General features: G+C 35.1%; 2 protein-coding genes across 6 annotated transcripts; one reads left to right on the forward strand and one right to left on the reverse strand.

Annotated features, from left to right (window-relative positions):
- The first annotated feature begins 11,910 nt into the window (after positions 1–11,910).
- On the forward strand, positions 11,911–16,421 carry LOC138330223 (uncharacterized). 2 transcript variants are annotated; one of them, XM_069277685.1, is made up of 5 exons: positions 11,911–12,397; positions 14,771–15,043; positions 15,512–15,563; positions 15,804–15,853; positions 16,218–16,421. In XM_069277685.1, the coding sequence occupies exons 2-5, from the start codon at positions 14,795–14,797 to the stop codon at positions 16,284–16,286; spliced, it is 420 nt and encodes a 139-aa protein (XP_069133786.1). In that variant the 5' UTR covers positions 11,911–12,397; positions 14,771–14,794; the 3' UTR covers positions 16,287–16,421. The 2 variants fall into 2 exon arrangements, with proteins under 2 accessions (XP_069133786.1, XP_069133785.1); XM_069277684.1 differs by having other exon boundaries at positions 11,916–12,397; positions 14,787–15,043.
- A 2,079-nt stretch (positions 16,422–18,500) lies between these two features.
- Positions 18,501–115,945, reverse strand: LOC138330222 (signal peptide, CUB and EGF-like domain-containing protein 1). 4 transcript variants are annotated; one of them, XM_069277680.1, is made up of 24 exons: positions 115,330–115,945; positions 112,442–112,887; positions 99,090–99,731; positions 43,924–44,043; positions 40,573–40,695; positions 37,579–37,701; positions 35,196–35,315; positions 33,626–33,742; positions 32,105–32,221; positions 30,722–30,844; positions 29,801–29,917; positions 29,184–29,306; positions 28,449–28,655; positions 27,927–28,043; positions 27,529–27,681; positions 27,031–27,133; positions 26,648–26,751; positions 26,038–26,202; positions 25,310–25,477; positions 24,651–24,812; positions 23,950–24,147; positions 22,884–23,036; positions 22,329–22,408; positions 18,501–21,497 (listed from the first exon to the last, which is right to left on the reverse strand). In XM_069277680.1, the coding sequence occupies exons 2-24, from the start codon at positions 112,476–112,478 to the stop codon at positions 21,354–21,356; spliced, it is 3,516 nt and encodes a 1,171-aa protein (XP_069133781.1). In that variant the 5' UTR covers positions 112,479–112,887; positions 115,330–115,945; the 3' UTR covers positions 18,501–21,353. The 4 variants fall into 4 exon arrangements, with proteins under 4 accessions (XP_069133781.1, XP_069133782.1, XP_069133784.1 ...); XM_069277681.1 differs by lacking the exon at positions 115,330–115,945 and having other exon boundaries at positions 112,442–113,091; XM_069277683.1 differs by lacking the exons at positions 99,090–99,731; positions 112,442–112,887; positions 115,330–115,945 and adding an exon at positions 70,267–71,074.
- Between the last annotated feature and the right edge of the window lie 13,375 nt (positions 115,946–129,320).

The raw sequence follows: 129,320 nt of genomic DNA on the forward strand, positions 1-129,320 counted from the left end.
GCCACTCGTGTAAGATCCTCTGTATATAATTATTTCACGTCATGAAATAAATTCAAGAGCCATATGTTCGTTACGAGTGGAACTTTATTATTATACACAAAAATAAAAACGCAGACTTGCAGTCTTTACATAAGATAATCAACACCCCATTTCTTATACTTTTCTTGTAAATAATTGTAATGATAATAATAAAGATGAATTTCACAATGCCAATTTGCAATCGTTTAGAAAAATCGTGTTTTTTTTTGTTTTTTTACCATAGCTTTCTGTAAATATAAAAGTCAAAGGCGACAATGAAATTGTCCAATCGTATATTTACGAGGAAGCAAAACAATATAATAATATTTAGTAAATACATACATGCTATTATATAGAGTTTCTCTGTTATCTAAAATTAATACTTTCATTTCCATACCTATGCTTACCATCAACTTACGACAGATAGTTCGGAGGTGTTGTGCCGTAGTCTTAGCATTTACTTCTGTCGACATAGGTCTAGTAATAGTCCTCTCATCGGTTTCTCTTTTAAAATTAATTGGTAATTAATCTTTATTGGAAGGAATGTCTTTATATGCACAGGAAATTCCTTATTTCATACGGGAAAAAAATAATGAATATTTCTAATACACTAAATTGAACAACTTGACGAATGGTTTCAAAATATATTTATCCGCTATACCCTATCCAGATATTCACATTTGAGCTGCGTAAAATGCATTAAGATAAAAAACGTTTTTAAAAAATTTGCATAAGACATTGTCGATATTGTAAGTGTCAAAGTGTGTTGTATTACAAATGATAAAATTGAAATGGTAATCTCGGCAACATTAGTGTAGAAATGATAATGAAATAACTCATCAAATGAAAGTTGTTTTCAATTCATATAGAGATTGAGGTTGTACCAGACCAAAGATGGATCAGTCAAGAGTGTTTCTCGTGATAATGCGACCCTTCACTGATGATAAAGGCCCGAAATGATGACACGACATCCAAATTAGACATATGTCAAGAACCGTTAGGGATGAAAGAAACACCATTGTTAAAATATGTCTTTTTTGTAACGTTTTTTTTTAATTATATATCAATCTGGCGTGTTTTATATATTACGAAATGGGTATAAAGACCAACTAAAGGCTCGTTGCATATCAAATTATTGATCTCGTTTGATAAATTTCATATTACATAGTCACTCGTGTAAGATCCTCTATATATAATTATTTCACGTTATAATATTTAAGAGCCAGATGTTCGTTACGAGTGGAACTTTATTATTATACGAAAAAATAAAAACGCAGACTTGCAGGTCTTAACATTACATAATCAACACCCCATTTCTTATACTTTTCTTGTAAATAATTGTAATGATAATAGTAAAGATGAATTTCACAATGCCAATTTGCAATCGTTTAGTTAAATCGTGTTTTTTTTCTTTATTTATCTATTTATTGGTTTTTTTGTTTGTTTGTTTTTCTTGTTTTCCATAGCTTTCTGTAAATATAAAAGTCAAAAGCGACAATGAAATTGTCTAATTGTATATTTACGAAGAAACAAAACAATTTATTTATATTTAGTAAATCATACATGCTATTATATAGAGTTTCTCTGTTATTTAAAATTAATACTTTCATTACCCTACCGATGCTTACCATCAACTTACGAAAGATAGTTCGGAGGTGTTGTGCCGTAGTCTTAGCATTTAATTCTGTCGGCATAGGTCTAGTAATAGTCCTCTCATCGGTTTCTCTGATCTTTTAAAATTAATTGGTAATTAATCTTTATTGGAAGGAATGTCTTTATATGCACAGGAAATTCCTTATTTCATACGGGAAAACATAATGAATATTTCTAACACGCTAATTGAACACCTTGACGAATGTTTTCAAAATATATTTATCCGCTATACCCTATCCAGATATTCACATTTGAGCTGCGTAAAATGCATTTAAATAAAAAAAAAAACGTTTTTTAAAAAATATGCATAAGACATTGTCGATATTGTAAGTGTCAAAGCGTGTTATATCACAAATGTCAAAATGGAAATGTAAATCTCGGCAACATGAGTGTAGAAATGATAATGAAATAGCTCATCAAATGAAAGTTGTTTTCAATTCATATAGAGATTGAGGTTGAACCAGAACAAAGATGGATCAGTCAAGAGTGTTTCTCGTGAAAGTCCGACCCTTCACTAATGATAAAGGCCCGAAATGATGACACGACATCCAAATTTGACATATGTCAAGAACCGTTAGATATGAAAGAAACACCATTGTTAAAATATGTCTTTTTTGTAACGTTTTTTTAATGATATATTAATCTGGCGTGTTTTGTATATTACGAAATGGCTATAAAGACCAACTTCAAATATACAACCAATAGACCTTTAAAAACAGGAAAAAAAAATTTTCTGTACCCCAAATGATATGGCTTGATTAGGTAGGTGGTCTATATACAGAGGTGGTCGCTATAACAGGTTTTCATGCAGAAATTAATGCGGACCAATTCATTGCACACATTCTATTGTTTATTTCAAATGTTTGTTTGTAACAAATAAACGGAAACTAATTAACGGAAACAAATGGAGAGTATCGATAAGAAAGTCTGACAAACGCTTTTCAGTATCTCGACGATGAACAAGTACAAAGACCATAATTACTTTTGTAAATTTTTGAAGGATGGATGACAGACCCCTCTTTTCTTGGTCGACGTCTCGAACCAGATGGACTGGAGTTCGTATATTGATAAAAAATACTTCATTTTCAAAACAATATGAATGCATGTCTACATGAATATAAACTAATTAATGAATTTAAAAAGATGCTCATCATTTTCATATCTTTTTGTTTCACATTCATGTGTTATTTTGAAAAGTCTAGGTATCTAGATTGACCTGAAACTACAAAAATAAAATGATTATCAAGGTTTCGGAAAGTATCTGTCATCTAATAACCTACGGGCTGCATGTAAATCTTGATAAACAAAGAATCAAATTCCAAAATATAGTTTCAATAAAGTTATATGATTGTCTTCGAGTCTACAAATGGATTGTAAAATCGTAACATATTATCTCTAACGTCTGAAAACATCTATATTTCATTTTTATCAAAATGTAAATGAAGCGGAAATAAGGCTTCTGTTGTGGATTTCACACTTCGTATATCGTGACCTGATCATCGTCTAATTAATATGCACGCGACATGCGCAATTTTATACTATCATGGTGTAAACATATTTAGCAAGTGTTTGATTGACAGGACATGTGCTAACTTGGCATGCGATGTCAAATTTCAGTGGAGTAATTGAATTGTAATAACATTTCAAATTCACACGGACGATAATACGTAACAGATTTGTCAATTGAACTTTATCAAACCACAATCAATCAAAGTTTATAAAAATAGTTATTGTTATTAAAGGGAAAAACACATAATATATCTCATAATATATCTTAGAGGTGTCAAAACACACGTCTGGAGAAGATTTCGTGTCACAGTGTCTTACAATGTAATCCTATGAGAGACATTGTTTTATCCGTTCGGTATGATAAATAGTGTTTGTATGGTAATCCCTTACCTGACGCACACCTGTCTAACTCTAATTAACAATAATACAATGTACAAACTGTTTGTTGTAATATGTGAATCATTAAGACAAAAAAGTCACATTAGATACGAAGCTAGAACAAACTAAGTACATCTGGGAAGGTTCCATTTTTCTTGCTATAACGGCACAGGTATCTGAACATTTCCACTACAGTTTTCATGCAACTACTAGTTACCGCTTCATTGTTCGTTCATATATGTTCTTTGCCGTCGTGTTTGAATTGTCTTGAATACTTCGAATACTGTCTAAGAGAAATTTTAAAATTAGGACACCGCATTTGCCGAGTTGTTAATATGTTCTAAGCTATTACCACATACTCTCCAGCTCCAAGCTGCAGTGTGAGAGCCAGTCATGCATTTACTGTTGGTCGAAGGTTTTCTTCGAGTAACCTGACTTACCTCCAACTGATCATATACCTGACATTTGGTAGGACTCTAATATAAGCTTATATATTAATAGTCAATAAATATATATAGTAGTGATGGGATCAATCAAATAGTTCAAATACAATTTTGCATAAATCAATATCTTTTGTTCTTCATAGCTCTTAAGGTGACCAAGCAGCCTACCTAATAACTGCATCGTCGTCTTTGTTCTTCAGGGTGCGATTGTTCCAATAGTATTTAGCATAATCACTTGGTTAGCGAATTTTCATTTCTCAATTACTGCAAAACCTGTGATTATATACTCTCTTACATGGGAAAGAAGAATAGAATATTTCTGAATTAAAAATGAATAAATACATAAATCATTTTATTTTTAATGTTTAGGTGAAGAAATGTATTTCAGCTTGATGCGAATATTCCTTATAACTGTGATTAGCCTAACAGTCGATAGCTTGACTTGGTCGATAGCTTCAGCAGTCGACGGACGGGATGCAAGTTGAATGTATGAAGCTGGAAGAGGTCAGTATGAGGATGCAGGTAAGTTCATATTAAAGTATGACTTTCGTCAACTACATAATATAACTTTTCAGATATTCAGATAATCACTTGACTTAGTTACCTCCTCTTTATTTTAAACTTAAGGTTACATATGTCTATCATAGAATTATCAAGCTAATCAATCTATAATGATGATTTTGATGTCATACAAACGGTTTGCAAGTCTATAAATATATATAGAAATTGATGCTGAATGACTGGCAAAGGCGTTTATTTAAGGTTGCTAATACAAATATAGATTTAAGAAAAATATAAGAAATAAATATAAAAGTGATTTTGTTGAGAGGAATTATATTAATGTAACTATATTTGTTTCAATTTGGTGTTTAAAAATAAAGTTTGATACCTTGGTATTTGGTTAAATATATAAAGTGACCAAAAGAGCAGATTGTTGACAATCATACATTTACAGATGTCTTACATTCTTCAGTACAAGTTAAAATAGACTCTTCAAATTAATTAAACAACATTTAACCTCGCCAGTGGTTAACCTCAACATCAGTAGAAATTATTTCGTTATGTGGTTCCTTTTGGAACCGCAATAACTAATAATTTCCCATAGACGGACATGAATGAAGTTATCAACATTGATTCATGAACGCTAACCTATACAATTAAAAGAAAAAGTCATATTGCGCTCCTTTTAAATGGGGTCGCAAAATTGTATATAATTTTGCATCAAGATTGATCATAATTTACAACAAATTACATACATAATAACTTCGTTTTAACAAAAGCAAACAAGAATGGATTTTCTTTTTAAACATTGTACATTGTATATAAAATGCATAAGATGCACACTTCTGAACGTCTGCTGCCATCTGACCGAACACATTCCCTTTTCTACCAAATCTTCTGCGTAAAAGTGGTTTACCAGGAATGTTGTGTGTGGTTTGAGATCCACAAAGTTAACAAACCAATAGACCGCTGTTGGGGAAGTTACAATGTATTTAAATAACATTCGACGTTGGTGTAATGTGAATACTCATTGACGTATTATACAATTGATACCGTCAATAACTTGACAATCACAATTTGTATTGCTTTAACAAATTCTTCTTTGCTGATGTTGTTTTATCTGCCCTTGGGCAATGTCAAAGTAAAACTAAACGACGGCAATCAAGGGCATATCTGACTTATTATCAAAAGCGTTAATATACTTTCTTTGATATTAAAGACAGTGACAGCCTTCTTCTCTGTTGTCGCACTCAGAGTCTTCAGTTTTTCTATGACACAGTCAAGGGTGGATTTAGGGACATTGATAGTAACTTCTGAGGTTTACAGTATAGTACACTCTCGGGAGATGAGTCTTTGCATGAGGAATATTAGTAAAGAGGAGTTGCAAGCGGACTGTCGTATGCTTTGAATTTCGTCTTCCTAGTCGGTTATTTCTGCCATAAAGGAATGTAGACAACGAGTTAATGTGATGATTATAGAACTCAAATATTTACGCCCTTGCCAAAACATTTGCTATTCAATAAGACGAACCCAAACCAAAGTATTTTTTTTCTTTTGAATTTCTTTGAACCCCGACTGGTTCGCCCGTTGTCGGAATAATGTGATCGGGTCATCCATGAGGTGTTTACCGTCGGTGACTGTCGGTATGCTTCAGGAGGATAGCACTAGAAAATGGTCATTATTATAACGAGACATTATTTGAATATACTGCAGCCTCCCAAAATATACAAACCTTCACACGCATTTGAACTGCATACAGGACAGAGGAGGCGGTTGATAGAACGCAAAGTCAATACAACCAACCACATCCAAATCAATCTGCTTTTCAAATGTCGCTGTGTAAGTTACATTAAAAGTCAAATTCATCTATGACAATTGAAAATTAACTTTCTTTGATTTATGAGACATTTAAAGATTAGGCTTTTAAGTAAACGTCATATGTCGAATCAAACCTACCACTGAATATAATCCGCCCGAAGCCATATAATTTGAATTGACGACAATTAACGCAGATTATACTATAGTAAGATTAGTCTTTATATAGTATCATGTTTTTATAGGTCAGTCATTTTATATCTTTTTCGTTCTTTAAGATAAGGAAAACAAACACACACAAAAACAGCACGATAAAATGCCTGCTTTTTGAAAAATTACAGGTATAGCATACGATGAAATGTCTTTATTTTATATACAATGTTCATTGTATCACATAACGTTTAATGGATCTAGCTAGTTTGCACACTCTCTCTATAACAGAAGTCATAGCGGAACATAGGGTTATTTTGTGCAATACGTCAGCGGTGAGGTATATAATATTATTTCTAATGCATCTTAGCAAATTAAAAAACACAAAATCTGTTCACGGTGAATTCAAATCTTGATATCTTTTTTCTCATTGTAAAAGAATGTGAACCTTGCTTACCCAAGCGTCGAAGTCCCCATGCACTAATCAATTTATTGATAATATTGTTTCTAATTAGTCAATGAAGTATCACCTATTTTAAAGACCGATTCATTCGCACTGTACCGTATATTTTTATAGACCAATACCAAGGTGGATACAATGATTTACCAACCCGTGGAATTCATATAATCGTGGTCGACGGGTGACATATAACGTCATATCATCCCATTATGTCGGCATCAAATTATAATGTAGATTTAATAACGTGATTTTCAAAAACAAGTAAGACAATTCATCAATTGTAAAATATATCATCAGAATGGTCACGATTCATTCTAAGGGGAACAACTCCTACGTACCAGTGATCTATTTTGTGTCATTTTAATATCCATTTACTCTCCATTTGTTCCATGAGCAGACAGGGACATTTACTTGGTTTTGACTAAACTTTGAATGCTAGGATATTCGATATCTACTAAAAATTCTAAAAATCCCATGTGGTCTAACAAATCTGAAAACTAATTAAATACAAAAAGCACATGTAATGTGACCGAGTTATATTGAAACGAAATAAAAAATGAAAAAAAAAAATATTCACAAAATAAACAGAATGAAAATGATTAAATATTGCATTAAGTAGTTAGGTCTTTTTTTCTATTTCCCTTATAATTTTACACATTTTCACCACCACCTGTATAACTGTTTTATGCCGAAAGGCTTCCATTTATTGAAACAACCTTACCAAGATAAGGTAGGTAACTCCTACAAATGTGGAATTATTCGAGAGTTAAGTTATATTAAAACTTTTTATTTCACTGTTTGTAAATGACCATTTTATGCAATCGACAATGACTTTATGACTTCATAATGCTAAGTAACGGAAAATAAATGTAAGATGAAAAATAACCTGATTTGTTTTAGCCATATCAGCTATAGAAATGACATCAGGATTAATATACTTTCCTTTTTTCTGATACCTTATAATTTGCTGTTTGTTATAACGTATTTAACATACAATTTTCATTGTATCACATACGTTACATGGATCTAGCTAGTTTTCACACTCTCTATTACAGGTGTCATCGAGGAACTGAAGATTATTTTGTATAATACGTTAGCGGTGAGGTGTATAACAATATTTCTCTCATACATACACGTGTAATACTGTCTAGGGCAATACACTCATATCGCCTGAGGCTGTATTGCATGGCTACCCATGCAATAAAGTATCGAAACGTCATAGCGTCAACAAAATTACTATTTTCTAGGTACAATTATAACATTTTTTCAGAAACTAGGCTTGATTTGCTTTAAAAGATACAAACAACAGGATTTGCATTGAAAATATCATGCAATTTTCTGTATGGAGAATTAACTTATAGACGCTTTTTTCCTGAATTTATTTCAAAATGGCGAGAAATCATAGTAGTGAAATTACAATGAAACGTCGTGGTATGAGAGAAAAAATACTCTTTCATACGTAGATATGAAGGATTGGGATATTCTACCCTCGGGATCACAAAATGTTGTAAAACCCGAGGCATTTGTGACCCTTGGGTGATATTCTTATACATGGGAGCAAATTTCTAAAACATAAAATCTGTTCACGGTGAATTAAAATCTAGATATATTTTTTCTCAATGCAAAGGAATATGAACCCTGATTACCCAAGCGTCTAAGTCCCCATTCACTAATGCATATATAATATTGTTTCTAATTTGTCAATAAATTAAAGTATCACCTATTTTTAAACACCGATTCATTCGTCGTATTATATACAGAATACCGTATACCATTATGGACCAATATCAGTGTGGATACATTGATTTACCAACCCGTGAAAGTGATAAAACTGAGATCGAGGGGTGACATATAATGCCATGCCATCCCGCTATGGGATCATCAATGGTATAATGAAGATTTAATAGCATGATTTACGAAAACAAGTAAGACAATTCATCAATTGTAAAAGTCATCACCAGAATGATCTCGATTCATTCTAAGGGGAACAACTCCTACGTAACAGTGATTTTTCATATGTCATTTTGATATTCATTTATTTTCCATTTGTTCCATTAGCAGACACAGACATTTACTTGGTTTTTTTACTAAACTTTGAATGCTAGGATATTCGATATCGACAAAAAGTTCTAAAAATCCCTTACGGTCTATTGGCAAATCAAATCTAAAAACTAATTAAATACAAAAACACGTGTAATGTGACCGAGTTTTATGTCCAAGATTTGAAACGAATTAAAAAATGGAAAAAAATACCACATTGAAAATGATTCAATATTACATTTAAGTTTTTTTCCTATTTCACAATTTCATAATTTTAAAAACATTTTCATCATGACTTGTACAACTTTTTTACGCAGAAAGGCTTTCATTTATTGAAGCAACCTTACCACGGGAAGGCAGATAACTCACGCAAATGTTGAATTGCCCCAGAGTTGAGCCATATCAAAACTTTTTATTTCACTGTTTGCAAATGACCATTTTATGCAATCGACAAAGACTTCATGAGTTCATAATGCTAAATAAAGTAATATAAATGTAAAATTATCATTTTATCTTTGCCATATCAGCTAGAGAAATGACATCAGGATTAACATACTTTCATTTTCCAATACCTTAAAATTTGCTGTTTGTTATTTCGTATTTGATAAAAAGAATCAAATTAGTTCAAAACAGATTAATAACCAAAGAGGTTAAACACATTTTAACAAAATCATCAATACAAAGATAGATGAAAAATGTCGAAGAACATAAAGCTTTTTGAATATATTATACTTAATTTAATTTATCTGTTTATTTATTTTTAAAAGATCGCTTCATTTCGACAGTCACTCTAAGAGAGGGCTATATCCAAAATAAATCAGAAGAGAACCATCACTAGCATAAATCTACTGTAAATCAATTTATATAACAAGTGTAAACGTAAGAATGCTAAAAAATCATGCTGATATATGCCGTCAATGATTTGAAGTTATTAATGTTAGTGTGCATTGTTCCAATATAATAAATATTTATTTGTTTTCATACTAAATCCAGCTCTCTGATTGGCAGATACTTTTTCTTCATATACTATGTAGAAAAAAAACGAGAATGGCGCGAAATCCGCCGTAATCATGACGTCAAAATAGACACGTCGACGTTGCGTATTGATTAAGAAAAACATAATCCGTTAGAAAATCATTGGAATCGTACGTTTAAACGTACTTTATGTTATCAAATAGTCTGAAAAATTTATTATAAGCATTGATGTAACTATTTTTTAACTTCATATGGTTACATTTTGTTTGCAAACCTTGTGTGCGAATCCGCTACGCGGATTCCTACAGTTTGCAAACAAAATTTCTTTTATACCTCTATGAAGTTAAAAAATAGTAACATCAATGCTTAAATGAACATTTCATTTTGTACCCCGTGGTATGGATGATATATGGACCTCACTGCTGGGAGACTAGCATTCTGGACATTCCAGGGGAAACTTTTAAGTACTGTCGTGATATACACCCAATAAAAAATATTTCATTGTAAAACCGAAGGCTGTGTCTTCGACGAACAATAATACAGGTACTTTGGTCATTAGATGTACATCAAAGCAGTCGAATACTGAGACTCTGTAGTTGACTGCATGGCTTTCAAATTTTGGCCTCGCTCTCATCAATATCTTCAAAAGAAGAATATGAAGGCATATGATTTGTCAGTTTTTCTTCTGAAATGCCTTCAGTTTTCAGAAATATTCCAGGGGTGGATATTATGACAGTAAAAATAACCCGTAGAATATCGAGGATGGGAGACTAGATATAGTTGATTTATGGACATCACTGTTAGATGACGAAATCAATAATACCTTCAATAATACCTCTTAAACATTGCATTTTAACTCTATTTCACCCAACAAGTTTCTGACATGTACTTGGATCATTAAACGATCAAACTCACATTAGGCAAAGTACATTATTATAAATGTACCATTTGCCCTATATACAGAACTTTGAATCGTCATTGAACTGGCTACTAGAAGGATTTATACAAGTTTCAAGCTTAGATTATGATTAAGTCGATATTGGAAATACATGTATATTATATGCAGGTTAAAAGTCAAAAGTATATATAACTATTTTCTTAGCTGCTTAACTGTGTGGCACTATTATATAATACAAGCACGGTCAAGATTTCTTTGAATTGGTAACTCAGATTTGGCCTTCATTTGTATGGCGAGTATGATTTAAACGTTATATTCACCCTGAGAGGTTCTAGCACAGTAAAACTGGAGACATTTCAGGAGCTTGAAAATAAAACTGATAAATTAAAGCTTTACGTTGCCTTACATGATAATTGTTTGTGTGATATGACACAGGGGTATATTGGTGTAAGTACCATTGCTATATCTTAACACTTCACTAATTTATAGTGCTCACTGCTTCTTTTAAGATATGTAGTCTATTTAATTTTCCTAGCGGTCTTTCCCTTGCGGGATCCAATTATAGCTATGAAAGGGACATTTTTTAAACATACAAGAGTTTTTGTAAAACGATAGGGCAAAAAGGGAGGAAATATGAAATAAACATGATTAGGTAAACAAATATCTAAACGATATGTAAACAACAACGAGAAAATAGCTTAATTCATCTGGCAGTCTTTCGGAAAGCTTCAGTTGATAAATATTTAAGAACATTAAATTAAAGCAAACTTAATACAATATCGAAATTATAATACGTGTATATCAGGTAATATATATATATATCGGAACAGACATGATCGAGAAAAGACATAAAATTGACATTTATCTACTGTAATGTTGATAAGTATAGTTTATGATTTTTGATGAAGTTGATAGTGATTTAATGACCATATAAACTTCTGGTCTGTGATTTATTGATTTAATAGTAATTTTCCCCTTAGGAACACAAAATCGACAGAGTTGTTCAAAGTAAAGTAGAAAGCTTACTTTGTTTTGACGGTAGCGGGGTGGTATTTAAACCGATATAGGTGACAAAACCCGCCCATTGAAGCAGACATATTGGTTATTATATAAACATACCCACTCGTTATAGCAGGCATGAGTTGAAGTACTCGAATTAATCATGGTACAACAAAAGCGACCTAAAATGACGGGGTCACAATGTCAGTGTTAGCGAAAAGACCCTCACTTCGGTTAAAACGCAAAGCCGTGAAAATCATATTCAAATCTGGCTGAGCCTAAAATCCGATCAATCTTGTGGTCTACCTGATATCGTGAGGACAGAATGGTGGACTCGTAGCATTTTAAGGACATACCAGTGAGAATATGTTGATGTTTTTAGTATTTGTTTGATGTTGATTAAAGTTTACAGATGTGTGCGGCAAAAGAAATTATTTAAAAGTTAACAGAGCATTTATTCATCTGTGGGGCCTCCTGGAAGAAATCTTCAGTGGGATGATTGACTGAAATCGACAACACAGAGAAGGAACAGGATTTAGATCGTTATCTATCTCTTGAGTAAGTAGAAGTTTGTAATCTGCATCATGTTTAGCTTATTATGTAACATATAGGTAATATAGAAATATATATATGTGTCATGGAGGAATCGTAAGGTATTTAGCGCTGGTGTAATGTATCTACTTGTTAACGTACTAACAACTTAGCTAATATCATTGTTTTTTTTTGTTTTTTGTTGTTGTTGTTGTTGTTGTAATGCTTATTTTATATATATTTCTTTATTATTATTATCATTATCTGTATTGTTTGTAAATGCAAAGAGTAAATACGGTTGATATTTTTATGTATTATGACGTATTGAACAGTTTTATTTCCAATAATTCAATATAGACGTATAACACCGTAACACAAATATGACTCACCTACTACACAGATAAATATTATGCTAGTCTAATTTTTAACTATGCTAATCATAAAAATTGGATAGCGTCAAAGATGTCGGCAAGATGCCAAAGAAAGACACACGATAATCTTTCTTTCTTTTCACATGATAGTGAGATAAAAGTTACTGACATCCAGACTGGCTCACGCATTGATGTTTTCTTCATAAATCTATCAGATGGATATATATATACAATGTTATTACAAATACACTTTTGCATGTGTATATAAAGGTTATCAGTGATATAACAGAATAAAATTCGAGTTTAAAAAAAGGATTAATATTTTTATGTGATTTTTATACTGTAATATATATAGCCAATATTTATATAATTATAAGATTATATTTCCATATCAAATCAGTGATATTAAAACATAATATCCATTAAAGTGACATTTTTAATAAATTATTATATTTCATAAGATAGTTTATTCACTTATTAAAAAAATGATTATCAAACGTATCAAATAATTGATGAGTTCTTGGTAGTTTTCAAATGAATACCGAGTATCTCATACTTTCTGTAGATTACACTAAACTTGTCATAACCGCATTGTGTTGCGATGTATTGCCTGGGTAAACATGTAATGAAGTCACCGACGAATTGGGTATATTACATTTGATCAACTAGCCCTATATGAATTACCTGGTATCGATATTAATATGGGTGTCAAGCTAGTTGAAACAAAAAATTTAAAATCGTGTCTGTAAATCACGAACTTTATCTATACAAACTTTGAAGTTTTAAATACTTTTTAACATATATTTTATGTATACTTTGTTATCTTGACGTAGAGTAATTTCATGAATCAATGATTCAAACATTTCATATTTGCTATGTACATATTTCCTACCGAATGAACCCTATCAGTTCCTGATCAATCACACCGCCATTGTAATACGATACATCATATAATTAAAAAATAAGAATTTAAGGAAACACGTTCAAGACATGTTTGTAAATGTCCAGTACATATCAATCAAATAGGAGTGAAGTATTTAAACTGAATCGATTAAATATTGACACTACCTCACCTTGGGATTTAATAATATTTACGACCCGTTTAAAAGACATATGTCCTGAATGGTAAGTTTCGGTTTGATAGGCATATCATTTCCCTTGCTGTACACGGATACACACAATAGCCTATTGTGATATCACAAACCTTAATCTCTTGCACTTGGATTTATTACTGGAGTCAATCGGGTTAATTTCAAGTCGGGATCGTTCTATTGATCAGTATTCAAGCATATTCGAATACACTAAATAAAAAAACCCTGCTTGAGAACTAAGAAATACATGTTCCTCTTCTGTTCAGACAGAATATTAAAACACACTTCATAAAATTGATAAAACAAAGTGTTGATATAGTCTGTCATTCTACTAACAAGCAATTATATAACATAAAACCTGTAGCTCAAGGCATTGTTAATGCCAATTCAACTAAAGAGGTACATATGCGTTATCCCGTATTTCATCTTTGCTTAAGGGAGTTCGTCGAAAATCATTCTTTAAATAGAGGATATTTCATGAGTGGCTATGTGATATGAGATTTATCAAACTAGTTCAATAAGTTTATTTAACGAGTTTGATAAATTTCATATTCATAGTCACGAGTGTAAGATTCTATTTATCACATAACTATTTATTTATAGAAATAGAAGTAAAACTTTAAATTCATCCCTATATAAAACAGTTTTGGATGTCACGTTTTCGTCTTCAGAGGCAATCACGTGACGTCATTAATAGGAGGTTAGGGGGTTGAGGTTGAGGGGGCAATATTTATGACATGGCTGGACGATCAAGTTATGTGATAGATATTTACCCGGGGGGGGGATATTCTGTTCTTTTGTCCTTATAAAACAAAGATGTAGTAATAAAAGATTTTTAAGGGAAATGCATATTCAGATTTATATTTAAAACCTATACACTGTTTGATAAAGTAAAGTCATTTAAACTGAAGTATCTTTAACTTTTTCTGTACATTTAGATATATCTTTCAACAGGTGGCGATATGGAGCCACGGTATTTACGGGAAGTTACAGTGGGTTACCGGCCCTGCGCATCACCGGTACTTCACGAGAGGACCTTTAACCTCCGCACGATGTCAGCATGTTCATCAAGATCAGGAACTCTTCGATCACCTTCGCCACGTGTATCTGTGGTGAAGTCACGCGCGAGCTCGGCCCGTCCCTCTATCAGTCTAGACATTAGGGATAGAATGATGACAGAGTTAAGATTTTATTTCGGCAAAGACGAACGTGTAAGTATTAAATTGATAGTATTACGGGAGTTAGCGCCCCTGTCTTGGTTTCTAGGAAGTATCTGTTCTTCTTTCTTGGTATTTAAGCGAATATCAATTTGGTTTTATGTCAATGCCATTCGCCTTGATTTATGTAATATTTACATTAATTATCAAGTCAAAGTGACGTATTTTGGGCCATAGATGGTGTCCAAAATGTGACCATTATTTCGTCTTTAATGTAATTGTAGACCAATATACTAAAAATGTACATAATTAAGCAATATTATTTTTCATATATTTGGCACTAGAAATGCTGCGCAAAAATAAACTGTGCTAATTTTATATATGCACACCGTTTGTACTACTAGCCAGTTCAGGTACACTGTACTATTAGCCAGTTCACGATCGCTCTTGCGTTAATATTTGCGCCAAGATAATTTCATAAGTATACAGTACTGATAATTGACACATTGTTTTCATTTTTAGTTTAACTTCAGGAAGACATTTGCAACTAAATCTACAGTCAGATCTGTGGCAAGTACGTATCAGTCTATAAAACAATTGTGCGGTACTATTACATGTTTGAAGAAAATATGATTTAAAAAAATGAATTTCAATAGAATGAAAATAATGTTTGATTTAAAAACATCAAAATTTATGAAAATAATGTCTTTCGTATAAAGATGTTTAGATAAAACATGTTGAGTGAACAATGCATCGTGTTCTTATAATTCAAAGCTATTACTGCATTATAATTTCGAACACGTTCTGTTTTCAGATAATAATTACCACACAAATACCAACGATGCAAGCAGACAGATGTTTAGAGTAAGTTAGACCTTTTAGATTTTATTTTGTCATATGTGTACATTATGTAAGAATAATATTATAAAAAATATAATATTTGTGAATATTTTGATTGGATAAATCATGCCAATTATATAAAAATTACTACAGGAGAAATATCAAAGTGTTATTATCCAACGTTTACCTAGTTAGATATCTATACATTTTGACTAATGGAATAATTATAAGGAAAGAAAAAAATCAAGTTATTTTAATTAGTCACCAGAGAACATTACTAAAGTCCAGATAACAAAGAAAACAATGTTCACTACTTATTTCTTTATAAAGTATTATCTTCTGTTTCCATTGCAACTTAATTAATGTTTGAATTATCAATCATTTTTAGTCTTCCCTTGGGAGCCCGAGAAGACGGATATTTACCAGAGGTGTTCTTGTGGGAAGTGTTCGAGTATAACTAATATTTCTAAACATTATTAATGGGGTACTGAAGACACAGTTGTTCAAAGTAGCCATACCACAAGTCGCAAAAGACAGGGCTGCTGTCAGTCGACATATCTAGATTTATTCGTTCATAAAGCAGATAACTCACCTCGTGAAAGCAGATAACTCACCTCGTGATAGATTATAATCGACATTATTAAGTTTTATCAAGTTTCGTAAAATGGTTATGTTCACAGTGTAACCAATTAATACAGTAAAATCCTATGGATACTACTGGAATTAATATTAAGCAAAAACAAGTGCAATGTTATCGCATTGGTGTCACCTGAACAATGTCTGAAATACAAGAAATGCAAGAAAAAAGAGAGGGAAAAGGAACGGAGCAAAGACGGCGCCCTGGTGCACATATATCACCCTCTTAAAATGTACGATGTTGTGGGATTTATAGACATTGAAAATGGAAACAAATCGAGACGAGTCAAAGAAAGGTTATACTGACATGTTTGGAATGAAGAATTCATAAGAAGACGAGGATACCTCATATAATTCGACTGCATCATGAAGCGCCAAACTTTTAAAAGGTGTGAAATTGCAAGGCCTCTGGAGTGTATGGAAAGACATGCATTGTGTTAACTGAAGGAACGTTATTTCATTATACAATGACGGTTACGATTTCAAATGGATATGAAATCATATTGAACTTCGACAGATATGAGTAGAAAGACAGACCTAACTTATTCATTCTAACCTTGTATAGGATTTATGTTTGATTTGTAGCACACTTGTTTGGTAATTTTTGATTTAGAGGGAATTGGAATCGCCTGGGTACTCCTCTAGATTGAATGCTATTTAAAAAGGAATTGTCAGGCTAAGATGATAGTGTTTGTCACCAATATTATACACTATATCATGTTAAATCGAAATACAATAAAATATCGTGATATATTCATTTTACGCATGCTTTCAATATTGCTCAAGCCTTATGGATATGCGTATCAAGGTTAATACTTGTAGATTTGTAACAGGCTTGGTTTATCACAATGATTTGTTGTAGGAAATAAATTTTGACTGAATTGTATATTATTTACCAACGATTCAAAGAAAATATTAACGGCTATTTTCGTAGTTCTTATAACCAATGTGTTATCATAATATATACATATTTATGAAATGGAATTATTTCACAAATACCTCATGACTGTTGTAATTGCTCAATGGGATTAATTCATGTACCATGTGATAACATTTGTACGGAGTAGTATCTCCAGCAGTGATGGAACGTAATTATTTGTAATCTTCCCTCTTAAATGACATTAGCGTGGGATATCATGTTTTGACGTTATTCCATCACCAATAGAAACAGTAGTCCCGCAAACACGTTATCGGGTATCACATGATACGTGAATATTCGAATGGTTATTTTGCCTTTTGAACTACTGTTGTAAATTATTCAGCTGATGTAATTCTAATGTATTTTACCTAATAGGTATCTCCATATTTGGAAACTGATTTTACTTTAGAAATTCATAACTAACCAGTCAAGTAGACAATTTTATCTCGGACTCAATCTGGCCCTGCAGGTAGGGCGTTAGAATTGTACCTGCTGGCCCTATTGCATGATCGTAAAAGGCGACTAAATTTAGGATCTTATCTTTTCTCTTCTTCCTAACTGACTTTATCCTTCCTAATGCCTCCCTTGGCACCGCCTCACTTTTGGCCTTGAGTTGAGCGTTCGCCCCTGTGAGGAAGGCTCTGGGTTCTGTCCCCTGGCCGAGACACACCAAAGTCTGTAAAAGTGGTAGTTTCTGCTCCTGCTTAGCGCTCAGCAAAAATGGAGTGGGACGACTGGTTCGCCCGTTGTCAGTATAATGTGACCGGGTGGGGTGTGTTGCTTGGTGTCTTCGGCGGCATGCTTCAGTGATATAGCACTATAAAAAGGGCAAAAGTTCCACTATACAAGAAGACACAACATGAATATACCGCAGTCTCCTGAAACACGCACCTCGCACAACATACACGCAACACACCGCATACATGGGAGGCCGTCCTTACATGACCATAGCTGTTAATAGGACGTTAATTAATCAAACAAACAATCGGACTCAATCTACTACACACAGAGAGGGGGGTCGTTTCAAAAGTTTTTGTTCATTTATTCGGATGTTTCTTACACAAATGCATACGCATTATAAATATAACGAAGAAATAAAGATAAAAAAGACGCTAACTCTTGACAAGCTTTTATTTTTAAGAGAAGATTAATGTCATTTTGAATATGAATGTTCTTTCTCGGAAGTCTTCATCCGAAGCATAACTGCTACATATGCGTTTGTTAACCTTCAACACTTCGCTTCTATGACCATACTTCATTATGAAATAACTCAATACCTACATCTCGAATAAGCAAGCAGAAGTTTACGTTTTACATGGTGTTTCAGGGCAGTGACTCTAGGCTTAGATCTGATTCACTACCCTATATGAACGCAATCATATTAAATTACTATCTAGATTCATACGATACTGTGTGCGTACAAATTTTAGCGGTAACAATTTTTAGCGTTTTTTTGCGTAAGAAATTTTGCGTTTTGCGGTAAAATTTAATGCGATAATTTTTTTTCCTGTACAAAGTTTATATCGAAATTATTAAAAACATGAAACCTTATCACTGCGCAAAAATTTTCAAAGTAAAATTTTGCGCTAAAATTTCATTACGCAAAAAGGATACAGTATGTTTACAGTAAATTAGTATATACAATGAGAATAATAATAGAAATATTAAGAACATCGCTTTAAGCACAAATGAATTTGAATTTGAACTTTGAAATATACATATATATCTTGCCTATCTACATTGTAGCAAATACGTATTACATTTGTAAAGCAGTACATCGCGTCATAATGGTATGTCAGTCATGCCGTTATTTCTTTTACAATTTGATTTAATGTAAATGTATTTTACAACAAGGGTATCCAACGTCTTGTAATATCACTTCAAGTTTGAAGGTTTATTCGAACCCTTGGCTATTGGCTTGTTCATACTGTATATAACTGTATCAAACTTTTCTCTGAATAAGAACGGCGACCATAACTGTTTAAATGTAACTTAACTGTTTACTCGAAATACACATGTATCAAATAAGCATATAAATCAAAATAAGCTGCAGCATAGAATAAATAAACAATATAAAAATACACCAATTTGTAAATGATAGACACTTCGAAATCAACTTACAATAAGTAAAATAAATTAAAACAATACAACATTTCGGGTGAGTTCGATATGATATGACTAAACTTTCAGCTGATCGATAAATATTTGACTAAACAACCCGTTCTTCTATGAATACGAATGAATTATCTCCCTTATCAGATTAACGTGGTGAGAAAATGTACATTCAATGATACATTGATATTTCTTACACACACAACAAAATAAAAAAAAACTGCTAAAAAATTTGCTCTGATTTTTCCGCACGGAATTCTTCAAGCTAAGTTCAAATTTTATCAATTCCAAGAAAATATTTTTTTCGTCTTTGCATATTTCAGTAATCTCCCTTGCGCGTAGGTATCGAATGTGACATGACTACGAGGAATATTACATCGGTTGTGTTAAAACATACGACGCTATACTCATATAGATATCACGTAACAATCAGCACCTACACACAAGGGCAGAAAACTTAGTAATATGCAAATATACATATTTGTTGTTGTTTATCTAAATTAAAGATTCCTTAACCACAACCATTAGTTATGTTTAGTATTAAATGATCAGCTTTAAGTACATGTGCCATTCGTGCGTTCATTAAAGTAGTCTGTTATATGTTGAAGACTAAATCTGTAGGATTAGAGTCGGGTGTACCTCAGAATTATATTTAATGATGTTTTGTCAAGCAAGGGTACCGAAAATTATTTTATCGTTATAAAGAAATTGGACATCAAAAACTCTTTATTTTAAAACTCTTTATTTCTAAATTTTAAATATTTTGCTGGCTCTACTTAAATGGCATAACATAACCCAAAGAATAAGAAACTTTGAGGGAAATTTGCTGTGAGAGTGACACTTTTATACCATTGTAGATGTATGTTTTTATTCTGTATGTACTTTGTATTAATACATTACATTCCATCTTTTCATATTACAGAGTAATCAGTTCTTGTGACGTCATTAGTTTATGGGAGAAAATTACGTAATTACGTCGTTTTCTCTGGAAACATATGACGTTATGCTCATAAATACATGACGAACAATTTAAACCTACCCTTTAGGGCAGATAACTCTGTAATATGTAAATGCAGAATAAATATCATAGCGATTCCTGACACTGTCAAAAACCATTCCTCATTAATACATGGGTAGTTTACAACATTACTACTACGAAGCATATTGTAGATCAACTATACGTGCAGCATGTTCATTGATGCACAACAACCTTGACCACATCATGAATTCCTCCTGTCGATGAAAGCAGTTCCAGATGAAGTGCGTGCTCACTTGGAGTCCAGGTAAAACAACAAAGTATTGCACAAATCCATCGGATTGCGATCGGTAACATACTCTCCATTTTGTATATTTCCATGGAATATGTTACGAATGCGATATGGCTCTGTGGTCAGCCGGCACGTGATCTCCTATCTATAATTTGGTTTTTAACCTCTAACAGGTAACGATACATACACTGTTCCTTTGTCTCACAAAGTAAAGTTTCTGTATAAATATACATATTGTAATATTTTACTCTTTACCAACGTTCAGATATCATACAAGTCGACTTATGGATCCTTTAAAAGGTAGGAGTATTTACATCATGATTGAAAGATCCTCCTCATGTAATCAATCCCACATTTCTTTTTATTCACAAATTTTGCGAAAAGACATCAATGGAAAAACATTATTTTTACTTTAGTAAATATGCAGGGTGCTACACATTATCACACTTTTGCACGAAAAAAACGTGTCGAAGTTCCATCTTTTATGCGTACTGCAAATCCTTTGGAAACACAAATCGGGACTTTCAAACCAATACCAGTCATCTGAGTGAATCTTTCCAACATTCCTTACACAACACTGAGATACCAATTAAGTTCTAAGGAAACGAGTAACCTTAGATGTCAGTAATTTTATAAAAGATTCCGGCATCATCGTACGGGACGCGTTGGCATATTTGAAGTAGTGATATGGCTGTGCAATCACTTCCATTAGAACACTTAACATCTTTCTGTCCTGAAAAAATAAAACAAAGTGGATTTGTCAATTGTAATAACCAATAAAAAGCAAATTAGAAAATATCAAAGAAAGAAATAATCATCTGCATAATTTATTTCCAAGGAATCGTATTTCGATTATGTTAATTCCTTTATGAGACTATATGGAGCACATTTTCGAAACTAACTTGAATCAGAAAAGTCGTTAAATGAATCAGCTAAATATATATCTTTGAACCAAAACTAATCTTTACTGAAAGGAACGATTTGAATACATAGTTAGTCGTAAGGAACGATTTGAATACATAGGAACGATTTGTAAGTCGTAAATGAATTAGCTAAATATGTATCGTTGAACCAAAACTAATCTTTACTGAAAGGAACGATTTGAATACATTGTATTGCATCAAAGACAGAAATATACGTATTACAAAATGGTTCGTAGTTTTTTTAATAAGTCATGCTAAATTCTAGCCATCTTTTGCCTGTCACTCTCGTAATCCCGTGTTTGTGGGTAGTAATAATTTGTGGGTTTTTTTTTTTTTTTTTTTTTTTGCGAGATTAACGTCATTTGCTTTGAACATAAGTCTTTTTCACACACACACAAATGAAGATATGTGTAACACATACCACATTTGCAGATAACTCTGTTGTATGTAACGATTAGGTATATGATGTAGACTTATCCTTGTCGTATCAATTAGGATAAAATTATCATTACACGTTAATCGTATTTTGACAACTATTCCAAACTGATCATGATAACTAAAAATTTGAATTGCATATATTAATAATATTTTCTTTTTATGATATTATTTATTAGTTTCATGAAAACATGAAATAAGCTTACCTTTAGGATTGATTGGTGTTGATAAGAGTCATAAAGACGTCCGTCTCTCACGATGTCTTCTATTAATTGTTGGTAATCCTCTGTTCAAACGTCAAAGTGATTTCGATTATCATGCATTGCTTCTTGTAACGTGCATTTTTATTTACTTAAGATACATTATCATCTCAAATTTAAAATATGCATCAATATTTGTAACGTCATTTCTAATTGAATGAAACAATAGCATAACGATTTACTGGACAAAAAAATTCCAGGTTTATGTAGAGCAAATTGTCCATTTTTTAATATTGATTTTTGTTTTATAAAACATAGCATAAATAAATGCATTCATTATAATGTGTAACTAAAAATGCAATAACATTTAGCCTATAATGATAGTCGAAAGCAATTGAGCATCAGAAGTTCCCGTTGTAAGTTTATATTAATACTTTCTTGATATTATAATGTTCATATTCAAAACTCGTTCTCATATTCAATGTTTTCTCTTACAATACAATTTTTTTAAAGATTTCATTTGTTTAAATGATATATCCGTGAATTATTTCGTATACATACCGTTATATGTAACAAATGGAATGGAGAAACCGCCTGCCGAGTTCTGTCCGTTTGATTTAAACTTGATCCATAGTCTATGCGTCTGTGATGTAAATGCTATAGGTTTCTCTGTGCTCTCACAAGCTTCGTATGTTGTCAATGAAGACGCCTTCTCTGAAACAAATAAAGAAAATGACATAAAATAAAGGGAGTGTTTCAGGAAATCCGCATGCAGTGAAAATGGTTAATTTACATATAAATAGTTTCTTTAAAACGAGGCTAGGCTAGTCCGCGGGAGCGGAAATGCAATCTTAAAACCAGAGGCTATTGGGAAATAAACTGCTTTCGTAATGATCAGTATGTTGTACGACAGCTGAGAACATGTGGCATCCATGATCATAGTGATGTCAATTATATTACACCTGATCTAAATATAAGATATCATCATTCGCATACTATAAACCAATTAGCGTTCGCGTATACTATATTTTACGTCTTTGTTAATTTCAACAGATAGACAAATACTTTAATTCATTATTAATAGCTGCTAAAGAATATTTTATTTCACAATTACCTTTGATACAATTTTTATTCGCGAAATATTTGAATTTGTGTTTGATTTTGTTTCCGCACAATTTACAAAATTACGCAAAGAAATGAATCTAGTGAAAATAAAGGGACTTGCAGTGCGTAGACAGATAAGAAGAACAAATGCAAAAATAAAACATCTTGAATACTAGTAAAAGTGTTTTATGAAAACAAGTTATAAAACTATGTTAGAGTAGTCTCCCCTGACTTGACATATTTGATCGAAATATTAACTACCTTGTATACACAATGTATCAATTTATTTTGAATGGATAGGAATGTCTGAGAGGGAATAATGAATAAATAATGAGTATATATGTAACTAATGTGGAATGTTGAAAATTTGTGTTCAAGATTAGAATAATCTATTAAGAATATGGAAATTGGTGTGAGAGGCCTTCTTTGAAAGGAAAATATTGTTATTTATATATCTATCGAAAAAATTTGAAAGAAAAATAAGTTAAACTAAGAATATGGATTAATCGAATCAGGGACTAACTTGATTTTCTCATAACGAGGCTATCACCACACTGATCTTCTCTGGGTAGGAACACTTCCGGTATGATGACGAGTATCCGGCGTTTTTTGCTCGGTTTGATCCTCCAAATACACTCCATATTGTTGGGGTAGTTTCCAGGGTAGTTAGGGCTTTGTATGAATCCCTGTAATCTTCCTATCATCCCACCGCATTCGGCATCTTAACGAAATATAGGAAATTAACTAATATATGTAAAATGCCCAAAGATATAAGTGATGATCCTTGAAATAGGGAATTATACTCGATATACACTACAATGCATTTTCTTTAACTGGAATATATTCAGTGATTGTCTGAAGCAATACATATATTTAAAATTAAAATAAATATTAGTAAAAGATACAAATGGTGAAAAAATACAATGTGTAAGAAATATAATAAAAACGACGAAATTTCTTGCGAGTGCTTTTGCCCATCAATGGATCCTTCAGGTGTAAATAATAAGTGTTAGACACATACGAAGTGTTTTTATTATTTTTCTTAGAATAAATTTAAGAAGCTTTAATCGTTAATGGGTTAGGTTTGATAACATACATGTAGTTTCTTCGTTTCTTTATATAAGATGTGATGCATGTTATTGTTTCTATCTTTATATTCATATGGAATTTATATATATTCACTTTATTTTTTATATTATATAATATTAAATACATGTATCTAACCTTTACAATCCGTGCTGTTCATAGTTGCTGGCGAGTCGGTGATGGTGGATCCCGGACATGCGTAACAGAATGTTTGACCAGCATCCGGTTGATAACTAGCAATGGGACACTGCTTACACGTGTGACTTTGGACGTCGTAGAAATTCCCCGGAGTACACGTAACTACAATGATATTAACACCAAAATGTTCAATTTTATACATGGTCATGTAATTCATGCTTGTAATACGATCTTATGTATTTGTTGCAGCAACATTTTATGAATTCTAAATAAAAGCCATCGGTAGTGTGACATTTTAAATTTTACTAAGCGATTGGTATCTATATGCCATATGAGTCGAAAGTAGCATCTTGAACGAATATAACTATATTTTGAAATGCTAAAGCTATGGGACACTGCTTACACTTAAACTACACCCATTAAATAGAGGTTTCTTAGAATATCCACTTTTGTGGTTGATGAAATTTGAGCAAAATTAAACGAGAGCAGGTTTAGAGTATCAACGGGGTAATATACAAATACCTGATTACTGGGAAAAAATAACGAAGTGGACATGGATTCCAGTTATTAGCACAAAATACATCTAGTATGAGCATAATTCAATATCATTTGTAAATTCTACATAACGTATTGATAGTGATGCGGTGCTAAGACGCTACCTCTTGGTGAACACTCTGCAAAGGTTGTCGCTCCGTCACCACTTGTAGTCAATCCTCCTCCGCACGGGAAACAAGACGTGCGTCCGTACTCCGGTCCGTAAGTCCCCGATTGACACGGAGTACAAGGTTTTAGACCATCATGCGAGAACGTGCCTGGTTCACACAACACTGTAAAGATAATTACAATTATTTAAATGGAAAGCTACGAGAATACTATATCAAGGGTGAAATATTTATCTTATTTAATTGATGTAACATTTATGTAACAGTAAAATGTAGCGACCAGACCGAGATTCGAACCCGGCACCTTCGAACACTAGCCGAATACCAATCCCGCTACATTTGCAAATGCAGGGGAACAGGGAAATACAGGTTTCTGTCTAGTGCGTCGAATAGGAATCGAATCAGGGTATCCAATTTGATAAACCTAATGTCCTACCGACTAAGTTAAAAAAGCATGCTCCGTCAGCTGAGTGAGAGACTTATTTATTTAACACTATACACAATCCACACCGACCCGCTCCTTTTACACTATTTCTCCTGTTTTTCTTGACATTTCCTAAAACTAATCCCGAAATTCTCTTTTTTAACCGAAGGTGGGTTATTTACATAGGCGCCAGTAATTTCTTTCGATTACCCCGACCGACAAATCAAGCCAGAGTCTCTACCGACTAAACAAAGAAGTATGCTCTGACAGCTTGATAACTTTCCTTTTGCAACATTCTTACCTGTACACTCTGCTGTGCTTTTTGCTCCTAGAACTCCGACCCCAGGGATACGGTTGGGACATTTTATACACGACGTTTGTCCTTCCTGGTCCTGATAAGACCCTCGTGAACACTGGGTACAAATACCCAGCTTCCTCTTGAAGTATGTCCCAACACTGCAGGCAACTAGAACAATGAAGGTAGATTTGGTGGACATTGATTTGATATGTATCTAAATAATATTTAAGCAGTTGTATTTATTTAGCGCATATTACGCTAAAATATGGTTGCGTAAATTGTAATCACAGTTTGACAACAAGTTTTGCTAATGTGTAAAAATGTGATTGCACTAACATAAGTACATGCCAGACATATATGTTAAAGACCCCCTGACTCAGTATTTATCGAACATATCATAGTTTTAATGTTACTTGAAATCACCAAATCAATTTTGATAGCTTCAATAACTTAGATATCCTAAGGATGTTCATTTGAAAATTGATTTGCAACTATGTCACTTGAAAAAAAGTATCTTTGGGTTTTTATCTAGCCAACAATCTATCCTTGTTGAACAATGTTCTCACCAGACAGTATTTGCCTGAATCTTTATTGATACTTTAAAGTCGCTTACCACATTGGTCGCCTGCCATCACTTTGCCTTCAGGACATTCAAAATTCACCGCTTTTTTGTATTTAAATGACTTCTTTATCACAGTCCGACCTTCTCCTTCGTAACTGAAATTATAAAATATTATCAATATGACACTATGTAACTGTTATTAGTCAATTTTTGGAGTCATTTGCATAAAGCTAAACCTTCTAACGAACCATTGAGTGTAAAAAGTACATTTTACTTTGCTTATCTTTAATTACTTTTAATGCTAATTATACCGCTCATTTGCGGGAAAAGACATTGCATGTGTTTATCAATATACATATTTATAATTGCATTTTGTGTATGACTTTTTATATATATCTTCAAATTTGTATCACATCGTCTTTAATTTCACATACCTCACCACAAACTGGGATTTATTTATGAATTTCTTCATTCGCTTTAATAACTTTTTCAGTCGTCTCTCAGTCCTCTTTTTCGTGCATTTAAAGTCACATTTTTCTGTAAGAAAACATAAGAAAGGGAATTTAGCAACATTAATTACATGTTTTTGTTTTTAGACAAATGACAATAAGTGTAAATTACCGATTAAAAAACATCAATCCATATTACATGTGATTTTTAAAGATAGTTATAAAATCGCTAAAAACGTTAAATATATATGAAAATGTCTCAATGGATTTTTTTTGGCCAAAATTTTGAATCGTTTGACTCTGGAGTCACCATTTGCGATAGCAATTCAAAAATTTCAATAGACCAATAATCAACATCACTTGATGATATGCATGTAATGCATCAGAATTGATTGTGGCGTTCCCACCGCCATTCCATTCTTAATATAGACACCAATATATATTACAAATAATAGGAACACACATTATGTAAAATATATCTACTTTTTGCCTTAAGTGGCGCCACCTCTATTTCAATATCAGCAGCTATGAGCGCTCCCTTCAGGTCCTGGACCAGTCGACGTGACTTCCGGGTATCACATTCAATACTGACAGAAGTGATACTGCACTTCCGGCGACATCGGTATTTCTTCAGCTCTGTTGACAGATTATTAAAGCAATTTAGAATGGTTCATATAGGTTCTTTAACAGGTGTTATTTTGTCTGAGATTTTATGTAACTAATCTATTTGTTTGGCAACATTTTGCAGTTTCAAATCATTTTGCTTCGGAAGTGTGCCATTGCTCTCACTTGCAATACGGAAATTCAAATGCATTTAAGCTTACGACCGAGCGCTTTTTGAAGAACCCTTAACTATGTAGATACTTATTTAGAGAGCATACCAAGTTGAGCAGTAATGTTACGTCGGATCTCCTCTCTTATGCTCCGGCGTCCTCGACACCTGTTTGCCATGAATAAAATCCTTGCTGTTTTCCTGACAACGGGAACCTCTGCTGCTTCTAAAAGAAAAAAATATATCGATTGTAAGTGATAAGTGAATAAAGTGATAAATAAAATGAAGGAGTTTTAAAGTGTTATGAAACATATTTATCACAGAACTGGCGCATTCAGTTATACTGTCATGTTATTTAAATTTCGTAAGAAACAATATAGTGACATCATAGTTAATAAAAACATCATATTACGCAAGTGATGCTGCACAATTCAATTGTACTGTACTTTTTCGGTAGACGGGTGCACCATATTCGAGGCGAATTTCGCAAGTCTTCTAAAGAAACGAAAAGGTGAAATATTGCCTTAAATTTCATAAATACTAATTTTGTGATGAATAGTATCTTATACTATGGAATTTATCAAATGAATTCGACGTATAACTCGCTTAAATCAAACATAATAAACTGTACCTGAACATGCCGATAACGTTTGATTTAGAAGCTTATGTAGCCACTCATATCCCGTGCTCGCCCCACATCTATAGATATTTTCGGCCTTTGGACTTGTGGAGTACGTCCGTGAGTTACATCGCACTGTGCACACTTGGTCGCCATCTTGCTGGACACACGTCATGGATGACTTGGCAGGGGTACGAAGTGGTAAACAGGTCTGGTCAGCTGAACCATAAATAGAAATCAAAGTGAGGCGTAAAGATCAAATGAAGAGTTCTATTGTACATATTTGGCCCATAATTGTAGGACTGCAAAAGGTAACGTTACCTATCTACCTACAGGAATTTCGAAAGAAATCAATTTTGAAATGAGGAGAATCCAACGGCCGAGGAGATTTTGCCAGTTGACGATATATTTGAAGTTTATGTGTAAGAATACACGCAGCAGAAAATTATATATGATTGGATCATATATTGTTAGAATATAAAGATGTTCCACCGCTGACGAATGGTATTTTCTCTAACAACAGGATCAGAGGAACTAGTATTTTCATCAGTTACAAAAGTTACTTACTTTACACCATTACCATCATTGCAAATTTGGAGCGTCTTATTTTACTTCCAGATAAAAACATTAAAAATAATTAATATATACATGTTTAAACATCAATTATTGTTTAAATGAAGGAAATCATTTATGCTCTGTCGGCAGTGAAGCATTTTAAAGTTAATTATATATCAACGCTATACTTACAAACACAGTCCTTTCGATTTGTATGAAGTTTGAAGCCCTGCGGACAATGACATCGGTACCCCCCTTCTGTATTCTCACATGAATGCTGGCATCCTCCATTATTCTGGGCACATTCGTTCATATCTATGAAACAACATTTAGAAAATATCAGTCTCGACAAAACAGGATATGAAATTAAGTTGTCCATCATTTTCATAAAGATTTTCATAAAAAAACTAAACCATATTGTTTGCGAATGCATCTGATATTTTTATCCAAATCAATAACGTCAGACAAGTCACATAAAAACATCAAAGACCTATAATGAGAGTTGACAGATTATTAACACAGGTTGGTGTCATTTTTAGCTATCTTCACTTAGGTAGGCACACTGAAATAAGCGACTAAATGCGTCTTTTCTTTTCTGCAGAAGTCGACTACATTAAGGTTATTTCTTTTATACATTTCCATAGAGACGTCTTCTCTTGACGTCACCTCAATTGTGTTCTGAATTGCATTGTTGTAAGACGACAATTCCCTTGTTCTTCCTCATTGATATACTGTATGCATTCACAATTTGTGTGTGTGTTGTTTTTTTCTGTGTGCAACTACATATAATGTTATATCTATATACAGACCTGCACAGTGAGTGATCCCATATAGTTGGAATCCTGATTTACACGTGCAATGGAACGACCCGGGTGTGTTAACACATCGTTGGTCACATGTGGTGTTTAGTTCACATTCATCAACATCTGAAATAATAAAATGATATGTTATTTACATAAAATCATATTTTCGCCTTTCCTTCAAATAGCCTGCTCCATATTTAATACAAAAGTAGTATCGGAAGTATCCCCGTTTAAACTAGTGCTTTTCACGCCTGTTAAATCATTTCCTTTGTTCACTCGAACAAAAGTTGAAAAGTAGGATTGCACTATGAATAATCTTAGGTACATTTCTTGTATTACGGTGTAACTCGTAATTTGTAGAGATGCTTTGACAAATTATGTGCCAAAATATATTTCTGGAAAGAGGTGTACAGCAGGTACTTTGTAAAATTGATAAAATATTCTTATTTTTTCTCATTTTACATCAAAATTGCGAAATTGTAGATCTGTAAAATAAGTGTTTATTTAGACATTGATGTTACTATTTTTGAACTCCTTAGGGGTATGCACGAATTTTTCTTGCAAACTGTGAATCCGCTTTCGCGGATTCTCACAAAAGCTTGTAAACAACTTTTTCATAACCTTATTTATGAAGTTAATAAATAGTTACATCAATGCTTATAATTGATTTTTCACACTACTTTTCTACACGTACGCTTTTATTAATTTTCCAATGGATTATTTTTTTAAATATTAATACGCAACGTCTTAGTCTCCATTGTGACGCCATGATTACGTCAGATTTCTTGTGACATTCTCAGATATTTTTTTCATTGTGTAAGAAGAAAAAGAAGCTGCCAATCAGAGAGTTGGATTTAGTATGAAAACAAATGAAAATTTAAAAAAAATATCAAAGATATCAATTAATATTAATTGTATAATATTTACCTGTACAGGTGTGGTGGTCCACTTGAACTTTGAACCCTCTAGGACAAACGCATTCATAACCACCTTTAGTATTCACACATTTGTCACTACACCCACCGTTAGCGATCTGACATTCATCTATATCTGTGGAAAGATAAATCAAAATTGACTTATCTACCGGAGCAAAATGCAGTAATTATTATTTTTTTTTGAACAATCATTTTTATTATGCATTTATGTTATTACCCTATGAAACGAAAGCTGATGTCGCGTCGTATCTGATTGGGCATCCTCGATACTCCAGCAGTTACTTTCACTGACGTTATATCTACCCCAGGACTATCTCGTTGTAACAAAAAGGCAACAGAACAGAGCAGGTAATTTAGTCCTTTGATGTACATCTAAAGTGCCAATATGCCCAACACTATGGTTGACTGTATAGCTTTAACGTTTGGCGTCGCTCTCTCTGTGGGCTTCAAAGGAATTTTTTGCATACCTAATATTGGTTGCATTTATATGTATTAAATGATTAACCATATATCTCTATTGTGATAAAAGTACATTAGATTTTTATGTTCAACTTCATGTTTAAAGTTCAATCTAATCAAGTAAAAATTTAGAAAAAAATCGAAATATTTTTGTAAATTTTACTGGATTAGATTGAAATATACACGTGAAGTTAAACAGATATCAGAAAATCATCGAATATACTTTCATTACAGTACAATGATAACAATAAAAACATATAGAACATAGAAATTCATAGAACAAATTATAAATTCATCTAACAACATTTTGTTTTTTCCTTCCCAGCCATTATGTTGTATTTTTATAATAATTAATTAATTAAATGTTAATAAAACAATCTGGAAAAATGGCATACCAAATATTATTTGAACACATATTTTAATCAATGCAGAAGCCTTAAGTCAAAATACAAAGATGCTAATAAATATCATGTCATCCGTGTATTATCTTAGAAAAAAATCGAAATATTTTTGTAAATTTTACTGGATTAGATTAAAATATACACGTGAAGTTAAACAGATATCAGAAAAGAATCGAATATACTTTCATTATATTACAATGATAACAATGAAAACATAATAAAATTCATAGAACAAATTATAAATTCATCTAACAACATTTTATTTTTCCTGTCCAGCCATTATGACGTATTTTTATGAAAATTCATTAATTAAATCTTGATAAAAACAATCTGGAAAAATGACATACCAAATTTATTTGAACACATATATTAATCAAGGCAGAAGCATAAAGACAAAATACAAAGATGCTAATAAATATCATATCATTCGTATAATATATGTTGTCTTGATCACGAATGATCGTAAAATCAACATATTGAAGATCTTAAAAAATGGAGAAATACATTATGCCTACCTAGACACGTTCTGTCATCTTGGTGTAACTTAAAGCCTCTCGGACAGGAACATTGAGGACCAGCTTTTGTGTCAATACATTTTCTATCACATCCTCCATTATTAACTTCACACGAGGCTGGTGAAGAAAAGATATTATGGGTTATTGCCAGAGCATATAAATGGAGTTATCCCCCTTTAAGCGTTCTTTAAATGTAAAGGAAAATCGTGTACATTATTAACTGACTGTTCAATCAACGAAAATATGCAAAGTTTGTTTTATATAAACTGAAACATATCCCTGACTGAAATGCTAATAATAATATAAACTGATATAACCAGATGGTAACTTAATTTATAAATTTCAATTCACAAAAATGATCTAATATGAAAAATAGTCCATCCCAGATTAACTATCAGATTAAAGTTCATATCAATTCTTTTTAAGCATTGAAGTCACTATCTTTTTTATTTCATCGGGGTATGAAAGAAATTGTGTTTGCAAACTGTGTGAATCCGCGTAGCGGATTATCATAAAGTTTGCAAACCAAATTTATTTCATAACCCGATGAAATTAAAAAAATAGTGACTTCAATGCTTATAATTAATTCTCCATGCTACTTTATAAAATGATATACGTTTACACGTACGATTCAATTGATTTTTTTCAAGGGATTATTTTTTCCAAATCAATACGCAACGTCAATGTTTCTATTGTGACGTCACGATAGCGTCGGGTTTCCGCGCCATTCTCAGATATTTTTTTTATCATGGAATGAAAAAAATGAATAGGCCAATCAGAAAACCAGAAACAAAGAAAAAATAATCATAAACATATGCAACGTATGGAATGTGAACGCTTCCTTAATTATTACAATTGTTTAAAGGGACAATTCACTCAGGCTAATTCTTTTACATAACCAAAAAGCAAAATATGGCATAAATGTATTGTTTTACATTTCTAATGAAACCTATAACATAAAATATTGACAAATTCCACGTAATTGTTTAGTATTTTAATTGATACTGGTGTAATTACAAATCGTTGATCAATACGATTAAGCAGGTAAAATACGTACGCTGTTCCCATATCCGAGCCAAAGTCACGCACGTTAAACAAATGAACTACATAACCACAGAGGAGGTAATAAATGATTTTTTAGGCAAGACAATTCACCTAATAAGGTAAACACACTGCTGTCAGAGCGATTTGAGCAGTTATAGACAAAAGTTACATTACTTTACGGGCAAGGGAGAGGGTTCGGCATACAATATGTCCGACCACAATGTGTAATGGCGGACAGCGAGCGAGTTTGAACATTTCACACGCATTTCACCACCATGGGCTTTTCTGGCATATCACAATAAAACCGACTGATCTAATTTCTATTAGAACTGGGGTTTTACGATATATGTACAAATTTTAATGTTCTCTTAGACCGAATTGTCCCTTTAATATTATTTGTGGCAATATGTCATATATGAATAATTGATCAAATTGATAATAATAATAATGAATTATCAGACTCTTTATCATACTTACCTATGCATGTATGGTTGTCATCCCTCAAAATATATTTTGGAGCGCACGAACATATTGGGCCATGCGGTCCGTCCGTGCAATTATGTTGGCACCCACCATTTCCGGCTGCGCATGTTTCTATCACATAGAAATAGTTCATCAATACCCATAATACAACAGTCAACATGTCGCTTCCAAGAACATATCACAAAATTACAAAGAGCACAAAAAATCAAATATGTCGACTTCTAACACTATTCAGTTCCGATATACACACAGAGTGAAAATAATCAACATTCCGTCTATAACTTGGGATGGTCTGGTAATCTACTCGGAATACTCCACAACATTGTGTCACCCTAAGCGACCACAGAATGACACATGATGACACAGAATTTAACATTGATATTCCCACTTTAATTTTGATACGGTATTACAAAGAAAGCAAACACATCGTCCTTAACTTGCCGACCTGTGATCAATTTAGTAAAATTTACATGAAAAACATTAAAATGTGGTTTTCAGACGGCGGCTTCTCGCGTAATTCCCAAAAGATGCTCTTGTAGAAACACATTGTAATAAACTATTTGGTACACAACTTTTTCGATCCAATATAAATGTTTTGGGTCTAAATGATACGACTACAGTCAACAAATATTTCTTTATCACAGGACGCCAATGAAAGGTTGATGATAGAGTCAAGCCATAAATTGCTTGGCAACGAAACAAAGGTTTTTTAATGTGCAGTTTCTTTTAGAAGCCAGGACAGTTAAAGTGTCTATCCTTTAAACTCACACAGGAAGTTTAATAGGTGCGGGGAGAAAACTTCACAATGTGGTGAAAAGTGCTTAAACGATCAGAATATTAAAACAAAGGTCAAGTGGAGCAATGTGAAGAAATGTTACATCAATAGAGAACGTGTTACATGGTGTATACAAGTAAGGCGATACAATAAACAGTTATAATGTGACAAAACTAACTAGAGCATAAGGTCGGCAATAATGCAATCGGACCAACAAAGGTCAAGGTTTGCCAAGGTCAAATTTAACACGTAACCCGATCATGATAAAACATTTAGTAAAGTCACGTGCATTCCAGCAGAAGAATAAGGATGAAAGGGAGTCAGGAAATATCAAACTTTAGGGTTAATATGTTATGAACTGGGGAAACAATTAACAAGCTATTAAGACTTTAAGTGACAACCATATATTAATAAACAAATGGATAGTATGGGTGTAAAACAAACAAAATTAAAATGTCATCCAGCGTTAAAATCAAAAAGAAAAACAGTTTTCTATATATATGATGAAACAATAGGAACCCTATAGGTAAAGAGTAACAAAACCAGAATGGGGATAAGAATAGGCGTTCCGGAGGCGTAAGCTACCTTGTGTTAGCGACAATAATCGATTTCGTTAAAAACCAGTTATGTTTTCCTTAACAACCGTAGGATAACCCATATTAAGTAAAGGGCTCTAGCAACAGACGTCGGGATAACCCTATCACGTAAGCGACCCTAGCGACCGTGGGATAACCCTGTCAAGTATGGAAAATACAGAAACTGACCCAAGTAAGATTGAAACCTACGTACGAATGCAGTCCAGGGCGTTGCTATGGAGCCTGTAGCCATCCCGACAACCACAAACAAGTTTTCCGGCAGGCGTGTGGCAGTAATGCTGGCATTGTAAATTTTCTTTACAATATGTCCCATCTATAAAACAAATTTAAATTAATAACAATTTCGAACGTCTTATTTCTACCTCTTAAGAGGTCTTCATCTAAAATAGTGTTTAAGAAACACGCTTTGTTCATCTCTTAACTTAGCAGGCTGAATTAAATGAATGAGGTTAGAACCATTTATTTTCTTTATTGGAAGAAATGATTCTCTAAATGTACTGAAATAACTACTTACTTGTCAAAGCATGGTTGCAATTTCACATCACAATATCAATTCTATTTTTAGTAGATACCAGCATTTTAACATAGAATATCACCACTTTTAACACTCTATTAAAGTGAAGAGTCGGGCAAAGGAAGGCTAAATTCGGTAAATATGATGTTCATCTATCCAGAATAATTTCTTATGAAATACAAAATAAAATTTCCCATCAAAATTGCTCTACATGCGAAGAAATTAATATTATTGGAATCCGAAAACGTCTTCGCGGCTAGTTATGGCCGTGTTGACATTTCTTCGTTGCCTCGCTTTCAAAGAATTTATTTTTAGAACTGTGCTAAACTTGCATTGGGCTTTTCAATAACTTTAATGGTCGACGGTCGTTTTGATATGTAAGGACTTTTGGAAGGCTAATGAACGCATTTAGATTGGTTTTCATGTTTCCTTGACGATAACCAAACCACGATTTTATTTAATCAATAAATATGTTTTAAAAATCTTAATTATTGTTAGCTACTATGAGAAATGTGAAAAGGGGAAAATGATAATGATTGCTAATTATAACGGAAAAAAACAATGGAAAAACAAGATTAATGTTCCTTTTTTCATTAAAGTAAAAAGAAGAGAGAAAAAATCATACAACAAAGACATATTGTGTAACTTCCATGTCTTCTTAATTCACCGGCTGTTCCCCTTCCCCTTTCCTTATCAAAGGTAAGTGAGATAAGTCGATCGCTGTTTATATCGTGTTGTTCCTATATTTGTACTTAGCGATATCAAGTTAACACTTGTTTTCTATTTTCAGCTGGGTCATATATAGTAAGGTAAGTGAACTTAGTCAGGTGTGATATTGTAGTTCCATTATCGATAGTTCGTTAGTACAGGTATATATGTGTTAAGTCTAGAAATTAATTTGCCGTGAAATTGATTACGATCCTACACCTGTACACATACCTAGGTAAGGTCCCAGCCCCACGACATCGTCAAAATATGCCAGATATGCACCTGGTGATCGTAATCGATGCGAGACATTTTGTAAAACATTAACTATGTTCAGGATTTATAAATAAATATCCACTACTAACGATAGACGTTAGAACAGCCAGCCTTATTGATGTTAATGATATTCGTAGACTAGTACGGAATAATCATGGTTCAGTCTCTCGGTAAACTGTACTCGAAGGCCTCATGAAAAGGTCAGCAGACGAGAGTCCCAGTTTGTGTTTTAAATTAGAAATATCTAGTATATATAAAAACATGGCCTATTTAATTTGTCTTTGTTTGGGTGTCAGTAGGACAAACAGATGTATTGTAAACTTCAAAGGTACTTGTTTTGGAGCGATCAAATATTGGCGCAAAAAAAAATCAGCGCAAAGACAAATTTGCGCATTGATGAATATTGCTGCATCAAAGACATACAAATCAGTAATTAAGAAACGTGTTCAAAATATTTTAGATAAACTCAGATAAATTTAAGAATCAGTTAATGAGCTACAGAATTCAGAATGAAAGAAATGTAATAAATGAGTATAGTATGAATGATTTACCGAATGAATGTACCAATGAGTAATATCAAGAATGAAAATAATAAGTGAATGATTGGAAGGTTAAAGAGAATATAGGAAAACGAATGTTGAACGAGAGCCCTCTTGCAAGAGGACAATTATGTAGGGATGCTGAATCAAGGGTCCCAACCCTGGCAGTCATCTATTGCTTATCATGGGAATAAAAAATGAAAAATATAATAGAAAATTAAGAAACGTATTTATTTTTGTAAGACCTATTATACATAGCATGTTTACTTTGTTTCTAAATTAGTCTCTTAACAAAAGAAAACTTTCACACTTATCAAAATATCCTACTTTTAGTAACAGGAGAGAAACTTTATTTTTGCCAAATGTGTGTAATAGCAATTCGTTATATGTCAGGTAATGATAGGATGGAATAGAGAGTTTGTGTTTGTTTTTGTTTCACACCTGTATTTCATGTTATATGTATGTTTAAACTGAGAAGCCAAATAACTTTAAGCAAATTTTGAACTTTGAACTACAGATTCATTTTTAATTTCCATGCTTACATTGACAGGTGCGCCCATCAGGGGCCAAAGAATATCCCTGATTACACCGACATTCGTAGCTCCCTAGGGTATTCACACACTGGGCTGCACATCCGCCGAGGTTTTCTAGACACTCGTTCTTGTCTACAAAAATATAACAAACGGGATATCAATTAACTTGTCCAAGTTTAGAATCATCATTTAAAGATGCTCTACTGCTGACGAATGGTATTTCATTCATAAAAAGCAAGAGCAAACGAATATAAATATTTTCCTTCAGTTATGAACGATACTTGCTTTACACCATTACTACCATTGAAAAGTTTGAACTTCTTAATTAATTTCATGTTAGAAATATTAAAAATAATTAATTGCGACCCGAAAAAAATCCTCAGTTAATTATTTGATATGCATTTTGGTATTAATTAGACACATATATGCGCAATTAAGCATCAGTCAATGTTTAAATGAATGGTATCGTGTATGCTTTGTCGGCGGTGGAGCATGAGTATTATCACGCAATCACAGCAACTGGTAATTCAAGATGAATTTTACTCAGCTGTTTTTACTCCATGTGATGATGGCCAAAAGACCTAACATTTATAAAAACAAGGTGCCCAATGGCCTTATCGATCACCTGAGTTCATATACAGAATGGAAAAAAGACATATTTAAAGGCTTTATGTATATTGGCCCACCAGGCCGTTGAAGTCAGTCAGTAATCTTATAAATTTGACTTTTTTATCTATGAAGAGTATTTGGTTCCATCAAATTTTTGAATTCAGAAGGAAGATTTTTGAAATGTTATCCATTTTGACCCCTTTTGACCCCGTCCCTCTGGCCCCTGGAGGTCCAATATGTATATGCTATTAAAATGCTATCTCAGGCTAATAATTCTAACCTAGCTTGACTAATTTCCTATGGAAACTAAGAAAATAAAGTTCATAAATGTGTTTTTGAAGTTGGTTCCGAGTTCCGAGTTCCAAGTTCTGTGTAAGCTAAACGGAACTCGGAACCTGTTCCGAGTTCCGTTTAAGGATTTAGATTTTTTAAATAAAATTTTAAAATTTCAGTTTATGTGATTGGAACATATTACAAATGTTGTCTGTTGTGTGATAGAGTCAGTTTAAATACGTTTTCAAATAACATATATTTCCGTTTATGTAACGGAGTTCCGTTTAAGGAAATATTCTATCATTATAAATAAAAGCAGTCAATGTGCTTTGAACATATTAGAAATGTTGCATGTTGGCTTTTTGAATGGATAGATATTGGTAAATCCACTTTAATTTAGTTTTCGATCAAATCCCATTCAACTCGGAACTCGGAACCAACTTCAGCCTCCTAATTCTGTAGCCTCTACAAATACGACTTTTGATTATTAACAAAAGTTTTCATAAAATTGGTTTGATTTAAAACCTTTGACAAATCCCATACGCACGCTGTCTTATTTTCCCCTGTCATGCCTTATAACCATACTGAGCTTTACTTTCCAACGACACACGACAGACAACTCACTGATAGTACTGTAACCTCATTTTGCAAAACAAAAATATTTTGTAAGACTATCGATGTAGATATCCTGACAATATATTTTTTATATAAGTTTGAAACTTTGAATGAAAATATTGTATATATGACTGCAATTTATGTCTATAACAAATCAATTTGAATGAACTATTTTTTTTTCAAATAGCCAAATTTGGAAATTTTGGAAAAGAGAAAAGGGCACAAAAATATCACTTCGCGTAGAGTAGAAAAAATTCAAAGAATTCGTCTTGTGTTCTAAAGTACTGAATGACATACACGATCATATATATCAGTAACATGTTTGGTTGTTTCAAAATATAACCCAATATGTAAATAAACTACTGTAAGAGCTTATAATTTGTTAATAAAAGCGGCACAATACACAATTTATAATATAACAGGAAATGCTTATGTGACGAACAAAATCACTCTATTTTGATAAAATTTCAAAGAGAAATACAACCTAGGAATTAAAACCTGCCACAATGACATATGTGTGTATATTTTGGGTATTGTATAACAGTGTTAGCCATATAAATATATGGTATACACTCACAGCTTGGTTGACCCTGGATTATATTCCGATTTTATTGCCCCATAAAACTAAATTTCACGGATATCATTGCCAAAAATCGACTTGGGCCAAGACCTCAGATAACCTTAGTGATCGGTGATTAAACGTTTCTCTGAACACGTTATGAATTATACTATTTTACTTTAAGCAGTTTAAACTGTTACAAGATTGCGTAGAGTTTATGAATTATTGAAAACAACAAGTGTTTGTGCCGACAAAAGACCAGGATTAAAATCGTAAAAGACAGATACATTGTTAGATACCAATTTGTTTACTCAAAATGGGTAAACAACAAAATTTGTGGATCATTTAATATAACTATTTCAATTATTAGTAGCATGGGTAAATCTAAACATAAATTACAACTGCAACATAACATATGTACTATCTTTTGTGGCCCAAGATGAAATGATTTATCAGGTCAGCACACATTTCAACATATTTTTTCATATAATGTAAACCGTCTATATTTCGTATTCGATTTACTTTCACAGCGAATTTTCCGATTAAAGTGAATTCGCGAAAGCTGATCTTCGTGGATGAATATCGAGTACTGATCTCGTTCCTATTACGTGGTCTGGTAGGTTAAATATTCAAAAAATAAACAAAATTGTACTCGCTGGCCAATGACCGCAGTTCAGAATGCTGTGCAGCTCAATATTCGACTTTCAACATGCAAAATTTGAATGATGTGCAGCTTGATATTGATCAGACATATGATATTCAAATTATTGAATGATATGTAGCTCAACATTTGATATCGAATATGCATAATTTGAATGCTATGCATCACGATATTCGACATATGATATTCACCTTTCACAGCTTGATATTCAATATTCAACTTGCGGAATTTGACTTTCGTCCAACTCGACATTAGCCAATCAATATTCAGTATTTAAAATTCTTACCTATACAATTGTGTCCATCCCTGTCCAATACAAATCCTTCTTTACAGCTACAGGTGTAATTCCCACTCTGATTCTGGCAAAAATGAACACATCCTCCGTTCTCATAATCACACTCGTTTTCATCTGAAACATAATATATATAATTACGTAATATTTGTCGACATTTTTTGGGGGATTTAACGGCGATTTAGCATAAAATTATATATAATAACATTAAAAGGACAATTCAGTGAGGCTAATTTTGTTTCATAACCACAATTTAACATAAAATTATATATTATAACATTAGCAAAAGTTACTATCAATGTTTATTACATACATGTATATATAAAAATAAAATACGGGCAAATATGTTTAGACATTTTCTGACGCAAAATTAAAAAAAGTTAAGAAATTAATTAATTAAAAGTACAACATCAAAAACAGGGGTTGCTTTTGTTGTATATATGCAATTAGCATTAATTAGTTTGATTGTCTTTTTGATAAGTCATGTACGTTAGTTCTAGGCGTTTAACATGTTTCAAGTATTTGTTATAATTAATTTGATCGAAAATAGAAAAATCACTTGTCATATAAATATACAAGAGAGTTCATTTATACTGTCGTTTAGAGAGACGACATACAGAGGCAATGTCTGTTGTCTAACCCCACTGACTTGTGTCAATAGAATTGTTTGAAATTTACACTTTATTTCATGCGATGGATCCTAAATCAACTTCAGCTGGTGTTCAAGGATTAAATTGTAAATTGAGACATCAGGATAAAGATATTATTGATTTTTCAGCTATTTCATGTTTTCAGCAATGACTCTTTTGAAACCCAGACAAGAATCTTTAAACTTTTACTTACTGTACCGGATGACCTTTTTCATTATTTTGAGACTGTCTTGTGTTGCCGTTATACTGATAATCTTGTCAATAAAAGGTAACATGATCCCGATGCTCAATTTAAAAATAGGTATTCCAAGGTCAGGGAAATTGCTTGGCTGACCTTCCTTCTCATTTCCTCATAAAACATCGCGCTAAACGCTTAATATATCCTGTCTGGGGAAATTTGTATATCACTCTTAATTCGTACAGTAAAAAGTAACTGAATATCTGTCTGAAGGATTTACATCAATCAAAGTGTTCAACTCACCAGAGAAAAAATGTTCATCACATAATAAATTATTTAAAAATAAAATTAATATAATTGACTTTCTACAATTTTTTGCGTATAATAATGAAAGAAAAGTGAAAAAAAACCCACAAACCATACATCAATTTGTTATGTTACATATAGTTTGCATTTCTGATGGATATGAAATCACCTCTCCTTGTATAATTTCACTTATAACCATGATTCATTCGTCTTACCTAGGGAATAATAGTTATTTAGTTACGTTTTAAGATAAAGATTGACGTTTGTTATAGAAATGGTTTTATTTTATCGTCATAATGATTCATTCGAATTCCCATAATTTAAATTTAACACGCAATTAATTGTAATATATCATTGTTTATTTTGTTCAATGTAATCAAATAAAGAGGTCATTCTCAGAAATTTAAAAACGAAATAAAAACAAAGGTGAATTTTTTCTGGATTCATATTTCTGAATTAAGAAAAAATAGTTTTAAGGATCGCATTTTACATATGTGCTTTCTGGAAACGTAGCATACGTTCTCGTTACAATTTGGTTAAAAACTATTCGATGGAAATACCATACGTTCTTTTCAACGTTTCTTTTGTTTTTGACATCTGTGTTTTGAACGCAGAAGACAGAGTGACATGTGTCAGAAAGTGTACTTATCAAACATAAAAAAGCAAATTTTTTGGAGGTATTTTCGTACATTAAACGTCATTTAGTCACCCAAGTTGTTTCCATATCTTTACAAACGTACTGTTACCAGTATTTTGAGGTTAATGTTTCTGGAATACATTTCTTATTAATATTTATAAATCCGTATGCAGAAAACTAATTGGCATTAAACTATATCACAGAAGTATGGACATCTGCAACTTCAGTCTAATTGTCTTCAGGTGCAGTGATGTTCAGAGATGTATCAAAACTCGAAATTAACAATTGCATTATACACCCAGTCTCTGTTCCTGGCATTATAAATGAAACTTGAAAACGGTAGTTGTTTTGTTTGTAAACTATAAATTATGTTCAACGTAATTATTGCTTGTTTAAACAGAATGTTTTTTTGTATTAATAATGTAAGATTTTTTTTCACAGCAATGTTTTCATGACACGATATAGAATATTATCGACATTAGATATGATGACTATTTTGTTTGATAAAACTTGTATTGTGTAAAGATTTAAACATTCACAATTAGTTTAGTAATTAATTCATTATTCATCAGCTTAAACATACCCATTTTCAAACATTGAATAAAAATATGTAATTTCATTGCTTATATAAGTTTTCCCGTTGTTTCTTAACAGTAATGTAAAGTGAATCACAGTTTCATGTTTATACTATAACATTCATTAAAATTGTCAAATAATGTATTAATTCATTCAAATACTAGTTCATGTGATATATTCAATCCCCGGTATGTAATACAATACCTTATAATTCATATTATGAAAAAGATTAAACTTTTAAGGTTTTGTATTTCGTCATGTATCCTGCCTAGTACCCTTTGACGTCATCCATTTGATAGTTTATCATTTGTGTACTATAACCTGAGTAATTTTCATTGTCTGAGCCTTGCTGGCGGGAAATTATCGTGACGTCAGTAAACAATGACGAAATGTTAAGATTCGATGGCGTCATGACAAAATAAGTCCCCCGCTGTGATTTTGACGTTGACATTCATTTTTAGCATTGAAGTCACTGTTTTTAATTTCATCGGGGTATGAGAGAAATTTTGTTTGCAAACTGTGTCAATCCGCGTAGCGGGTGCTCACAAAAGTTTGTAAACAAAATTTGTTTCATACCCCGATGAAATTAAAAAATAGTGACTTCAATGCTTATAATTAATTTTTCAGGCTACTATATAAAATGAAATACGTTTACACGTACGATTCCATTGATTTTTTTCCAAGGCATTATTATTTTCCAAACCAATACGCAACGTCAATGTTTCTATTGTGACGTCGCGATAACGTCTGGTTTCCGCGCCATTTTCGGATTTTTTTTTTCATCGTTGAATGGAAAAAATAAATAGACCAATCAGAAAGCCAGAAACAAAAAGAAAAAATAATTATTGAAAGGAAAATTTTATTTGAAAAGTATCTATAATGAATTTACAGGCCTATACTCGAAAAAATAACATTTCTTATGAAATGAACAGTAATTTCAGATCCTACATGCATACCTTTATCAAATATATACATAACATATCTCTTTATTTGCTTACCTACACATATTTTCCCTGTGCCATAAAAACCTGGCTTGCAGCGACATTTGTATCTCCGTCTCGTGTTTATACAAATGGCGTCACGGTCACATGTGTGTGTCCCAGTTTCACATGCATTACCTGTAAATATATATATATATCAATTGACATTATTTCTCATAAAATCAAAATTGTCTCGCCATTTATTTTTTTCCATTGTTTCTTTGTTTATTGTTACCATGGCTGATAAAAGTACAATATGAAATTGTATTTCCAAAAATAAATCATGTTTCCACATAAAAGTGTAGCGACACTGCCTTAAAAGTAATGCAAATGAATATTATATAAATCAGACTTATAGAAGGACATAATGTATCTCAGATACGAGTAAGAAATGAAAAACAAATGTATTCAAAGGGATTTGGTATGCGTTATCCTGATGGCACGTTCCTCTCTTGTAATGATCTAGATGGTGTGCAATAAAAATTGAACATTAAACTCTCTTTTTTTTGCAAAACGTGGAGAGTAAAGAACCATTTAGAAGCAAAATACATGGACAGGAAAGGTCGTAAATGTAGGGTAAATTCCTTTTAGTTAATAACGATGACATCAAAGAATATTTTAATAGTGTATGCACGATTTATTTGGTGAACATGTAAAACCTATATTGCCTATTAACTCTGAATTCTTAGAATGTGCACAATACTGAATATTAATTGATATGGTCTTTTTTGCTACACTGAATACACAATGTGCGTAGAAGAAGTAACGCCATAATATTTGTTTAATATGTATACAGTCAAACTTGTCTAACGACCACCCAAGACACAGGGTTTCAATCCTGTTTCAAATATTGTTTGAAATGAAATTCGTTGAAATTGAAGGGACAGAGGGAAATCGTCTTCTAAGCCTTTATACACATGTTGAAATTGGTCATTCGAGACAATATAACAGTGATAGTATGAAACAGGTTGCTGCAATATTGTAGCTCAAAAGACTTTTAGACAGATAATGGTGTCGTCTTTAGAGCTATAATTGGTGCCTATTACTGATAATGGGGCGAGGTAATGATTATGCAAACAATTATTAAAACGTTTGTATTGTATTTGTTTATTTTGCTTACAAAAGTACCCAATAGGGAATAAGACTTATAAAATATTAAATTCACAGCGACACATTATTTTTTACATATACATTTGAATGTCTTTTCGAAGGAAAATTGAACGGCTAGTATATATAATATATTGTGAACTTATCATCTTGAGCGTTAAGATAGATAAAAAGAATAGATGGTCTCTATATAGAAGTGCTTGTAAGTTTCTTTATATTTTCTACGTGAACGGCAAAACGTCGGTTGCTAGATTTCAAAACGACTTGGGTAGGGTTCTATTTACAATCAATTAGTCTCACCGACAGGTGATTGTGACGCCATACTCTAACGTCGGTGTGGAATCCCCCCGAATCCCCGTGTTGAAATAAATTGATTAAGAATTGAATTATGGTTTTCAAACTACGAAATGACCGCTCATTTTCTACTGCAACAGAGGGATAATGGGTTAAGTTAGCTTAATTGGTAGTAATTCAACAGGTATTTTTAGGAAGGTCATTAAATATATATAATACACTCCTGTCCTGCACGTTGACCTGCCATACCTTTCATTCTTTTTAAATACCTCTGACCAGATATGGCCGAATGTCCCTAGATAACCCCATAAAACCATAAACGTCTAGACATGTATGTCTCTGGTATGTATGAATGACTATCATCGTATACAGGTAAATCAATTTCCTTTACTATATACAGTCGGTACTCTTGTTTGTACAGCATAAACATATCGTACCACGAAAACAACATTTCAGATATACAGTAGAATGTCGATGAGTCGATCTTAAATGAGTCGAATTTCTCGATGTCATCACGTTACTATCAGTCCGGATTTGTCCAACCTATATAAACTGTATTACTGCATATATAAATGCGGTTACTTATGAAAGTTTAAAGTTCCAATGCAAAAACCAGATGAATTGTTATTAATAAAAATGTGAATAAAATTAATTTAGAAAATGTTGCTTCTTCCCTGTCATAATGTGAAAGAGTTTACATAAATAACATTGTAACAATATAGGATACTATTGCATTAAAACAAAATTGTCTAATATCATAATGTGATAATCATATATTATATGAAAAAATAGGTATAACGTCCCTTTTAAAGAATATAATGTATGGCTCGTGTGAATTTAACTGAGAAAAAAACTTTCAAATGGTATTGAGTCAAAAAGTATTTTCAAAATCGAAATATTTTCACTTATGAATTTTAAAGATTAATTTGAATACAAATTTTATAATATGGACATATAACATATGTTTCGAAAACATAACAATGTATTCAAATTAATCTTTATATTTTAATCTACTATTGATATTATCTCTTTAAAATTCCAATTTCATTGAGGAACTTTATGCTATGGAATAATTGCGCCGTTGTAAGTGCCATCCAATCAAAAGCAACTTTGCAATCGACAACGTCATTTTTTTGTTCTTGGTGGATAACATAAATGTAAACAAGCAAAATGAAATAATGTATATATACCATGACAAATGAATAGTAACACCATTGTCTACACAACTAAATATGTATAACTGTGCAGAAAGAAATTTAGATACGAATTAATAAGTGGATTACATAACTTTATTCGAGATCACAATGTTGTTTTCTTCCAAATAAGTGGTATACATATCTTGTTTATTCGAGAAAACGAGATTTTCCCCCTTGCCTTTAGAACGATATCCATATTGAGCGTATGTTTAACTTCTAAAATTTTATTTCAATTTGCATGAAACGGTTCTATTATTGCGTTCAGATTAAAATTGCTTTTCATTTATATGTATTCAAAAAACAAAATTTTCGACGTTTTTTTAAATATATAATTGAATTGATGAATAATAGTCCACGTTGCATCTGATTCAGAGGCAGAGCACGTAAGTTATTGTACAACCATGCATCATCATAGACGCATACACATCCGGATTCTCACCGGCGTTAAATAGTATTTAGAGGTAATTGGATTCGAAAACTCCATAAAATTATATGATGCATGTACATAATTTTTTTATTTTATTTTATTAAAATATTGTGATAATATGTACATAAGACATTATCACGGTCATTATTTAATCTCGTCTAAAAGACAAAATGGAAGATGGATTTTGCTCTTTAATTGAAGTGTTATCAGCTAGATAATTGATAAGTAATAAACTATAATATCTGTTTGTTTGACTTCAATAAGATTTATTTTTTTTAATTTCATAATATTTTTAATTGTATATTAGTCCCTGTCTTTGGCTTAAGACGCATATGTACTAAATGCCTGAACATTTTCAATAATGATAGATCTATGCTATTTTATACAAACCTATACCAATAAATCTATATAAATAGCATAATATCGATTTCATACGAGTATTTGTTCACTCATTCAACACGTTGAAAATAAAATACACAAGTGTCACATGTGTATACATAATTCACAAAGCATACCATATGTATAACTTTCAATCGCAGTCCTTATTTGTTTTTATGCCTTATATTTATAGATGTGCATGTTTAAACATAAAAACGGATACAGTTAATTATTCATAGATTTTAGATGGAACTTAAATATCAACCTTTTGCTTTATAACTATGAAAATTAAAATCAAAATGATTTTTCCTCTTCGAAAATTACGCATAGTTGCTTGAGCTATATTTTTTTAATATATATAATTTTTTAGATTTACATAATACTGCAGTTCTAATCCATGGTCGTATTCTTGTTCCCAAAAAACATTTTGCTTTACAAAAACACTTATACAAATTAATTAAGTTTCCCACAAAAAAATACAACTAGTAATGCAAATGCCTGTACTATAATTTTTATCACTACTTTAACTTACAAAATTCCTTGCTTGGTATATTTGCAGCTCTTCCACAGTCGTACTCCTGCTCAAAACCTGTAGCTATCTTTATACACATCATCATATTGAGAATTAGTCCCAGGTAGCTCGATAGCATTGTTAAATTTACGATCATCAACATTTGACGATGTTACATCTTCTTCACGACATTCAACTGTTCAAACAGTTACAATGACAAGTGTAAATATCCTTAATGTGGTCAAGACGTCGAAAATGCAACATTTTATTTAAACATTTATACTTTTTGATTGGCAGATGCATAATGATTGTACAGTAGAAAATGCAAATGCAAGTGCACCAGGGGGCACCTGTTTGAGTATTTTAAGAATTAAAAAGGGTTCTTTTATGACCGATGGGAATTGAAGGCAAAAAAATTCAACCCCATGTGTGAAACAGTGTGGTGTTGAAAACCTGTATAATACGTCACTGTTTAGTGTCTAAAGTCACGTGACCTGCACAATCATCGCAATTTATGTTTGCATATGTAAAAGAAGAAAAGAAATTGTTTCCAATTAGTAAGGGAAAATTTGTAGTTCTGTAAGGCAGAAATTCCACCAGTGTAAACACATAAATTGATATTAAGTGCTGAGACTGTACACTTTCGTTAGTTAGTGGATAAGGCGGGTGTATATAGTGTACACTCTGATTTAGGGCCAATAGTACTGTTCCGATACATTTTAAGTTCACGGGTAATTCAACCCCTGTCCGAATATATTTTCCAGACGCTGCTCACATAAGCATGTGATATGTAAAGAGTAGGTAGACTTTTTTGGTTGATTGAACATCGTGCACGTTATTTTCTATGACCAATGAAGCTAGCGTTTAAGAAAATTGCGAAATACTCCCTTCCATTTCGTTCTTATATACAAGCACCTGTCGATGACATGCTTTTTCAATGGAAATCAATATCAACTCATAAATATTTCCATGTAAAAATTTAAAAATAATTATTTGGTATATATATATCATATACTGCAAACAAACGTTTTTCGCATGTCAATAAAATTCGCTTATTTTCGCAAAATTACGTAAATCATTCGCCGCGAATATGTTCTTAGCACAGATAAGTGGTACCATATGACTCGCAAAAAGAAATCACCGTGAAAAGGGCGGTAGACATGAAAACGTGAAATTAAGTCACAAATATAAGTTGGTGTACAGAAGAAGTTCATTCCATCATCACGTTTGTATCTAAGAAGAAACGAAACATACTGAAAATTTACACTGCCAATCAACGCATTACCTTCGGTACAATTTATCGAAAAATTTACCAGATTTATAGAATAAACCATTTTTAGATTTTAAAAGAAATTTGATATGGTTTATGAAGTTCCAGTTATAACTTTGTAATATCATATCCCGATTAAAGAGTTCAAAACGACCCAACAAGTATCCCATTGACTATCTTTATGTCTTTTAGCGCAGCAGTGTAAATAGACAAACTCTGCACCAGCACATGACAGCACAGCGGCACGCGCCAGAGCCGAAGTAGCCGAGACCAGAGCGAGTACACATTATGAAAAAAACTGTATCCACGTGACTTGATGGTCTGGTTGTGGTAGAGTGGCTAAATATCAGATATTAAGTAATCGTGGAATGATGCACTCTGGCCGTGGTGATATACCGCATCATGGTAATGTACGGTGTGATACCTATATAACCAACAGTGTCCTATCGCTATGATAGATTTCAGACTTATGTTTTAATGTAGCATCCCCTCAACACTGGGGCATTATCTATACCATAGAGCTTCATAACCCGCTTAAAATTATTTATTTGCTAGCTTTTGTTTTAACGTCATATTAACAGCCATAGTCATTTAAAGATGTGCCATGTTTATAAGGTAGAGAAAAGCCGGAGTATCTGGAGCACATCCACCGACCTACGGTCAGTGCCTTGTCAACTTAAGATTTGAAACCGAAACCCGAAAGATTGGAAGTCTAATGATAAGATATTAGAATACCTTAACCACTACGCCTCGCGCAACTAGTATGTTTGTTAAGTTATGGAATTGTTCTCTTCAAAACAATGGAATTATCAGACGTTTTAAAAGAGTAAGTTTCAATCCATCACGGACACTGGTCAAATGAATCAAAATCAAAGTAGCCTCAGTAGAACTTTTTATGTCATGCAGGGTATTTTATTATTTGAAGACATGACAAGAAGAATTGGGCAACAGGTCAAGCTTGTAAAAATCATATTCTTTTCTCAAAAATAATATACGTTTAGAAGCACCGAACAAATCACACGTATTGCAATACATAGCTTTGAAGTTTCCAAACATTTCAAACACAGGTTTTATTAATTACGCAGGATGTAATAAATGGCTGGGATAAAAGCTTATGGCGTTTAATTTATTAATGAATGAATCCAAATAAGACAATTATGACCGGAAATTATAACTTAAAGGCTTTATGTTTTAAAACTGAATAAAAATGAACTCGGTTGTCGCCATGGATCACAACAAAAAAATCCTACTCAAGAAATGCGTAAAATAGATAAACATGTAACGAAACCTACCATGCTAGTAGATAGTTTGTGTTATAAATATACTAGTTTGTGGATGTGATGTGACTGGTTTCATTCAGTTTTTTGTAGTTTGATATTCGACAAGCCTTAAGAATACATTTTTCAAAATCTGATATTTATAATAACTATATATATCCCTAAATGATACGCGTGCTTTAAAGATATCCTCTGTTCAGCGAAAACACTTCGAATTTTTAGTTTGATATTTCACGAGCCTTTAGCATGCATGCTTGTTAGATACTAATATTAATAATAACAATATATATTTCTGAATGATAGGCGTGGCTAACATAAAACTTTAAAATTCAGCTAAATCACTTTGTCGTAAACTTAAAAAGAGAAATTACAATAATAGCCTGTCTATTTACCATCCTGTATAAGTGAGGCCTTTTATCGTGTGCTCCCTTGGATACCATAGTCTGACTGACGTGTCTGTTTCATATCAAAACACACGTTGTTGTTGTATTGACACAACTACTAATTTTGTGTTTATACATGTATAAACAATATCAATAATTTGGTTGTTTTTATTGTATTAACATATTAACAGCCAGGGTCATGTAAAGACGACCTCTCGTGTATTTGGTATCTTCTGTATGAAGTGAAAAGCATGTGTTTCAAGATTTAAACCTATTGTTGTAATGCAATTTTATGGCCGGTGTATAAGGCAACCAAGGCTTTAGAGGGACCTTATCCCGGTTCAGCCCTTCCTTTCGAAGAATTAATGTAAATTCGATCAACTGGTCAAGTGTTTTTGCTTCAATAATAATCGAAGCGAATACGCAGTACAATTCAACTATTTTTCGCACTGTCCCTCCAAACTTCTAAATATGCCCCTTTCAAAGTCTAATTTTATATCCACATGTTGCGGAATGTAATTAAACGATGGAATACCTATCAATGATTAAGTGTTCTAACGTTTCATTGAAACACATGCAAAAGACAAATAAGAGAAATAAAGTAGAAAAGAATTCTGGGACCAAAATCATGATATTATTTGATAACATTTATGACCACTGTTTGCATAACATTGGTAAATTCAATGCTAATATTGGGGCGATGCTAAGGACTGATCTGTTAGAATGAAGACAAATTATTTGAGTTAAAATCTAGCAATCAAGCTTACGGTCATGGAATGGGTTGGCAGATACCAGTCGTAAACTTTATCTGCGGAGTGGTATTGATGTAGTAGTAATAGACGCAGTCAAGTAGGCGGTAAACCAGTAATTGACTTATGGATTTAGTAGTTGGTAGAGAATTGTAAATTAAGTTAAACTGTAATTAACTGATAATAAATCACTTGTGTGTATTTGGACTATATCATTAAATGTTTTAAGTTCAACCGCAGATCATTGGATGAAATCTTAATAAGTTACCGTGACAGTAGATCAAAATTAGACAAACACAAAAAATCGGTATGATATGTCACATTTTGACAGTAGAGAAAAACAATTTTCAAACTGGTATATGTCAACAACAGTATCAATACCCAATGTAATACTATACATGAAGGCACATTGCAGATCATTAAAGAAAATAAGTTATCGTTTAATCCAGCTCATTAGTAGCCTAAAAGCCAGGGGACGTACTGATAAATCCTTGTTGAGTTTACGAGCGCTCTGGTACAGAAATGGGTTCAACACTCTCTCGCGTTTACAGATTACATCAGTGGCAAAATAAGTTAATATCAGGAATATTCAATTTTGTATGTAACTTACACTCAATTAGAAGGGACTTCACACATTCTGTGTTATTTGTGAAACCGGCGCCTTTGATGTATACGCATTGTCAATTACATGCATGTACTAGAGATAACGGAAATGTTTTATGTGAAGAATTTCTATTCTAACGCGCCGATTTACATCCAATAAATGCGATCCAATAAACATAAATTTCGTTTCATTTTAAATTGCTATTTCGATTTATATAAATATTGCAATAACGATGAACAGCTGGGATAGCTGGTGATTTTTTTTTAATTTATTGGTAGAATTTATCGTGACGGCTTCGGCAAAAAGTTAAACAAGCCGATAACTTAGCATTCGACTTTCTATTTCAGATTTATCATAGGATTGAAAGTTTAAATCCACTAATTTCGAAGCGTGTTGATGTTCGCTTTATTCACGTGTCACTGAAATCTGCAAATTGTAAACACCAGCGAAATATTAATTGGCGTAATTCATAATTTTCGTCTCTCGGTATAGGTTAGCAAAATATAAGCAAATCCTTCATTTAAGCATTGATGTCACTATTTTTTAATTTTATCGGGGTATGAAAAAAAAATTATTTGCAAACTGTGTGAATCCGCGTAGCGGATTCTCACAAAAGCTTGCAAACAATTTTTTTTTCATAACCCTATAAAATTAAAAAAAATAGTGACATCAATACTTATAATTAATTTTATACTCTATTTGATAAAATGAAGTATGTTTAAATGTAACATTATAGTGGTTTTTCAAGGGATTATTTTTTCCGAATCAATACGCAACGTCAATGTCTCTATTGTGACGTCACGATAACGTCGGGGTTTCGCGCCATTCTTGGATTTTTTTTTTCATAGTGGTATACAAAAAATATATTGGCCAATCAGAAAGCCAGATTTGGTATGAAAACAAAGAAAAATTAATTATTAAATCTTAATAGAAAAAAAACCTAATTTATAATGATGAGAGTGTAGACAATGTCATATAAGTGAAAATATAGAATCCTAATTTGTTATTGATTTCGTGAGAAGATCTGATGACACAAGTCGTCAGATTTATATTATTTTCTCAATTCCTATAGTATTAATAGGATTGCATACAAAATAGGTATACACTTAAAACAATATTTATCACATTTTTAGAAGTATGATATGATGAAAGAAAAATCACTGATCAGTATCCTCAGTTCTTTATGCTACGTCATTGGTCATGTTATGACGTCATCGTTTTACAATCTTATAGATAATAGACGAATTATGTGGTAAAAGAATACATAATGAAGTATCACAGACAATAGAAATATCTGAAATGTTGACAATATCTATTTAGATAACACTGCCAAACCTTTAACAATATTAAAGCCCTTGATTTAGTAAATATTCAGACTATATTTTCTATGTATCTCTGATTTGTACCTAACTACAAAATTATCCATTATTGATTTAAAAGAGAAATCGAATTGCGTCATTTCTGTGCCAACAATATTATATGATTTACTTCAAAGGCTTGCTTTGAAAACAATAAATAAATCTAATAACAAAGATCGATAAAAATAACATCAGAGACATCAGGATAATTAGCAACTCGTTGCATAGACATCTCAAATGTCACAAACATCATATTTGCACCAACATTAATCATCATGGAAAATTAGAAATCGACTTCATTAAAAACTATGCACCACAATCAGATATGCAATCAGATTTTATGTCACTTTCATAGATATGAACACAGTAGCAGACGAAATATTGCATGAAACTGTAGTCTTGGAGACAAGAACAAAATTGGTGATGGGTTTCATTATCTTTTTAAGAGTTGCGACCAAAATATCAATCATCATTCGAATTTCTTTGTAATTATCATTCGTCTACAAATGGTGTTTATGCAATAATGTTTGTCATAAATTACTTGTTTAATGTTGTATCAAGTTTTGATCATATAATTTATTGCTATATGTAACACTAAAGAACATTTGTACAACCAAACATAATATTATTCTGAGGACCACCCTGACATTCTCGCTCTCGATGAGGACGCGGTAATTCACGAAGATGTCACGAAATATTACAGCAAGCCTTCCCCCTCTGGGTCGCGAGGTCAAATTCATTGTGAAATAATTGTTAGCTACCGACCGTTGGTTGATGATTTTCTTTTCGAACTCCGGCTTTTTTAACAACTTATATCTGGCATGTCCTTAAATGATCATGGCTGTTAAAAGATAAGCCATGAAATCAATCAACACCAAAACAAATTGTTTTAGACCTCTTAGATAGAGATATCGAATGAACAACAGGATAGCGCTAGTTGTAAGTGTAATTATTTCCCTTTCACATTCAACCCTCACACATTCAAATTCAAATTGCTTTAGATATTGCGAAAGAGTTAAAATTAGACAAGTCGAAATACAATTCATGTTGTTCTTTCACATCAAACCCAAACACATCTTCAAATTACATAAATATTGCCAAAGTGTTAAAATTAGACAAGTCAAAGCATTACTCATGTCGTTTTTAATATTTTGAACATTAAATTTGATGTTCTGTATCACATTCAAAGTAATTTGTTTTATTCTCATTTTCCACTTAACATGATATTTGATACTCTGCTCCTCTGTAGCATTTTAAAGGAATTTGTTACATACTCGTTAATGGATGTTATAACATCATAAACCTCATAACAAGTTTGTTTACATAGGTATAAAACACACACATTAACGTGATAATGGTGTAACATAAGAATGCCAAATATGCGACGTCGCTAATGCATCATGTCTAACCTGAATTTGCTGAAGATAAAAACGTATATTGTTTTAAGCTTGACTTCCGCCATAAAAAAAAACTTTTTTTTTCAACTTTACATTACGACAAGAACGTTTTATGTTATTTTGATATGTAAAAGTTAATGTAACTTTCATTTTTAATGTTTAATTGGTAATTACAAAAAATAATAACACCTTTCATCACGTTTCTTATTTGTTTATTTAGACTTTTTATTGTTAATTATCATGTATTATGCTAATTAAGAATACGGCGCCCAGTGACGGCATGAACCCCCAGCGAGAAGGAATGCATATAACAATTACAATCAGGCTTTATGTGACAAGCTAATAACCCTACAAATGTATATATTCTATTTGGTTTTGACCTTTACATAAATGTTATCTCGAAACATGGTACAAGCATGTGCTTACCGTCGCTAACTGAAGAACGCCTAGCGTGTTTATTGTTCTTCTTATGCTGTATGAGTGCTTCAGTGATGAGAGTGATGCTTGATCGAGTTTTTAAAGTCATATTAACAACCAGGGTCATTTAAGGACGTGCCAGGGTTTGTGGCGGAGGACACCCGGAGTACCTGGAGAACCCGGACACAAACCACCGACTAGTGCCAGTCAACCGAGTATTCAAACTTCAAACTCGCAGCCCAGGGATGACGGACATGTGGTAATATGTCGAGACATCCTCACAGTGGTCCCTATACTGATGTTCACAAAAACTTAACTGAAAGTCAATTAAACGTCCACCATCGAAAAAGTTAGGTGTGTTTATTTGTCTAAGTAATTAAGTAAATAATTGTGTATACCAATGAGACGTATATGCTTTAAAAAAAACACTAGAATAAGCAAATTGCATGTAATTTGCATAGAATATATATATTCAATATCGCAACGACATTTATGTTAGCGAAGATCTTGACAAAAAAAAAATAAAAAAAAATATATAAAAAACCACTATAACATTAAAATAAAAAATACACAACATTATAAACACGTGATGCTCCGAATGATAATCATAAACATCAAACGTTGATATATCGTCTGCGTGTTACAAATTCCCAAACCATGTATCTATTATAAATGATATCACATCACATGACTATTGTTTTCATAGCTTACATCATTTCAATTGCAGTACGGCGTCACGAAGTTGTATATGGCGGAATATCATGTCTTCAAATACTTTTTCACTGATATCTAAAGAAACTTTATCCGAAAAAATGATTGAAATATCAGTAACGTGTTAATATGCAAGATATTTCCCAGGAAAATGCTTACGTCATATCATTGTTTTTACGTATTCCCTGTCCAATTACTAAACCTGATATGAGTTGACGTGACGACTAATGAAGGGCTGTCTGTCGCTGTATAAACTGTCGGCCGGAAGATACTACACGTGTCCGCGTCATGTTATTGCAACCATGATAATTGTTCCCCGTCAATCATCCCAGGACCACCGTGCTGTGCCTGGGTTATGATTGATCTCTGTCTCGCGCAATGTCCTATCTAACAACCATTAGCCAAGTTAAGCGATATTTTATTAAAACAAAATATTTCCCTAAAATTTAAATAGAGCAAAGACGTGATCATGGTCACATGGACACAATTAATGGTATAATCTTTAAGGTAGTCTGTCCCCTTTATCAAGACTCACATGAAACAAACATTATCAATAAGTGTATGATTAACGATATAACATACAATAATACAGAGACAACGAAAATAGCAACGACATTGAACGTAACTAGAACTGTAAACTAATAGTAAAAAAAATATTGAACATATATTTATATACAAAATGTAAGTTAATAGTTATTTTTCATTACAATGACACAAATAACAAAATGTATAGTAATATGAAAATACGTACGGTCCTAACAGACAAAATTGTAAAAATATAACAAATGAGAATAAACCAACATGAGGCTTCAACAAAATTTGCCGTGCCATGACAGTTCTTTAGGTTGTTAATTTAGAAGAACAAGAAAACAAAACATAACATTAATTTAGGTCACCTGAGACAAGGCTTCAAGTAACCTTAATTGTTACTCGTCGTCGTTCATCGCGCGTTGTGCATACTTTAACAATTTTTATTGTTGTCTTCTCCAAAAATATTAAGCCAAAGTCGATGAAACTTTGTAGAAAATGTCCACCAGGTTATTAAACATCACTGATTATTAATTATATGGTCCCAACTCTTAATGATCTACCTCCCTTTAATCTCTTAACCCCTATTTAGTACTTATCGCGATGGTCTGAGGTAGGTCAATTTTTTTTCTCCTTTCTTTCCTTTCACAGTTAATATATAATCAATTATTATCATATTTATAAAAGGTGTATATATGTGTTTTTATTTTACAAAATATCGAATCCTGTTAATCTGAATTTATTTGGGGACAGTAGATTTTATGCACTCACTGCAAGCAATGGCTGACATCGAGAGGCTGATTGATCCACAAAGAGGACCAAATATTATCGTTTGGGTCTCTATGAATCTTGTTTCACATACATGCATATCATATCACCCCCGACTTCTGAAATATCAAATTACAGTATGTTACCGTGGCGCACTTACTGTTTCTTTTTCTTTAAAGATGAGCAGTCACAGAAAAGAATCGTTTTTTTATTTAAGGGTTCCAATAACTGTCTTTCTATGTGTGATATACATGTATGTAAAACATACATAGTCTCTCGTGGGCCGATCTCTATTTTTCATTATACATATATCATCAGACACACAGTTATAGCAGGTCCATTGGCACCAATATTTCATTATCACTGTTTGGTGGTTTTCATGGGCTAATCAACCTATCAGTTGTAAGTATCAGGTATCTGCCCAACATGAGACTCGAACGAGCGATCCTGAAGTGGAGAGTTTGTGGTAACATGTCGGGACATCTCAACTGGCGACTGGAAAAAGACTTACAACAGAGAACGCTCACAGTTTCGGAACTCTGTATTGTTTCAATATTTTTTATAGATCTTAACCGATACTATTTCGTTGTTATTGACGCCAACATGGGGACATATTCAATAATCAATCAAAATGAGTGATATTTATGAAGAACAGTAATTAACGTGAGGATTTCAACTCGCTGAAATCACACAAAAATGTTCTCCGATGCTTTTATCGTCAGCACAAACATCTGGAAATCCTCATCCTCAAGCATGGTGAGACATATCGGGAAATTTCCGGCTAATTTTAGACAGCTAATCAGAATTTTTCTGTTAAATGTATTTTTGAGTCTTTAGACGTACTGTACATGCTGCCTCGTTTGTCAATACTCGATGATATAGTTAAAGTGCAGGGGATCAATTCGAAAATATCTTACTTTTTCATTTAACTTAAACTGGTCACTGCTTCAATTGGCATCTGGAATATTTTATTAAAAAAAATTCTGGGGTTCAAATTTTGGTTCAAGAATAGCCATGACATAGAGCAATGCATTTAGGAAGATCAAACATAATACGGTCATCGAAAATATTCCTGGTAAATACAATTAAAGTAAATCATGCCTTTGAAAAAAGGACCACCTTTTTGATATGACTACTATATCTGGATCAGTTTCAATGCAATATTTAGTGTTTCCTCTCCACTTGACAAAAATGAGCTTTTTGCTTTGTCCCTTATGTGGTCTTTGTAGACCGGTTTGACCTACCCTGAACCGATAACTTTTATGATAAATACATTTGAAAGTAAAAAAAATAAATTATACAAAATGACTGATTAATACCATGTCGCATACCACTAGGCAAATTCAAAGCATGTTCCTATAGTGGATATCACAAACTTATCCTAGCAGCTAGGTCGCTAAACTATCTTAATTTCAGACTTATCTAATCAAAGATGAGGCTACAAAAAATTATGTCATACACCGTATAACCGGGTATTTTCGCGGGGATGTTATTTTCGCGATATCGCGGCACATTTTCTATGATCACCAAAAGATATTGATAAATGGTTGAATGATATCTACCTTCCAAATCAATATCGCTAACAAATGATATTTTCCTTTTCAGACCAAATCGCGAGAATTTTGCTACGCAAAAATAACCGGCTATATGGTATGTCAAACTTAAGTCTAAGATTATTTCATGATCCCGGAGCTGGGTCTTAATACGACTGGCTAATATATATACATGTATGAATGACCAGAAGTACTCAATAGATTCCATATCAACACTATTACTTTTTTTCATATCATTGATAAACTGCTTTGTATGATGTCTGTTTTGGTAGGTGGGTCTTCTTTGACACTATTTCAAACTGAATTTATTATTTGTGCATTGTCCGCATTTAGTGCGAAAATGTCAAATGACAACATATGCTAGTTTTGATGGGCGATATGTTGATGAATTGTAGCAATTTAATACCGAGTTTAAATATAATGTTATAAATATCAACAAACGAGATCATTTTGAAGTCCTTTGAATCTTTGAATTCTTTTTTTTATTTTAAAATATGGATATAATTTAAAGCGCTTATCCCATTGAACATCTTTAAAAAATAAATTACAATTTTTTTTAAATGACAATATTTTGTAAACAACATTACATTCATGTTAAGATATGTGTTACTGTAACACAACCACTGGATGTTTCTAAATATAATGTTTCCATGTTAACTAATGTGTGTGTAGATAATATCCTTCAACACTATTTTCATTTACTATTACGAGAAGCGAGTGTTAAGAAAAATGAACAGTATCAACTATGAGAACTTTATTCATATGATGTTAAAATGGGGATTAGAAAATGATTTCTATAGCGGTCGAATTTTGCATTGACTGAATTTGATTCTTATTATATTTTTCTTTTTTCTTTTTATTTCAAATATGCCTGCAGATCATATTGTAACACATAGAGTTTTGTATGACAATGTTAAAAACTTATATAAACCAGTTTGTTTTCTGAGAAATGAAACAATAACCACTACCTGTAGTGGTAAGTTAAATTTAAAATGAAATAAAGTAAATTATGTTTAGACTCTTTTGAATCCAAGGCTAGACTAGTCCATTATAATATATCAGGGGTGAAATACCTAAAAACGCCCCACTCCTCATCATGATAAACGATTTACAAAAGAATTTACATTTAAAGTTCTATTTCCAATTCTAGATTCATTTGGTAGTCCATCCTGTTCATAAAGACCACCTACGCTTCCAAGAAAAAACTTCTTTATCGCCAAGTGGTCTTTATGAACAAATCAAATTGTGATGAAATCGACCTATTGCTACTCTGAGAAAGTGGTCTTTATACAGAGATGATCGTTAAGGCAGATTTGAATGTATCATAGTTTTTCAGTTGGTAAGTAAATAAAATAGCAATCGTACCCCACTGTGTATCTTATGTAATAAATGACCTTTTAAGAACGGCATTACATGTGTGCAAGGTATTGCGGTGTGTATGGATGTCTTATGTTTTGGGAGGCTACAGTGTAATTATGTTGTGTCTCAATGTGGTAGTGGAACTCTTGCCCATTTATAGTGCTATCTCACTGAATCATGCTGCTGAAGACACCAAGCAACACAACCCACCAGGTAACATTATACCGACAAAGGGCAAACCAATCGTCCCATTGTCTTCAGAAATATATTGCAAACCGATTGTTTTTAATTATATAAAGAAGATCATGGTCTAGTATGTGTCATGCTGCTTTATATACACTGAATTGATTCGGGAAAAGGTGATATATGTTATATGCAAGTTTAGACGGAAATGTATCCAAAACTTCATCAAAAAATAATTTAAATCACAGTAAAAATGAAATTGAAGATCACCGCTTTTGCTACTTCATTTCAGCGTGTGTATTAAATCTATTGCGCAGATGTCAATAGCATGAGATTTGGTGATATTGCCAACATGCATTTTTAGTTATTATTTGATATTGTAAAATACCAAAAAAAAAACTATGCATTATTGGAAACTTTTTTGTTCTTCTTGATTTGTCGGTACGAAAAATTGACATCACAAATAACTTCAACTGTAGATATTTGGAATACAATGTATGGCTTACATAGTATTGTTATAAGCATCGATGATATAGAGTAGCCCGCAAAGGATTGTTAAAATACAGCATAACATTAAAATATAATGTTTCAATGTTGGTGAGAGAGGTCATATGAGGTCATATGCAAAGCGCTAAAATGCCAAATAGACATGTGGAACTTGGATACTAGAGTACCACTCCATAGACAAGACCTTGGATACTAGAGTACCACTCCATAGACAAGACCTTGGATACTAGAGTACCACTCCATAGACAAGACCTTGGATACTAGAGTACCACTCCATAGACAAGACCTTGGATACTAGAGTACCACTCCATAGACAAGAACTTGGGTACTAGAGTACCACTCCATAGACAAGCCCTTGGATACTAGAGTACCACTCCATAGACAAGACCTTGGAACTTCATTTGGTGAAAAATACAACACTAAACGACGGGTATGTTATTTATAGATTACTGTTCCGTACGAAAATACATCATGGTTGTGTAAACGTTACTGTTACTTTAGTATGTCTCGTCTCAGAATATGATTTACATGACTTCGTCAAACTTCCTCACGCTGTCAAAAAGACTCATCTGCCTACAGACGTTAAGTACAAAGATTATGGGAAGACAAATCGGACGGACGAATGTAGAGTCAGTGTAAAACGTTAGCTTGATGAATATGGTACACCTACTTTTATATACACCTATATGTTCAGTAAGTTTCAAAGATAACATCTTCCTCATTGTTATCATATCAAAACATCTTTTATTCGATATATTCCTTCATAATGTTTTACAACTGTCTTTCATTAGATTGTATTGTCTTTAAATTGTACATTATTGCAGGATGTCTTGAAGCATGAAGCTGCAGACGAGAAATCCCGAGCCCTCCCTCCGAGCCCCTGGGGGAGAAACAGTGTTCGGCTAAGGCTTTAATCTTGTCTATGAATTATTCATTAGATAGACGGACCATGAGCACCATAACTATGTCTCGATCTCCGATCTCCCGCCACTGACGTAGGTTCTGAATCTCAAGTATAATAACCGTTAGTAATTTCACTTAAATCTTCCGTTGACAATATACTTCCCTCGTGGCCAGCAAAACTTTCTTGCTTTCCGTCCTGTCTGCGGAATAGGAATCCAGCTAAGCTTTGTCTCATTGGAGGAATTATAATCCAAATAGGCTGTCTGGCTGGCGAAATACTCCAAATAGGCTGTCGTACTGGCGAAATAAACTAAATAGGCTGTCTGACTGGCGAAATCATCTAAATGTACTGTCTGGCTGGCAAAATACTCCAAATAGGCTGTCGTACTGGCGAAATAAACTAAATATGCTGTCTGACTGGCGAAACCATCTAAATGTGCTGTCTGGCTGGCGAAATAATCCAAATAGGATAACCTGTCTGACTGGCGAAATAATCCAAAATAGGCTATCTGGCTGGCGAAATAATCCAAATAGCCTCTGTCTGGCTGGCGAAAAAATTAAAAACAGGCTGGCTGGCTGGCGAAAAAAACCAAATAGGCTGTCTGGCTGGCGAAATAATCCAAATAGGCTGTCTGACTGGCGAAATAATCCAAATAGGCTGTCTGACTGGCGAAATAATCCAAAATAGGCTATCTGGCTGGCGAAATAATTCAAATAGGCTGTCTGACTGGCGAAGTAATCTAAATAGCCTCTGTCTGGATGGCGTAATAATCCAAATAGGCTGTCTGATTGGCGAAATCGTCTAAATATGCTGTCTGGGTGGCGAAATAATCCTAGTTGGCTGTCTGGCTGGCGAAATAATCCAAAATAGGCTATCTGGCTGGCGAAATAATTCAAATAGGCTATCTGGCTGGCGAAATAATTCAAATAGGCTGTCTGACTGGCGAAATAATCTAAATAGCCTCTGTCTGGATGGCGTAATAATCCAAATAGGCTGTCTGATTGGCGAAATCGTCTAAATATGCTGTCTGGGTGGCGAAATAATCCTAGTTGGCTGTCTGGCTGGCGATATAATCCAAATAGGCTGTCTGACTGGCGAAATAATCCAAAATAGGCTATCTGGCTGGCGAAATAATTCAAATAGGCTGTCTGACTGGCGAAATATTCTAAATAGCCTTTGTCTGGCTGGAGAAATAATCCAAATAGGCTGTTTGACTGACGAAATAATTCTAACAGGCTGTCTGTCTGACGAAATAATCCAAGTAGGCTGTCTGGCTGGCGATATAATCCAAAAAGGCTGGCTGGCTGGCGAAATAATCTAAATAGACTCTGTCTGGCTGGCGAAATAATTCAAATAGGCTGTCTGATTGACGAAATAATCCTAATACTGACTGACGAAATAATCCTAATAGCCTCTGGCTGGCTGGCGAAATAATCAAAAATGGCTGTCTGCCTGGCAAAATAATCCAAATAGGCTCTCTCTGACTCGCGGAATGTGTGGCTTTGTGTGGACGGAGGAAGTGTAATCCAAATAAGCTCTCCATGGCTTAAATCTACTATTTTTAAGTCGCCTACTGTCTCCTTGATATTAACTGAGTTCTTTAGTGATCTTAAATAACTCAAATGAGATTTAATAATATTGAAACTTCAATGTGTTCCTTTCATTTTTTCTTACTATTTAAATATCCGTGTAAATATGAATTGCAAAACATACTGATGATAATGACATATCTGGTGTGCGTTAATTGAACGCTAACGTTGATGTACTAGTTTTATCGTTCTTATATCAGACAATTTTTACCTTCACATTATTGGCAGTCTTGACTGTATTTCCGAAGATTATAAACATTGTTAATCTTGAATCGTGTAAACGGTCACAAGACAATTAAAATGAAATATAACACGGGTCATGTACAGATTTAGTAAGGGCTTAGTCTATTTTTAAGACCCGAGTGATGAAACATTTGAGGATGCTTGGTACGATTAGTCTCGGTGTTGATGCTGCTGGGGTGTTGCACTGCCATTGCATAGATTACGGAGCTTACAAAGAGAAGGATTTACAAAAACTGGATAGTTAATCCTCACAACAGACAGGGATTAAAACTGCTTATAATGTCAGAGATGCACTAATAGCTTGGTGATTATGTAATATTAATGGGTTTTAAGATCACCCTTTTTATCATAATTGAAACATGTATACTATAACGCAGTTAAACGTCTGATAAACAGTTTATATAAGTTGTATACAGTACGGTAGAATTATCATATATACAAATCAATCAATTCGACAATACTACCGTTTATTTTCAATAATTTAAAAAATTAGTTTATGTATATAATTAAGCCATATTCTGACTCATGTTAAGTCCTCATTCTGACTTATTAAAAAAACACTATATTACAATATTCACACTTCAGATTACTATCGACCTAATGTTATTTAAAGATATGCCACGTTGATAAGGTTTTGTTGTCTAAGACACCTAACAACACATCCCACCCGGTCACATTATAACTGCCATGGACAAACCAGTCGTTCCACTTCTTTTCTGATGAGTGCTAAGTAGGAGCAAATACTACTACTTTTATAGACTATGGTGTGTCTCGGCCAAAGCAACAAACTGCCGACGACACCATACAGCACATCCCAACCAGTCATACCATGATTGCAATAGACAAACTAGTCGTTCCACTCCCTTTTTGCTGAGTGCAAAATAGGAGCTAAAATACTAATTTTATACACTAAAGGAGACAGAACCGAACCATTTCTCAAAAATTTTGAAATTTTGTTTCCCTTGACATGGGTTTACTCGTGTCTTTCAGCTGACAAGTTGGTCTCATAAATGAAAGTAAAATAAGTATCCAGAAAGTTTTCTCTTAGTCCTTATATCTGAATTATTTCTATGATATTGTTTATAATTTGATTTTGTTTATATCAATTTTAAGTTTGATTTATAATAGCTGTCATTCTTTATTTCATTGAAATTAATGCGAAAATAAGGTATGTGTTCGTGTATTTCATCGTAACGTTTCCTGTCTATACCATACATCTAGACCTGTACAAAAAACAAAAGTACATGCTGACGATATGAAATAATGCGACATACTAACCCCATACTGAGCTGATAGCTAAGAATTCGGTTTGGAAGGGGAGAACTGTAGCATATCCCAATTATAAGATTTGCCTGATATTTACATTTTAGAATTAGGTCTTTTTGGGTTTGTTTTTTGTTTTTATTTTTTATTTTTTTATCGGGTTAATTTGGATTTTATTTATTTCACTTTGATATTGGTTATTCAATGAATGTTATTAATTGATACTAATTTGTCGACAATATATGGGTTTTTTTTCTTCTGTCAGCATAACACAGCAGAGTGGTTACATAGGGGACAGTGTAGAACATAACAATACAACATCCCTGTACATGGTACATACTGACCCTATCTTTTATATGTCGCTTTACGCTGCATTAACATTGCTTTCATGATTGACTTTAGCTCTTGGTATACGCATCATGCGGGTAGCAGTCAAACACAATCACACGTAATCTGCAGGTTGACACTTCACTGGAATTATTGCATAGTTTGCCGACGATTTGGACATCCGCACCCAACACACCTCACAAAACGTAAATATAACAACGGATCCCAACAAAAACCTACCCCAATATCAGCACAATGCATACCAGAAGTACGAATACCGAAAATTCCATAGAAATTCGTAAGTGTGGTCTCATAAAAACAGTTTCACATCCTCGCCAAATAATTGGAAATATTCTAGGCATGGAACAAATGATTTTCAAACAAATTCAAAGTAAACTTTGAACAAACGTGCGAAATAAAAAAAGACTATTCCAGCCACTGCTTGCAACTGTGAATTATATCAATCAAATTAAACAGAACAGTCAGCAAATATGCCAAAAAATAGATAATTGCAGTCACTGAATCAATGATTTCAGACATATCCAAACTAAATATTAAAAAGTTTTTGGCAAACCAAATGTGCAGAAAGTGCATCACTCACAGTTGACAATATACTGACAATGTATATTTACATTGCAATTTAGGTATTCAAATAATCAATTGACGATTTCTACTGTGATCAAATAAGCACATCGGGTTGATCATCAATTGATCACTGAAACGTCCTTTTTAGTAGGTGGATGTGGAGCAGTGATGTAAGCAGGTATGTTTGGCTAAGCGATCGGTTGTGAGTTCGAGGCCCGAATAGGGCACGAGTTATAAAATTGTCATGCTCTGTTACTCTGTTTGATATTATCTAGTTGCTAAAACACAATGCTATTTGTGAAGGTTTTGGTTTTATTAGTTTAACATCCTATTAACAACCGGGGTCATTTAAGGACGTGCCAGGTTTGTTGGTGGAGAAAAACAGGAGTACCCGGAAAAAACCACCAACCAGCGGTCAGTACCTAGCAAATACCCCACATGTGATTCGAACTCGCGAACCAGAGATAGAGACCTGGTGGTTACATGTCGAGACATATTAATCACTCTGCCATCGCGGCGCCTGGTGTAATACTGGTATATTACCATCATTTGCAAGTTTCACTACTGCTAATTTAGCATATTATGAATTTATTACAGCATTATGAAAATATTGACCTTTCTCAGGTTTAACAATAGAAATTGTTCAACCTGAGAAAGTTGATATTCCCCGATGCATATAATAAAAAACCTTACCATTTGAAAAAATTTTGAAGCAAGAAAAAACATTAAGAAAAATCATCCACATATGCTCATTAGGTATGTAAAGTACTTTTTCTTTGCATCTTCACAATATGATTTTCCAACATACAGCCTAAAATTTGATTACATAATGACATACTACATATACCACTATATACCTACTGACATACATATACCACTATATACCTACTGACATACCTATACCACTGATTACATACTGACATACCTATACCACTGATTACATACTGACATACCTATACCACTGATTACATACTGACATACCTATACCACTGATTACATACTGACATACCTATACCACTGATTACATAATGACATACATATACCACTGATTACCTACTGACATACCTATACCACTGATTACTATACATACCTATACCACTGATTACATACGGACATGACCTATACGTCTGATTACATAGTGACATACCTGTACCACTTATTACATACTGACATACATATACCACTGATTACATACCTATACCAATGATTACATGCCTATACCACTATACATACTGAATACCTATTATTACATACTGACATACCTATACCACTGATTACATACTGACATACCTATACCACTGATTACATACTGACATACCTATACCACTGATTACATACTGACATACACTATTACCACCTATTAACATACCTATATCACTGATTACATACTGACATACCTATACCACTGATTACATACCTATACCACTGATTACATACCTATGCCACTGATTACATACTAACATACCTATACCACTGATTACATACCTATACCACTGATTACATACTGACATACCTCTACCACTGATTACAAACCTATACCACTGATTACATAATGACATACCTATACCACTGATTACATACTGACATACCTATACCACTGATTACATACCTATACCACTCATTTCATACCTATGCCACTGAATACATACCTATACTACTGATTGCATACATATACCACTGATTGCATACCTATACCATTGATTACATAGTGACATACCTGTACCACTTATTACATACCTTTACCACTGATTACATACTGAATACCTATACCACTGATTACTATATACCACTGATTACTATACCACTATCATACCTATACCACTGATTACATACTGACATACCTATACCACTGATTACATACTGACATACCTATACCACTGATTACATACTGACATACCTATACCACTGATTACATACTGACATACCTATACCACTGATTACATACTGACATACCTATACCACTGATTACATAATGACATACATATACCACTGATTACATATATTGACATACCTATACCACTGATTACATACCTATACCACTGATTATATGACATTTACGACTGATTACAATACCACTGACATACATATACCACTGATTAAATACTGATTACATACTGATATACATACATATACCTACGATTACACACACTAACATACCTATATCACTGATCAAATACCTATATCACTGATTACATACCTATACAACTGATTAAATACTGACTTACCTATACCTTCGATTACACACTAACATAACTATATCACTGATCACATACCTATACAACTGATTACATACCTGTACCACTGATTGAAACCTATATCATTGATTACATTCCTATACCAATGATTACATATTTGTACCACTAATTGAAACCTATATCATTGAATACATACCTATACCACTAATTATATAATGACATACCTTTACCACCGATTAAATACTGACATACCTACACCTACGATTACATACTGACATACCTATATCACTAAATACATACCTATACCACTGATTATATAATGACATACCTTTACCACCGATTAGATACTGATTACATACCTGCACCGCTGATTACATACTGACATACCTATACCACTGATTACATACTGTCATACCTAAACCACTGATTACATACTGACATACCTACACCACTGATTACATACTGACATACATATACCACTGATTACATACCTATACCACTGATTAAATAATGTCATACCTAAACCACTGATTACATACTGACATACCTACACCACTGATTACATACTGACATACATATACCACTGATATCTACTACTACCAGACTACCACCACGATTAAATACTGACATACCTACACCACTGATTACATACTGACATACCTATACCACTGATTACATACTGACATACCTATACCACTGATTACATACTGACATACATATACCATTGATTATATACCTATATCACTGATTAAATACCTGTACCACTGATAACATACTGACATACATATAGCATTGATTACATACCTATACCACTGATTGTAACCTATATCACTAATTGTAACCTTTACCAGTGATTACATACTGCCATACCTATACCACTGATTACATATCTATACCACTGTTTACATACCTATACCACTGATTACATACTTAAACCACTGATTACATACCTATTCAACTGATTACATACTGACATACCTATACCATTGATTACATACTGACATACCTAAACCACTGATTACATACTGACATACCTATACCACTGATTACATACCTATACCACTCATTTCATACCTATACCACTGAATACATACCTATACTACTGATTGCATACCTATACCACTGATTGAATACCTATACCATTGATTACATACCTATACGTCTGATTACATAGTGACATACCTGTACCACTTATTACATACCTTTACCACTGATTACATACTGACATACACTACATACCACCTGATTACATACTGACATACCTATACCACTGATTACATACTGACATACCTATACCACTGATTACATACTGACATACCTATACACTATACCACTGATTACATATACTGACATACCTATACCACTGATTACATAATGACATACCTATATACCACTGATTACATAATGACATACATATACCATTGATTACATACCTATGCCACTGATTACATACCTATACCACTGATTAATACCTATACCACTGATTAATACCTATACCACTGATTACATACCTATACCACTGATTATATACCTATACTACCTATTACATACCTATGCCACTTATTACATACCTATACCACTGATTATATACTGACATACCTATACCAATGATTGCATACAGAGATCTTCACAACTGATAACATATTTAAACCACTGCTGTAACCTATACCACCGATTACATACTTATACCACTAATTACATACCCATACCACTGATTACATACTATATCACCGATTACATACCTATACCACTGTTTACATACTGACAAACCTATACTACCTATTACATACCTATACCACTTATTACATACCTATACCACTGATTACATACTATATCACCGATTACATACCTATACCACTGATTACATACCTATGCCAATATTACATACTGACATACATATACCATTGAAGGCAAAACCTTATAGACTATTGTAGGAAATAAAATTATACATTACCATTTGATTTATTTTTGAACTCCTCTACGTTTGTTTCAGTTTCAATCAATTATAAATATTTAATTAAACATTATGATGATTAATCCCATGCCTTTAAATTCCCTTTTGTAATTCGCCTTTTCACGATCAAGGCTAGCGTTACGATACAACAGAGAATTTAAGTCCTCTGTAACCAACGGTATAGTTTATTACCTGTGCTGTGTAGACTCTCCTATGCCTACAAGTGCATATCACATATCAGATTGCATCAGAGTTGAACAAGCACATTATATTCCAGCTCTCGTATACCCTGCACACGTTTGTATACATTAAGTGACCACTTACCTGAGCGATGCTTTTGTTTTTTCTTCTTCCTGCCGTCCACACCTGTGACAGTTAGAAGCATGATGATGACAAGCACACACCCCCAAATCAACAGGGCGTGTCGTGAGGGACACATATCCTGTACGGACCCTGTATGTCCAACTCAATCCTTACTTTTAACACTCATAGACAAAACACATATTTCACAGATATTGGTATCACTTATCCTACAAATATACATGATGAATCTCTTTCGTCTGTACGCATTGCACTGCCGAATTTCTCATCCCATAAATGTCAGAGCCAGAATCCTCAAAGGCGCCGTCAGTGAAACGATTGGTCCCGCTTATTGACTATTCCGCTTGTGTACAACTTGCAGTAGTCGGATGACAAGATTTTCTCGAAGTCGCGAGTCAGATAATCCGAACATTCTCCTTATAGCGTCCAAAACCGAACTCCTGTTAGGACTCTGATGGAACATAGAAAACACATGCTAACTTCAACAACTAAATCGTACAGCACGCTCAATACAACCCATCTTACTACCAAATCTAACTAGACACATCTCTGTCTTCATTGGTAGAAAATACCGTAGACAAATTCATCACTCTATAGGGTGGCTTCAAACCAGGTAAGCGATTTCTCTCTGGCTCTCATTTGTATTCTGTAGACCAAATTGAACAAATTACGTTTGTTTCGTTATTTTGTGGTATCTATAAGTAGCTCATCCTTTTAACAGTTGAATCAGCTGGCTGTACGCATAGTCTGTCGCAAAGTCGACAACAGGCTAGTTCGTTGATGCATGCCACAAAACAGTTAACTATGTGACAAGCTCCGGCCGTCAAGTATATAGGTTTAAGCGAGCGCACATAGACAGATTACGGAGTCCGATATGAAAAAATAACCCTTTGGGTGACTGCGGGACTATAAAATATGGTATTATTAGCTGATTGTGTTGGAGAGAGAGGGGGAATAGTTGGGGATATATATTTTTATATACCGTGTCTGGCTCAGCGTGACACGGGTATGTCAACCATTTACGCTGATTAATTCTTTGAACTTCAAGCGTTATTTAAATGCAAGTTTGATTGCTTTAACGTAAGATGGAATTAAGTAATGATGAAACGTTTGTGCATTTTCTTTTATCTGTAATAGGAGTTGAGAAAGGTTAAATCAATCTCGTAATGCTTGATGTTATTTTCGCCGTGGACACATAGGGTATGTATATGTATAGTTTAAAGCACGTGTGAAGCTGCGCGCGTGCTAACGATGGACACCGCGTGCGTTATAGTATGTTAAGTTGCTCGCGTATATTCCCATAAGTTTGACGTTGAGAAGACCAAAGGCTATTCACAAATTATAAAGTTAAATTATTCAGTATGTTCTATGATAAAAAGTAGAAGTCGTATTCCACAACGAAGGTTAATGAAATTCTATGGGAGTGTAACTGGACGCAGTGTACCAGTGTTTCTTATTGAAACACTCAGATCCTTTAAAAACCGACAGAGGCGGAAAATCTTGCAGCGAATTTCGAATAAGAACTTTTCATTATTTGGTAACGTAAAGTGCAGCATATTAAAAATCAAACAAAACATCATTAGATAGCCATGCATTTAGCAAAAAACTTTATTGAAATTGGCGGCATGTAAATTATTAAACCCAATAATGAATAGTTCTAGTATGCATGTCGATGAATAAAAAGGTGCATTCGTATACGTTCACAATTTCTACCGGTGTTTGATATACACAGAATAATTGTCTGGTTCCCTTCATGGTATATTGACACTAGGCTCTGCCTAAACGATTTTAGAATACCCTCTCAAATATGACGTCCAGGTGTGAACTTTATATTGGTTTCCATTCAATACTCTTACATATATATATGAAATGTAGGTGCAGATCGTGTTTGCAGTTCTCATCCATGTAATAAAATACAATTTTGTGCTCCCGTTTGAAAGGCGAAGGGATCTGTTTGAGCAAGCCGATATTCATTGAAAATTTCTTTCAAATAAAAATGATGGTAATATTGACATATAGTTATAAGCTATTGTTGATTTGAATTTCCGTTTTGTTAATTTTGATTGTCATTAATTACAATTCAGTCATAACATCAATTACGTTGAATACTCCTTCCAAATCAAATCTGCAAAACACCACCAACATTTGAATTATACTATACTAGTTTTTATAAGTAAAGCGGGGAAATGGAAATTTGTATAACCGTTTACTATGTGCTTGACATGTTTTATCATTATTTTCATACAAATAAATAGATAATAAGAAGCGAAACCGGATAACACACGTTACGTAAACAAATCTTAAATATTCAGTATTTTAAACTTTAGTAGTAGAATTATTTTCCATTGAAACGATAACAAAACAATATTTGGCTTCGGCGTTAGAACAAATGCGGGGTAGTTCGCTTTTTCTACCAGCATCTAGATCACAACAGCGTTTAAAACCATTACGTCATATTTACATTTCAGATAAGATGCCATTTGCGAGGACGATTCCTTGAATTTGGGTAGGAATACAAGTTAGTAAGGGAACCTTATAACCCATACGAGTCTACATTGAAAAGGTGACGCGGTTACTCTAGTGAGGTGTTTTATAGAAAATCTAAAAAAATTGCGATGTTTCACGGCAGTGTGAATAAGCGCGATACCAATGATAAATGTTATGGTCTTCCTGTATTATATCTAATTGTATAAAACCGCGATCAAAAGGCCGCGTTGACTTTCACAAATCCGTTCGAAAATCGACGAATCATTTAAAAATTTAAATTTACGGTCACAAGTGTCAGAGATAAGTATTTTGTCGTACCATAAAAAAAATCTTTGAAGCCGGGTGGAATGAGTCAGTTCACTTTACCATCAGAGGTACGACTTTGTGACTCTCTTGTTACTGACAATAGCGACTCGTCTGCTCGTCGATGTGGGTGTTTAAAACCTTGGGATATTCATATACTTTTTTATGATTTGTTAACGATATGAATAGCGCTTAATAACAGGAATGTCATTGACCAGAAAATGACATAAAATGCCTTACGTCAGAGAGATATAAATAGACTGTAAAGAAGGGAATCTATAAAATGACGTGCGAAAGTCACTGACACTGCGAGGTGTAGGAAAATGGCGTTTGCAGACGACACCAAACGGAAGTGACGTCAGTGCAAGCTTAGAAACTGTCCTCGAACTGAATTGGGAATGACTTTTCAATTTTGTTTTCGACAACATGACAAGAATATTTGTTTGGTGGGGGCAGAAGAGAGACTTGCATAAAAGGAAAGTCACATGCCAAAAATTTTCTTATTCAGAGTGTTTGATAAGAAACGAAAACAACTTGTGTTGGTTGAGTGCAAGCATTCTATGACAAATTAGTGTTACAGGTAGTGACATAATATGGAAAAGATATGACCAAAAAGTCTTGCAATGGGCAAGCGGATATAAATGATACCATTTTTTGCAAAATTTCAATAAGTGATTCAAAGATTAGCATTGTTAACGTCATTGGCCTCATGCATGCGTTTTCGTACACATATTCTCACGTCATTTCCTCGTTTGTTTATACGTTTAAATGGGATGAAACTTAAATCGTTTAAAAATCAATCGCCATTTTATTAACGAGGGCACTTTATACAAAATTGACATTCGGATCTGTCGATAATATAAAAAGTAGGTCCTTGCAGAGAAAAAAGATAGAAGGAATGCAAGTACACATGATTTAACATATGATAGGGGCAAGTGCATTCGGTCTGCATACAAATCCACAAAGCGCAAAAAAAGCGATCGTGTTATTTAGATCTGGAAAGTGTTTGAAACGACATGTGCTTTCCTATATTTATAACTGAACAGGATTCGATGAAGATTTTGGTTGTATTGTAACGTACCGGAAGCCAAGTCACCACCAGCCGTATCTCATGCTCAGCAATGTTTCAAACGTGCTAGTGATTACGATCACTCAATATTAATTCTGGGTCAATTAGCAATGAATTCCAAGCGTTTAAGGGCCCTGGGGGAGTAATAGGCTTCAACGGAGCAGGGTGTACATGGCTTGCTAATGAGAGAGGTTTTTCGTTCCAGCAGACTGTCCCGACAGTCTAAGAGGGTGCGTAAAACAGACAAATGAAAAAGTAATCAAAAACACCAGGAAGCCCTAAGTCCGCTGTTCATACTACGTGAGCAGCCGTTGAGACAAAATAGCTTATGGAGCAGCGAGCACTATCGGACATGGAGCGGCAGGGAAGTGTCTAAACCGTCGTGCGCACAGATCGACGTCACAAGGGAGCCATTCTACAAAAATATCACAAAACGAACACGTTACGCCACATCTGCTGTCTAAAATGAGTTGATGTATCCGTAACTTTTGTAACAGTTCATAGCCTATAGACGTAAACACGGCCTCATCAACGAAAGTCATTTGCAGTCGAAGTATTTGTCTTAAAAAACGAAAAGTATTTTTTAATTATTATTTGTTAAATCATCTATTGACCTGGTAATTTTAGGTATCATTGCTACAAACTAGTAATGGGAAATACAGGTTCCGCAACAAGTGACTGTTGTTTATCATGTTTATCAAACTCTCGTTTTTTTGTAAATTTAAAAACTAAATAACGAGAGTTCAGATCAATATGATACACAACAGCTAGTCACGCGTCGAGGAACTTATTTAACCCATGACTTTAACTCTATATTTTTACCGTGGTGACCATTTTCTCATCTCTATTCAGGGAAACTAACTGTCATAAAATGTTTAGTGATATCTTCCCGCCATAAAATATAGTCCCTAAACAAAGAGCCAATATTCTATTGTTTAATACTTTGAATAAGCAACTACCTGTTGTACAGTAAAAACAATGCTATTTTAAATAAAATGCGCTATGAAAAGTAGCCCGAAGTTGAGAGCCAATCGGAGACAAGAGGGTTAAATACTAGGTGACGCCATAGATGATTACACACTGGATTAGACGTGTATAAATAAATGATAACCAAATACAGTCCAACGACTCTTACGTCACAACAGTCCTCTAACAATAAGGTACCTACAGTCCACCAACACTAACGTCACTACACAGTCCACCAACACTAACGTCACTACAGTCCACCAACACTAACGTCACTACAGTCCACCAACACTAACGTCACTACAGTCCACCAACACTAACGTCACTACAGTCCACCAACACTAACGTCACTACAGTCCATCAACACTAACGTCACTACAGTCCACCAACACTAACGTCACTACAGTCCACCAACACTAACGTCACTACAGTCCACCAACACTAACGTCACTACAGTCCACCAACACTAACGTCACTACAGTCCACCAACACTAACGTCACTACAGTCCACCAACACTAACGTCACTACACAGTCCACCAACACTAACGTCACTACAGTCCACCAACACTAACGTCACTACACAGTCCACCAACACTAACGTCACTACAGTCCACCAACACTAACGTCACTACAGTCCACCAACACTAACGTCACTACAGTCCACCAACACTAACGTCACTACAGTCCACCAACACTAACGTCACTACACAGTCCACCAACACTAACGTCACTACACAGTCCACCAACACTAACGTCACTACAGTCCACCCACACTAACGTCACTACAGTCCACCAACACTAACGTCACTACAGTCCACCAACACTAACGTCACTACAGTCCACCAACACTAACGTCACTACAGTCCACCAACACTAACGTCACTACAGTCCACCAACACTAACGTCACTACAGTCCACCAACACTAACGTCACTACAGTCCACCAACACTAACGTCACTACAGTCCACCAACACTAACGTCACTACAGTCCACCAACACTAACGTCACTACAGTCCACCAACACTAACGTCACTACACAGTCCACCAACACTAACGTCACTACAGTCCACCAACACTAACGTCACTACAGTCCACCAACACTAACGTCACTACAGTCCACCAACACTAACGTCACTACAGTCCACCAACACTAACGTCACTACAGTCCACCAACACTAACGTCACTACAGTCCACCAACACTAACGTCACTACACAGTCCACCAACACTAACGTCACTACAGTCCACCAACACTAACGTCACTACACAGTCCACCAACACTAACGTCACTACACAGTCCACCAACACTAACGTCACTACAGTCCACCAACACTTACGTCACTACACAGTCCACCAACACTAACGTCACTACACAGTCCACCAACACTAACGTCACTACAGTCCACCAACACTAACGTCACTACAGTCCACTTACACTAACGTCACTACACAGTCCACCAACACTAACGTCACTACAGTCCACCAACACTAACGTCACTACAGTCCACCAACACTAACGTCACTACAGTCCACCAACACTAACGTCACTACACAGTCCACCAACACTAACGTCACTACAGTCCACCAACACTAACGTCACTACACAGTCCACCAACACTAACGTCACTACAGTCCACCAACACTAACGTCACTACAGTCCACCAACACTAACGTCACTACAGTCCACCAACACTAACGTCACTACAGTCCACCAACACTAACGTCACTACAGTCCACCAACACTAACGTCACTACAGTCCACCAACACTAACGTCACTACAGTCCACCAACACTAACGTCACTACACAGTCCACCAACACTAACGTCACTACAGTCCACCAACACTAACGTCACTACAGTCCACCAACACTAACGTCACTACAGTCCACCAACACTAACGTCACTACACAGTCCACCAACACTAACGTCACTACAGTCCACCAACACTAACGTCACTACACAGTCCACCAACACTAACGTCACTACAGTCCACCAACACTAACGTCACTACAGTCCACCAACACTAACGTCACTACAGTCCACCAACACTAACGTCACTACAGTCCACCAACACTAACGTCACTACAGTCCACCAACACTAACGTCACTACAGTCCACCAACACTAACGTCACTACACAGTCCACCAACACTAACGTCACTACAGTCCACCAACACTAACGTCACTACAGTCCACCAACACTAACGTCACTACAGTCCACCAACACTAACGTCACTACAGTCCACCAACACTAACGTCACTACAGTCCACCAACACTAACGTCACAGATACAGTCCACCAACACTAACGTCACTACAGTCCACCAACACTAACGTCACTACAGTCCACCAACACTAACGTCACTACAGTCCACCAACACTAACGTCACTACAGTCCACCAACACTAACGTCACTACACAGTCCACCAACACTAACGTCACTACAGTCCACCAACACTAACGTCACTACAGTCCACCAACACTAACGTCACTACAGTCCACCAACACTAACGTCACTACACAGTCCACCAACACTAACGTCACTACAGTCCACCAACACTAACGCACTACAGTCCCAACACTACTAGTCCACCAACACTAACGTCACTACAGTCCACCAACACTAACGTCACTACAGTCCACCAACACTAACGTCACTACACAGTCCACCAACACTAACGTCACTACACAGTCCACCAACACTAACGTCACTACACAGTCCACCAACACTAACGTCACTACAGTCCACCAACACTAACGTCACTACAGTCCACCAACACTAACGTCACTACAGTCCACCAACACTAACGTCACTACAGTCCACCAACACTAACGTCACTACAGTCCACCAACACTAACGTCACTACAGTCCACCAACACTAACGTCACTACACAGTCCACCAACACTAACGTCACTACAGTCCACCAACACTAACGTCACTACAGTCCACCAACACTAACGTCACTACAGTCCACCAACACTAACGTCACTACAGTCCACCAACACTAACGTCACTACAGTCCACCAACACTAACGTCACTACAGTCCACCAACACTAACGTCACTACAGTCCACCAACACTAACGTCACTACAGTCCACCAACACTAACGTCACTACAGTCCACCAACACTAACGTCACTACAGTCCACCAACACTAACGTCACTACAGTCCACCAACACTAACGTCACTACAGTCCACCAACACTAACGTCACTACAGTCCACCAACACACTAACGTCACTACACAGTCCACCAACACTAACGTCACTACAGTCCACCAACACTAACGTCACTACAGTCCACCAACACTAACGTCACTACACAGTCCACCAACACTAACGTCACTACAGTCCACCAACACTAACGTCACTACACAGTCCACCAACACTAACGTCACTACACAGTCCACCAACACTAACGTCACTACAGTCCACCAACACTAACGTCACTACACAGTCCACCAACACTAACGTCACTACAGTCCACCAACACTAACGTCACTACACAGTCCACCACACACTAACGTCACTACACAGTCCACCAACACTAACGTCACTACACAGTCCCCACACTAACGTCACTACACGTCCACCAACACTAACGTCACTACAGTCCACCAACACTAACGTCACTACAGTCCACCAACACTAACGTCACTACAGTCCACCAACACTAACGTCACTACACAGTCCACCAACACTAACGTCACTACACAGTCCACCAACACTAACGTCACTACACAGTCCACCAACACTAACGTCACTACAGTCCACCAACACTAACGTCACTACAGTCCACCAACACTAACGTCACTACAGTCCACCAACACTAACGTCACTACAGTCCACCAACACTAACGTCACTACAGTCCACCAACACTAACGTCACTACAGTCCACCAACACTAACGTCACTACAGTCCACCAACACTAACGTCACTACAGTCCACCAACACTAACGTCACTACAGTCCACCAACAACTACAACTACGTCACTACAGTCCACCAACACTAACGTCACTCACTACAGTCCACCAACACTAACGTCACTACAGTCCACCAACACTAACGTCACTACAGTCCACCAAAACTAACGTCACTACACAGTCCACCAACACTAACGTCACTACACAGTCCACCAACACTAACGTCACTACACAGTCCACCAACACTAACGTCACTACACAGTCCACCAACACTAACGTCACTACACAGTCCACCAACACTAACGTCACTACACAGTCCACCAACACTAACGTCACTACACAGTCCACCAACACTAACGTCACTACAGTCCACCAACACTAACGTCACTACAGTCCACCAACACTAACGTCACTACAGTCCACCAACACTAACGTCACTACAGTCCACCAACACTAACGTCACTACAGTCCACCAACACTAACGTCACTACAGTCCACCAACACTAACGTCACTACAGTCCACCAACACTAACGTCACTACAGTCCACCAACACTAACGTCACTACACAGTCCACCAACACTAACGTCACTACAGTCCACCAACACTAACGTCACTACACAGTCCACCAACACTAACGTCACTACAGTCCACCAACACTAACGTCACTACAGTCCACCAACACTAACGTCACTACAGTCCACCAACACTAACGTCACTACACAGTCCACCAACACTAACGTCACTACAGTCCACCAACACTAACGTCACTACAGTCCACCAACACTAACGTCACTACAGTCCACCAACACTAACGTCACTACAGTCCACCAACACTAACGTCACTACAGTCCACCAACACTAACGTCACTACAGTCCACCAACACTAACGTCACTACAGTCCACCAACACTAACGTCACTACAGTCCACCAACACTAACGTCACTACAGTCCACCAACACTAACGTCACTACAGTCCACCAACACTAACGTCACTACAGTCCACCAACACTAACGTCACTACAGTCCACAACACTAACGTCACTACAGTCCACCAACACTAACGTCACTACAGTCCACCAACACTAACGTCACTACACAGTCCACCAACACTAACGTCACTACACAGTCCACCAACACTAACGTCACTACACAGTCCACCAACACTAACGTCACTACACAGTCCACCAACACTAACGTCACTACAGTCCACCAACACTAACGTCACTACAGTCCACCAACACTAACGTCACTACAGTCCACCAACACTAACGTCACTACAGTCCACCAACACTAACGTCACTACAGTCCACCAACACTAACGTCACTACAGTCCACCAACACTAACGTCACTACAGTCCACCAACACTAACGTCACTACAGTCCACCAACACTAACGTCACTACACAGTCCACCAACACTAACGTCACTACAGTCCACCAACACTAACGTCACTACAGTCCACCAACACTAACGTCACTACAGTCCACCAACACTAACGTCACTACAGTCCACCAACACTAACGTCACTACAGTCCACCAACACTAACGTCACTACAGTCCAACAACACTAACGTCACTACAGTCCACCAACACTAACGTCACTACAGTCCACCAACACTAACGTCACTACAGTCCACCAACACTACGTCACCAGTCCACCAACACTAACGTCACTACAGTCCACCAACACTAACGTCACTACAGTCCACCAACACTAACGTCACTACAGTCCACCAACACTAACGTCACTACAGTCCACCAACACTAACGTCACTACAGTCCACCAACACTAACGTCACTACAGTCCACCAACACTAACGTCACTACAGTCCACCAACACTAACGTCACTACAGTCCACCAACACTAACGTCACTACACAGTCCACCAACACTAACGTCACTACAGTCCACCAACACTAACGTCACTACAGTCCACCAACACTAACGTCACTACAGTCCACCAACACTAACGTCACTACAGTCCACCAACACTAACGTCACTACAGTCCACCAACACTAACGTCACTACACAGTCCACCAACACTAACGTCACTACAGTCCACCAACACTAACGTCACTACAGTCCACCAACTAACGTCACTACAGTCCACCAACACTAACGTCACTACAGTCCACCAACACTAACGTCACTACAGTCCACCAACACTAACGTCACTACAGTCCACCAACACTAACGTCACTACAGTCCACCAACACTAACGTCACTACAGTCCACCAACACTAACGTCACTACAGTCCACCAACACTAACGTCACTACAGTCCACCAACACTAACGTCACTACAGTCCACCAACACTAACGTCACTACAGTCCACCAACACTAACGTCACTACAGTCCACCAACACTAAACGTCACTACAGTCCACCAACACTAACGTCACTACAGTCCACCAACACTAACGTCACTACAGTCCACCAACACTAACGTCACTACAGTCCACCAACACTAACGTCACTACAGTCCACCAACACTAACGTCACTACAGTCCACCAACACTAACGTCACTACAGTCCACCAACACTAACGTCACTACAGTCCACCAACACTAACGTCACTACAGTCCACCAACACTAACGTCACTACAGTCCACCAACACTAACGTCACTACAGTCCACCAACACTAACGTCACTACAGTCCACCAACACTAACGTCACTACAGTCCACCAACACTAACGTCACTACAGTCCACCAACACTAACGTCACTACAGTCCACCAACACTAACGTCACTACAGTCCACCAACACTAACGTCACTACAATCCACCAACACTAACGTCACTACAGTCCACCAACACTAACGTCACTACAGTCCACCAACACTAACGTCACTACACAGTCCACCAACACTAACGTCACTACAGTCCACCAACACTAACGTCACTACAGTCCACCAACACTAACGTCACTAACAGTCCACCAACACACTAACGTCACTACACAGTCCACCAACACTAACGTCACTACACAGTCCACCAAATACGTCACACAACCACACTAACGTCACTACAGTCCACCAACACTAACGTCACTACAGTCCACCAACACTAACGTCACTACAGTCCACCAACACTAACGTCACTACAGTCCACCAACACTAACGTCACTACAGTCCACCAACACTAACGTCACTACAGTCCACCAACACTAACGTCACTACAGTCCACCAACACTAACGTCACTACAGTCCACCAACACTAACGTCACTACAGTCCACCAACACTAACGTCACTACAGTCCACCAACACTAACGTCACTACAGTCCACCAACACTAACGTCACTACAGTCCACCAACACTAACGTCACTACAGTCCACCAACACTAACGTCACTACAGTCAGTCCACCAACACTAACGTCACTACAGTCCACCAACACTAACGTCACTACACAGTCCACCAACACTAACGTCACTACAGTCCACCAACACTAACGTCACTACAGTCCACCAACACTAACGTCACTACAGTCCACCAACACTAACGTCACTACACAGTCCACCAACACTAACGTCACTACACAGTCCACCAACACTAACGTCACTACACAGTCCACCAACACTAACGTCACTACACAGTCCACCAACACTAACGTCACTACAGTCCACCAACACTAACGTCACTACAGTCCACCAACACTAACGTCACTACACAGTCCACCAACACTAACGTCACTACAGTCCACCAACACTAACGTCACTACAGTCCACCAACACTAACGTCACTACAGTCCACCAACACTAACGTCACTACACAGTCCACCAACACTAACGTCACTACACAGTCCACCAACACTAACGTCACTACAGTCCACCAACACTAACGTCACTACACAGTCCACCAACACTAACGTCACTACAGTCCACCAACACTAACGTCACTACAGTCCACCAACACTAACGTCACTACAGTCCACCAACACTAACGTCACTACAGTCCACCAACACTAACGTCACTACACAGTCCACCAACACTAACGTCACTACAGTCACCACACACGTCCATCCAACACTAACGTCACTACAGTCCACCAACACTAACGTCACTACAGTCCACCAACACTAACGTCACTACACAGTCCACCAACACTAACGTCACTACAGTCCACCAACACTAACGTCACTACAGTCCACCAACACTAACGTCACTACAGTCCACCAACACTAACGTCACTACAGTCCACCAACACTAACGTCACTACAGTCCACCAACACTAACGTCACTACACAGTCCACCAACACTAACGTCACTACAGTCCACCAACACTAACGTCACTACAGTCCACCAACACTAACGTCACTACAGTCCACCAACACTAACGTCACTACAGTCCACCAACACTAACGTCACTACACACCAACACTAACGTCACTACAACAGTCCACCAACACTAACGTCACTACAGTCCACCAACACTAACGTCACTACAGTCCACCAACACTAACGTCACTACACAGTCCACCAACACTAACGTCACTACACAGTCCACCAACACTAACGTCACTACAGTCCACCAACACTAACGTCACTACACAGTCCACCAACACTAACGTCACTACAGTCCACCAACACTAACGTCACTACAGTCCACCAACACTAACGTCACTACACAGTCCACCAACACTAACGTCACTACACAGTCCACCAACACTAACGTCACTACAGTCCACCAACACTAACGTCACTACAGTCCACCAACACTAACGTCACTACAGTCCACCAACACTAACGTCACTACAGTCCACCAACACTAACGTCACTACACAGTCCACCAACACTAACGTCACTACAGTCCACCAACACTAACGTCACTACAGTCCACCAACACTAACGTCACTACAGTCCACCAACACTAACGTCACTACAGTCCACCAACACTAACGTCACTACAGTCCACCAACACTAACGTCACTACAGTCCACCAACACTAACGTCACTACAGTCCACCAACACTAACGTCACTACACAGTCCACCAACACTAACGTCACTACAGTCCACCAACACTAACGTCACTACACAGTCCACCAACACTAACGTCACTACACAGTCCACCAACACTAACGTCACTACACAGTCCACCAACACTAACGTCACTACACAGTCCACCAACACTAACGTCACTACAGTCCACCAACACTAACGTCACTACAGTCCACCAACACTAACGTCACTACAGTCCACCAACACTAACGTCACTACAGTCCACCAACACTAACGTCACTACAGTCCACCAACACTAACGTCACTACAGTCCACCAACACTAACGTCACTACACAGTCCACCAACACTAACGTCACTACAGTCCACCAACACTAACGTCACTACAGTCCACCAACACTAACGTCACTACAGTCCACCAACACTAACGTCACTACAGTCCACCAACACTAACGTCACTACAGTCCACCAACACTAACGTCACTACAGTCCACCAACACTAACGTCACTACAGTCCACCAACACTAACGTCACTACACAGTCCACCAACACTAACGTCACTACAGTCCACCAACACTAACGTCACTACACAGTCCACCAACACTAACGTCACTACAGTCCACCAACACTAACGTCGTCACTACAGTCCACCAACACTAACGTCACTACAGTCCACCAACACTAACGTCACTCCACAACACGTCACCACCAACACTAACGTCACTACAGTCCACCAACACTAACGTCACTACAGTCCACCAACACTAACGTCACTACAGTCCACCAACACTAACGTCACTACAGTCCACCAACACTAACGTCACTACAGTCCACCAACACTAACGTCACTACAGTCCACCAACACTAACGTCACTACAGTCCACCAACACTAACGTCACTACAGTCCACCAACACTAACGTCACTACAGTCCACCAACACTAACATCACTACAGTCCACCAACACTAACGTCACTACAGTCCACCAACACTAACGTCACTACAGTCCACCAACACTAACGTCACTACAGTCCACCAACACTAACGTCACTACAGTCCACCAACACTAACGTCACTCACAGTCCACCAACACTAACGTCACTACAGTCCACCAACACTAACGTCACTACAGTCCACCAACACTAACGTCACTACACAGTCCACCAACACTAACGTCACTACACAGTCCACCAACACTAACGTCACTACAGTCCACCAACACTAACGTCACTACAGTCCACCAACACTAACGTCACTACAGTCCACCAACACTAACGTCACTACACAGTCCACCAACACTAACGTCACTACAGTCCACCAACACTAACGTCACTACACAGTCCACCAACACTAACGTCACTACAGTCCACCAACACTAACGTCACTACAGTCCACCAACACTAACGTCACTACAGTCCACCAACACTAACGTCACTACAGTCCACCAACACTAACGTCACTACAGTCCACCAACACTAACGTCACTACACAGTCCACCAACACTAACGTCACTACAGTCCACCAACACTAACGTCACTACACAGTCCACCAACACTAACGTCACTACAGTCCACCAACACTAACGTCACTACAGTCCACCAACACTAACGTCACTACAGTCCACCAACACTAACGTCACTACACAGTCCACCAACACTAACGTCACTACAGTCCACCAACACTAACGTCACTACACAGTCCACCAACACTAACGTCACTACAGTCCACCAACACTAACGTCACTACACAGTCCACCAACACTAACGTCACTACAGTCCACCAACACTAACGTCACTACAGTCCACCAACACTAACGTCACTACAGTCCACCAACACTAACGTCACTACAGTCCACCAACACTAACGTCACTACACAGTCCACCAACACTAACGTCACTACAGTCCACCAACACTAACGTCACTACAGTCCACCAACACTAACGTCACTACAGTCCACCAACACTAACGTCACTACAGTCCACCAACACTAACGTCACTACAGTCCACCAACACTAACGTCACTACAGTCCACCAACACTAACGTCACTACAGTCCACCAACACTAACGTCACGCTACAGTCCACCAACACTAACGTCACTACAGTCCACCAACACTAACGTCACTACAGTCCACCAACACTAACGTCACTACACAGTCCACCAACACTAACGTCACTACACAGTCCACCAACACTAACGTCACTACAGTCCACCAACACTAACGTCACTACAGTCCACCAACACTAACGTCACTACAGTCCACCAACACTAACGTCACTACTACAGTCCTAATCAATTGTCTTTTCCAGACTTAATCACTTTCAGTCCCCAAACACTAAATTTTTAAACATGTCTACGTAACAATAACCATTAGAATTCCTCAATGACATACTCTAAAGTTGTAGACTGTCCTCAGATGACCTCAGTTGTAGACTGTCCTCACAGTTACACATAAGACACCTCAGTACGCATTTCCACTCACATAAGTGTTAGTCCTAACTGTCCTTTGTCACTATGACCTCAGTTGTAGACTGTCCTCAGATGACCTCAGTTTGTATTTGTAAAAGATTACCTCAATTTTCAGTTAGAATGTCCTCAATAGACCTCACTTATTGTGACAACAAATTGTTTTTGTACCAAATTTAATTTTTCTCAAATGACCTCAGTTGTGAAGATGTCACTACATCAAGATGAATATAATTCAATAACGTACTACACAGTTGACCTAAATTGAATGTCACATGTTGACCACTCAAACGTTGTACACTGACTGTTTTAAAACCACAATTTACCTCATTTTGTCAAGATGACCTTTGACCTCATTTCATAATACATTTAAAGACTTTTAACACTAAGTGTTTGTCAAATGATCTAATCGCACAGATTTTGTATCCTTAGACTGTCCTCAGTATATGTTCAATCTGAATCAGTCAATTAGGCGACTGTCAATGACCTTTTTCATATCTCAGTTCCATTAACCGGAACAGTAACATTAGATCCTCATAATATTGTTAAAGACTGTCCTCAATGACCTTAAAGAGACTTCATAATCACTGTTTGAAAATTAAATTGACCTTTTTTGTAAGATGTCCCGTCCAGTTGTAGATGTCCTCAATGTACATAAACTGTCCTCAAATGATGTTATTTTTTAGACTGTCCTCAGATGACCTCATTGTAGACTGTCCATGTCACAATGATCCACAATATTTTAAAATTTTGTAGACCACGTCACAAGTCATGACCTCAGTTGTAGATGTCCATCAGATGACTGATTTTGTAGAGTTGTTTTATGATCCTCAGTCCACTCCAGTTGACCTTTTTGTAAGATGCATTTGTCATATTTTAAACTCATGATTGATTTTCAGAAAATTAAAAATTTTAACTTCATTGTAGACTTCCTCAGATGACCTCATTTTAGACTGATTTTCCTCAGATGACCTCAGTTTGTAGAGCTCCACTGTCCCATAATCTGACTAGATTTATTTGTAGAATCCTCAAATGACCTCATTTTGATTCAGAAATGTAGTTGTTAAGGGACTGTTCTCAGATGACCTCAGTAACCTCATATTTTTTTTGTCATCAGATGACCTTTTTAGATATGTACTTACTTCTGAAACTGACTCAATTTTGTAGACTGTCCTCAAATGACTTCTCAGTTGTAGACTTTTGTCCTCAGCAACAGTTTTACCTCAGTTGTATTTTTCCCAGAAAACTTTGAACACAAAATGACCTTTAAATCTCAGAATGACCTTGTTTAGACTTATTTAAAAGTCCTCTGTCAGAAAAGACTCCAAACAGTTTTAGACTGTCCTCAATGTAAGATTACCTCAGTTGTAGACTCAGTTCAATTTTGACTATGTCCTCAGATGACTCATTCAAACTCGACTTTCCACATCAGATTATATAACATGACTTTGTTCATGTCCTAGTTTTTAGTTGTCCTCAGATTCCTCATTGTCACCATTTGACTGTCCTAGATCAAACATTTATGACCCATTAAAATCCATTTTTGTAGATGATTTCCTCAGATGACCTCATGTGGTTTGTAGGACTCAAATACCTCAGATTTAAATTAAGGTTTCTTCAGTTCCTAGACAAATTTCTCAAATTGTCTTTCTTAATTCCAATGTGTCTAAGCAAATATTGTCCAATTTTTCCTCATTGACAGTACTGTCTGAGCAAATTTTGACTATTTTTGTCGAACTCAGATTCAATAGACATTTTATTTTTAAAGACAGTAGAATTGTTTTTTTTGACAAAATCTTTAAATTTGATTACCTCATGTACTGCAATAAAAACAGTTCTGTCCAGACACATTTTTTGATATCAGTTGTAAACCTATAAAGATGACCTCAGTTTTATAAAAATATTTGCCTCAGACGTGATTCAGTTGTAGACTGTCCATCATCAGCTTACCTCATTCAGTTACGATATTCAAAATTGAGAACTGTTTTGACTTTTTTTCATTTTCTCAAACTTTTTTCTCAAATGTCCCATTTTTCAGTTGTAGACAAGTCCTCAAAAAGTATTTTATCAAATATCCTGCAGACGACATCACTTTTTTGATTATTATGACAATTGTTTGACAAAGTTTTTGTTGACCTGCAAAGTTGTTTTTAGATTCTTTTGACCTCAAATGATTTACTGTAATAACCATTTTTAATGCATCCTCAGTTAAATTACAGTATAAACTGGTCCTCAGACAAAAGAATCTTTTTGTAATTTCTTTGTTGTCTTAAGATTTTACCTCATTTGTAGACTTTATTCCAATAAAGTTCATCAAATCTTTTGTAAATGACACCTAAAAAAGATTTTCCTCATTCTGATTAACATTTTCAGATGACCTCATTTAGACTTAAACTGACTTTCATGTCATTTGAATAAAATTCAGTATCCTCAAATGACTTTTCAGTTTGATTAAGGACTGTCCTCAGATGACCACATGTTGTTTTGTATGAACCTCACTGTATGTCCTCAGATGACCTCAGTGACCTGTAGAATGTCCTGTCCTCAGTATGTAGACTGTTTCTCAAATGACCTCAGTTGCTTTATTTGTACCAGATGTCAAACAAGTTTCAAATGGACCTCAGTTTGTATTATGTCAGATTCAAGATGACCACAGTTGTAGAGATGACCTCAGTTGTAGACTGTCCTCAGATGATTCCTTAGAACACCTCAGATGACCTCAGATTGTAGACTGTCCTCAGTTGTAGATGACCTCAGTTGTAGACTGTCCTCAGATGACCTCAGTTGTAGACTGTCCTCATGACCTCAGTTGACTGTCCTCAGATGACTCAGTTGTAGACTGTCCTCAGACTGTCCTCAGATGGACCTCAGTTGTAGACTGTCCTCATATGACCTCAGTTGTAGACTGTCCTCAGATGACCTCAGTTGTAGACTGTCCTCAGATGACCTCAGTTGTAGACTGTCCTCAAATGACCTCAGTTGTAGACTGTCCTCAGATGACCTCAGTTGTAGACTGTCCTCAGATGACCTCAGTTGTAGACTGTCCTCAGATGACCTCAGTTGTAGACTGTCCTCAGATGACCTCAGTTGTAGACTGTCCTCAGATGACCTCAGTTGTAGACTGTCCTCAGATGACCTCAGTTGTAGACTGTCCTCAAATGACCTCAGTTGTAGACTGTCCTCAAATGACCTCATTTGTGGACTGTCCTTAGATGACCTCAGTTGTAGACTGTCCTCAGATGACCTCAGTTGTAGACTGTCCTCAGATGACCTCAGTTGTAGACTGTCCTCAGATGTCCTCAGTTGTAGACTGTCCTCAGATGACCTCAGTTGTAGACTGTCCTCAGATGACCTCAGTTGTAGACTGTCCTCAGATGACCTCAGTTGTAGACTGTCCTCAAATGACCTCAGTTGTAGACTGTCCTCATATGACCTCAGTTGTAGACTGTCCTCAGATGACCTCAGTTGTAGACTGTCCTCAGATGACCTCAGTTGTAGACTGTCCTCAGATGACCTCAGTTGTAGACTGTCCTCAGATGACCTCAGTTGTAGACTGTCCTCAGATGACCTCAGTTGTAGACTGTCCTCAGATGACCTCAGTTGTAGACTGTCCTCAGATGACCTCAGTTGTAGACTGTCCTCAGATGACCTCAGTTGTAGACTGTCCTCAGATGACCTCAGTTGTAGACTGTCCTCAGATGACCTCAGTTGTAGACTGTCCTCAGATGACCTCAGTTGTAGACTGTCCTCAGATGACCTCAGTTGTAGACTGTCCTCAGATGACCTCAGTTGTAGACTGTCCTCAGATGACCTCAGTTGTAGACTGTCCTCAGATGACCTCAGTTGTAGACTGTCCTCAGATGACCTCAGTTGTAGACTGTCCTCAGATGACCTCAGTTGTAGACTGTCCTCAGATGACCTCAGTTGTAGACTGTCCTCAGATGACCTCAGTTGTAGACTGTCCTCAGATGACCTCAGTTGTAGACTGTCTCAATGACCTCAGTTGTAGACTGTCCTCAGATGACCTCAGTTGTAGACTGTCCTCAGATGACCTCAGTTGTAGACTGTCCTCAAATGACCTCAGTTGTAGACTGTCCTCTCAGATGACCTCAGTTGTAGACTGTCCTCAGATGACCTCAGTTGTAGACTGTCCTCAGATGACCTCAGTTGTAGACTGTCCTCAGATGACCTCAATTGTAGACTGTCCTCAGATGACCTCATTGTAGACTGTCCTCAGATGACCTCAGTTGTAGACTGTCCTCAGATGACCTCAGTTGTAGACTGTCCTCAGATGACCTCAGTTGTAGACTGTCCTCAGATGACCTCAGTTGTAGACTGTCCTCAGATGACCTCAGTTGTAGACTGTCCTCAGATGACCTCAGTTGTAGACTGTCCTCAGATGACCTCATTGTAGACTGTCCTCAGATGACCTCAGTTGTAGACTGTCCTCAGATGACCTCAGTTTGTAGACTGTCCTCAGATGACCTCTCAGTTGTAGACTGTCCTCAGATGACCTCTTTTGTAGACTGTCCTCAGATGACCTCATTGTAGACTGATGCCTCTTCTAGACTGTCCTCAATGACCTCTTTTGTAGACTGTCCTCAGATGACCTCAGTTGTAGACTGTCCTCAGATGACCTCAGTTGTAGACTGTCCTCAGATGACCTCAGTTGTAGACTGTCCTCAGATGACCTCAGTTGTAGACTGTCCTCAGATGACCTCAGTTGTAGACTGTCCTCAGATGACCTCAGTTGTAGACTGTCCTCAGATGACCTCAGTTGTAGACTGTCCTCAGATGACCTCAGTTGTAGACTGTCCTCAGATGACCTCAATTGTAGACTGTCCTCAGATGACCTCAGTTGTAGACTGTCCTCAGATGACCTCAGTTGATTGTAGACTGTCCTCAGATGACCTCAGTTGTAGACTGTCCTCAGATGACCTCAGTTGTAGACTGTCCTCAGATGACCTCAGTTGTAGACTGTCCTCAAATGACCTCAATTGTAGACTGTCCTCAGATGACTTCAGTTGTTTATCAGTAATAATTAAGAACCTAATAATACCGGAGTTCAGATGTACTTCACTTAATTCTTATCTCGCAAAGTGTTAACTGAACGTGTCGCCTTAAAAAGCATTGTAGCCGTTAAGACGAAACAACCAACAGTTTAAGTTGCACATTCTGAGAGAGATAGAGAGAAAAAAGAAGATGATTCAGGTTGGTGCATGGCTATGAATGGAAAATACAAATGTCAGAATTTCCATCAGCGACGAAAGATCAGACATACAACGGAGAAGAAAAAACAAGTTTTTTTCCTCTTTATAAACATCCTTCTGACGATGACAAAAGGGAGAACCAGCACGAGTCTTTAAAACGCTTTGAACGAATGTAACCTTTAATACACTTCAATTATTAGCATTAAAAAGTGAAAATCTCCTAAATGTATTAGACCACCCATGTGCTGATAGATTCTCGCTGTGTATATATTTACAGCATATAGCATAAGACAGCCCACAAATATATAAAGGGACCGACGCTTTGACCACAAGTATCACTACGCTTCTTGTGAAATACTACTTTTAATTACAACTGGTAAATATGTTATTCTTCTATGATAAAGCTTCATGACAATGTGTAGTAGAGAAGATTTTTGGTTAAAGATGCCTGTTCACTATCCATGTCGATGCTGGTTGGACGGTGGATTTCAACATTGTCCTACCAACAGCCAGCGTCATTTAAGGACGGCTTCCTGTGTATGCGATGTGTTGCGTGTATGAAGTGCGTGCTTGTCTTGGGAGACTGCGGTATGTGCGTGTTGCGCCTCTTTGTAATAATAGAACTACTTTTCCATAGTGCTATCTCACTGCAAGAGACATGGAACACCAATACCCCACCCGGTCACATTATACTGATAAAGGGCGAACCCGTCGTCCAAATCCAAATTGGAAACAGTGGCCAATGAGATATTCAGGTTTTGCTCCACATCTCACGTTTGTTTCATAACATTTTATACTTACTATCTGTTACGTACATTTACATAGCCCAATTAAGTGACATAGATATTATGTGTATCAAGCGAGAGATTTCCTGTGACAACTTGTGTCCTGTATATTATATAAGTCGGAGAAAACTGCACTTATGTAAAACAGAATAGTTACCTACACAGACGTTATAAACGCGCCTGTACATAAATATGATATTCATCATGGTGGTGTAATTACATTGCTGAAATATCTCTGCATAAGTGATATTCACATTATGATACAATTCATTCCATGTATCATATAACATATCTCATTTAACATTGCCAGATTTTAAAGCATGGTTTATCTTATAATGAATATAAGAATCAAAATTTATTTTCCAAAATAAAATATCTTAAGACTTCCAAGCATCGGTTAGAACTCCAAATGTGCAATATGTCCATAATAATGTCAGATGAAACAATAGTGTTTACATTCCTTTGGGGATAGTTTCCAAAACAAAATGCACTGTCTCTTGAAGACTCTTGAAGACAGGTTAATTAGAATATGGAGGCCAAATGAGCAATATGCTCCTAATATTGTAACATAAAAAAACGTTTCTCTCAAGTTCAATAGCGTCATTTTTAAATATAAATATCTCAGGACTGCAAGCACAGGTTAGATTTTTTTGTCTAAATAAACAAATGTGTCACTTATACTGTAAGATGAAAAACGTTTTCAAAGCAAAATATCTTAAGACTCTTACAAGCGCCGGTTAGAATGTGGAGCCCAAATACACAATATGGAGCCCAAATACACAATATGGAGCCCAAATACACAATATGGAGCCCAAATACACAATATGGAGCCCAAATATATCCATATACTATGTGTCGCTAATATAATAATAATTGTAAGATGAAAAGCGTTTCTCTTCAGTCATTTAGAGGTAAAACAAAATATCTTAAGACTTGTAAGCACAGATTAGAATGTGGTGCCCAAATAAACAATTAGTCTCTAATATTGTAAGATGAAAAACGTTTCTGTTCAGTCATTTGGGGATGAAAAAAAATATCTTAAGACTTGCACGCACAGATTAGAATGTGGTGCCCAAATGAACAATATGTCCTTGATATTGTAGGATGAAAAACGTTTCTCTTCAGTCATTTAGGAGTGAAACAAAATATCTTAAGACTTGCACGCAGAGATTAGAATGTGGTGCCCAAATGAATAATATATCCCTAATATTGTAAGACGAGAAAGCTTTCTTTCCAGTCCTTTCAGGTTGGTGTATATGCGTCTTCTGGTGTGTTTTTCCCAGTCCTTGTGCTAAAGAATATAGGCACTTTAGTGTCTAGCATGCCAAGTCCTCTGAGTACATGTTACTTTAACGATCAGACGAACCTACCGCGAAGCTTGTGTATCAGCAGTGATCCGAAAATACTCTAATCACCATTGTAAACAAGAGAAACGGTTCCCCTGAAGTGTTTATCACTTTAAGACGAGGCGTGTTATATTGCCGGCGGTCCACAAGCGTCTGTTTCATCTTGATTAGGTAATAAGCACCGTATCACGCGTGTTATTAAACAAAACTAATTATTTCGTTTATTATTTAATATCATTTATTATTTAATTTCATTTACAAGGTGGTTTACGACCGGTGTAAATTAGTCGGCGCACTGCATGATTCAGGGTATTACGTCACTGTTCGCAGCATATGATACATGGCGACGTTGATATATGAAACTATAAAATAGATAGTGTGAATAAAAATATGATGTATGTGAAAGATTGTAAGTGATTAAATTGTTTGATATAATATCACAAAGCCTTAAATAAGGGTCACAAGTTCGAAGAAAATATTTGGCAACCATACGCTTTCGTCTAAGGACGAAACATCCAAAACCTGTATTTAAAGTCTACACTTCATACTCTGAAGAGGATATTCAATTTGAGTCGAAAAGTTGGCTTGTAGTTCATAAAACATATAGCGCACGTTCAACAATACAATTTATCAGGTATCAAAATTACCTTTTTATTCAAGCATCATTTAGGAAAGTCGTTTGAAACTCTATTTTGAATACTGTATAGTAGGTAACATTCGCGAGGATTTTAAAGGACAATTCAGTCTAAGAAAACATTAAAATTTGTACAAATATCGGAAAACCCCAGTTCTAATATAAATTAGATCAGTCGGTTTTATTGTGATATGCCAGAAAAGCCCATGGTGGTGAAATGCGTGTGAAATATTCAAACTCGCTCGCTGTCCGCCATTACACATTGTGGTCGGACATCTTGTATGCCGAACCCTGTCCCTTGCCCGTAAAGTAATGTAACTTTTGTCTATAACTGCTCAAATCGCTCTGACAGCAGTGTGTTTGCCTTATTAGGTGAATTGTCTTGCCTAAAAAATCATTTATCACCTCCTCAGTGGTTATGTAGTTTATTTGTTTAACGTGCCTGACTTTGGCTCGGATGTGGGCACAGCGTACGTATTGTACCTACTTAATAGTATTGATCAACGATTTGTAATTACACTAGTATCAATTAAAATACTAAACAATGACGTGGAATTTGCCAATATTTTATGTTATAGGTTTCATAAGAAATGTAAAACAATACATTTATGCCAGATTTTGCTTTTTGGTTATGTAAAAGAATTAGCCTGAGTGAATTGTCCCTCTAATTTCGCTTAGTTTTTAGGACTCATCCAAATTCGCAAAAATTAACATATCGCGTGATTGATCAAATTCATGATTTTACATATAATGTATTAGACCCTGTTGTGTGGATGGTAATTTTAAAGGCTATAAATAGGATTTGCGAAAACAAGCCCCCGCGGAAATGTTCCAACAGTAAGTCGCGAAATTTTACGACCGCGAAATTTAAAAACTATACAGTATGAGTAGATGAAGTACTACATTGCAGTACCAAACTTGTTCCACTGGTAGTATGTTTCAGTTGGATAAAGCTATAAATTAGGTCAAAGCTCGGCTTTATAACAACCACGCTATCTAAGAAATACCACATTCTCCCAAAAAACAAACCATATTCCAGAATATAACACAATTAATGCGATCACAGGACTACATATATGTGCCGCTGTGGATGGTACGATATGAAATGAAACAAACTATTTCTTATCAAACGCAGCCAATATGTTTAAAGTACTCCGATATCAGATGAATAAAGGCTGTGTTGTACAGTTTCTGTAATGTTAGATTACTATCTGAATCACCAAAGAATCACATCGACTCGCAGTAACGTTTACAACTACAATGAACATTGTACGGTCTTTTGCAAAACAGTATATTTTCTACCACGAATCATATGGTATAGCCCAAATTACATTTGTGTTCTATCGTCATAGACCATGAGTCGATGACAACTCTAAGACATATGTAAAAGTTAAAGAAGGGCAAAATAATACGAAATACTGTAAAACATGTTATCTTCGCATGAATATTATGATGAGTCTTCGTTAGATCCTGAATTTTCAACATATATAATTGTACGCGGGTTCATAAATTCGCGGTCAAGGACTCTACTGACATCATGTATTCATATCATACGTGTTGTATATACATTTTATACAATTATTCGCGTAACATTTTTTTAATTCGCGTTTGAGTTCCCTCGCGAAACCTCGCGAAAATAAAATTCCTTACTGTTTTTCTGACGTATAAGGACTAACGACGCATCGGGTAAGACTTTCTGTATCAACTACTGCTTATCAATGATACTCTAAATATCGCCCCAGATTTTTAATTACTTCGACAATCCTAATTGAAAGAAAAAATTCAGATAAATTTTAAACAATAAAATGTATATTATTTTAACTTAACATTTTAAACCAGGAAATTTATATCATTTTTACTACTAAGCAATGTATAGCATCATAAGAAAACCATAATGGAGAATGGAAAGAAAACGTTTTTCATTAACTAAGTTAAGAGTTTGTGTGGGGTGATTTTTTACGCTTCCTCTATACTCAGATCCCCGTTACCACGCCCAAAGGAACCACAAATTATTTTCAACAAACGCCGATTACAATGTTACTATTATTTTTAATTGTTATCAAAGCTATAAAACATGGGGAACATACAGAGAGTAATATAAGCTCCGCATCTTCTACAGACTACAGTGGAGCTGGGAGGTTGGTCCAGAGGCTGACAGAGTTACCGCCACATACACCAGACAGCACCAAAAATTGTCTGTATAGCGATTACCTCTCTTCTACCAAAGTCTGGCAGAACCAAGCACAGCGCTCACAGGCAACTAATGGTATGTCATGAAGAACACCACTTTTCTGCTTTGGATATACATGTAAAATCTGGTCCTTAAAGATGCTCCACCGCCGACTGAGCATAAATGATACCTATCATTTGAACGATAATTGGTGTTTAATCGTGTATATATACATTGTTTGTTTTGATTTATTTTGCTTTCGGTACATGCGCAATCAGTACTGCATTCCATATAGGACATAGTGTAACGGAATTTTTTCGGGATGCAATTAGTTATTTTCAATATTTTTTATCTTAAAGTAAAATTAGAAGCTCAAACTTTTCAATGGTGGTAATGGTGTAAAGTAAGTAGCTTTTGTAACTGAAGATATATACTAAATCGTCTGTTTTAAAAACATAAAAAAATACCTGTCAGCGGTGGAGCATCTTTAACGTCTATAAAGAGTATATTTTCGTAGAGTTTGAAGTAATAAAAGAGTGGATTTGTTTATAGGCCATGATAGTTTTAAATTGCTTTCCAATTGAATTACTTATTTATTCTTTGTAATTATTATGATTGCAAAGTAGTCTTGGACTGATAAATGTTAAAATAAAAGAACACTGTTTAATCAGACACATTTTATTTGTATTAAGGATATGGAATTATTTATTGAAATTTTAATTCGTCTTCCACTTGTATTTTTCATCATGATTCGAAATTCATAAACATATTTGAAAATTCCATTATTCTTGAAAATATGTTTTAGATCAAAACATTTGATACAATGGTAATCACCAAACATTACGTAAATATGTAAAATAAATATTATTTTTTATAAGTGTCTTTTTCAACACCCCCCCCCCCCCCCCCTCGTTTATTGATTAATCATAATTACATGCATTGATAAACTTTCTCGAAAAAATCAATTGACCGATAAAGGAGCTAATACAAATAGTGGTTTCCTGTTCAACAAATTAATAGCTCAACTTAAAAAGTCTTAATCCAGCGTAATATTTTGTAAATCATCAGAAAAGAATTACCTTCTTTAAAATTTATTTTGCACCAGAGAATTTATTAATTTATGAAGAAATAAAAGTTTGACGAATTGTGTTTATTATTTGGAACGAAAGACAAATCCCGTCAATACAGTTACAATGGGAAGATATAAAGGGTTTTTTTTAAATGTTAAACGAAATAATCTGAAATATTTCAGATATTCTTTACCCGGACAAAATATCATAAAGAGTATTTCAATATACTGTATCATCAGGGAAATGAAATTAAGAGCGTTGTGGTAAAAATATATATGTACTTATAGACGGTGATTTATCACTTCATGAATAAAATCAGGTAAATAAATGTACAAGTGTCCATGTTATCATATGAAAAATGTGTTCTTCGTAATATCTCTAAATTTTACTGGAGATATCAGATAGTAAAACCATGTTTTTCTATAGAAAGAGTATCCTTGAAACGTCAACATATTCAATTTGTTAGACAAATTCCAGAAGCAAGTTTATTCCGTCTATCCACCAACCTATGGAATCGAGGGCGACCTACAGACTAAACAAAGAGAACACACTATGTGCATTGTTTAAACTCCGCCCTTGAGATTTGGATGTTTCTATACCGTAGGCAGGGTTAAACGTTAAATACACACTGTCGGTTATGTAAACATCTGAAGATGTTTTAACACTTTTTAATACAATAGATTGAAACATTTCAAACTATGGTACAAGCAAACAAGAAAAGGTTGGATACATTTCATCGCTCGTGACATACTAAACAAGTGTACCAGGTTTTAAGTGTATAGAGCGTTGTGGACGTCTTCAAGCTTGGCCTTAGAGAGAAATACACATCTTCTCGTCATTACATTGGCACACTTATATATCCGGGATCGAGGGTTCGATTCCACGTATCGTAATGCTACTCTCGACCTGTTACATTCGGTGCCGAAGACCACTCCAAGTTGAAGTGATGAGAGGTGATCTTCGAGATGAAACCTGATTTTGGTGTGTGATTAGGAACAAACACATTTGCATGGGAGGAGTGGTGTGGGAGATTTCAATCATACAAAGTGATACAATCGTCTAACTCCGTGTTAGGGGGATTTCCCTATAGTTTAGGCGGTTAGACAACCAAACCATCTTATACACTAAATCTACAGGGTTCTGAATAAGCTTTATTGTATGTTTGTTAACGTTTCTTCTTGATAAAATGAAGCAAAATGTTCAGTTTTATAGTAGATAATACAATCGTAGACTAACGTGGCCATTTTCGTAAATGGTTTGCTTAGTTTGCGTTTTACTTCGAGTAAAGACAACGAAAGTGTAAACCTATATAAGGAGTTTCTTATTTAGCTATACAATAGGATAAATACTCAAAACACATGAAGTTATTTTCACGACCACAGAGGAACTACCTGAAATAAAAATAAAGGAAGGTTAAATATAATGAAAAAGGTACTCACCAGACGAATACATTGATATGGTGGCGCTGCATAATCCACTTCCGCTTCTAAAATTTCCCGCCACAACACGGTTAAGTCCCACATACACATTATATTCCACCTCCCCATAGAGAGGCTGTTGACCCCGTAACGTGTACAGGAATCGAGAATTCAGATTGTCTCTGTGAGGACCGGATTTCCACTCAACTCGTTCATCACTAAAACTAATTTTCGCTTTACTTCCTCTTCGAATAAAATTATCCACAGTTGAAATGAGCAATCCACCGTTCGCGGAAGCGTCCATATGCCCAGGTAAATTATTTCCATAAATACGAAACTGTTTGTTATGAATTTGTGTTTCCGCCATATTGCTTGTTGTCCCATTATCGTCTCCGTAACCATCACCGGTAGGAGAGTCGGATATGTCCAGCGTCCACAGTCTTGGAGGCTCGGCGTAGTCTAAAAGAATTTTTGCCTCTTTGTATGGACCAGAAAAATCTAATTTTAGAACCACTTGCTTATCACATGACCTTCCCGGCCTCGTTGTGGGTTTACTAATAAATGAAATGTAGTTACTGAAGCCCCTAACGACGCCATGTCGAAGGTCAAGATGCACTACATTATCCTCTAGACGCTCCGCCAAACTTTCAATAATGACAAACACTGAAAAAATAGAAAGAAAAATAATTCATTGTTTGAGTTGGTTGTTCAATACAGCCGTATATGTCATATGTTAGTATTAAGTAGTACATGATAATATTATGGTTGCCCAAGACTTAAATATTGCTTTACAACTTTTTATTTCTATTGTTAAATGTCCTATCAACGGTTAAAGCCTTTTGAGGCCAGTTATATACCAAATGTATACCGACAATATGATAACTTGTCATCCCACTTCTTATCGGTTTATATAGCGTTAAGTAGAATCAGCTACTTCACATTTACTTTGTCTCGACAAGAGGAGAAAATGAAACCAAGAGCCTTTCCCATAGGGGATATTTTTTTAACTCAAATGCTGAAATATTAGTGCTTCTAATAGATTCTGTAACAATAGAAGAATAATCATTAAAAAAGAATGAAGATGGTATTTCCTAAAGTTTTAATAGGTATAGATTCTCAAGCCACCCATGCGAAGACTTGATTTGATTCATATTATTTCTAATATATTAGTACATGTATATATATTAGTAAATATATTGTCAATAAAATGTGACGGAGGGAGATAAGGTGTAAAGTGCTGTCTTTGGTAACCTGCTTCTTTGTGACAGCACGATAAAATTGGCAAAAGCTTCCACCATTTAAAGAAGGCACAACATCATGAACATACTGCAGTCTCCCAAAACACACACACACATTCCATAAAACTAATAAATCAGATACAGGGAAATAACCCTAAATAACCCTAGCTGCTATCAGGACGTTGAGCAAACTCCTCCATTACACCAATGATGGTTGTCCTCTTCTGGATGCGATTTATTGACTCAAGAGGCCTCTTCTGATAGTTGAATCTCTTGCCAGCTTAAGTTTAGACTATAACTCGGCAAAATATATTGTTATAAATGAGAGAAAATACTCAAAACAGAACTAATAACAGACTAATCATATTATAATGACCGCTAAGCAAGAGCAGAATGTTCCGGTCCGGGGATAAACATCATATACTATTTACAAGGGTTAATAATAAACGCAAGGCCAACAGTGGATCTGTGTCACAGGGGACAGACGTCAGAAAGAAGACAATCACCAAAAAATGGGGAGGGAGAATATGTCATATTTGAAGTACCTATCAATGTTAATTTAGGAAATCATGCAGTTCACCTTTAATGGTAAATAGTGCTGTGTTAGTCTCCTCTGTATTGTATTATCGCAAATGTATCTTAAATATGGTAGATGGTGATGAAAATAAATAGTTTGACGACTGATTCAACATTTTATGAGCATTTGAAGGATAGAAAGTCAGCTTCGTCTTTAACATATCATAGTTTGGGAAGAAATAATATTAATATCTTGATACTTGTTCATAACGTACTCCAAGGGACCTGGACATCTAATTGCATATAAGAAAGTGATGTGAAATAATGCATGGATGATTTCGTTATAAACAAAGAACAAATGGTAAATTACAGATATTATAAAAGACTGCAGGCGGAAAGTATATTTTCTATTTTGGTTGATATATATGTTAATTCGCCCTACGGAGTTCGTTATATTGAAAATTTACCGTATACATCATTCTACGACAAACTATTCTTATTTTGTCCGATCAGCTGATAATTGATTGATTGATTAGTTTAACGTCCTAGGTAATTTAAGGACATGTCAAGTTTAATGGTAAAAAATGCCGGATTGCCCGGATAAATATCACCTACAAGTGGTCAGAACCTGGCAACTGCTTTACCTGCAACCCAGAGGTGGGGGACTTGTGGTAAGATGTTGGGACGTTTTAACCACTCGGCCACCTCAGCATCGTCTGAGTAGTTGATGTAAAGGTAAGCAAAATAAAACCATAGTACCCAAGACAATTCTTTATCACTTCAATTTCTTGAATAGATCATACAAAGGTAGTATATTTTATTGTCTTTTACGCGTGCGGTCATTATGAGATGATCCATGTTTAAATAACATACAAAACTAGTTTTTGATATCTCAGTTTAGTGATAACGGAATATTTTAAATCCTTGAATGAAAGGAAATAGATTTATCCGGAAATCACTTCAAGATGGTTCTCTTCTTAAAACGTCAGGGATTTTTAGATTTAATTTTGATATGTTTAGTAAATTGATATACGGCAAAATCCAGCCAACATCTAAATAACGATTCTTGTTTTAGAACATGCGGTCTGGTAGATAACATCCCCATGTTTTATGTTAACACTGTCATTCGGTATCAACTTAACTTTCCAAACTCCGAAAACATGTCACTCAAACTATTTCTTATACATAGGCAAGACCCTTGAAGTACTAAAAGTACCACGCTTCTGTATAATATCGCCCAAAACAATTGTCTCCCAACCAACTTACAGGTGCACATGTACGCCATCAAATGAAACAGAAGGCATATGGATGTTGATAAATAATGGATGAGTGTGGATTTGTGTATAGCCACGTGTTAGAGAACGAGCCGTATATATAATACAAAACCTGACGGACAAGTAAGAAAATCTTTAACTGGGTTTTATTTGGTCTATAAAAGACAATTTAGATTTGAACGTAAATTATCTTTCGTTTATTTCATTCAAGAATAGCCCTTGTATATAGGAAATAACTTTTTTGTCTCCCTTAAGCAGGTCAAATCAAAGGATTAAAGCGATGAGAATATATTTGAACCGTAGAGCAAACCAGCACAAACCTACGGTCAGTATACGGTATATGCTTTAGAGGTTGAGGGTAAGAAATACAAAACTATCAAGGCAGAAAGAGCTTATCTTCTTGATGAAATAAAAATCCGACAAATAAAACTTTAGATAGGTAGATTCCATGTATATAATTACATATTTAACAAAACATTATTTAAAAATTTCATCATGTTAACGAAAGAAGCTAGTGAAGAGATGGTGTCTAAATACCAAATTGTATTGTAAAACAAACAATTTCGCGTTTTCATTCCCGATTACTCATTCATATTGATATAATCTCTCATTCTAGACAAGAGCCATATCATTCTACTTAACTTATGATTGATACATTTGTGCGCGCTGATTATGTTTTTTATTAATACTATTAAATACGTAAAATGTATAAGCTTGCATAAATAGGTACAGTACAGTACACCAACTTATTTTCGCAAGATACTAACTTAAACGCAAATTTATATGTTCCGCAAATAATTGTATCAACGTACACGGTCATTAATATAATATTCCATCATCGAGCGATTTTTTCCTTTCTTTTTCTGCGCGCGCAAATATTTTGAAATTAACGACGATGCGAGATATAGGAACCACGTATAGGAAGTGATTTACAGTTTTTCAAACCGACAAGAATTCATAAGAAGGACATAACGTTCCTTACCAGAATATTGCATAAAGTTATATTTCTTACGTGTGTATAGATGTACTAATGTCCACATGTGTTAGCATAACGTTTCGTGTTCATCGAACAGACACAAGCCATGTAGTATGGCCTACATATGGCATTCTTTTTGTGTTGTATGTTATGGGAACGTATTGTAGTTTGAAGTCAATGTGATGTTTAAGAGACATTATATGTGATAGTATGTTAAAGTCATATTGGAATTTATTTATCTTATGTATAATATACATAATAAGCTGCACTAGCTGCACTAGATATTTCTAATAATTTGATGAAGTAAAATTCCATTCGTCTAGTACAAATGATGTAGATTGTGCCCGCTAAAATATTTTGTTGATAACATTCATTCATTAAAAAAGAAACATGGTTATCTTAAATGAATGTATTGAATCAGGAAGAGAAATTAACATATGTAAATTTCGTATTCGAAAATTGAAAGAAATGAACCAAAAAGTAGTGTTTTTAATTCAACTTATAGTTTTTCCAGACTAGATTTAGTAGAGGCCAACAAACAAGAGGCTAGAAAAAAACTATGTTTAAACATGTTAAAGTGGCATTTCACTCTCGGCTCAACCTGTCAGCGGATACCGAGACTTATTGCAAAGTTCTTGATTTTTTACGCGTCTGGAAGGAAAAAGTGACTTAAATGTTTACCATGACGGACAGAAAATCGTGTTTCTATAAGCTGTTGAACACCGAATCTTCGTTCTTTAATCTTTCTTCCTGAGGAATCATGTTTCATTTTAGCACAATGAATGGCATATATCGTGCTTTAACTTTCTTTTTCCGGAATTGCGATCTGGTTCACATTGACGCTTATCATCAGATATGTTAAAGTCTGTCACTCATATAGATTTCTTGCTTGGATTTACCTTTTATCAGATACAATATCAGGTGATTGATTTGTATACAAACGGAAGTATTCTCAATTTTTTTTCTGTCATCATGATTAAACAGATCCTATTTATCCAATAGAAGATGATGTGTACTTTATTTTGGATTTCTTATGCAAAACATAGATTGATTATAATAAATTTAGTTGAACTTTTCAAAATTATTCTCATATAATGTTTTATACAAATTTTAGTTGAACTATACAAAACCATTCTCATAAATTTCATACTAATTTTAGTTGAACTAAACAAAATTATTCTCATATGATATCTTATACAAATTCTAGTTGAACTGTACAAAACCATTCTCTTTTTTCATAGAATATTGATATCTGAAATGTAGATACAATTCTTAAATCACAATTAATACATCTGTATCAATATTTTATTATATTTAGGTAAGGATATTTTTGGCAATATGTGGTCTATATTTGAGCTTTGCTAGCATTTGAAGACGTGCCAGTTTATGTAGAGTAGGAAAGCTCGAGTACCGGAAAAAATACCACGAAAATGGGTTGGCTTAGATTATAAAGTAATCTAGAATATATCAGACTGCCAAGTTGTAAGAGTTCCTTGACATTTTGTCTCTAGACGCTACACTGAAGCATGGTTCGAAATGGTTGATCAGTTACAAATCACTGTTCCTAGTTCACTTTAAGGATTTCAGCAAATACAAATTACACGATACGTAAAAAGTTAATAAAACAGGAAATATATAAACCACTTAATTATGCCCAAATTATGATGTAGTTAGTTTATTATCAAAACGTTACTTTTCATATTATACAGAATATATCGAAAGATTCATCATATTTCTGTAAATGTGGATATTTTTGTGTTTTGACATTTTCGCTGCACTTTTAAATTGTTATATTTCCCTAGCTGTGCATTTATAGTATAATTATTCAGATATAAAAATATTCATGTGCTAATATGTTCGCAGCATTGTTGAATTTGTGTAAATTTCATAAAAGTAGTATAAGCGTTTCAATACCGCGAATAGTAAAAAATATATTTAGCGAAAATGTCAATGCCGCGAAAAAATTGTTATAACAGTATATTTGTTTTCGTCTCAGGTTATAATCAGATCCCCTATTTGTATTCACACAAAATAAAGGAACTTTTAAAGTGTTTTGTTGTCGATCAATTTTCTATTTGGGAGGTATATTGACTTGTGGATCTATCTGGGTGGTATCGAGAAGTTCACATGCTTTTCTTAGTCCAGTATCACAAGCCGGAGGATTTATGTAATTTATACGATACCAAACACTGTTCATTTTCCTTTAGTTTAAATATCAACATTCGCCAAAGTAAATGCCAACTTTAAGATAAAAGCGAACATTTTTGATTGTCCTTAAAAATGTCAAACGAAAAGCCAGTGTTAAATAGAATAACCTATAAACTTGTCAACAAGACTTCAAACGCTTATCTATCGCCAACCAATCGCCTTTTTACCTAACATTAAAACTCAACCCGTCCTCGTTAATGCTGTGAAATACTCCATGGCGATAACGCCATCTTTGATAATTATTTCTTGATACAATCTGATCTTAAATAGTGTGATATAGTTTGACATTGTTATCGAAGTCGCACGTTATTGCCATGTCGTCATGTGTAATGGACAAAGACGGGATTGTCTGGCTATGTGTACCGTTGATTTCCTCTTACTTAACGCTTAAACGCCAGTACATAACAGTCACAGTCAGTCAGTCACTTTTAACGTAATAGTGATTTTGATTACATTAATTTAGGATATGGGTCAGGGAAGTAATATCAACGGTTGTTTTCCAGATAACACCGGATCGTTATAAACCCAAATGTAATAAACCTTATTTATGTAGGATAAATAATTTTAAAGAAAGATTATTTTCTAATGTGAATTGTGAATGTGTGTATTACACAGAATTATCTACCTTTTCGGGTAGGTATTAAATGTGACGTCATGTGTTAACGGGCGTAACGTCATACTTTTAACCAGTGAAATTACTCGTCACGTATAATGTTTTATTATCATTTGTGATGAGATAAATCAAACCTTGCACTTCTGCCTATATAATAACATATCAAAACATATCAAAATACCCAACTATATAATACAATTTCATACAGTATAACATAGCTGATCACGTCGCATCGTCAATGTAAGTCAAATTTAATATATTCAAAACGAAAATAGCACAAAACTTCATTTTGTTTGAGAAGAACAAAACAAAAGAAAAAAAAATGTTATTAACAGTAACAAACATTTCATAATAAGTATTCACTTATAAATGAACCAGAAAATAATGAGTTTCTCAGGGAATCTACTACATTTTGAACAGTAAATATCGAATGGTACTATATCGCATTGAACTGGAAACTTCGTGTGATGTGACTCAATAATAAGCCTGGGGAAAATAAGATAGTATCGCTGAAACATGTGTTGGTAGTGCAGTATGAATCGCAAGGGGAGGTCGCACGTGTGAAAACAGTAAACAATCTGTGTAGACATTTTAGAAAGAGACAGAGCGACGTTTAAATAATAGAATGATGTCACAAACACAAAGTTTATCAGTTGTAACGTCATATTATCAGCTATGGTCATTTACAGACGTGCCAGGTTGTTGGTCAAAAAAGGTCAGGGTTCCCGGAGAAAAAACACCGAGAAGCGGTCAGTACCTGTACCTGGCAACTGCCACACATGTTATATTCGAACTCACAACCCAGAGGTGGAGGACTTGTGACAATATGTTGGGACATCTTAACAACTCGGCGACCACGGTCACAAACATAGGAAGGCTATCGTGACAATATTAGTTACAATGTCAAACGCAAGGAGATGTACTGATTTTGTCGGCGTGTATACTTTAGAAAACAGACAATGATAAATGATATCAGAAGCATGATGTTTCAAGAAGATTTTGCAAAGGATGTGTTACGTGAGATGCTGTTTAGCGATGTCAATATCTCGCGATTTCAAATACAGGACATATTTGCGGAAGTAAATTTCACCGATTCTTGTTATATGTAAATATATACTATACTATTGTTCCTTGGCACAACAATATTATTTCGCTGATATTTAGAATATACAAGATTGAGAATCAATGAGTAATATCTACTGGTAGGGTAGAAAAGGGGTTTTTAAAAATTCCCGTTTGGGCTCCATTATTTATGCTCCGAAAATTCAGACATACAATTCATACAGAATTGTTTTCTTCTTACTAAAGACCAAATATGAACCTCATTCTTTCCATTTCAATCCTTTAGCAGAAGATAAATTGTAAAGAATTTGCTTAATTGCACCTATATGGCCCGTCCCACCATAGTACTCGAAATTTCGACTTAACACCACGATTTTTATGACAAATTAACCGATTTGGCAACAATATGCTTCCGTACATAAAGGATTTACAAACAAAAACTGTAAAAACGGATTTGTTTGATGTTAATATCGCATGTACAAAAGACGAGCATGCTGCGTCCTCAGTGCATATACATTAAGTTTTCAGCAGCATGTCAGTTTCCTGAACAATAAAAGATTTCATCAGCATTTCAAATACTTCTTTTGTGGTATTAAATTCTGTTTTACCGATATGCACCCATGTGTTGTAAAAACAAAGGATTCAATATACCACATCATAGAACAAATACCAGTGCACCAATATGAAGATGAACTTTTAAGTTACTACCATCCACGATACTCCAGGGGTTACTATCACTGACGTTATATCCACCCATAGGCTATATCATTGTAAAACTGAAGACAACAGGTAACTTGATATTTATCTGATATTTACTATAGGAATTGTATAATGGTACACTGTGGTTGACTATGTTGCTTTTAAGTTGCTCATCGCTCTCATTGTAATCTTCAAAGGAAGTATCTGTAGACCTGTGATTGGTCAGGGTTTTTTTCTCTCGAACTGCCTCCAGTTTTACTATGGTTGCATATAACTTCAGTGATAGTAACCCCTACAGCATGGAAGATGAGTTGCTGCACTAGTAAAAAAATGGAAAAAGTCCTTGCGTAGAAACTTCTTTGAATAGCAAATAAGAACAAGACAAAGCTACTCCAAAACAAGAAGAGACTTTTGTAAATCTTCGACGATCCTGATTTAATATCAAGCTGCAAATTTGTGAATAAAAACACTGTATAGATCATTAACAGTTATCCACGTAATCAGCCTACACTACGGAGCATAGTGGAGTTTAGACACTGGGTTTCCGAGGGAGGGTACAGCTTATCGAAGCAGGACATTTGAGATGACACATGATGGCAACTCTGAAACTTCTCTTTGTCTCTATATAAACTTATTGATCTTATAACTCGATCAACATTCGAAATATCGTGATTTAACGTGAAGCAGTCCTACTACGTATTCGGAGTACCATTCAAAGGGGACAGACTCAAAATCAGAGTAATAGGTTTCAAGTCAGAGAACCAGTCAAATTCAACGCAAACAGGTACAAAGTCGGAGTACCAGTCAATTTCAATGCAAACAGGTACAAAGTCGGAGTACCAGTCAATTTCAATGCAAGCAAGTACAAAGTCGGAGTACCAGTCAAATGTTAACCATGGTTAAAACGAACTTCCCTACAACGAACTCATAGTTATAACGTAGTGAATGCCATCCCTAGTCAGGGTTCCTATTAACAATGTCTGAAATATGTGTACAATGAACTATGCATACATCGAAGTGATTTCTTTGTTGTCACAGAGGTTCGTTATAACCGTGTTTTACTGTACATATAAATGTATTAGTCATAGGACTGATTTTTAAAACCACATTTCCTCCCAACAATGAATCGCATTGATTGCAAATAGATACTGATAGATGAAGAAAACAGCATGTATCCGCGAATTTACATTATCAATTTGTCACAACATATGTTCATTTGACATTAATAAACGAATGACAGAAAACGAGATTTAACTGCTATTATACACATAAAATGCCGTCGGAAAGCAATCCCCATCAACAATAATGGTTATTAGTCTATGGTTGTAAGTTGGAAACGTTTATGTGCGGTTTCAGATGCTGAACATTGATGGATTATATTTTTGTACGTAATGACCTCCGTTTGTCATTTGTCATTTGCCGGACATAGATCAAGATTAACACAATTATCAGAGTAGTATCATTACGAGAAACATTCATATATTTGTGATTAAGCAGTGTTGTCTTGAAATTTGGACAGCGAAATGCAGTTTACATTAGAGCAAAACAAATGCATGGATTTAAATTTCTCTTATGTTAGATACTAATAATGAACAAATCATTAGTTCATTTTAAGATAGAATACATAAGCATTACCTACTTTGTAATTTCATTCAAGTACTTTCTCCTATACATAATGTTGTTAAATATATTATATGTATCAATCCACTTTAATTTTGAATACTCATATTGGAATATACACTAACTGTGTTTTAAGCGGCGTATTAGTTAAGGTATCAGAGTCCGAGCTTTATTTAACTTATAGAAACTACTTAACTATATGAAACCATTACTTCTGTCATGTTTTCCTGAGGAGGGTTTTAAATTCGAGGATTTTTCTTGAATAAGGTGTTGGTTTTATTTGTTTAACGTTTAATTAACAGCCGGGGTCATGTAAGTACGTGTCAGGTTTGTTGATGGAGGAATGGCGGAGTACCCGGAGAAAAACCACCGACCAGCTGCCAATGCCTGGCAACTGCCTGACATGGGGTTCGAACTCGCAACCCACAAGTTCACTTGTTGCCAAATTAAAATGGAAAGATTCCGAAGAATAAGAAAAAGGTAGGAACAGGTAAGTTGTAAATGAACTTACATTATCTAGCATTATGAAAGTTGAAAGAGACCATCTACGAGTAAGGAAAGACAAGAAGGAAACAAACGAAGACCTAATTTGACATAATCCCAGATAACGATGTTTGTATATAGAGAAAGATCATACAGATATACACTTTTGTTATCATATCGAAGTGATATAGAGTAAATGGAAGGCCAAATACGTTTGGTGTAAGATCCATCAGAGGAAAAAGCTTACCAATCGACATCGTGAACTTTTTTCTTACATTTTTCTTCATGTTAGTCGTAAACTGAAATTCAATATTCATTGTATATAATTTATTAATTCTTCTTAGCCATTACCCGCCCTCTTTACTTAGGACAACATTTGTGATAAATCAAAACTTTGTTTTATACTATTGAGCAGCTCTTTCATGCCACAAACAATATATAAAGTTTGTTTTAGCCATAGAACAAATCTTTCCTCTCACTAACAATATACATACATTGGCAAACTCATAAGCGATGTTATTGATTTTGAATAACGACAAAAGTGTGACCATTGTTGCATCATTATTCCCCGTCAGTGTTATATCTCGAATTTATCAGAATTTTTCGTGGATCACAAGGTCGTCGATTTTACAGAAAGCGCTTGCTCTTGCCGAAACAGATACTTCTACCTTCCTCAAGCGTATATTCTCAATATTCTGTTATATGTATCTTTATTTTTTAAATCGCAAAAGACGTCAGGCTCAGGGCATGGACATATTTTTGTTTTCAAACAGAATTATTTATCTTTCATTATAAATGTCAAATTTTCATTTTTTTCTCATAATATTTAGTCTATGAGTGACTATATTTCACAATATTTAGTCTATGAGTGACTATATTTCACAATATTTAGTCTATGCAAGAAAACTAACCACAAAAATATACCACAATCAAATACCACTCTAAGTATAGTGTTAGCTTTTCCCACCTATCGAAACTAGATGATTATCTTATCACAGGAAGCGGATTCAATTGACAACAAATTATTTATAATCAAACTACAATTCAAACGCAGATCAATAAAATTCGGGGAACAAGAAACAAATTTGCATGCCATGAATGTATTACATAAATGTCAGTAGGTCCCGGAATTTTCACTAAATTGTTTCCTGTAACCACGTGTTTACGAAGAGGAAGTACATATGTATCGTTATATTTCCCCTTATTCATGAAATCAAGTAGTTCAATGGAGAAGTTGTAAACTACATAGTGGCATTCCAACTAGGAGATGTTAACCTGGTATTCCATTTTGAAAATTTCATCAATTTAGAGTAACGAGCGTTTTCTGTATATATCTTTTTCTCTTAGAATAACCTTTATTATCATGTATGAAACATACATGCATTTAGCGTATATTGTCAAAGCTTGATACTAAAACTTGTCACAATATAACATCCCAGAATGTTCTTATCATCTTTTCTTCTTCTTCATCACAAATTTCGTTGATTGATTGATCATTTACCAATAGCAATTTAATTGGTAAAATGCCGAAATCCTTAGTCATTTTCAATTTCATAACAAAGGTTCTTTAATAAGTATGAATACGTTACAATATAGTAAGAAAAAACGATATATCATTGTTTTCTCTATAATTTTCTTATGTTGAGCTGCTAGATTATGTGACATAGATAAGAACGTCATGTCATTAAATGCAGTATTATAACTAGCGGCAAACAAGTAAATTATTAAAACAATATTTCAGGATACATTGATTAACCTTTATATAAGGAGCATCAAAGTTTATAAAATCAAGTAATACTACTTTGTTAACATCCGTTTATTACTAAAATATATCAGGAAAACCATGTCTTTTACTGGATTCTTAATCTTATATTTGTTTTCATTAGTTCAAAACAAAACGATTTCGGGACGAATCACAATGAAATCAGACATTGACCTTCTTTAGATTCATACAAATGCTGAAGGAGATGTCATCAAATTGCATTTTTCAATTTTTTACTTATAACTGATATATTTCCAATGAATATACAAAAAAAACCAATAAATCAATAAGATTTTACTGGTATTTGCAAATTGTAAGGAGAGTCAATGGCATATGATATGAATGGAATCTAACTTCAAAAGTTTTTATCTACAATGTGTATTAATATTTATTAATTTATTAAATATTTTATTCTTTAGGTAGCTTAGACTTTTTAACTTTAATTAACTTTCTTAATAAACTAGTTAAATTATATATATTCATACAAATCGTTATTCAGATTTGATTCATAATTCTATAAATAGTAAATTAACAATATATGTTTTCTTTTAATGTAAGTAGAACATCTTATTTTTTTAAAAGCCATTTATTTCGTTTACATTGATATAAATGACGTCAAGTGTTTTATTGTCATCTTTAATGAATCAGTGAAGGGACAAACTGATTTTTATGTTACCCTGAACAAGATTACATCTGAGGAACAGTGCGATGGCGTGTCCTAAGAGTTTATGGGAGAATGGGGTCATTAGTAAGTTCTCCAGACCGTTTGACAGTTATTGTCAACGTATAGTCATCAACAAGGATAGTCTAAATAATACTCAAAATCACATTCCTATTTCATGGCTAGTCGCATAAAATAACATATAAAGATTCGGAACTTTCTTAATAGTTTTTTTTCAAATTAGAAAGAACAAACACTCACCTGATATGATCAGAGTCCACTTCATGCTTGTACTCATTATACACTTTTTAATCTGATCTCGTCCGGAATTAATTACCCGCAAAACAAACTGTCGTCTGCTGACTTTCGTTCCGTTCGCTAAGGATGATGGGCTATGTCCATCAATGACTCGTCTTCTTCTGTTATCAATCGCTGAATGGCCTAGGGGGTGTTCAGAAGGAAAAAAACGAAGATGACTGCAGGTATATCTCCTCAGTGTGTGACAGAAAGGTAATTAACATCAGTGATTCGTTGATACGTTAAACAGTGTTTTCCCAATAATATTCCTTGGAGTCTATGGGAAGCTGAATTAAACACACGGAAATCTATTATTTCCTAACCGCTGTTGGTGTCGACCACAAAATTTCCCGCCCGCCATTTGTTTATCCGAAGTAGCTTCACAGACATTGCCATACTCTGCACACCACCTGAAATATAAAATATCCCAGACGAATTGGAGGAAAGACGTACACAGCGTATTTTTTTAACTTAATTTTCCCTTTGATGTACAATCGTTTATAAGTTGTTACTGTCAAAGACTGACACCTACACACAAACACAGAAGCTATCGATGCTAAACAGTTTTTTCGTTTGCAATGGAATTTATCTAACTGGGTTTTAGGATATCTTTTGTATTATAGAGAGAAGCCAATTTACTTGTGTGAATGCGACTAGCTGCCTTAGTGTCTCATGGATAAGACCAAAATAATAGTCGCCGTCGGTGTCCCCCTACCGTATTGTTAGTAGTCTGTGGACACGTGCTGGCGCTAAGCAGATCGCCATGAATGCTAAGTTTATTTTCAATTGACTGAAATCGCGTGGATTTGTTCTGGGTAAATGACTACATATTCATACAATTTGTTACATCAAATATGCCTTTAACTCGACAGAAAGTTGTGATAATAACCATAGTTCTTTTTTCTGTTTCAAACACTTTTCATTTACTTGTTAGTAGTATTTATTTCAAAGGATAGAAACTTGGGACGCCCACAGTATTCCTGACGCTAGTCAAGATAGACGTGTTCATAAACGTTGCTTTGAATCTAAAAATCTTTCCCCTTAATGGACTGATAGCATCTACAATTACGTTGATCATAGGCCGTAATCTGTCGACTAACACGCCAGTGTGTTGCTACACTTGTACGCTATAGCTACACAATAGTTGGTCTACCAAAGGTAAGCTCCAAGATCAATTCTTTGAGTTGAAATGTTTTAAACCGTCTTCAAAAACTCTAAAAATATACCCCAGGTATTTTCAAACGTGGTTCTTCACGTTTCACGTTGTCTGACGCAACTGAAATCGGGAAGAAATGTATTCATCCGCTTATCATGAACTTGTTAAGTTGCGGTAATACGCAGTATTGAATAGCCAGTGTTTAGGGGATAACAAACCACTACTGTCACACAAACTGCTTTGAAACCAGTCATATACTTGATGTTTAAAATTCCGTTTGTATGTTAACGACAAAGCTAAATTATATTGCATCAGCGAAAAAAACTCTGCCGAGCTGGTATCTTCGGAAAGATTTAACAAGAGCATATTGAATTTCATTGTTTTTTTCTTGTATTAATTTTCACAATCTTAACTTTGGAAATGAAAACAACTTAAATATTCGTTATTGTTAAAGATATCTTTCATCTTCAGTTTATAACTGCCTTTGACTATATTTTATGGACTAACGTCTTAGACACCATCCGTCATCACGTTCAAGCGAAATACACAAACCTAGTAGTCGGCTTCCGCTTAGTAATTTTTAAATGTTCTTTTTCAATTTGCTTCCTTCCAGAATGAAATGTAGCTTAGATTAATGTTCTCTTAAAAATTACGTCTACAATATTGTTTTACAAAAACTAAGATGTAGGTAGGCCCGTTTTTTACTTAATAATAATAACCTGTGCTGTTAAATGCGTGTTTTTATTGCGGGGTTCGTTAAAACTAGATTAATGTATAGCAAAGATAAATTTGGAAATCATGTTACACGTTTTACTACAAAGTGGTTCCAAGATACATTTTCCCATCATTTCATGTAAACCTCACAAATTTAAATTTCAACTTAGAGGCACACTCCATCAGACGGATATTATTCAAAACCAATCGAAAAAAGCATAATGTTAACGAAACATAATGTCAACAAATTAAAAAACAACGTTTACAACAAAATACAATGTCAACACAATGACAACAAAAACATAATATCAACAAAATACAATGTCAACAAACACAATGACAACAAAAACACAATATCAACAAAATATAATGCCAACACAATGACAACAAAAACATAATATCAACAAAATACAATGTCAACAAACACAATGACAACAAAAACACAATATCAACAAAATATAATGCCAACAAAACACAATTTAACAAAAAACAATGTTAACAAATTACAATGTCAAAAAAAATGTCAAGAAAAAAAATGTCAAGAAAAAAAATGTCAAGAAAACACATTGTCAACATAACACATTATAAACAAAACGCAATGACAACAGTAAAACGCAATGTCAACAACAAATCACAATGTCATCAAATCATAATCAAAAATACTGTGAACACAACGCAGAGTCAAGAGCAAGCAATGTCAACAAAACACAATGTCAACAAAAACAAATGTCAACAAATACATGTCAACAAAAAGTAATGTCAGCAAAAAACAATGTCAACAAAACATAATGTCAAAAAAACACAATGTCAACAAAAAGCAATGTCAACAAAACACAATGTCAACAAAACACAATGTCAACAAAAAGCAATCTCAGCAAAAAACAATGACAACAAAACGCAATGTCAACAAAATACAATGTCAATAAAATGCAATAAAATACAATGCCAATGATATACAATGTCAGACTTAATAAATAATTACCATGACTTATTTCCAAGCCAACCAATACTTGTGATTTTGAAATTTCCTCCATTTGAATCTATTCATCCTTGTCTAAACCAAATGATTTTCACAATAATAACGATGATTTAGATGTTAATAACCCCAATCATTGTCTCGACGATGAAATTTCTCATCAATTTTGTTTCATCTAAATCCTTCTCCTTTTAGTAAAATTGTTACTCTCCAATCACCCTACGTCTGATGATATATTCACTATTTCTGTCAACGATCCTTTATGCGTAACTGTAAAAAGACGCTTTCCGTTCCATAAACAGTTACAACACCTTTCACAAATTGATAATATGTAAAGATGTCACTATTTTGCATCATAACGAAAACTTAGATAATAACATAACACAATAGACACTGTATCAAGCACCAAAGCTATATCCGGGAACAACAGCCTTGTCATTGAACTGTGCTAATTCCTCCGAGAATCCGTTTGAAACCATTCTTTTCAAAACTCCCATGATAATGCGTCTGTTTGACGTAAGAGGTAAAATCGGAGTTCGTACTGGTATGTTTGGCAAATTTTCTGACCCCTTAACCTTGTCGTGTTTAGTAGTAAATGTTTCCTCGATACTTGGGAATGGCCGAAAGCAATAAGATGCGTCCGCGATAGAAGCGAACTCTAAACAGATCAGTGATTGACTTAACGAATCATCCGGAGAGTATTGTCAGCTTTCTGTACTCGATTAAAAAAATTTCAACAGGAAATTTCATCCCTTAAAATTTATCAAAAAAATCAGATTTACTTTGAAATATTTCTCACGATGACGGCTTCATAAGGGACATGATTGTAGCATTTAGTTTTCGGCTATGATGTTGGTGGGAATTATTTTTAACCGGCTGACAAGATTAAGAAAAATGATCTCAAGATGATCTAGATTTGTTTGTGGGTAATTATAGTAGTAAAGGGACCCCACCAGATAACGGGACATTTATTTCACATGAGTACAGAAACCGTCAATTCATAATACAAATGTCCGATTACACACTCGAGAATAACGAGCAAAGAGGCGAGGAAAACATCTGAATGTTTTTGTCTTTTTGTCCCGGAACAGTTTGTTTAATGTCAACATGACTATTTAAACATTTGACTGCGGAGGTTCCCGACTGAGAGCCAGTATTGTGTTTAGTAAGTTTAAATGGACTGAGAGATGAAAGTGGCTTGAACACGCTAGCATATCTCAGTATCTATAAGTGTGTAGTTTGTACGGGACAGTTCTCAACGTTCCCAGCTATTCAAACCGTAACGTAACACTCGTAACCCTGAAACACAAAAATTGTAACACTGAACTGAAATATTAAAATATAAAATCTGCATTCTTTGTTTGATTTTCTTTTCCTTTAACTTTTATTTTTTATAATGATAACAAAGGATTTTCTACATGTTCAGGGATCGGAGATATAATGTGCAAGATTTCGAATTGTTTTATTATAGATTGGCTTTAAATAGATAGTTGAATAAATAAATAAATATAATATAATATAACAAAAGGTCGATAAATCTTTACAAAAATAACTTTTTTCACATTTGACACAAACACTTACAATCTAAAGATAGTAATTTTAAAGAAAGGCAATACAATCAACAGGTATAATTCAATATAAGTATGGGAAAGAAAAAATGTTTCGCCTTCGCTTAATTTACATTTAAAATCGGGGTAGCACGCGACCTGACGGGTCACGACGAGACAAGACGGACATATGCAATATTACCCTCCCTCCTCGCCTACTGACGATCTGAAGATACCGTGAGATTCAAATTAGGGGCTTTGGAAGAATGACGTTATTCTTTCCCCTGGACGCATTAGCCAATCAAGACCAATGTAATCAAACATTAACGTTTCATTTAACTATTCTGTATTTGTGTATTACAGAGTTATCTGCCCCTGCGGGTAGGTATTGATTTTAATTTTGCGAGCGTAATGTCATACTTTATGGAAAAAAGAACGTAAATTGCGCTCACAAAATAATGACGTAAAATCCAATACCTACCAGCAAGGGAGCTAACTCTGTAATACGCAATGAAGGAATACTGTAAACAATATTATTATTGCGGTGAGTTAATTATCGCGTTTCCATCTCTAACGACCTTTTCATGGCTTTTCAATTTCGTGATTTCGTGTCTTATGCTTCTACTGCTTTGTTCTCAAAGCACTTTCGCGACAATTGATTTTCGCGGTTTCTGTTCATAGGCGAAATAATTGAACGTGAAAATACTTCAGTTTACAGTACACAAATTTATATATGTGTATGGAAAATCACATGCGTCTTGCCTAAGTGTCTGCAATTCAATTTTGCTTGTAACGAGCATTTTCGTTGGCTTAAAGATTTACTTTACCTGCCCTTAAAGGAAACAGAAATAGCTTCGCCGTTTGTAACGTCGCTTCGGATTGGCATAACGGCATAATAATTTCATATACAAAATAGTACCAAAATGAATTTTGAATATTGAAGAAATTACATTGAGTAAATTGAATTATAAGGATTTATTTGCATAGATTTTTTATCATGTGAAGATATAATTTTTTTAATAAAAATATTGAAGTCAATCCTTAAAAACTGACTTTGTTAATTATCTTTGTAGTTTCTTAGGTATCAATACGTATCATATTAATATGCAAATTAGTGAAAATAATCGAGTAACAGATTATAAGACGCTTAACCTACGGTATCTTCTGGTCCTTTGCCTTTTGTTGTCAATAACGTCCATGTAAAATATGTTTTGTATTTTATGTCAGTTTTGTTTATCGGGAATAATATTTGAAAAAATTGTCTCTGAATGAAATTTGTATTTCGAGAAGATATAGAACGTAATGTCGTCAGTGCTTTGGAATGAAAAATGAAATGTATAATACGTGTATCAAACACTCTGCGGCTAGATCCCACTAATCTTCAAAACCAAAGTTGTGTTTGATAAACACAATAAATATATGAATTAAGAAAACATTGCGCAAAATGCATGTAAACTCAAATACAATAAAACGAATAAAGAAAGTACAAACCACTTCATAATGTTTGGTTTCACTTTTATAAATACCTACCATATACTATTCTGAAGGAAACATGATCGTACCAAAAATAATTATTGACTAAACTTCAAGAAAGTGACAAGATGGAAGGAAAAGTGTTTGGCTAACTCCACGCGGATCACCCAATTAAGACCGTCGATCAGACGTTGACTGGGCGCGTCTGTTTAAGGACTAGAACTGAAATTGTCTGGTCTAATAACCTCTAAATAATTAACAATGAAGGAAATTAGACGAGCAGTTAGCAGTCACGTGGGCCTATCTTACGCCAGCCTATATTGACATTTCTAGTCTCTCGACCCTCGTTTGCGGTTTCCATTTCCAGAGTGAATGAACCCATTTGGAAACGGACACACGCAGAGTGTCAGCGGGTGCAGAATTCGGCAAATAATTCTACATTTTTCTACAAACGTCCCCGTGTCCTTTTAACTCACGTGACCATGCAGATATCTTTGCGTCGAATGCACACAACAGTGCTATGCTTTGAGGAATTTCTGTCAAAGTTTCGCCGCAGAACTAGCAACTGCGAGTTAGTGATGTCTAACTCTACAATTATGTTCAATTATGAAGTCAGTTTAAATCGACGTAAAATCCTAGGGAAAATAGGACCGGCCTGATTTTAGGATGTTTGGGATTGTTCGTTGTTATTTTTTAATGCGTTTTATCGTTAACAAGATAAATCAAGTTATTTTATCAGCTTCACTGTCACATCTGTAAATACGACTATCTATAACTAACCATTCAGGCATTGTTATCCCTTACAGTTTTTCTAACATTACAAAAGCATCACCAGTGATTTTGGACTAAGACACGAAGTTAATAGAATGCAAGGTTGAATTTTCTCTGAGAGAAAATTTTTCATTTTTTGTAAATTCTAATTTAGATATCATTTTTTTATATTTTATATTACTTTGTCGAAATGTCGTGTTACTTTGAAAAGAACATAACCGCAGCTTGAATAATTGATATCAATAGATTAAAAGTAAAAATTCCTTTTAGTGTTGCACTCATTCGCCATAATAACATATTAACAATACTTTAAACTCTGTAAACCATCTATATATCGGTATGAACTTTGTTGTTAAAAGTATGAAAGTGTATCTATAGCGAAACTAACACCGTGAAAGGTTTATGTGAACAAATCGCGAAAATAAGCACTCGCGAATTTCTCCACGTTTACAGTATCTCGCTGGCAGTTAGAATTAACGAAAACTTCAAGCCACGAAATTGTTTTTGAGTGACACACTAAAACTATTGCAATCTAAATCGCAAAATCAAATCGACCCGAACGAAAATATTGGCAACCATGAAAACGCGAAAACAAGTCACCGCGAATTTTAGTTGATTTACAGTATGCAATAAATAAGACAATTGGAAAAAAATACATCTCGTTACCACCCATAGGCTGTCGATCATTGGAGAAGGTGGTTTGGTTGGCCGATATGTCTGCTCTTTCGAAATAAATACTGCAACACACCTTATTCATGTTCTTAAATTGATTCAACAGAGATAAATTATAAACAGGAACATCTCTAAAGCCTCTTGAAGATAAAAATGGAAATAGAAACTAATATTTTTTTATTTTTTTTTGAAAATTAAGACAAAAAATGACCATGCGATAATCTAGAATTTTGGGATTTAATTTATTCCAAGTAGAACAGGTAGGTAGTAAAACTGAACCAAGCAAGAATGCTACATAACTGTCTTTCTACCCTTGCTTAGCGCTCCTCCACGGAAATGGAACATGGTGAGTGGTGTTCTCGTTGAACGGTAATTTAACCAGTAAAATTTATTAATTGTGATTTTAGACAGCATTCTTCAGTGAGATAGCACTGCAAAAAAGGCGAGTTATCCACTATCACAAGGAGACACAACACAAGGGGTTGGAACAGCTGGTGTACCTGTTACTTCTACTCAGAGGACGGGGAGATAGGCAACGTCGTCAGTATCCCTCATTATCCGAACAGTTGTAGAACTATAGGAAAAGAGTCAGGAGGTTAGTATATCTATTGAACCAGTTTATGATGAACACTTTCAGACATTTGTGTAAATGTGTTATATATACACAACATAAAAAATATATTCAAATTTATTATTATAATTCAATTTAATAAAAATGATCTCATTTTGGTACTTTTTTGTTATGAAATCATTGCGCCGTTATATCAGCCAATCAGAAGCGACGTTACAAATGGCGACGCCATTTTTTCCTAAATGTAAATTAAGCCAATGAAAATGCCTGTTACAGGCAAAATTGAATTATCCAAAATTATCGCAAAGAAAGTTTGAAATGGTACTTTTGTAAAGCGCCTTTTTCAGCCTAGCACCATCGTTGTAAAATCTATATCAATTAATCATTACAAATGTTTTTAGGGTATAGTTTTCTGAAAGATGCATCATAATGCAATCAAACAGTATCGTTACTCCGGATCCTTATGAACGGCAAAACAAATTTGACCTTTTCTTTATCGGTAAAGTCTCAATGCATTAAAACTGAAGGTTGTGTGTGTGAAAAATTTTGTATAAGATGAGAGGGTAATTTAGTCCTTTGATATACATACAACATTTGTTGATCGAATAACGGTGCAATGTACTGACTTCAAAGTTGGGCGAGCTTCAATATAAGTCTCTGTAGACTTGTGAATGATTAGAATTATTTTCTCTCCTAAAATGTTTTGAAATGACATAACCAAGGAGTGAATAAGGAGTGACAGCAACTCAATTAGATCATCGAGGATGATAAACATCTTGAACAAACAGGAAAGCGTCATTGACGACAACATCACAAAAATTGATGGCGTCATCGATAATGTGTATTCATATAAACACTGCATGTATTGATGATGTCATATTATTGTGTCGGGCTTGTGAATTGTTTTATATTATAACTCTTGCCTTGGGGAATTTCGTTGTCAAATCTTAAGGTAGGGAATTATATAAAAAATGAAAAAGAAGTATGAGATATGAGTCACTTAAGAAGCTGTTTTGTCGACAAGATTCTGGGTCTATGGACTGCACGTAAAGATGAAGGATGTTAATTATCGATCATATTAATGAAGTTATCGACTATCGACTAAGCATGTCACGGTGACACCAGATACTCCTCGTGAGGCTAAGACATTTTCATCTGAAGCCTATGCATATTATAACACCATGTATGACGTCATGATAACAATACCATGACGTCATAACCCAACTACGTGAACGACACAAGAACGCATTCCAATGTATGCAAAGTTGTCGATGCATTTATGTAACAGTTTACACATAAAAAGTGAAAAGGGTAAGAGGGAAATAACCTTCCATCCACATCGGAATGAGTTAAGGTGGATCCTATCCTTTGGATGGGATTCTTCTGAAGGTGTCAAACACTCTGCAAGCCTCGTGCTTAACAAATTAATAATTTTATCCTTTTGGTTTAGATTGTCTCATTCCAGAGCGGATGGATGATTACATTACTCTCACACAAGCAAACTTGCGGATATTCCTGTCACAGGTAAGCGAAGGAGTCTTTCTCTAGCATCCGGGTGACAACCCTGTGAAGTATTGGAAGGCACAATATATCCCCTTTGGGTGACACTGTGCCTATGCGCACTACTCTACATAAAGCCTCTCTTTAGTAACCTGATATTCCCTAGTGTCAACGAGTCGGTATTATAGTCTTCGAAGAGGAACGATCAGGAAAAATCTCGAGCATGTTTTTACGCCATCAAGCTTCTCGTATTAACAAAATCCCAGTTTTCATCACCAACTATTAAATCATATCACCACCCGAAAGGCTGGGATCGGGTGGTCTTTCATCCGTCATGTTTTAAAAGGTACGAACGGCTTTTAGAGCGTGAGAGTGGACCAAAAACACAGTTAAAAAGTCTGGGTACATGTTTGTGTATTTGACTCCACTGTAAATGATACCCTGTAGCCCTATTACCTGCATTGTTGTGGAAATGATTGCATGTATTTATTGTGACAAGTTCGACTGTAGACCACCCGTGTTAGCCAACGGCCTACCAGTCAGAAGATGTATCGGGGCACATCGCTATTTCGCCTCGTGGCGATGACGGGGAAATTTACATGTTTTATTCAATTTCGTTATTAAATATTAATTGTTATGCTTATTTCATGATAACATATTTGACATGTGATAAAACTTACAATTTATAGAGGTCTTGCTGTATAATCATAAATTATCTAGGCTTTTAATTGGCCCACACACAAACCCTTTTAGCTATAATAAATCATTTATATAAATCTATCCAGTTAGCTCTTATTTACAATTCTCAACATGTTTTGAATAGCATTTGTGCACATACATTAAATACATATTCGTTCTTTATGATATGTGTCTGGATGAAAATGATACATTTACAAAGTTGCAGTATTTTCTTTCATCTGCTGTACATTATTACAAATATTCCATACATGAATATCTCATGTCACTAAATTAACATTTGGAATACACTTTCAGATGAATGTAAATCTAATAAAATACATTTACATTAATGTAAGATAGCAAATTGACCTTATTTCCTTCAAATACCTTCACATTAATTTAGTTTCACCCATAAAAATACTATAAAATATGTAATGATGGTGTTTAACAAAAAAGCAAACTCATCTTCATAAAATGTATAGGGTAATAAATAGTCACGCACACGTTGAAACTGTAAATCATCGACAGCCGAATAACTATTCGCAAACTGTTTCTTGCATAGAAACAACTTTTGTCTCTATTTCGATTCCAGAAGCACTGCAAATTCTCTTTCAATGATAGTTAAAGAAGCGCACACAATGGTGCAATGTGATCCTAATAAAAGAGTGCAATGTGAAATTAAAGGATTTATTTTTCATTCAATCTGTATAATAGAAGTTTAAAGTTATAGAGTAGAAATTAAGAAATGTACATTATTTATTATGAAGGATGAAACAGTCAAGTGCAAAAAGTTTACGTTGATAATTTGGACCGCTGAGCATCCTCAATGCTCCAGGGATTACTATCACTGACGTGATATACACCCCTGGACTATCTCATAGTAGAACTGAAGACAGCTCAGGAGAAAAAAAACTGACCAATCACCGACATGCAGAGACGTTCATTGAAAATTACAGAGAGAGCAAAACCCGACTTCAAAGCCACGCAGTCAACCACAGTGTACCGTTATTCTCTTCTTTTGATGTACATCAAAGGATCAAATTCAGCTGAAATGACCTGTGTGTTATGTTGCCTTCAGTTTTACTATATCACAGTCCATGAGTGGATATTACGACAGTGATAGTAACCCAAGGGGTATCGAGGATGATAGCTGAGATGCAATTCCACGTCGCTATCTGAGATAGTATATAGCTGAGGTGTTGAATAAGTGTTAGAATCTCACGTTGCTATCTGAGTCAATATATATACCTCAGTTGCCTATTTAGTTTGAGAATTCACTTTGCGCACAGCTATGTTACACGATAATTGTAAAGTTTTCGCAAAACAGCGTTAAAATCCTCCGCCAATAAGATAAACGTAAAGCAGTTACCTTACCAGAAAAACCATTTCTCATCACTAATTCGACACTTTAAAACTGATTTTCTTTTTCATGGCTGCTTTAACAGATTAAAGCTTTATGAAGGCCTTAACATCTATTTTGGAATACATGTTAATAATGACTAGAAAGAGGTTTTCGGGACAGTATACTGTTGAATGGTAGAGAAGGATGATAAAAGATACTTACATGTATATTACCTCTCAGCATTGTTCGCTCATCTCAATATACTGTTCATGAAAAATCAACGACAAATATTCGAAACTGTAAGCGTACTTATTTTACCGATAATTTCATTTTAGCGAATTATGTACAGCGCTGAATTGAGTTAAATGATATATCCGCTATTGTATCACCGAAATGCAGTAATTCATATCCTAGGTAATAAAAATAAGAATTTACAGGTTTTTTTTATTTTATTTTATTTTATTTTATTTACGCTTAATTCTAACTGCGCTAAAATAAGGATGTTTGCAGTTTCTGACCTTTTTACGTATTGTGTTTGATTGAAAAATATACATCGACATTGATATTTAGAACAAATATGAAACTGGCTTGCTATATGGGCAGCTATAAAGCTATGCTATCAGAGAGATTGAAACTTCCACTCACGATAGCTGTTAAATGAAGTATGTAGATCGATATAACCTATATAGCCACACAGGTCAGTAAAGTTTTAAAGCTGTAGATTAACCGACGATAGCGTCTCGATGTCATTCCGGCGACTATTAGCGTCCGTCTGTTAAATCACTTTGATCGGGGTAGCATAAAGATCTAGCGGATAGGAGGCCCTTCCCATATACACCCACATGTGTAAATAAACAGGCTAACTATTACAACAATCATCTGGTGTTTTATACTGTTAACCGATATTTGTTTTCTATTGTACTTTCTCTGATGCGATTTTGTGGAGACGTCATATAACGATTCAGCAAGACTGGTGATAAGGCTGTGATAGATTTCACACCAAATTAAAACACAAATGCAAACACAAAACATCAACATCATTAGATAGAAATAGTTATGGTTTTCTGATAAATTTCCTTTGTCCAGTTCGTCTGACAATTCTGAGTTTGTGTGGGAGGTACTTAGTCATTATTTTTTATTATCGTTTTATTTATAAGTATTGGAGAAATTGCATGTGATCATAATAGAATCAATAAGCTTTTTATGTTTTTAATTAAATGTTTCGTTCAGTGTTTTTTCTTACTGTTATATGTACTGTATAGTTTATTTTATTCGTGGGGATTAAATTCGCAGTTATGTATCCGCCATATCTTACAATAGATCATAATACTAGTATGCATAACAACACTAGATTCTTATCTGTGTGGCAATTGCGTCATACAAATTTAGTTCAAATATTAGTAAAACATCTCTATTCTGTTTTTAGGAAAGGGTCGATTGTGGCGTTAATATTTTGTAGGCGAAAAATATGTCTTTTTTTTAATAAAATATGACGTTTTACTCACAAAAATGTTCAGCTAAAAATATGCAAAATTGCATCGCCAACCAAAAATCATTAAGCATGAAAATACGAAAAATAGTAGCCGCGTACACTTGTTGGGCATGGAAACTCGATGGAAATGCCATCATAAACATTGCGATTGTATCTCCAAGCAAGAAGAAATTGGTAATGTTGGAAATGACTGTATCCTAGGAGACAAGGTGTGAATCGGCCAATGGGTAAGACAATTATACTGATTTACTAGACATTTGTGGAAGGAAGGGCTAACAGGCATGGAACTTCCCAATGTAAACTGTGAAAGATTTTCCAGTCAGCCATGCTGGAGGATGTTCGGAGCCTTCGGCGTTTGGGGGCTGGGGAAGAAAGCATAGAGAGCATCCCGCTGGCTGTGGATACGCAGTAAAGAATGTAGATTGAAGCCAGCCGTCGGAGAGTAGGGTTACCCCTACTGACCCACTATCCGGAGAGAGTTCCAGGATAAGGGTTGAAACCCTCGAAGATGAATGGACCTGGCTGATGACGACGACAGTTGAACAGCAACATCAACAGCTGCATTCAGGTACAAAAACTTTTATTTCTTAAATGTACTTTCGTAAATAAATCATCATCAGTGTGCTATAACTCTCTACGTAAATAGCAAATGTCAACATCACTATAAATTCATCAGCTATGGAGATAAAAGTGTAAAATATCAATACCAAAGATGTCCCAAACATTGTGAACCACCTTATGTTCGCTTATACAATATTTCGCGTCTGTTCTAGTTATTGTTAACATGTTCGTTAATATATCAATTCGCGATGAATGACTTTTACAGATACAACTGCATTCATAAACAATTATTCCAGTAACATTTGAATTCACAATCGAACTATCCCTTGAAATTACGCGAAAAATTTATCTCGCAAAAAAATGAACATGGTTTACAGTATTCGCGCTCAATTTTCATTCTCCCTATATTTTTTGGGTTATATAAGTTTATATACAAACGAGGTTTGTGTCAATACTAAATATAAAGTATTTTGTTTTATTATCGAAATCGGGAAAGAGAGTTTGTATCGATAACATATACTTCGAGTAACTTGAACAATTTGTTATTAAAGCAAAGTTTATAAGATATACAACGCAGAAAAAATAAATGTAAAAATAAAGTTTCCAGAGAATGAAATTAAGCGCAAATATGCGGGAATCAATCTTTTCATGTAAAATTTCTCCAGTACACTCTTGTAACATATTGAGCCGGTTTGTCACTATTTCCAAGTCCCCATCATCAGTCTGTTTACACCTTAACATTGATAGTACTAGCAAAGGATAGTTACAATATCTTAACAAAATAATCAATTTTCATAATCGGAAAAAGCACAGTATAAATTCGATCAGTCCAGAAGATAAATGAATACAACCTCAATACATTTCATAAAGGCGAGTTCACGAATATCATAAACCACTTTATTAATGTCATCACGCTTGTTTCTGATGCCGTTAGTTATGCACGGAGAAAGGGAGACAAACCTCTGTTTTCTTTGGTCTGTATAAGTTTTTATTCGTACTGCCAGGGAAATTCGAAAAAAAACAAAGGCAATATCACTACATTATATAAGATCTAGGGGAGCAGAATATTTTTCACAGGACATTTTTCACAGCACTTTTTACAACACGCACAAAATGACGCACTTTGAAAAATTATTTCAATGTTAATATGGTGCAAATTCAATGCACTTTTCTTTTTGCGTTATTGCCTTATAGTATATCTCTTGTTTGTGATGATGTCCTAAGCTATCGACTGGCACTGCCTCTCTCTTGGCATTGAGTTGCTCGTTCGTACGTGAGGAAGGTTCGGTGTTCTGTCCCCTAGCCAAGACACATCAAAGTCTATAAAATTGGCAGTTTCTGCTCCTACTTATAATTAGCCTCATCATACATAACGTAGGAAAACTGATTTGCGGTATAGTGTGTCTGGGTGAGTGTTCTTTTCATCGTCTTTGTTGGTGGTATGCTCCAGTGAGATAGCACTACAAAAAGTCAAAGATTCCTACTATAGCTAGGTATATATGACCTTTCCTGTTCAAAGGATGTTACGTCCAATCAACCTACCGATATATAAAAAGTAAAAAAAGTGATAAAAAAGTGATACAGAAACTTCTATTCATGCAGACATGTTGACAATGACAGAAGGCAAAATCTTCCTCCTGTGATAAGGTGTGTGTGGAATGAGGAAGCTTGCGAGTAAGAATCGATGTTGATGGACGGCAGAAATAGCATGCGACTGGATATAATGGATTTACCAAAAGACAGACCGAGAATGATTCACAGACGGAAGGTGACAGTGTGTGATCACGATATTGAGAATCATTGTGACATTTATAACATTTGAAATGCCCGATGATGATTCAAACCAGTGGTCTGATGATCTGAGATTCCGGTAATGTACAATATAAACACTGTATAACCGGTTATTTTCGCGCGTCAACATTTTTGCGATTTGGACTTAAATCATTAAGTTAAATTTTAGCCGTTTTCAAGTTTCTCGATTTTGCTGTAATGGTCTATATATAACTCATCCATTTCTCAATGTTTCGCGGACCAAATTTCCGCGACCATAGTTAACGTCCCAAGAAACCGCAAAAATATGTATCCCACGAAAACAACCGGCTATACAGCAGTATTGATATACTGACAATGCCACAAAGTATTTACCGCATATTTGTTTATTTTCAAAACACCACAACAACCGTCAAAATGGACCGTTCCTCGTACATAGATAACTACATGTACCAGTGCTGTAGTATATAATAGGGTGAAGGCTTATCTAATATATCAGAGTTACGTCCCTTCATTTCACTTCCTTCCAGTCGGAACTCCTCGGATGTAACTATCGTACATAATGTTTTACACCCGAGGAGTTCCGGCTGCGACTGCACTTCCTTTAGTACTAACGGAGTGAAACCAAGGGAAGTAACTGTGACAGATCAAAATGGTTTTACATGACCGCCGGCTAGCAATGCACGGCAAATACTTTTATAAGCGTAGATAATCTCAAATGTGATATTCTGTCAACCATTATCAAATCCATGCAATTATACTCTTTACCCCAAAGTGACAGAATTCCTATCAGTGTTCATGCCAGAATATAAACTCGATTCTTCAGTGATTCGGATCGCATACGATCTCTACACCCCTGGGCTAAAAACAGAGCAGAACAGGTATTTTAGTCTTTTGATTTACATCAAAAAGGCCGTATAACGGTACACCTCGGTTGACTGTGTGGCTTTGATGTTAAGCATCGCTCTTTCCCCGTAGTCATTAAAGATTTTTAGCAGGCCTGTGATTGGTTCAGATTTGTTCACATGAACTGCCTTCCGTTTTAATATGAGATAGTTCAGGGATGTAGAGATCGTATGTGATCGGAACCCATAGAGTATCGATGATGACAATACCATTGTACTGAGAACTACATCTGTACTGGTAATACAAATAGATACACATTGGCAATCACGCAGTCAAACTGTTGATTTTGTCAAAAGATGCATTGTAAAATTCAGGGGTGAATAATTAAAACGTAAAACAATGCACAGAATATCTATTTGAATCTTTCCATGATATTCCAGGGGTTACTATCACTGTTGTTATATCCATCCCCCCTGGACTATGTCATTGTAAAACTAAAGGGTTTTATACGAGACGACTTGTTTATGAGACAGATCTAGAGTGGTTTATCAATTTGGTCCCGAAATCGGTTGATCTATTAAAGGTACACTGTATTAGCTTTAGTTTCTGTCAGCCTGTGACAAGTCAGTTAAATATATGTAGCCCTGTGATTGGTCAGTTGTTTTCCCCTAAAATGCCTTCAATTTTATCATGATGGGATAGTCCAGTGGTAAATAGAACGACAGTGATGTGATAATAAACCTTGGAATATCGAGGATGATTTAAATTTGTGTC

Source organism: Argopecten irradians, chromosome 8, assembly GCF_041381155.1.
Source record: "Argopecten irradians isolate NY chromosome 8, Ai_NY, whole genome shotgun sequence".
NCBI classification, from domain to species: Eukaryota; Metazoa; Mollusca; class Bivalvia; order Pectinida; family Pectinidae; genus Argopecten; species Argopecten irradians.

Excerpts from the sequence above, each read along its gene's own strand:
- LOC138330223 (XM_069277685.1), top strand. The coding sequence starts at position 14,795 with ATGGAGCCACGGTATTTACGGGAAGTTACAGTGGGTTACCGGCCCTGC. Across the intron at positions 15,564-15,803 it reads TACAGTCAGATCTGTGGCAA|ATAATAATTACCACACAAAT; the intron begins GTACGTATCAGT and ends TTCTGTTTTCAG. Across the intron at positions 15,854-16,217 it reads CAAGCAGACAGATGTTTAGA|TCTTCCCTTGGGAGCCCGAG; the intron begins GTAAGTTAGACC and ends AATCATTTTTAG.
- LOC138330222 (XM_069277680.1), bottom strand. The coding sequence starts at position 112,478 with ATGAGTACAAGCATGAAGTGGACTCTGATCATATCAG. Across the intron at positions 27,682-27,926 it reads TAACATTACTGCTCAACTTG|AGCTGAAGAAATACCGATGT; the intron begins GTATGCTCTCTA and ends ATCTGTCAACAG. Across the intron at positions 26,752-27,030 it reads AAATCCCAGTTTGTGGTGAG|TTACGAAGGAGAAGGTCGGA; the intron begins GTATGTGAAATT and ends TTATAATTTCAG.